At 44.8% G+C, this 144,179-nt stretch overlaps 1 protein-coding gene and 1 long non-coding RNA gene across 3 annotated transcripts; both read left to right on the top strand.

The window, feature by feature from the left end:
* Positions 1-18,508: 18,508 nt before the first annotated feature.
* Positions 18,509-41,655, top strand: LOC125356721. Its single transcript, XR_007211954.1, has 3 exons — positions 18,509-19,606; positions 34,025-34,028; positions 41,645-41,655. It is a non-coding gene; the product is annotated as an uncharacterized LOC125356721 (long non-coding RNA).
* A 4,130-nt stretch (positions 41,656-45,785) lies between these two features.
* Cyria (CYFIP related Rac1 interactor A) lies at positions 45,786-108,222 on the top strand. Of its 2 annotated transcripts, none has more exons than XM_048353399.1 (12): positions 45,786-45,899; positions 56,240-56,380; positions 79,887-79,966; positions 95,645-95,766; positions 97,682-97,787; positions 99,803-99,939; positions 100,372-100,449; positions 100,626-100,742; positions 100,833-100,912; positions 102,723-102,849; positions 105,614-105,684; positions 107,971-108,222. In XM_048353399.1, exons 3-12 carry the CDS (start codon positions 79,897-79,899, stop codon positions 108,032-108,034), a joined length of 972 nt encoding a protein of 323 aa, XP_048209356.1. In that variant the 5' UTR covers positions 45,786-45,899; positions 56,240-56,380; positions 79,887-79,896; the 3' UTR covers positions 108,035-108,222. The 2 variants fall into 2 exon arrangements, with proteins under 2 accessions (XP_048209356.1, XP_048209355.1); XM_048353398.1 differs by lacking the exon at positions 45,786-45,899 and adding an exon at positions 47,648-47,788.
* Positions 108,223-144,179: the final 35,957 nt, after the last annotated feature.

Raw genomic sequence — 144,179 nt, forward strand, 5'->3', positions numbered from 1 at the left:
ATAAATTATCATAATGACCTGTCTAATATTTAAACCCATCAAGTCTCAGCAAATACAAACAAGAAACAATCACCCAAACAGGCCACCTGGGGTTCCAATGGGATATATGCTCTCTGACAAGAAGTTTGCATTCAAAGTTACGAATCACATAAGAAAACAAATGACCAGGAAGCATAATTAAGAGGCATATTAAATACTCCTGAAGATACTGGTATGATTTGGACTACAAAACAAATATTTTACATGCTTACATAAATACAGAAGTAAACAGAAATCATAATATAAAAAAAGTTAAGGGCTGGGAATATGGCCTAGTGGCAAGAGTGCTTGCCTCATATACATGAAGCCCTGGGTTCGATTCCCAAACACCACATATATAGAAAATGGCCAGAAGTGGCGCTGTGGCTCAAGTGGCAGAGTGCTAGCCTTGAGCAAAGAGAAGCCAGGGACAGTGCTCAGGCCCTGAGTCCAAGCCCCAGGACTGGCCAAAAAAAGAAAAGAAAAGAAAAGAAAAGTTAATACGACAAAAAGGAAGATAAACTCTAGAGCCATATTAAAACAAGCAAACAAAATCTGATATTCTATAGACAATACATTCATGGAGAGTTTTCGATTATAAAAGAACTTTTTGCTCTAATGCACTTACTGCCTTATGTATGAAACTGTAAGCCCTCTGTACACCACTTTGACAACAAATCAATTAATTAATTAATAAAAAATAAAATGAGCTTTTTCTAAAATATATGTATTAGGATACAAACAAGATTGTGTGCCTTGAACAAAATGCAAGTACAGTTACAATTTTAAAATAATTAAATTAAGCCATCTGTGAGCTGGTGGCTCAACCCTGTAATCCTCACTACTTAGGGAGCTGAGACCTGGAGAAATGAAGTTCCAAGCCAGCCCTGGCAGGAAGGTACATGAGGTTCCCTCCCCAATTATCCAGCAAAATGACGGATTGGGCTTGGAAGTATAGCTCAAGCAGAAGAATGCCAACCTTGAAGAAGAATGCTGGGCAAAAGTTCAAAGTCTTGATACCAGGAGAGAGGAAGAAAAGTGGGGGAGAGGGAGAGGGAGAGAAGGGATGAAGATGGGAAAGAAAGAGAAACCAGAAGAGGAGGGGAGGAGGAAGGAGGAGGAGAAGTTAGAGAAGAAAGAGAAAGGGGGGGGGTGAGGAAGGAGGAGAAGGGAGACAAAGTAGAGGTTGATTATGAAATTAATCAAAATTAATCCCTTTATATGATTTTTTACGAAGTACCACAAAGCTAAAAGGGAAGCCATAGTTAAGATGAAAAATTACCTATATGTATAATACACAATAGACTTGATACACAGACTGTTCTAACTTTCACAAATAAACATAGATAGACAAATGATTGAATTGTACATTGTAGACCATGTAAAAGATACAATTCTTAAAAATAGGTATATGTTTTACTAACCCAAAGAAAACAAATCAAAATAATGAACATTGCTCTATCTCTTCATGTCTGAAGGTGTTTCCCAGAGTCCTTGTGTTGGAAACTTAATTCTCAGCACAGCAGTTGGGATTGACATTGTTAACCATGTAAATAATGTTACTGCAGGCCTGGGTAATTACTGTGAGAGTGGGTTGTTTTCCTGGTGAACCTGGCCCTCTCTGGATCTCCGGCTATCTGGATCCTTCCTCTCTTACCCTTTTGCCTTCAGCCATGGGAAAACACAGCACAAATGCTCTTGCAGATGTCAGCACTGTGCTCCTGGACTTCCCTACCCTACAACTGTGAGCTAGCACTTTTCTTTTCTCTTCTGTTCTTTCCTTTTGGCAGTACTGGAGTCTGAACTGAGAATCCCACACTCTCATTCAGCTTGCTTGCTCCACCAGAGCTGTACCGCTGCAGCCATGCCTCCAGTCCAGCATAGTTAATTGGAGATGAAATTTGTTGGCCTTTTTAATTTTTTAACCTGGAATGGCCTTGTGCTGTGATCCTCTAGATTTCAGCCTCCTGAACAACTAAGATTTATAGACATGAGCCATGGGCACCTAGATACATTTCTTTGTTTATAATCGATCCAGTCTCTGGTATTCTGTTAAAGCAGCACAAAAAGACTAAAATAGACCCACTAGAAATTTCTTAAATGCCAAAGAAAACATTACTATTGAAATTTGCATATAAAGAATCAATACATTACATTGATACTGTAGAGAATAAAATAATATGACAATTTGTAAGGAAAAGTAAGTCACTGATAAGACTGAACATGTTCACAATCTATGAATTGTTATAGTTATCACAAGGATGGTCCTAAGAATCCACTCTGATAAGTGAAGAAATATAAGAACAGAATGCCATATGATGAGTTTGTGTAAATTAAAATCATGCAATATAGTATTATATTTGAAACAAGGGGAAGAGGTGACACTATTCAAAAAGAAATGTACTCATTACCTGACATACAATTTTAACCTCCCAGTATATCACCTTTACAGTAAAAATTTAAAAGATAATACTATACATTAAGTATATACTATACTATAATACCATGTATATTTACTTAGCAAATGCATAAAAATGTAAATGGAAAGATAGCTGAAATATTCATGATGAAGAATGGGAAAGGGTGGGAAGATGTATCTGTCAGATTAGGTGACGTTCTGCTATTATAACAACTGCAACAGGAATGGGACACAGTTGTTGGAATCTTAAGTATTACAACCCAGTAGTGATTTATGACTGCTGACAAACGATTGGTCAGAAACAAGGTCATGTGATCCTACAAAGGGGGCTGGGAAAGGTAGTACTGCCAGTGGCCAGAAGGAGAAAAGAACAGGAAGAGATTTAACATTGGAAATTTCTAGTACTCAGGCAGGAACATGAAATTTTTAGTAAGTGATTTTTCCATTATTAAATGGACAAACTTGAACCAAAAGTAAAGAAATGTTGATGTTCTATAGAACATGGATGTCTGTTATATTCATCTTTAGACAGTTTTTGGAATTGGTAAGACGTCTGTCATTACTCTTTAGTTTGAGGTAGACTATCAGTCTATCATTTTAAGACAAAATACAAAAAAGAGGAAGTGGACATTGTTGGAATCAGCAGTAGGAGCTGAAACATATTTCCACCACTTTCAACAACTAGAATATGCTCTTTAGTCTATACCAGAGATTTTTATCTATAAGGACCTCTGTCTAAATCTACCCTGCATTTTCTTATCACTTGGTCAAGCCAAAGGTTTCGTTTTTGTTCTTTGTTTTTGGTGATATTGAGGATTGAACTCTGGGCCCCATGTTTGTGCCTAGCACTTGAGCTACTCTTCCAGTGCTTTTGATTTTAGTGTGATTTTTGGATAAGATCTTCAACTTTTCCCAAGGCTGGATTTAGACCTTCATCCTTGTACCTCTTCCTTCCCAGTAGTTGAGATTACAGGTGTAAACAAACATGTCTTGGTTATTATTTAGGTAAGGTATTACTAACTTTGGCCTTTAACCATGATCAGCCTATCTCTTCCTCTGGAGCAGCAAACCCAAAGTCTTCTTAATGTCCTAAGCAAATCAAAATTGAGATGTATTGATGTACTCCAGTCTCCCCCTCTATTTTGCTCTTGGGTAGGAAAACTTGACTACCCATAGAAAATTAATATCAGATTTATATGCATGTCACTTTAACAATAAGTAAAGGCAAAACATTCTGCTATATTTCGACTGCTTGATGAAATAACTTCTTTCACAAAGCTTTTCACAGTCTTTCCTCCTCTGTCAGTTTACTTGCTTCTCAGCACGCCTTTGAGGTAGGCAGGGCACTATTTATGGTTTACAGTGATCAAATGAAAGCACTGAGACAAGTTTGCCAACCTGCCAACAATTGTACAACGAATTCAGAACATGGCTGCACTGAGAACACCGCTTTCAGGACAATTAACTCTTCCCAGTAGCTTACTTGGCCTGTTTCAAATGCAGCTGCAGATTCTCGTCACCAAATCAGCTGGAACTTTTGTGATCCACACTGGTCCCTTTTGCAAGCAGGTCTAATGCAAACCTGAGCATTTTTCTGCTCCTTGAGACATTGTGGAGGAAACTTGATAACTTCCCAGCAGAAGGTTAGCATTCTGGGAACCCAGCAATCCGTAAGCTTCTATGTCAGAGGGTATGTGTTCACTCAGCAACAGGAGCCAGGCCCCAGCACACAGATACACACTTGCCTTATGACTGTGGAAATCATTTTCCCACTCTGGGTGCAAGTGATAAAATTAGTTATATTACATTATATCAAAGGTCCCTTCTGCTCTGAGATTCTGAAATGTTTAAATATGTACAGTGAAAGCCAATGTCCCTTTTCCTTCTAGGAAAGACAGAAACAAATCACCACATACACCCAGATGAAAGATTCCTGGAGCCTAGATATAGATGAAATGTAAATTGGGAGAGCAAATTTATGTATAAAAATAGGAAAGTCACCAGATTTGCTAGCATCTCCACTTCTTGTCCTATTACCAGATGGGACACAGTTTGATGGAGCTGATTTAAAGAAGCAGCTGCCATCTTAGCAGTCACACCATATGAGTGACACTAATGAGACAGGTGAAGTATTCCAGGGCCCAGGACTCTGCTCGAGAAACTGCTGCACCCTGTCGGGGTCACAGTGGGCTTGTGTGTGGCTTCATTGTCAACTCTAAAAATAGACTATGTAAATAATATTTCTTCTAATGATGATGAAGATGATTTGTAGCCTGCCCCAACCCCCTTGGCTAGTGGGCAGGGAAGAACAAAAGGCTGCTAAGTGTAATTAAAACAAAGAAAACGTAGAGGTGTTGGCACATGAGACTAGGAAGCACATCAACATCAGAAGCTGAGAACTCGGCTGGATTTGATTAATTATCACCAGTGTGGGTTTTATTTTAGGATCCTGAGATGTTGTGTGAGTATTATTTAATTTACACAGAAAAACATGGATCCTCAACCACCACCACCAACAACAAAATCTCTCCTTAGCTGAAAACATTTTGCATTGCTCGTTCATGTTTGTTTATATTTTATTTTTCCATAAATAATTTCAAAGGGAACAATGCTCTAATCTAGGGTCTGCAGGAATTCAGTGTAACTTAAATTGACTTAATGGATATTTATTTAGCGTACATTAGATGGTAAGTATTGGGAACAAAGACATTGCCTTATTTCTGTGTACGTGTGCATGTATGCATGCACATCTGTTATTTCCAAATCCTAGAATCTCATAAAATGATGGGAAAAATTAAAACACTGTGAGACTGTGAGGTGTGATAGAATTAGAGTTCCGAAAGACTTTGTTAGAATGTGGTATTTCAGCCTAAAGCATAACTTGGGAGTTTATCCATCTGATAATGCAAAAGGAGAGATTTCAGGAAGAGAAACTACAATGTAGAAAGGCAGACAGGAGTGACATGACATTTTGCTTTTAAGATTGTAAAGAAGTAGCTGGATGCCACTGGCTCACACCTGTATTCACGAAGCTGAGCATCACAGTTCAAAGCCAGTCATGACAGGAAAGTCCAGGAGACTTTTAGCTCCATTTAACCACCAAATAACCAGAAGGGGAGCTGTGGCTCAAGTGACAGAGTACTAGCTTTGAGCACAAAAGCTCAGAGACAGTGCCTAAGCCATGAGTTCAAGCTCCAGGACTACACACACACACACACACACACACACACACACACACACACACTGCACACAGATTGTAAAGACATGAAACAGGATGAACAAACAAGAACAGATTTTAAATGAGTTCTGGTGAGATATAAGATGTTCTAATGCAAAGGGAGAGGCACTGAGGGGTTTGGATGAGGACTTTCCACTATTACATATTTCTTTTGGAAACATCACTAGAGCTACGGGGTGGACAGTGAATTGTGTCAACTAACTATGTAATCAGGAAAGCTGGATATGGTGGTACATGCTTGCAATCCTATCTACGCAGGAGGCAGAGATGGAGATAAGCACAGTTTAAGGTCAACTGGGCCTGAAATGCAAGGCACTATTTGCAAAATAACTAGAGAGCTAGAGGAGTGACTGAAGCAGTGAAGGGGATTGCCTAGCAAGCACCAGACTCTCAGCTCAAATCCCAGTACCACCATAAAAAACTGTAGGCAGGGAGGCCAAGCCGAGTGATCTTGATCACATGGACCAAGATGCAGCATAGTCATAAATGACTTTGTTGAATGGTAAGTCCTTTGTGCAACTTCTTGAAGATATTGAATAGAAAGAGATACTTGAATAGAAAGGACGAAGAAAGTTCTTAAAATAACTCAGGCAAGAGGTGATGAGGAAGTGATCGGGACAGTGTCTAAAGGAAACATATATATCAAGGTCTTTGTAAACATCACTGTTCAAAGGCATCTCTCAAACTGTTTTGAAAACTGTTTAACTACCCATTTATGTAGTTGTGTCCCATGTAGTCAGTCACACAAATGTAAACATGAAGCATCTTTGTGTTGGTATCATGGCTCACAGAAATGCTCGGTAGGGTCTACCATTCCATGTGATGAGAATTCTATTATGGTCATCATGTACAGATTGGGTTTTTATAGATGTTGACATTTGACAAAAATCTCTGAAAGCAAGAGAGAATATCTTGACCTATGTCTGAATCAAATCTGTCTACCTGTTCACTAATACAGTAAAGTCTCTCTTGTCACAGAAAAGAAGAAGATATGGAAGCCCAAAGGATTCAAGTTTGGCCCTCACCATGAGTCATGACACCTTTGTATTATTTTGTTCACTTGGGCTATGACTCAGTTGGTGACTTGAAAAAGTTTGTATCAAGGGTTAATTTCCCCAGCTATAAAATGAGCACAGTCATACATGACCCTTACTTGCCTGTTTGTGATGCTTCATAGATGACTAGGATGTGCCTATAAAACGTTTTAAGCCTCTGCTCAAAGGCTTCCAGATAGGTGTCATTATTTTGTTGGTAGTGATTTTGGAGACTGTGTGAACTTTGTGGGTGATGAGGTTGAGTCTCCTACAGAAGTTGATTCATTCGTCAAGGGTCCCAAAAATGATGCCATAAGCAATTTCCAAATTTGCCTAGCTAGTCAGATTGACATCAAGTGATCTATGAAAAAGTATCAGAGTCTGTACTTAGCAGAGAGAAGACATATTGACACCTTGCAAATTAGGATGATAAATGAGAGAATTTATTAGTGAAAATGACTATGATAACTTTGAAATTCAGTAGCTGAGGTACACCACACACAAGGCTTGGTCCTCATTTGTTTTCTGCACATTGACTACTTTATTCTCATTTCTGTCTGGCATAAAGCAGACAATAAATGTGCATTGCATAAACAATACTGTGTGTCAAGTCCTATGAGGGTGATTTTGTTTGTGTAAGGAGGGAATTGAAGAAGTCTGTCAAGTCTACTGTTATTGGTCAGGTCCACATTGTTAAGTTTGTACACTGTGATCCTGCTTCCTCTACCTTCAGGTATTTACTTCATGGCCTATTCTTCATTTGGTTCCTAAGCTATGTCATTTTTTTTCTATCATGGGCCATCTTTTTACTCTATTTTCACAGGTCCTACGTGTGTGTGTGTGTGTGTGTGTGTGTGTGTGTGTGTGTGTGTGTGTGTGTGAAAATCTTGGGGCTTGAACTCAGGGCCTGGGCACTGTCCCTGAGCTTATTTTGCTTGAAGCTAGAGCTCTACCACTTCACCCACAGCTCCACTTCTAGCTTTGCCTGTGATTAACTGGAGATGAGACTCTCACAGATTTTCTAGCTTGGGGGGGCTTTGAAATGTGATCCTCAAATCTGAGTCTCTTGAGTAGCTAGGGTTACAGGCATGAGACACCAGTACCCAGCTAGGTCCTGCTTATTTCTTCCACTTCTCTTTTCAGGGAGGTGAGTGCATTATATTGGTTTGTCTCTCTTAGAAGCCCACACATACCCAGATGTGTCACAAGAGGGTATACACTCCACACAGGATGGGAAGGGGTCAGAGGTCAGGGATCTGGTCAAAAACCTGGCACTGATAGCTCATGCCTGAAATCCTAGCTACTCCAGAAGTTGAGATCTGAAGATGAGGGTTCACGGCCATCCTGGAGAAGAAAGTGCATGAAACTCTAACTCCAATTAGCCAGCACAAAGCCAGAAGTGGAAGCATGTTTCAAGTGGTAGAGCTCTAACGTTTAGCAAAAAAGCCAAATGAGAGTGTGAAGTTCTAAGTCCAAGCCCCAATACCAGCATACACACACACACACACACACACACGCATGCATGCATGCACACACACGCAAGAAAAGATGGAGAAAAACAAAATCATACCTATGAGTACATCAGAAACACTCTTCCTCCTTTATTAATGGAAGTTTAAAAAGTTGTTAAAAACCTAAAAGAAAAAAGAAGAAGAAATAAAAGCAAGGCCTCACTGAATGGTTTATTCACTCAACTGGCATTTATTGAGCATTTGAGTTTTTAAGTTAGCAGATGTTTTCTGAAGCAGTAGGAAAATGCAGAGGACAAAGCAGAGGTCCTGGCCTCACCGTTCACAGTTCAGTGGCTGCCCCTCATTATTTAGGACTCAGTGTTTATGTATCTGCCTCTTTGATAAAATTTGTTTATAATCCCCAAATACTCTCCGTGCTGTTATGGTCTTTTGATGGCATGCGTCAGCTGGGAGTTATGTAAGTCACTCTGATGTGCGTGTACTCCGCTGAATTTGAACAAGGTTTTTCCTGCTCACCTTGGCTCTCATACTGTGCCCTCTATGCAATCTATTTAGTGCTGAGTTTTTCTGTTCTTTTGTTGGCGATTTCCTTCTTTAAAGTGGTTTTGAAGCGTAGAGCTGAAGTGCTGTACAGAGTTTTCCAACATAGGAGGGTGACATGCTCCTTACAGAGGGAGAACACTGGTAGATCAGCTTTGTTCAGGCTGAGTGTCGATTGCTGTCGGCCTAGAGTTCAATGTTAGTAAATCAACAGTCTACATAAGTACATACTGTAAGGAAGAGCTGATGCATGAAGGAGTTGATGACAATGGGACCGGAAGTCCTCAGGAGCCCAACTGATTTCTCCTAGAAGCTCCAGTTTGATGTTTGCTAATTCTGTTCAGAATGACTTTGTAGAACATACTGGCAGCATGTAAGATGAATCAACTGTACATCCAGTGGTCCACTCCACACAGCTTGGTGAGGGTGACTGTGAAACATAATGTATGGTTGCACTCGGGGAAGAGCCATGACTGCCTTGGAAAACTAAAGACATCAGTATGGGGTTGATGATTTGGAGCCAGGTTATACAAAACTGAGCGGAAGGCCTAGAGTGGTGGCACATACTTATAATCCTAGATACCTGAGAGACAGGTAATGGGCAGAACGATTGTGCTCCCAAAGTCAGAAGAAGAACTGAAGAGACAGACTAAAGCCATTTTGAAGTCAGGCCCCACTTTACCACACGAACCTGAGATAAGCAGGCCCTGTGAGCAAACCCAGGACAAGCTTATTAGGGCCCAGTTGGTCAAGAACTCTAACCGCCTGGAAATGCTTAACTCTAACCGCCCCCAGAATGCCTCGAGCCCTGAGCCAATCAGATTTGTACCCGTGTCCTAATCTTGCTTGCTTGAACACCTAATGGCTATAACTTTGTTTTTCGTCTTGCTTGAACACCTGATGGCTGTAACTTTGTTTTTTGCCTTTATAAGTCCTGTGCAATCACAGCTCGGGGCTTCCTCCTAACCTCCACTGTGTCAGTGGGTAGGACCAGGCCCGAGTTGCAGCTCGCCTGAATAAAGCCTTGCTTTTGCATTTCGGAACGTCTGAGTCTCGGTGGCCTTCTTGGTGGTCTTCTCGCGACTTGGCACAACAGAATGAAAGCATATAATTGGAAAAAGCAGGAGGCACTATCTGAAAAATAACCTAACAAGTTAAAGGTCTGGCAACATGACTGAAGTGGTCTGGTTAAGCATAAGGACCTGAGTTCAATTCTCACTATTAAAAAAATGAAAGAAAGAAAGAAAGAGGGAGGGAGGGAGGGAGGGAGGGAGGGAGGGAAAAAACAACCCCACTACCTTTGGAGGTCACTATAATAATGCCAGAGGAAAAATAATATGTAATTCTGGTTGAAGATCAGCAAGCTGGTAGGGCAAAAATTCTTTTTCTCACCTGTATTGAAGAAGGTGGAGAGAGCATTTTGGGGGGCTGTAGAACACAGGATTCCCTCACCATTTTCTCATGTATAAATAAACCTGCCAACTGATGAGATTAAAATGACTAGTTACTGTATGCCTGGTACAATTTAAGGCACCTGAGGGGGTCACACATCCATGATTATGTAACATTTTACATAGCTTTGGTTACACAACTACAAAGCCATTGGAAGCAGGTGTTGTTACTGGAGTCTTCTGAAGCAAGCTCTAGTGCTTTCATTTTATGAAAGAGAAAAAGGCAAACTCCAAATGCTTAAGCAATCTTTTTGAAGTCCTCATAGGTTGTGATGTGCAGAATCCGGATTCCTGTTCAGCTTTGACTCCAGCTCTAGATGAAGTGTTCTCTCTTAAAAGTCCCTCACCACAAGAGACCTAGACACATGCCAAGCCCCTGATGGCAGCAAATAGACAATGAGGCAAATAATATATCAGATGGGTGAATGGATTCACCTTCCAGTCCAAGCCCACAGTGCCACACTGCCCCTAAGGCACTGGAACGAATGACCTTCATTGTTGGAGTTGAGGAGGAAGCCTCAGGTGAGTGACACTGAACAGTCCAGGAATAAAACCAGTCCTTCCCCAGAAACATGGTACAATGCATATGTTGTAATGAGAGACACAGAGGGGCATCTTCTCTTTGCTTTAGGATGGGTCACGGGGGGAGAGAAGATCCTGGACAGGATTCACCCGTTGGGGCTGTGTTTTTAGAGGATGTCATCTTCCATGACTCTTCTATTCATGCAGTAATCTTAGAGGATTCTGTCTGTGCTAAGTTTTGTTCTTATCTCTGGGATTCTGGCAGACGATGTGTTTGCCAATGTAAGGCCGCAGAGCTTGGGCCATGGAGGGCGGCCTACAGCTCCTGGGCAGTGACAATAGTTCTCCACTTGTGGAATTCACTCTTTGTTCTTTGATCCCAGTTCCTGAGGACCTTTAAGCTATTGTTGGATTCAGTGGTGGTTCCCCCTCCCTCGGGGGGCTCTCAGGATCAAGTGTAGCCTTTCTCAGACCCACCTTCTGGGTCTCCAGTTTCTACTTATTTCAATGTAGGAAGTCCCCAGTACTGTAGAGCACCCCCACCATTGTTTCTCTATTTGGAGTATCGGGGTTTTTTTTTGCCAGTCCTGGGGCTTGGACTCAGGGCCTGAGCACTGTCCCTGGCTTCTTTTTGCTCAAGGCTAGCACTCTAACCTCTTGAGCCACAGTACCACTTCCGGCTTTTTCTGTATATGTGGTACTGAAGAATAGAACACAGGGCTCCATGCATACTAGGCAAGCACTCCACTGCTAGGCCACATTCCCAGCCCCTATTGGGGGTATCTTTATCACATTTTTCCCCTGTTGATAGTCGAACTCGTCTCTAAGGGTTTAGCTTCACAACCCATTCCCAGCTTTTTTGGTCACAGTGAATTCCTGGATTCCTATAACCACACAGCAATGTCTTCAGCCTCTTTCTTATTCTGCTTTGTCATAGTCTGGGCTGGTAGACACTCTGTGTCCTCAAAATCAGGGGCCAGTGTCCTTATTCCATCACTTAGCACAGTGTCTAACACTTGGGTGACATTCAATCAATCCTAAACACACATACACACACAGAGATGTCCTTGGAATTGGAACTGTTCCATTTACACTTAATTTAATTAAGATAGTAAGGTTCAGTTAAGCCAACTTATACTGTGAATATGAACCATCAGAAATTTGATCTCAGCTTACCTGCCCCCTAAATGGCACTTTAATTTCATGGTAATCTTTATTATAACAACTTGTGAACTTGTTATTAGCATTACTGATGAAGTGGAGAGACTATTTCATCTGATTATTGCGTCTTAGGAAACACTTAATTATTAAATTCCACACTGATGATTAGAAAACCCTATTATTTCATGATGGGCTGGGCACTGCCATGCAGGTATCCCTCAATTACAGAAACCAAAGCTGCCTCTAAGTGTGTGGAAGCAAAAGTCTCATACATCAATAGGCTCAACTCACCAACATCAACTATGTTATTAGAGACCTGTAAAGTAAAAGGTCTCCCAGGTTCTGAAACAATGGTGTTTCACATGGAGGGATGGAATCTGTGGCTGAATCACTTATGTCCTTCACAAAGTCTGAAAATGTTCAAGTTGGGACAGAATAAGTAAAAGTTCTGAAATTCTGGAAGGTGTGTCTGGGAGCGGTGTATGTAAACGTGTGTGTGTGTGTGTGTGTGTGTGTGTGTGTGTGTGTGTGTGTGAAGGAAGTCATGGCTAAGTTCATGGAAATAAATCTTTTGTAATAGGGCCACAGAAAGATAAAATAAATTGTCTTTGCAGGAATTAACAACAAAGTTAAGTTAGGCCCGAGCAGGGGAAACCACAAGAGATTCAAATGAAGAAGGAAAAAGTGTTCTTTTATATCCCATGGTCCCCTTCCCAGGGGGAATATCTGATTAAACTAGACTGTGAATGTGCGCCAAAGTCAGAGCGGGAGTTTCACTAAGTAGCTCACAAAAGCCTGTGAGACCCACAGTGGCTTGGGCAGAACAAGTCCTCCTTGGGGACACGTGAGGAGCTCAGGAAGGGGATGCACCTGACAAGTCCCGCTGGTGCTTCCTGTGCTCCAGACCCGGGCTTTGCCTCCTATTTCCAACAGACCATGCTCCCTGAGCACAGCTGCTCCTGCCAGGCACACCGCCTGGGTCATTGGGAAGGTTTCATAGAAGTTTTGTGATGCTCTGGGTGATTGGGGAAAAAAACAAACAAACAGCCAAACTGGGGGCTAGGAGTTACACACACACACACACACACACACACACACACACACACACACACGTACGTTCTGACTCACAACCTGTTTGGCACCGTTTAGTCCTCTCTGTGCTTCCTGAATGTCCCTCTCTCTAATGCAAAAAGCTTCTGTGGCAGATGTCTTAAAACAATGACCATGACAATGAAACTGTAATTTGCTGCTTTCTCCTTCCATTACAGACTTTTTTTGGTGGGTGGGTTGCTGATCCTGGGGCTTGAACTCAGGGCTTAGGCATTGGCTCTGAGCTTACCTCCACCACTTGAGCCACAGCTCCACTTCTGGCTTTTGGATGGTTATTTGGAGTCTCAGGGACTTTCCTGCTCTGGTTGCCTTTGAACCCCGATCCTTAGATCTCAGCCTCCTCAGTAGCTAGGATTACAGGTGTGAGTATTCTTTAGGATAACTGTATGTATGGTATGTATGTATGTATGTATATATGTAAAACTGGATCTTGCTAAATCACCCAGACTTGGTGGTCCAGCACCAGATCTTCTGCGGTAGCCCCTTCATTGTTGAAATTACAGGCAGGAACCACTGTGCTTGCAGTTTTTTTAGACTAAGCATTTGGAAAGGCTTTTTAAGTGTATCCCTCAGATAAATGCAGCCCTCAAGGCTGGGTGTACATGTTAATAGAGTAGGCATCTGTGATATGGGAGCAAAGCAAGATTCACAAGCCAAAGTAACTTGAGAGTGCATAGGCACTAGTGTGGGGTGGGGCGCCTCCGTGGGTTCTGAGGATTTGGTATTCTTTTTGTGAAGAGGACTAGTGGGTATGGATGAATTCACGGTGTGCAAATGGAAAGGGATGCCTTTCTTAAGGGGAAAGCCCTGAGGGGGATGCCTTTCCTGAGTCTGCCTCCTAAAGGGCAAGGCCAGGTTTCAGAGTGTTGCTGGGCCCAGGTTCACTGTCCCAGACAAGAACGGGGATACTATTAGTGAACTGGTTCTCTGCTGGGCGTGGCTGGAACTGGGCGGGGCCTGGATGAGGTGGGGGTGTGGCCTAGATGGGGGCGTGGCCTATCTGAGACAGGGAGGATAGTGTTAGAGGTAGGACTGGGCTAGGGACTGGGCGTGGCCGAGCTGGGGGCGGGCCCCGAGTGGTGCTAGGGGCGGGGTATGGCGAGGGGAGGGGCGGGGCCGCACTTAGGGCGTGGGGGGGCAAGTGGTTCTGGGGGCGGGGCCCGGCCGAGGGGCGGGGCCCGGGCGGGGCTCCGAGCCTTTTCGCTGGCTGCTGCCGCGGCGCGAGAGGCTTCCAAGGCGGCGGCGGCGGCGGCGGCGGAGCGGGCGGCGGAGCTGGGCGGCGGCGACTCTCGGGTGAGCGCGGTGGGGAGGCGGCCCGGGGCGCGGCGGGAAGCTCGGGCGGGGTTCTGAGGACCCAGGAGCTCAGGAGATGCGGGGCTGGCGTGTGCGGGGCGAAGTGGAAGGGGCGCAGCCGACGCTGGCCATCCTTGCCCGGGCTCCCGGCACCCCGCAGCCTTGGGGGGAAAGGCGGGAGTGAGCGCGGAGCACCCGATCTCATCTGGGGGCCCTTCTCCCGCCGGTCGCCGGCCCGAGGTCCGCCGGGTGCCTCTCCCCCGGACTGTCCCCGGATTGTGCTCTTTCTTCCAGACCACCCCCACTGCCCCTCGGCCACTCCCATCCCAGCCCCCAGGTGTCTCTCCAGCCCCAGGGCTATTCTCCGCCGCGACCCCAGACCCCTGCCCCGCCGCCGTGATCCGCGGCTCGGCTCCCGGTCCTCCAGGGGCGGGGGTGAGCCCCCTCCCAGCCCCCTGCACACCGGGACCCTCGCCCTGCGACACCTGCCGCCGAGGTTCCCGGGACCCCTCTCCCCGCCCCCCCACTCCGCGCCCCCCTGCTGGAACTCCCAGCCCGAGAGAGCCTGGCTCGGGGATGTTTGGATCCCGAGCTTCGGGAACAATTTGACCCACTTCCCCAGACCGCTGGTCGCAGGCCAGCCATGCTTTTCGGTGGAGACACCTGTCTTGCCTCTTGACTGAGAGGACGGAGAACACCTCGGTCACAGTGTGCCAGCAGGTCCCTGTTCCTTCCCCAAGCAGCTCAGCCATGCTGGCCAGCGTCCCCCCACCCCGAGACCAGGGCCAGGAGCTGTGACATGTAAGGCCCTCCAAAGGCTTCTTGCCCACCAGCCCTCAGACCTCAGGTTCCCACAGCTACTCCTGAGGGAATCCAGGAGGATGGGGGCCACCACCTTTTCCAACTCTGGGCCTGGCCTTCAGATCCCATGGCCTTATTTTCCCCCTGCCTAGTCCCTAGGGAACCCAGGGCAGGGTCAAGGGGCTGGAGTTCAGGGCCTTGGTGGCTTCTAGAGCTCCAAAGACCTCCTTCATTTCGCCATGAGAAACTTTCACCACCTCCTCTGGATGGGCCCAGACCACCCATCCACGCAGCCTTGAGTTCCCCAGCCAGTCGGGGCTAGAATCTGCGCTGCCAGCAATAGGAGGAGAGGGGTGGTTCCCTGACCAGGTCTGGACTTGGGAGCCAGAGGGGTTAGGATTGATGGGTCTGCTGGCTTTCACATAGCGCTGCTGAGTGAGGCTCCAGGGCTTCTACCCTGTGAAGAGAAGAGGCTGTTTTTTTTTTTCTTTTTCCTACGTGTTTCTGACTGTCTTGTGTTGCTATGGTGACAGTTTTGCCTCTCTTCCTCCCTCTGACTCTTCTGGGAGCTGGATTTTATTGGTCTGTTGTCCTGTCTTTTATGGCTCTAATTTCTCCTTTCTACTTGCTCTGAAATAAACAGTCATAAACATGGGCGCTAGGCCCAGCTGGGGGCTGGCAGAACTTCACCTTCAGCTGATCCTGGGCTCCAGAGCAGCCAGAGAAGGGGAAGGAGGTGGGGTCCAACCTGCCCACACTGCCTCTTGCTCTCAGCTCTGGGGAGGAAGGCAGCAGCATCCCAGGCTGGGGAGCACAGGAGACAGTACATAGCCTGGGTGCTAATAATAGACTCCAAATGCTTGCAGTAGTTCACTGATGTACCTTCACCTTTAGGAAGGTGCTGTCGGGGAGGGTGGCTTCTACTTTTCAGATGAAAAGACCTAAGCTGTATCAAGTGAGCTTGCGTCCCTGAGGTCACACAGCTGTTAGCTCACAGTCAGCAGTGAGCTTTTGTTGAATGTGGAGACAGTTATGGAATCTCTGGCTTCTACTCTGCTGGGCTCCCTTGTCCTGCTCCTACAGGGGCCTAGGCCCCTAAACCATGCGTCCGGAAGCCCGTTGGGAAGTGTGCCTAGTTCCTCCCCTCCTCTGATGAGCTGCTGAACCCCTGTGTGGGCAAGCTGCCAGGGAGCTGCCTATCGTGTCTTTGGGACACCCTTGACCCCAACTGTTGGGGACTCAAGTTGAGAGCAGAGCAAAGCCACTTGTGACTTCCTGTTTTTACCCAGGACTGAAGAATTTAGTTTGCTTACGCTCCCAGGGCCTCGATGCAACCGGATGAGTCAGGGACACAGAGCCAGCCCTGGGCGAGGAGTTCAGAGCCAGCTCAAGGGCCAAGGGGTCACCTACTGCCCAGTGTCAATGACAACCTCCAATGAAGTTGCTCCCTCCTTTCCTAGTGATTTTTTTCCTCTTTGTTTTCATTGCATTCTCCCTGGCACCGCTTTGCCTTGCTGTGCTGTAGTCTTGTTAATCACAAACTGTATTGCCTTAAGACAGCTTGAAATCACAAAGGGGGTCAGGTGATGACCTTGTTCACTCCTGTGGATTTATGTTTCCCATCCTTAAAATGGACTTGACAACTTCTGTCCTACTGGCTTCATTTTCTCTTATTAAGATGGCTCACACCTGTAATCTTAGCTACTCAGGAGGCTGAGATCAGATGATTCCTGTTTGAAGTCAGCCAAAGCAGACAAATCCCAGAGACTCTTATCTCCAACTAACTGGCAGAAAGCTAGAAGTGGAACTGTTGCTCAAGTAAGTTGAGCACTAGCCAAGAGCCAGGCCCTGAATGCAAGCTCCAGTTCTCTCTGTGTCTCTCTGTGTCTCTCTGTCTCTGTCTCTGTCTCTGTCTCTGTCTCTCTCTCTCTCTCTCTCTCTCTCTCACACACACACACACACACACACACACACACAGAATGGAACGCCTACAAAGAGAGTTTTGAATGGTTGAATGTATGAAGGACTCTTAATGTCTTCCTCCGGTTGGGAGATGGCATCAAGAAACGCCTGGGAGATTGAGAACCACTTCAGGATAATTAGTTCCTAACCTCTCAGGGTTCAAGACATTCTGTAAGTCCTCGCATGTACCCTTTATGTGAAGACCACCTTTTCACTGATGCACCTTGCCTTTGTGGAGATCCTTCCTACTCTGTGGGAAACTGAGGGTTAACACATGAACACTACTTCTGCTTCCGAAAACAAAAATGTACTGGGGTGGGGAGCTAGGCCGGGAAAGAGATCCCAGTAATATAGCCAGAGGACTGGTATGGATGCAGAGAGGACCACCAGGCCAAGCCTTTCCTTAGGTTGTGCATCAGGGTTGAAGCACAGCTGTCCTATTGCTGCCCACTTGGAAACCTTCTTTGGGTCCTCACAGCAATGGGCAGATGATGGAGAATCCCTGCTCAGCTCTGGTTAGCAGAGCAGAAGAGTGGTGCATGGCAGGGTGGCGGTCCTGCCTGTCCCCTTCTGTGAATGTTGACTCACCCACTCATCGGAACCCCTGGGCTCCCACTTCATTTGGGTTGAAGTGCCGCTTCCTCCGCAGCGGCATGAATTGCTCCGGAAAGGCATTCTGGCAAATGGAAAGAAAGAGGGCTTTCGAGTCCAATCTGAGTTCAAACTCTACTACTGCTGTGTCCCCACTGTGGGATCCTGAAGTCATAGCTAACCTTTCTAGTTGCAATTCTTCTATCTGTAAAATTGCAGTAATTATACTTCCTTCTAAGAATTAAATGATCTTCTGTATTTATAGGGGTTGGCATGATGCCTACTTCACGGTAGACTTGCTGTTATTTAGTTATATTGATTAGAAAAGAAAAAAAGACTTTCCCATTACTGGGCCTCTGAGTCCTCTTAGAGGGATTGTGGTAGACAACCTGTTAGTGGGTTCTGGTCTTTGGAGATCCATTTACTTTTTGAGCAGGTTAAAAATTGCTCGTGCTCAGGATCCTGGCACTGTGAGTTAATCTTCCAGTTATCTTTCTCCAGATAAGCTGTGTACAACACTACCATGACAGTGCTCCAAGCTCCACCATCCTTGTTTGCTCAGAGGAGAACCAACTAGAAATGGCAGCCAAACTCACAATTTCAGGACCATGTTGTATTTGTGACAACTTTAAAATGAATGCTCCATGTTCCCCCCACCACTTCTGTGTATATTTAGCTCCTTCTTGTTTTACTTATTTATTGTTGATTTTATTATTGACGTTTTTGTGCCAGCATTAGGGCTTGGGCACTCTCTTTTAGCTTTTAAACTGAAGGCTAGCAATCTACCACCTGAGCCATAGCTCTACTTTCATCTTTTGTGGTTGGTTCATTGGAGATAAGAGTTTCATAGATTTCCCTGCCCGGGCTGACTTTGAACCAGGACATTCAAATCTCAGCCTCCTGATTAGTGAGGGATAGAGACACGTGCCATTGGTGCCTGAATGTTTTTATGTGTTTGTTTTCACTTGGTATATGTAGATAGACATACACATTTTCCTTAATTGTTAATGCAAGTTGGTGATGTTATTATTGTCCCCTTTTTACAGCTAAGAAAGTGGGGGGGAAAAAAGGTACATTTACTTGCACAGTATCTAGCAGCTGATAAATGGCAGGACCTGAATATAAAACTGAGTCCTGCTTGCTTTTTCCCGTAGTGCACAGTCTTGTCATTTCCTTGGCTGGCGTGTCACTGACCTAAAATAATTGTGTTTGGAGAATGCAGGCGGATTTTAATAGGGGTGGAACTGGTCAGTGCTGTAACTCAGACGCATAGTAAATATTTAGAGACTTTATTAGGGGTTTGCTCTCAGCACCACATTAACGAGGCTTTCTGCAGCTGGCTGAGGATTTATTTTTGTAAGGCATGAGTGGGAGAGGAGTTTGACATGTCTGAGTTCAGAGAAAACACTTGATGACACTAGAAGTAGTCTCCTTAGCACAGGAATGAATTATTGGTTTGTCATTGAATCACCCTGAGCCTTTGGACAGGTCAGGGTTTTATAATTGAACGTATGAATAGAAAGCATAGCAGGTGCTTTCCTGGGCTGTAGAGACAAGGGACCCAGTGAGGTTAGACACATGGATGGTTGGCTCTTCAAATACCAGGGTGAGATGGGTGCAGTCTGTCACTATATCTCCCATCTAGGTAAATAGAAGTTTTGAAAAACAATTATATAATTTTCCTTCCTTGCTGTCCTTGGGTAGTACAGAAGCTCAATATCCTTATTTTGAGGATCTTATTGCTCCAATCAATCCACTTCTAACAGTCTCTTTACCAGGTCCAGCTGAAAACTGTGGACAGATGTTCTGCTATTTGCAATTATCTCAGGGCCTGAGACTGGTATCTGCTTATTTAATGACTTCACTTTCTAATAAAAAAAAATTCTGTGTGGCATAGATAATTAGATTTTTTAAATGAAACTGGGAAATGGAGTGCCCCAAAGAATTTAATTGCAGTTTTATGAGAGATGGAGCATAAAAGCGGAACCATTCATGTCACACGTGTGGTTCTTGATCCCTGCTGCATGCACTCAAGGTGTGAGAGTATAAGGGTGTGGTCAGTGTGGCCTTGTACCTGCCCTCGGGGTAGCCCTCACTCCCCCAGGGAAGAAAAGGAGGGTGTACTTGCCCCAGTGACACAAACAAAGCACAGGAAGCAGGAGAACGAGGAAAATGCCATTGTTGGAATATTATAACAGCTCATTCTTCCCACATGGACATCATCTGTGAGCCACCTGAATTCCTCCCAGCATGGTGCACAGGGAGGAATCACGAAACAGAAAAGCACAGGCCCAGAAAGGCTGAGCTCCTGGGCTTCATGCTCAGCTCCATACCGTATATCCTGGGGAAGGCTTTTAGTTGAATGTTGATAAAGAAGAAAGGTTGGCTGTGATTACTTCAAAGGGCTTTTCCCTGTCAAGCTGGATGATTCTAATAAGTTCTTGGACTCATTTTGAGGAGCACAGGGCAAGAGAAACCTGGTTTCTCAAACAAGCTTGTCGATAGAGCTGGAGCTAGAGAGCGCCATGTGTGGATTCACAGAATGCTCCCAAAGACAAGAGAAATCTTGCTCTCCCTTCCAGAAGGGGAACTAATTTTGAGTAAGCATTCCAATACTTATTGGAAGTTAAGGTTATTGACAACAGAAAGAATAAAGAAAACAATGCAGGAGTGGAACACAGGCCCCAAACTACAACCATGTTTCAGAACTATCACTAACGTGAATGGGGGAAAGAGCTGGCCTTCACAGATGCCTTTTTCTGACCGCACTGTGCTCTTCCATTGATTTGAGCTTAATGTTCTATTTTTGGTTTGATGATTTTCAAAAATGAACATGCATACTTTCTGATCTTGAGAAGTAACAATCCAGCTACCCTAGAAGTAATGAACAGCATGCCTACCCTGCTCCCTTCAAGTTCTCTCAAACCCTGTGCTGTTGCTTGGCTTTATTTCTCAAGCATAAGTTGAGTTCTGACTCCACTTTTTGTGGTTAACTGGAGATAAGTCTCATAAGTCTTCTCCCTAAGAAGGCTTTGAACCTCAGTCCTCAGATCTCAGCTACCTGAGAAGCTAGGATTACAGGTGGGAGCCACCGATGCCCTGCTGTCTCATCTTTTTGAGTCTTATGTTTCCTTTGGTAAAATGTGGGCAGGGAAGCTTGCATAGATGGAGCAATGTAGGGTCTTGTCATCAGGTTTACAACAAGGAGGTAATAACCACTTTCAGCAATCTTCTGAGGAGCATCTGAACAGGCATTAGCCCCATTGTATAGGTGGGGAAACAGAAGTCTAAAGCTCTGAAGGAACTCGTGTAATGCTTTGCCAGGAAGGCAGCATCACTAGTATGTCCTGTAACATTGTGTGTGTGCTTTCACATCTCATGGTTGCTACCAGCCACACTGAAAAAAAATAGAACCATGTGTATGTGGGAAGCATGAAGTTTGTAAGCATGTGTCTTACTAAAATACTAAATACTCACCTCGAAAAGCTAGGAATTTCATGCTAGTCACAGGTACCTCCACACCTTAAAATTGAAGTAAATAATATGAAAATGCACCTTGTACTGTAAGTGATTTCCTGTGAGTGGCTGACATCCTTCAGTGTGTCCTGTCAAAAGATGCTATCCACTAGTAATAAGCTGAGCCTGGGGAACTCTGGGATATGGCCTTGCTGATCAGGTGATCTATAACTTCCTTTTCAGGCTCTTTCCTGTGTGGCTGGTGATCATAGGAGCGCAAGAGAACTATGCTCTCAGCTTCTCAAATGACAGAGTCAGATGAAAGACTGTCTCTGTGTAACTTTTCTACAGAAAGTTAGGGAGATTAGATGGATGTATAGGAGAAGAGGGAGACTTAAAGAGGAAGAGAGAGGGGAGGGGGAGGCTAATGGTTTTTCCAAGGCTGGGACAGGACTTCAGTTCTTACAATTCTGAAATCCACAGAAATAACATGTATGCCTGTTAGTTCTTGAGATTTTTTTTTTGAGGCAAATAGACTTGGATTGAAATCTTGGCTCTTCCAGTTTTCCCCACTTGTAAACTGAGGTTCATAATGTTTGTGTCTCAGGGATATTGTGAGAAAATAATGAATTAAATATTTATCAGTTCCCCTCCCTCCCTTTTTGTCTGAAGTTTGAAAAAATTTTGCTTGGAAAGTTTTGGATATCCCCTTTAGGTTCCTCTTTATTTATGGTTCTGGATGGAAAATGGCATAGTAATTCTCCTTCCTCTTGCAATCCATTTCTAGATCCCTTCAGATAGAGCCATGAAAGACTCTTCTGGGCTCCTGTCACCAGCTTATGAGTCTCTATTTTATATCACACCCCAAATTAACTTAGCTATAAAATTTATTAGATTGTGACAATGATAATTGGAAAATTCAGGCGTTGTATCTACTGTGTTATATTATTTTGTACATGTTCTTCTTTTCATTATTTTTTATTCATGTGGGTTTTATTCCCCTCCCTGGAATCCTTAGATTTCAAATCTTATCCTTGAATACCTTCACAAATAATAAGTAGGATCATAAGTCATTTTCTCACATATATGCATTCTCTTATTGTAAAGTCCAACGCTGCCCCCCCAAGCACTGCAATTGCTTATTAAGAAGCAAAATCTGTCCCAATCCTATAGAAGAACCCCACTGAGGGATGAATGAGGTTTTTCAGCTGGACGAGAAGAGCCTCAGACCTTCCTGGGAGTTGATATAATATGTGGCTGTCTATTCAGTTGCCTCTCTAAAGTATAAAGAATTCAGAACATATCTGGGCAAAGAATTTCAAAGAAGGATATGTGGACTAGTGTGTTAAAAATACTTCAGGGTAGCCATTATGTCCTGAAGATTGGGAAGACAAAGGGTGAGTATCCCACCTTGGATCATGATTGGTTGTGGCAACGTGGTTCATCTATACTAGTCAAAAGCATTCATGGCCAACTTTTACATTTTGTTAATTATACAAAAAATAGGAAGTAGATTAAATGGCCAATCTTGGCACAAAAGCAAAATAACAACATATTGTTAACTGGTTTCAAAAAATGTATTGGAACATAGTAGCAGGTAGCTCAGGCCTGTAATCCTAACGACTTAGGAGGCTGAGGTGAGGAGAATCTCAGTTTGAGGTTAGCCCAGGCAAAAAGTTCACAAAACCCCATCCAACCAATAAAAAGCCGGATGAAAATGCACACCTGACATCCCACCTGTGCAGGAACCATAAAGAGAGGGATCATGGTGCAGTCCAGCCTTGAGCTAAAGGCAAGATACTAATTTAAAAAAAAAATAAACAAAAAAGGGTTGGGTGCACACTGCAGGTGGTAGAGTCACTGCCTACCTGTGCAAATGTTAATCCACAGCTCGACAGGAATTCAAACCCCAGGGGGGGAAATTGTCATTGAGACACAGTAATTTTTACAAAAATTCCTTAGAAGCAAAAATAAGCTGGGATTTTTTTTTTCTTTTTGACAGCGTGTGTCTTATAATCAAAGTTTTACCATTGGCCTTGGGGGAAGGTAAAAGGGACTTTTTCGGGCTGACTCATCGCTTTAGCCTTGTGAGGAGGAACCAGAGCCAGAGTGAACAGGAGGAAGTGGAAAGCTCTCAGGGGAGCGTGAGAAGATCTTCCCTGGTTATTTCTCTGCTCTTAACTCGTTCAGTGATTGCGGACTTGCCACTCTTCTTCTCTTGCTCCTCGGAACTGAATTTAAGCAAATGATCTCCTCCTTTCCTCCGCTGAGAGTCCAGGAGCGGAAGCCAGGGCCCCAGAGGACAGGAGCAGAGCTGGAATGGGAAGCATCTGGCTACCTGTTGCCTGCTTCTATCCAGCCCCAGGCTGACCTGGAGTGAGGCAACAAGGCTTCCTATGCTGGCCTTGGTCTCCCCAGGGCTCCTCCCTCACTGCTTCTGTGTGGCTGGTGTGTCATTCGTAGGGCTGAGATGAGCAAGGGCTCAGGACCTGACAGGCAGATGACCGTAGCCCTGATGGTCAGCGGGTAGCCTCTGCTGTTGGTTGCCCTATACTCTGCAGTTACCCGGAAGGCTGTGGCTAAGCACTACTGAGGGTAGCAAAGAGGAGTATGGCAGCTCCCTGATGGAGAGCCAAGGTCTCGGGCAAGCCCAAGGAAATGGAGGGTTCACAATTACGTCTAAAGCGATTGGGAATTAATGGCTGATCAACTCCATTCCCCCTATTTGTCTCTCTTTTTATCATCTCCCATTTTTCCATCCCGTTGTTTCTGGAGGTCATGCTTAATGTATCATAATATTAAGCTTGGCCCTGGTGAAAGTTTAAGCTTCTAGAACCTGGTGAGTTTGTCAAGCCTACCTCTCTCGGAGGGCTCACCTTGCTCATTTGAGGACAACCTCTGCTAACAGTAACTGTGGCCAGAGCCCGGACCTGACCAGGGAGGGTGGTTTCCACAGTGGACAGTCTGAGACTGTGCAGACCATTGGAGTCCTTTGAGGGCTGTCCATGTGACCGACTTGCTTTGGGAGACATCTCCATGAGGATACGTGTGGGATGCAGACCCAGCTTCCTATTACAGAGGCCCAGGCCTGTGTGCACGTGTGTATGTGTGTGTGGGGGGGGTGTATGCGTGGTATGTGGATGGATGTGTGTGCATGATACATGCGTGAGCGTGCCTACTGGGTGGGTGGGGCAGTATGGATTGTGAGTGCTTGGAAGTCTGTGGATGTGCTCTCTTGGAGCGTCAGCGTGTGTGGTGGGAGGATGCCAGTTGTGTGAGTGAGTGGGTAAGCATACCAGGGTTGTTCTTGTGAATTTGAGCTGTGCATGTGTATGTGTGAATGTGCCTGGGGCACGAGGCTGGTGTGAATGTGTGTTGCACATGCATGTGCCTGGCGTGTATGTGTTTGGGCTCCCTTGCACATCTAGGGGGGTGCTGCTCAGGCAGAGGGCTGTGCCCTGCACACTCTGAACCTAGCTCAGATCGGCCCTGGCCTTTGTAGAGCTCACGAGTGGAATTAGCCTCTCCCTGGCGAGGCTCGGGCCGTTGTCCTTCGGCGTCCAGCAACCATGGAGAAGGGCAGTGCTGGCTGGCTGGAAGCACCTCAATTATTTTCTTCGGGTGAAATTTCTAATCCTTCTCCTTCCGAAACACGAAACCCTATAAAATTGAATTGTAGACACGGCTTTCAAAACTCAAATCATCTGAGCATGAGACTTCACCGTCATGCACATTTCTGCTTCCTGAGCTAGCAACAATGGGGAGGCTGGGGGCAGGGAGGGCACAGTCTGGGGAGTCCCTTGGGCTCCGAGCCGGCATCTCAGCTTCTTCCCCTGCCTAGCCCTGGTGAAGCCTACTTCCCTGTCTGTGAACCTCAGTTCCTCCATCTCTAGCAAGTTGGTAGGGGGTGCTGGCCGAGGCTGGGTCAGGGGGTAGGTCTGGACTCACTTGTCAGCCCCACAGGTGTTCTTGCAGTAGGGTGGGCAGCCTTATCTCTGGCCTGCTTGGTTAGTACTGCCAAGAGCTCTCTGCTCCATGAGAAGAAGCTGGGGTTTCCTCGGAATAACCGAGGATGGGTATGGGAGAGCCCGCAGGTGCGATGGCATCGTTACCTGCACAGCCCCTCCTTGAAGCCACCTGTGAGCCACAGCGCCTCCCTCCTTACCTGTCACACTGGACACTCAGTAACCTGCCAGGAAGGCAGAGAGCTGCCTACATTTACCCGGTAAACTTCAGTCTCAGGCGTAGCACATACAAACGAAGATCGATGCATTGTGCTTGCTATGTTGTGGTATAATCCATGTAAGTTATTTGTTTTCCTAACTAATGATTTACCAAGACCCAATGTGGCCCTTAATTTTTTTTCAAAACACTTTCAATTATATTAATAAAAATGAATTTTGTTACTTTTGCACCTATTCATTTCTTTTAGTTAATAGTTCTTACCTTCCAAGGCAGGGAATTTTATTCTTCTTCTGACGATCAAGACACTAGTGTTAAAAACACTTTTTTTACAACTTGATTAAAGACACAGCACAAGAAGTCAGCACCAGAATTTGGGTGAAATAGAGCTCTGAAAGTTTTCTGTCTTCTCATAATACATAGCTCACACACTTGTGGGCCACAGTTTCTTTAAATGAAAATGTAATCTTTTCTCCTGCCTTTTCTTGAGCCTCTTAAGCCTCTCAGCAAATAGAATCATAGTGTGATTTCTTTGTCTTTTTCCAGAATGGAGGTGATTGGCTCTCTCTACCACAATGTAAACTTTGTGCATATATCATCTTGTATTTCTTTCTAACAAACCTTTGTCATTGGCTTCCAAGATGCCAGACACTGTTCTGGAAACTTTCACACGTGTCATCTAATGGAAGAGGACATTGTGGTTTTCATTATGTAGAGAGTGAAACTGAGAGGAAGAGCCATGCAGTTATTTACTTGAAGGCAGATAGCACAGGGCACACTGTGGTTTGCTTTGTGAACCAGCAATTCACAGAGCAGAGATCCCTGGGGTGCTTGAGATTGCGTGTTGGCCCCAAACTACAGATCCCTTGTTGAAGTCTGAGCTTGCGCTTGAGTCCTGCCAACCCACCAGCTTCTACCCTCACAGTGTCGGTCTTCCCCAGTGTCTGTTTGTGGTCAAACCTCAAGCCCGTGGTTGTAGAGAAAGACACACTTCCTCTTGGCTTTTCCCACATTGCATCAGCCTGCACCATGTTTGGTTTATTTCTACTGACCCATACTCCTTTGTTTGTTAGTTTGTTTGTTTCATGACTCATCATAGACTTGAGCATATTGGGTGTTGGCTCCATCTTATAGAAGAGAAAATGATCATGTAACTTACCTAAAATCACATCTGAGCTGCATTTGCTTTCCTAAACATTCTTCTCTTATAAATCCTTTCACAGCCACTTCTTATGGACATTCTCCTATAAGCCTTCCCCAACTGATTACCAAATTCATTCATCTATCCATCCACATCCATCCACCCATCCATCACCCATCCATATCCATCCATCCATCCATCCGTCTACCCATCCATCATCCATCTACATCCATCCATCCATCCATCATCCATCCATATCCATCCATCCATCCATCCATCACCCATCCACATCCATCCATCCATCCACCCATCCATTACCCATCCATCATCCATCCACATCCATCCATCCACCCATCCATCATCCATTTACATCCATCCATCCATCCATCACCTATCCATCATCCATTCACATCCACCTATCCATCATCCATCTACTGAGCCAATGGACATTTATTGAGTACTCACAATGAGTCAAGAACTATTCTAGGTTGGTTTCTAAGAATCCAACAGTGAAACAGAGACAAAACTCCCTGGCCTCAGGGAGCTTAGATTCTGTTAGGAAAAAGTAGACAGGAATATACAAACAAGTAAAATGAAGCTGAGCTCTATGTACAGTAAAGGAGGACTGAAAGACAACAAATTGGTATTTCAAGCAGAATGGTCCAGTAAAGGCCTTACCAGAAGACCTAATGAAAGTGGGAGAATGACCCATGAGGATAAACAGGAAAATGCTAAATCAAGAGCTTAGTGTGCCCCGAAGCAATGGCAAGGAGGCTGGAAGCCATAGCCAAGTGAACAAGTGGCCCACAATTAGGTCAGCAAGCTGTCATCAGCAAGCCTGTGATCTCTGCACCTCTCGGCTCCCTTGACCAATATCACTGACTTCATGTTTATTCTCCTAGGTTCACTCCTTTGTTGAACAATTCCATGTGCTCCCAGAGGGCAAACCTGGGCTATACCCTCAGTGCAGAGTTCAATGCCTAGGACAGAGAAAGAGCACAACTTTCCTGAACACCTCTGCATGCTTGCTTCCTCTTCCCTCCCTTGCCTTCCTCTCCCTTGATTTTCCCTCCTGGTTCTCCTCTCCAGTGTTCTTAATGAGTCAGGCCTTCTTCTCTCCCTTTCCCTCTCCTCCCCTCCTGGATTCTGTTATTTTTTCTTTTCTCTCTCTCTCTCTCTCTCTCTCTCTCTCTCTCTCTCTCTCTCTCTCTCTCTCTCTGTGTGTGTGTGTGTGTGTGTGTGTGTGTGTGTGTGTGTGTGCTGGTACTGCCTGAACTAGGTTCCTTTAGAATTTTCACTCAAGGCTGGAGCTCTACCACATGGGACACAGCTCTGCTTCTAGCTTTTTGGTGATTAATCAGAGATAAGAGAGTCCCAGTACTTTCCTGCCCAGCTTTGTTTTGAACCAAGACCCTCAGATCCCAGCCCTCTAAGTATCTAGAATTACAGGTGTTCCCCACCAGCATTTGTATTTATTTTGTGGTTGTTGTTTGTAAAGCTAAGAGTCCTAAAGATGATTTGAAACATGGGGGTTTTGAAAGAATAGTGGCTCTACGTCTCACTTTGCAAGTTCTCTGTTGGGCAACATCAGGCAAGTAGGAATGTTATGGAAAGGTGAAGGGCCAGAAAAATCTGGAAGTGCGTGCATGTCTAGGAGAGGAGAGTGTTAATTACAGACCTTAGAAAGAGGAAGAGGGTTTCTCTAGAACCCTCAGGGATTAGCAGCAGGCAGGATCCCTGCAGGGGACTGGTGTTTATTAAGAATGACCACAGCTGGAACAAGAAGGCTCCTAAGAAACCCTGAAGTGTGGTAGGATTTCTGCCAGGACTTTCCACTCACAAGACTGCTGACTCAGAGGGTGGGGAGCGGGGGGGCTCCCACAAGACCTGAAAGCCTTTGTCTTTCGAGACCTTGGCTGAAAGCAAATAGCCTTCTTCCCAGTGGGGCCCTTCCCCTCACAGAGCAGAACACCGATCTTTGAGACACTGTGTTTCTTCTTGGGCAAGGAATAATACTGGGCAGTGCAGACAGGGCTGGAGAACAAGAGAGAGGAGCGCTAAGGAGAGCACTAGCCTCTGGTGACCACCAGGGTTGGCACCTCCCCTCTGCAGACTTCCCACTCCCTTCTTCCTGTCCCTGTCAGGCTCAGCCTGTATCCTTGGGACAAAAGAAAGTGCCTAACAATGTGTACTCACAACTTTTGAAGGGCTGGGATTAATGCGAACGAGCTTAAGGACACTCTGAGATTTGAAGGAGACTATTAAGAGTATTTGCATGAGTGATGAACTTGGGTTCTCAACCATGGGTGTGTGTGTGTGTGTGTGTGTGTGTGTGTGTGTGTGTGTGTGTGTGTGTGTGTGTGTCACCATTGCAAGATCAAGGAGTGATTGTTCGTGAGATTGGGGAAGAGAGTAAATTTTTTTTTATTTGGTGGGTTAGGTAGTAAATCTTGTTGAAAATAATTTTTAAGGCAAATTTTCTACTATCTTTGTTTTTATGCTTTCTTTTTTAGTTTCCCAACTCTTTTTTTTTTTTTTTTTTTTTGCTTTTGGGCTTTTTGCTTGTTTGTTTGTTTAGCTAGTACATGGACTTGAACTTAGGGTCTTGTGCTTTCCATTGGCTTTCTTTTGCTTTTGGCTTTTTTTGCTGGTTGATTAGTGACACGAATTTCATGGGCTTTTATGTCCAGACTGGCTGCAAACTGTGGTCATCATATCTCAGCCTCCTGAATAGCTCGGATTATAGGCTACCTGTGCCTGGTCCAACAGTTTGTGAAAGTTGCAGAGTACACAAGCCTTGCTGAGAGCCAGGGTGGGTGGGTCCAGTCCTATCCTAGGGGGACCTACATTCTTGTAGATCAAAAGCATTTGCAGTAAGATTAATTTATTCTTCAGGGTTCAAATGCATGCTGTAAGTTTTTTTAAAATGGGGTCACCAACCAATAACAAACACGTCTGATACCACATATTATAAGAGTCGAGAGTTAATTCTGTGTTGGCCAATGATCTAACCCAAGCATTCCCCTCTTCATCCTGCCCCTTGGCCTCCCATTCAGGGATATTTTGATATGAGTTAGAAGATCTGTACGAATTTCAAGGTATGAACAACAGGGCCAGGAGAGACTTTGTTCACCCAATGGCAAGTGGTAAGGTTTAGGGTAAACTCTATGTTTGTTTACAGCTAAATTTGTATCAGCTTTGTTCCTGATAGTATGTCCCTAGATATGTCTTTGTGCCTTCTTCCATCCTTCAGAATGATTGGTTTATCTTAGTCATTTGTTTCTGTAATTCAGTGCAATGCTTTAACATCATAATATTTATGTATATTTGTCTTATTACCAGTTTATCGATTGTTTTATTTCGCTGCTCTTACAGTAATGAAGGAACAGTCAAGATGGTTGCTCAACCTCTGAGGAGGCTTGGTGCTATGTAGAAACTGTCTGTGGACAAAAGGGTTGGGTGCAGAGCGGGGAAGTGTCAGAAGTCAGCCCTGTTTGGGTCAGCCATGGTGTGAATTATCATGAGAAGCCACGTTCAGGGTGCTAGTGTTCCCAGACCACTCCCCCCTCCCCCGAAATAGCTCTTGAGAACCAAGCTTGCTGGTTAGCAGCTGAGCTGCTGTAGAATACCTTCCATATCTGCCAGCAGGCAGGATGGTGAGCCAGCTTCAAATGTCTGAATTCATGATCAAGGTGACTCACTTGCCCTTGTTAGGTAGTTTGGTCTTTTCCTTGTCTTTCCCTTTCCAAGTGTTAGTAAAAGAGAAAGGAGAACAAAGCAAAGAAAAGGAGGAGAAATGGACTTCAATAGGAAAAAAATAGGAGCAGGAAAACTGCCTTAGTCATTGAAGTCAGAGCCTGCAAGTTTCTGACCGGAACAACTGCTTCTGGATAAGGAATTAAGGTCAGGGGTTCTTTGTGTTTATGACCTAGTGAAAAACTTCCAATGCTCTGACTGTTGTCCTTCCCTGTGGTTGTTCCAGGCTTGTAATTGGAATGCCGGGAACACATGTCATGGACAGCTAGAGAGCTTCTCTCTTGAGCTTAGGGAACCTTCCCTTGTCCAGAAAGGAACAGTCACACTCGAAGAGGAAAGTCACTTTTCAGTGTGACTACAGGGACCTGCTCAGCCTTGGGGGTAGAGCGGAGGCTTTAGTCTGTTAAATTGAAGAGATTAGCAGCTCTGGCCTTGGGCTGCGGGTTTGGTTCATTACACACCTTGTTCTTTTGTGCCATCATCTTTGATAATGAGGCATTGACCCAGAGACCAATGACAGCTTTATGATTTGTTGGTATTTTTAGCAAGTTCACACTTTGCAGAAGAGAATTTTTTTTTTCATTTTGATGGGGCGGTCTTGTTTTATATTGCACTCAGCAACAACTAAAGTATATTATTTTGTTCCTTTGCTTTGTCTTTTTACAGTTGGATTCTGAGCCATTGCTTATCTACTGTTAGGTCTTAGTTATCTCACCTAGAAAATGAATGTGATTCCGTTATATATATCCAGTATGATATGTGTGAGTGTGAAATGATCTAATAGGAGAAGACATCTTGCATTAGTTTTGCTGCAGTAAGAAATAGCCCCTCAATCTCAGTTTTTCATAAGCGCAGACACGTCTTATGCCACATGTCATGACTACAGGTAAATGTCTGTGGTCCTGCCCCACATTTCTTTCTCCTCTGGGTCCTGAGCTGGAAAACCGGCTGTTTTATTTATTTATTTTGAGAATGTGTCATGCTCATGACAGTCAAGACAGTGAGAGGAGAGTGAGCAAGGTGACAGAAACATGAGATGGCTATTGCCGGTCCTGCTGGGATGTGGCTCTTTATTCCACTCACATTCCACTTGTGGGACTGGGCGGATGTCCACGTCTCCCTTCAGTCTGTCCCTCGCCCAGGGGAGAGGCCTTGACACATGCAAGTCACCTGGAAACCAGCAAGGCCTTGGAACTTTTAAGAGTGGAGAAAATACTGTACACTCACCTCCAACCTGGAAACCTATTATACACCATATGAACATTATGGTCTTACTGAAATAATATCCTATGAGGAAATGAGAAATCCCTGGTGCTGATATTTTCGTGGGAATATCACATTAATATATAGCAATGCCACGATGGAAGAAATGGTGTGTCGTATCCCCAGATCTTAGAGGAAACCTCGCATTCTCTCTGGGGATATACGCTGCTGCTCTGAATAAATAAATGACTTTGGGGTTTTGTGGCTGCTTTGATATTCTGGAAATCTAACAAAGTCAAATACATTTGGTCCTCCATACCATGGCTTGCCTACCTACAGTCCTGAACAACTGCACATGGAAAATATTTGAAAGACGTGTTGCCTTGTTGCCGATGTGTGTATGTCAATTATATCTGTACTGAACACGTGCTGACAGTTTCTTTGTCATTGTTCCCTAAGCCATACAGTTTAACAACTATTTGCATAATATTTACATGGTTGTAGGTACTTTAGGCAATCTACAGATGATTTAAAGTAATAGAGAAAATGTGTGCAAGTGTAGAAGGTATATATGGAAGCATCACACTTTCTTACAGAATGGATGTGAGAATCTTTTGACTTAGATGTCCAGAGGAAAAGTGAGGTATTGAGAAATGACTGTATATTTAGAGTCTCCATAGTCTATTGCAGATAAGCATTATTTCAACTACGTCCTAGAGAGATGCATGCTTATAGTGTTTTTTTTTAATTAAAGTATAATTACACCCCTAGAACCCTTTTCCCCCACTAGGATGGACGTTATGCCATCATATCAAAGAATCCTCCTGCTATAAACGCCAGTCAAGGTCCCAGCCATTGTTGCTGAGCGCCGCATCCTCAGCAGGGACAGTAATCGCACTGTGGTTTTCCTAATCATTGTTGTGTCTTTGAGGCTAACCAAAACACTGAATGTTGTGGATATCTTTTTCTTCATTCTGACTGTGCCTACCCTGTCATCCTGGAGAGCAATAGTGGCCTTTACAATTTAGAGGAAAGAACACCAATGAAGCAAGACTTGAGGTTAGGAACAAAGGCCTTGCAGTGGTCTCTCTCCTCAGTGGCGTTTCTCCCGGGCAGATAAGACCATGTGGACCATGGCCCCTCTACTCATGAGCTGTATGGCTTTGAGAAAGTTATCGGATCTGCCTTCATAGATAGCATTGTTCACTTCTATGGAGTAGGGATAGCAATAATAACACTTCCCCTTAGCAATGTTGTGAGGATTTCATGATCTATGGAAAGCATTTGGAGCTTGGGTAGACAGGGACACTGAATAGGATTCCTGATTGAGCAAGACTTAAAGTGAGTTCCTTCTTGAGTCTCCCGTCTGTGGGGGATGGCATGGGCGGGAGTTTCCCCACAGCAGTGCTTATTTGAAGCATAAGAAATATTCATGGGGACTTTGTTTGCCTGTGTCCTAGGCCTCTGGATTGTGTCTCCCATGATGGACTGAGATGGGCAGAATATGGGGGGTCTATGTGTGTGAAGTAATAAAGTACGGCTTAGGAAATGTGCATGGAGTCATGGCTCAGAGCGGTTCATGGGATTCCAGGGGAGGCTGACAATGCTGACAAGTGCCTGACTTCCCAGAGTACCTCGGCAGTGGGAGGCACCTTTTACACAAGACGTGCCATCATTTCCCTCTACGACCTTGATTCGATAATGTCCTAAAGGATCAGTGTGAACTGCAATGCGAGCCTGAAAAAGCAAAGCGTCTTCTCCTGTTTATGCTGTAACTGCAATTACAGAACCTTTTCTCCTCTTTATTGCGTATTGGGGCTTGAATTCAGGACCTCATGCTCTCATTTGGGTTTTTCACTCAAGGCTGGCCCTCTACCACTTGAGCCATACATCCACTACTGGATTTTTGTTACTTAATTGGGGATTTGTCTGCCTGAGCTGGCTTTAAGCCTTGGAGAGAGAGTGTGTGCTTTCCTAATTCAGAGAGCCACAGGGGAGGATCACATGTGCCCAAGAGAGGTAATGGGCCAGGTGGAGCCTAGACCCTACCTAGAGCGCCTGTAAGATGGATTTTGAACAAGGAGAAAGCAAAAGAATGCCTACTGAGCACACACTATGTGCCAAGCTCTGGACTGGGTCTCATTTTTTAACAACCTTGCAAAAGACTCTGGTACAAAAAAATGAGAAAACTGAACTGATGAAGAGGCCTGTGGTCAGGTAGCACACAAGGTTTCAGAACACGCCCCAGGTCTGCTTAAAATTTAGACCTGTGTTCATTACTTAATATTTGAATGTATCGATTTATTTTTTTTCCTTTGTATCAACTGGTATGAGATAGGACACAAAATTCCATTCACTGATTTGCATGATCACAATTAATGACTGTAAAACATCCTTTTAAAAGGAAGACTATATCAGATGTGCTTTCATCGCTTGAACAACTGACATATCTTCTGCTATCTGGTGTGTATTAGACTGGGTTCTTCAGAAAATTAGAACCAATGAGAGATATGTAGAGATACACACACACATACATACATACATATACAGAAAAGGGGATGGGAGAGGGAGAGAGAAAGGGAAAGATACTACTGATTTAAGGAATTAATTCACATAGTTATGGAAGCTCAGGAGTTTTGAGATCTGCCGTTGACAAGACCCAAAAAGCTAACAGTCCTGTTTCAGCCTGAGTCTGAAGGGCTGATTACCAAGAGAAAAAAAAAAAACCAGTCTACGTTCTAAGCAAATCTAAATTCAGGAGAAGACTCATTTCTTAGATGATAGACAAGGCGAGAGCATTTTCCCTTGCTGTGCATTTTGTTCTGTTTAGATCTTCAACAGGCACTTGGAGGAGGGCCATCTACCTAATCAGTCTACGGATTAAAATGTTCACCTCACCCAGAGACATCCAGAATAGCATTTTACCCATAACTGGGCATCCCTGGGCCAGTCAAGTGGATGCATAAAATGAACTGGCCCAGAGAACACGTTAATGAGTATAATAGAAGTTCAGGAAATGAGGGGTTACCAAGAGGAGGCTCTAACTCTTCTCCGGGCTTCCTTTGCCTTACAGGAGGGCCACAGCCTGCTTGCTCCAGGGCCGCTTTGTTCCTTGCATGGACCAACTCCTCTAGATTCCTGAGATTCTTCCTCTGGCCTATTGGAGCATGCTCCATTTTCAGAACAACATTTAAGCTGGAGGCAAGGCTTCTAAATTCCATACCCTTGCACAAGCCCAAGATACTTCCTTGCTTGCCTTAGCAAATATTTGTGGGATAAATAAACAAGCCAAGAATAGGTGAGTTCATTCATCTAGAGAGGCTCACAAATGCCAAACCTAAGTCACTGGTAATTTTTGTTTGTGGTTATGAAACTGCTGGCAAAAATGAAAAGAATGTTGTTTCTCATAGATCGATTCTACTTGCCTTCCAGTTATCCCCATTATATCTGCAAGTTCAATGGAAATATGATTTCACAATGAATAAATACCATCATTATTCAAGTCTTAGCTGCCAGGACCTCTACTACAATTAAAACAGAAAAAAGTACATATATATGCATTTTTCATCTTGATGTTAATCAGTTTGCTTGATGTGTCTTGTATAGATGAGGTATACCTAATTTGCTGCTGGCTGATCTTTAGGAAGCTCTGTGTGTGTGTGTGTGTGTGTGTGTGTGTGTGTGTGTGTGTGTGTGTGTGCAGGAAATTTACATCCTGCTTTGTTTTTCTGCTCTACTTTCTTCTTATTTCCCATAGCAATAATTGACCCCCTTCCATATTAAAGACTCCCCAAAGGTAGAAGAAAGCATGCACAGCGATGCTAAAATCATCTTCCATGTGATTATCTATGTGTGGCCTCCAAGGAAGTTACTTCTGGAGCCTAGTTAATTCTTGACTTTAATCAGAGCCTGAAAGCCCCTAATCAGACTCTGAACTTGGTAATGGCAAGTCTTTTCACAAACATCTGGGAAGCAAGCTTTTGATGGACAGCAGTATTTAAGCTAGCAGCCCAGCTAACAGATGCCTCCGGAACACCACGATGTGTTCTGGCTCAGGATGTGGAAGATTATGTAGCAGGAGACGTGAATGACTATCCAAAACCAGAATATGGGAGTCTTCAGAGGGTCTTGCAAATTCCCACATAGCTGGGTGGCTGTTGGTGTAATGATTCCCCTTCTCTCTGTGACAAACGCTGAATCCTCTGTGACTCAACTTGTCCTCTATAAGGATGGACCTTTGAGGAGAGTCTCTGTGATTCTCATTGTAACCCCTGTTTGGGAAAGGTAGAAACTGCAGCGAGCAAGGTGCCCACCCCACCTCACACCAGCTCTCTAGCCTTAGTCGAGGCACAATAGCAAAGTCCTGAGAAGTGACAAGTGCCTTTACCTTTCCGGGCCCAGCAGAAAGATGAACTTGATTTCTATTCAACAAAAACATTGGTTGAATGTCTGCTGGCAGTTAGGCTCTGTGCCAGGCAGTTGGGGGTGGGGGTGGGGAGGAGATGTGCTTTCTGCTGTGAGGACCAGCCTGATGGAGAGCTGTATCCCACTGCAAGTTAGAAAATTAGGCCTGAGAGAAAATGTTCGGAAGGAATCATTTCCTTTCTTCCTTCCTTCCTTCCTTCCTTCCTTCCTTCCTTCCTTCCTTCCTTCCTTCCTTCCTTCCTCCTTCCTCCCTCCCTTCCTTCCTTCCTTCTTTCCTTTTTTCTCCTCTCTCTCTCTCTCTCTCTCTCTCTCTCTTTCCTGTCAGACTTTGGGCTTGAACTCAGGACTTATGAGCTGTCCCTGAGCTCTTTTGCTCAAGGAAGTGTTCTACCACTTGGAGACACAGTGCTGCTTCCGGTTTTCTGGTGGTTAATTAGAAATAAGAGTCTCATAGACTTTCCTGCCTGGGCTGGCTTTGAACCTCAATCTTCAGTTCTCAGTCCTCTGAGTAGCTACAATTACAGATGTGAGACACTGGTGCCCGACTGATGATTTGTTTCTTGATCCAACAAAAGATACTTTTAAAAAGAAATGAGTTTGGATGGGCACTAAAGACAGGACAATGGTCAGGACTGATGTGATCCCCAAAAGCATGCTCAGAGACTACTCAGTTGTAGAAGAATATAGATGGTACGAAGGATATTGTCATTGTCATATTGTGTGGAAATGTCTGAAAATGGAATATGATTAGATTTGTGGACAGGGTGTTGATAAATAGTTATTTATCAGCGTTTGCACGTTTCATTTACCTGTGACTCTTTATCTTTAGAAAAAGCTTAGGTGTCCATTGAAGTCTGTGGAATCTTTGTCTGGTCTGGGCAAGTCTGAAGCTGCTCAGCCATGCTTCATTGGTGATTTTGAATAATTCAGACAGGATTTAACAAGACTGTTATATGTTAAAAAGACCATGTCCTCAGGCCTTACTTTCTCCAGCTCTTTCTGCCTACAGGTACCTTACACTGTTACGTGAATATCATTGTTTAACCTCAGAGACTGTGGGATAAAACCATTCATTCATGCATCTGATAAATATTTATTGAATTTCTACTTTATGCCAGGCATTGTGAATATACCAGTGAAACTGTCAATACTAATTAACTTTTTAAATGTGGAAGGGATGTTAGTAATAACATAATAGCTAAGATGAATGTGATAAAAGAACTAATTGATGCTATCTATTGTATAGAAAACTAATAAAATATAAATGGTTAGCCTTAAGGCAAAAGTAATAAGGTAATGTTTGTTGTGCTCTAATGTATTTGGAGGCCAGTAGGAGAGGTGGGGCAGAGTAAAGGGAGTTGTGACAGCTCTGGAAGGGACGTGTTTGAAGATCCATCTGGAGTGTTCTTACCCAAATGGTGACCTATAAACAAAACTACTAAAGATGAGGGGAAAGGAGAGGAAACCTGGAGGAAATGTTCCTAGTAGAGAGAAAATTCAGTGTGACTGATGAAGAACAGCACAGAGAACAAAAGAGAGAAGTAGAGGGTGATGTCAGAGCAGCCCCAGGGAGGGGAGAACTTGGACCCTGTGGCTAAGGGAAAAGGGGCTTACTGGAGAGATTAGATCCAAGAAGGGTCCCAGGAGCATGTGGGTGCTTACAACGTCACTGTGACTGCTTACGGGAAGTAGACAAATTGGGTCAAGAATGGGATTTTAGCTTGGTGCCAGTGGCTCACACCTGTAATCCTAGCTACTCAGGAAGCTGAGATCTGAGGATCACTGTTGGAAGCCAACCAGGGCAGGAAAGTCTGTGAGACTCTGATCTCCAATTAACTACCAGAAAACTAGAAGTGGTGCTGTGGCTCAAAGTGGTAGAGTGCTAGCCTTGAGCAAAAGAAGCTCAGAGACAGCACCCAAGCCCTGAGTTCAAGCCCTACATCCTACCAAAAAGTGGGGAGAGGGGGGGCTGGTGTGTTGTGAAGAGAGTCCAGCTAGACTAAGGACTGAGGGTTATGGAAGGATACTGGGGATGTTTAAGTTAATGCCAGAAGGATTCCCTCCAAAATGAGGAGGAGGCTAACATGACTCAGTGCGTTTGTCCTGGGATTTTCATTAGCTAAGAGGGAGAGGTAGAGAGATTAGTTTACATAGAGGGAATATATCAGAAATTATTTTACATAGAGGCAAAAGAATGCCAGTGGGACTCTGGGAAGCTTGGAAGTGTAGCACTGGTCCTGGGACAGAGTCTTGAGAAGAAATAGAGGAAATAAAGAATAAAGCTAGAACTTTGGGTCAGGGAACTGACGAACAGAGCTTTGGCAATGAGAGGCTGGGCTTCCTTACTAGTCAAAGGAGGAGCATCACTGAAGATGTTGAGCAACAGGGCGATGACGGAGTCAGGGCTTCTCTGCTTCAGGAAGGGTCTTCTGGCAGACATAATAAGGAGCTAAATCGAGGCAGCAGTACAAGTAGGGATGAGCAGATGGGGAAGTTCACAGGACATAGCATTCAAAAGCACCAGGCCGTGGTGTGGAGCTGGTCCCCCATGAAAACCCACATCAGCTTTCTGGGGACAGTGGCCTTGGTCTCTACGTCACACGCATGCGTCACCCTTACCGCCACCCTCTTCTGAGCCCTTGCGTGTTCAGGCTTCACTTGCTTATGACATGAAGCGTACTTCTTTTGGGGACTCTGTGATGAGCATCCTATCTGCTTTAATGGACTAGAAGAGCCCTGTACGAGAGACTCTTACCTGTGCCATGTGCCCATCTGAACAAAGCGATTGTCAAGCCTCAGAGCTGGCACATCCTGGTCTCCTTGGGCTCCTATGGTCCCATCTCTTCTTCTCGTGCATCTGCTCTGATCAACTGCATTCGGCATTGTCAAGAACTGTTAAGCAAAAGCAGTTCCTGAGGCCCCGGAACTGGCAATGTCATAGGAAGGGACCAAAGACCAGATGGGCCGGAGCAGGGTGGGCCAGGCCCAGGCTGCCTGCCTACTCATTTTCCCTAGAAAACCAGCTGTAGGACTATAGCCATCATGCCAGAGGATGCAAACCCATTCAGGGCCCTAGATTGTCTCAGCCCTCGGCCGGGGATGCAGAGACACTGCAGGTGACAGCCCTCGAGAGGATCCACACTGGCTCCAGGAGGCCAGAGGGCAGTGAGGGGAGGAAGGGCCTGGCCTGCAATCAACTCGGTGTCATCCTGGGCCTGTGGCAGGCAGCTCAGGGGAAGAGCCTGTGCGCAGGCAGGGAAGGTTGGCTTCCTCCTGAATCTGCCCATAAAAGGACAAAAGCGCTGCTATCTGGTTGGCATTGGGTAGGATGGCTGATGATAATTTTTTTTTTTTTAGTGTGGATTTTTTCCCTCTTTCTGCAAGGATGTGTGCGCATGTGTGTGTGGGCGTGCCCGCTTTCACAGTTTGTAGCCTGTATGTGCTAACAGATGGATGCAGCCTATCTTTTATCCGGTGTTACAAAAGATAAAACTGAAACTCGATGACATGTTGCCTCTTCGATTTAAGAGAGAGGAAAAAAAAATATATATATATATATATACATATATACATACTCTTCAAGGGAAGCCCTTATGGTGGAAAAGAGTGGTCCAAAATCTCATCTGGCATTTCTTAAACAGCGAATGGGTGTTCTCCTTACCCCTCTTTGACTTCTCCAAACTAGCTGATCTCTTGTTAGAAGTAGGCCAAGCTTTAAGGCAATCATGAATTATATATCACGGTAGCTATCATTACCCAGGAGCCTTGAACAAATGCCCGTGGATTGAATTTTACAGGCAGCAATTTCTGTCATTGCATTCATTCTGCCTGCAATGGGCTAGAAGCCTTTTACAACATGGCACAGATGAAGCAGTAATGCTAATAAGGGAGATTGTGCAACGATTGGGAATGTTCCTTTGTGAAAGGAGGCTTTTATCCCCCATCCACACTGCCTGCGCTCCAGGTACTTAGGTTGGCCATCTTCCTGTCTTGCCTCATTTAAGCAGCAGTCAGAAACAGCCCGAGTGAGAGAGCTCTATGGGAGATAGCGGTGGCTGGAATACGCTGGGTGTTTTAAGCCCATCCTTTCTGGCAAAGGATTTTCTATTTCTTCTGAATATCAAATCTCTTTTTGCATGTCTGTTTATTCACTGAGATTTCAAAAGGGCCTTGTGAGAATTCTCCTTTTGTCTGAAATTAGAAACACTCATGGGATAAATAGGAAAGGTGGATTTGAGAGTCCTGGCATTATGCCTCCTTACTGCTGTGCCAGCATCAGAGAGCTAGCCCAGATCCAGGGCGCGAGAAGACGCAGTTACAGAGGACAGAGCTGAGTAGAACCTGAGTAGACCTGAGAACTGTGGCAGCCAGTTCTAAGTGGGAATGTTAAAGTTCTGAGTGCCCCTTTGTTCAGCCTTTGGAGAAGCTAGGTCTAGTTCTATATGTGGGCTTCTCATTTGTTTTTAATCTGTAATCATCATGTATTAATCGTCTCACTTTATTCTCATGACACTTCCGGGATATGGAGTGTGCATGATGTTTTTGTTCCATTTGAAAGATAAAAAATAACCAGAAGTCAGAATGGAGAAGTAGAGAGGAATAGATGAGAACCTTGAAATGGGTGACATTGATCAAGATACATTGTATTCATAAGTTGCTTTGTTAAATGGCAACTCTTTCATATAGGTACTTACAGATAATACATTAAATAAATAAACTATTTCTTAAATAATGGAGAAGGAACTTAGCTGTAGTCATTACTGCTGGAGCAGGAGTACAGATGTAGATATGGATGTAGATAAAAGAACTTGACAGTATAGATAATCACATGAAATAGAGATGGGACACTATTGCCCCATCCATATCATATAATAAAAGGCAAACCCTACACTCAGAGTGTGGATTATTCCTTGCTGACTTCCACTCCCGTGCTGGGCACCAACCACCTGTGTGGTGGGAATTTGGCTGGAGAAAGCTTCCCAGAGGGACAGTGCCTGAACTGCATGGCCCCTTGCCAGGCAGAGGGGACAGCATGAGGATGGGCGGGGGAGGGAGTGTCCGGCGGAAGGCTCAGAGCAATAAACACAGACAGAAGTGACGAAGCTCCTGATGTGCAGAACAGCATGCGGCAGGGTGTGGCAGGAGTGGAAGAAAATGAATGGGTGGGATGGGGGGGGGGGGATAGGAGAGAGGCCGGGACTGGAATGAGGGACAGAGGCCAAGAAGACAGAAGAGGGCCCGACACCTTCCCCACCCTGGGACTTCAGCAGTGGCAACTGTCATGCTGCACTTAATTGCCACTTCATGTCGTATTTTCTTTTATCTCATGAGCTGCTGGGGAATAACAGTGAGGTGCCAGCTTTGTTCTCAGAGGTATAAGGATCCTAGGAAGTGGGGAGAGTCCACAGGGTGAGGGCCTTGGAGATTCTTCCTCCCCACCATTGCCCCTCTGTCTGAACACCAGCTGGAGCTCCGTAATTGTCCTGTGGGCCATCAGGTATGCAGCCACGTGCTGGTCCCAAGATAGGTCACAGCTGCCATCCTTCCCGTCACCTGTAGCCACTCCTCAGCACTGAAGGTGACCTCCTGCATCTATGGACTCTGAGCTAACTCTCCAGCAGCACAACCGCTGGTAAAAAAGAGAACAATAAAGCGAGCTGCAGCAGAAGAGTAAACACAAGATTTCAAATCGGATACCTCTGCTTTTGACTAGCTGTGTGAGCTCAGAAAATCCCACGAACCTTTGACTCTGCGTCAGTGAAAGGCTGGATCAATTCTGCGTGAATCTCTTTTGATAAAGGTTTGCTAAAGATAGGAGTAAATGTTGGCCACCATTAGTGCAAAACAAAATTCAGGCTTGCAGTCCAAGATAACAGATGTTTAATAATAGTAGAGAAAAATAATTTTGCCATTACCCATTACGCTAGTTCAGGTTGCTGTAATGGAATACATAGAGGAGTGGTTTGAACGACAGAAATGTATTCCTCGAAGTTTGGGTGGGAGGTCTAGGAGTCCAAGGGCAAGGCTCCCAACAGCCCAGGGTTGGATGAGGGTCTGCTGCCTGGCATGCAGAGACAGTATGCGGTAGAGAGGAGATCACTTTCTCCAGCCCTTTTCAGTCATGCTGCTCCTGCCCTGGACATGGTAGCTCTGAATAAAAAAGAAAAGGATTCTGCTTAAGGTCTGAGCAAAAATCAATGAAATCCATTTGCTACTTAGCCAACTATACTTCTATACTTTTCTTAACCTGGACTTGTCTTGCTGGGATGTAGATACGAAAGATAAATAACATACAAGGGATGAAGAGACCATGTTAAAGACAGTGCTGGCATATTATATATGTATACATATGCACATATGTATGCATATGTATGCATCTATATGTACACATGTGTGTAGATATGTATTATTCTGGGGATTGAATCCAGGATCTCCCTATGTGTTCTAGGCAAGCATTCTACCATTTGAGCCATGTCCGTAGCCCGGAGCTGGCTTTTAGACGTGTTTGGGATTGTTCTTTCCCTGAAGCTGCTGTACTTTCCTCCCAAGGCCCTGGGAGTCCTATTTGAGTTGTACCCTTTTATTTTCTGAGTTCCAAGAACAAGAGTTCTGAGCTCCTTGGAGAGAGACTGTAGAGAACTCAAAAGATCATTCTCTCCAATAAGGTATGAGACTCATTCTGGAGACTCAACAACCTGCTTTCCACTGAGAGCCACTGAGCAAGGCACCATTGGGCCTGGGACAGTGTTCTTCCCAGTCATGGCCCTCTTCCATGGAGAAGCCAGGCACAGGCCCTTGCTCAGGTGGCCTCCAGCTCTCCCATTCGGGGAGTTTAATTTATAGTTGAGTGAGTTATCATTCATGAACCAGGAAGGGCAAAATTATCCTCATTATTCTGCTCCCAGTACTGGGGCCTGTGAAGCCACTGGGTTCTGCCACATCTAGAATTAGCTCAAAGCCCTTGGGATTTTAATTAAAGGGCTTTGTGAGTCAGACTGTTTATGGTCAGCTTCAGATCTTTAGGGAGACACAGAGGGAGGTCCCCATTCAGCGAGGCCTTTAGAGTACTTTAGAAATCAGCTGCCTTATTCAGGGCCAAGTCTGGAGTCTCACCTGTGACTCAGGCAAGGGCTTGGCCAACTCCAGGCTCTGATGGCACAGGGACAGTAGGTCCGTTGCATGCATGGCGTTGGTCTTTTCAGTGTGAGGGAAGTCTGAGCTGAGCTCCCCTTGGTGGATTCTCTTGTGGTTTCCAGAGCTTACCACACAGCCTGTTAGTGTTGCTCACCCAACACAGTTTCCACTTTGGGTGGTTTGTGCTAAGTGCATTTTCCATCCCCACTGGCCCAGGAAATAAAAGGAGGGTGGCATAGTACGTGTGGAAAGCAAGGCTGCCTGCTGTGTCTTTAACAATTGCTTCTCCAGAGGGGCACTTGAAAGCCTAGCCTTTTCAAATATTTCAACTCCTGTTACAAAGGGACTTAAATACAATTGCTCCTCTGACCATAGCTGTCCGGGTCTCCTGCATAGGGATTATTTGTCTAAGAAGAGTCTCTGGGGTTGAACATAACACCATTCCTTCCTGCAAGCTTTCAGACTTGTTGAAAGCACACTTGTCACATTTCTCTACCACCGAGTGTCCCTGTGAAGGGTTTTTTACACCCGTCAGTGTTATCCTACAGGAGTGCCTCCACCATGACTTCAGCCAGACCCAGTTGCTTTTCCTGTATGCCACTGCTAAACCCCTCTCTGTACCTATCTTTGTGTTAGAGCAGGGTCCGTGTCTTAAACCAAGGAGCACTGGCCACCCGTAGCATACACCATGGCAGTCTTCCCCGTTGGCCTTCCAGGGCTCCTGCCAATATACTTGAGTTCTTTTATTCTTCTTCTGGAGTCAAATGGACACAAGGAAATTCAATGAGTCTCTCTATGCGTGAATATCCTCCTACTAGGATATCTCAACTTTGGCATTGCTGCTATGTTTTGAGTAAAATACTCTTTGTTGGGGGAGGGCTCCCCTGTGCATGCAGGAATATGGCCAGTATCACCATACATACTTCTACTGTGACAAAAGTCTGTAGACATTGCCAAATATCTAATCATGGTTTACATTTACCAAAGTATCCTTCTGACTTTTTCAAAGAAGGACACTTAGGGCCAACAGGAAACCTCCTCAGTCGAAACAATGAGATTGGAACAAGACCACACGTACAATGCAAATCCTCTGTCTTCTCCCAGATCCATTCAGTAGTACACTGGCAAATGTTTACTAATCGATTGTTTAGACTAAACAAAGCAAAACACAATGAAAGGGCATATGCCTATTTCCATGGTGTAAATCTCCCACCATGCTTTGTTTTTAGGTACTTGTTTGACAGTGCTGAATGTAAAGATGGGAAGAGGGTTGCACAGGTAACTGTGCCAAGCTGGTATTAGTGGCTCCTGGGTGTCACTGCACTCCTGTGTGCTGTTGTTCCCCAAGGGAACAGCATTGAGCTCTCACTCACTTCTGTACTTTCTTCTTCCAGACCTTCTTCTTCCATCTCACACACACTGACTGTGCCCTGTGATGTGATATGGCAAGGGTTTTTTGATAACCTCTTTGGGTAAATATAGAGCAGTTAGAGTGGAATTTTCTCTTGTCTGGCAACAGGCAATTTCTTTCCACAGTCTTTCATTAAGAAGTTGGAGAGGCAATGGGGTCTCTCTGCTCTTAGAAAAAAAAAAAAAAAGCATCAGGATTTCTTTTCCAAGAATTCATTCCTGGACAGAATGAATTCTGGGCAGGGACTGAGTGCTGTCACTCCTATCAGTCATGGCAGGTGGGAGGTGCCATGTGGGAGTGGCCAGTAGGCTAGTGGATATACCACTCTAGACCTTAAGAGATGAGAACTGGCTGGAAATTCAGGCCAGGTGTAAGGTAGGGGTGACTGTGAGCCTTCCTTGCTTGTGAGAGGAAACATAGTACTTTCTAAGATGACTATAAAGAAGAAATGAAGACTCAGGTACCTTCTTTCCCCTTAGCTGCTTGATGGCCTGTCTACTTGTCACGATGATATGAGCTTATTGTTCCTGAGGACCTGGTTGGTCTTAGCATTCTTTACTTCTGCCATAGCTCAGTGCTGTAAGCTCCTAGGCATCAGTGGGACCTGGTTCTAGAAGGGCTTGAGACTAGAGAAGAATAAAAGCTGGTAATTGGAGGGATCTTTGCTCTCCTCCTACCTTTGGTGTCTATGTAATGTATAGGCAACTGGAGTGAAGGTAGCCCCAGGGAAGGGCTAGGACCGTGTGTGCATTAGACTTTCCCTCTGAAGTTGTAGGAGGTCCTTAAAGGAGTTTAAGCACATCTTTAGATGGGTGCATTCGAAAGTTCCTTCTTTCTGAAGAGGGCAGGGCCTCTGCCCAGGCAGAAGGAAACTAGTGAAGAGGTTGGTATGACAGTCCAGTCAAAAGGTGACGAGGCAGCTCATGGGTGTTATACAGCTCAGAGCAACTGCTGTGCGGGCTCGGGAGAGGGAAAGGCCAGCATGGACTGCCATGGGCAGTGTCCCGGGAAGGGGGAATCAGAGAGACTTTCTAGAGGAAATAACTTGCTGAAAGACAGCAGGAACAGAGGAAGTGAAAGTCTTCGGCACAGGGTCAGAGATGATGAATCTGAGGACGTACAGTCAGAGCTCATGGAACTTGTTTATGGAGGGACTTGAATACCTGGTTTAGGAATATGGATTTCTCTAGAACACGGCCTATCTCACTTGGAAAGTGTATCTTTCTGTCTTTCTCGTGGTGATTTTGTCTGGGGACCTGATTCTTTTTCTTCTTCTTCTTCTATCCCCTGCTTCTAGTTCCTTTCTCTCCACAGCCAAGTGTGAGGTGCCCGGGGCCGTGGTGGGGAGGAAGACTGTCACCTTTGTCAGACCTGCCCGGGCTGTTGGGAAAGCGGGCTCCCTCCTTGTCCGGAGGATGAATGAAGTACTGAATGCTTATCATATGACTCCCAAATTTGCCTTGCAGCAGGAAGCCCAGGAAGGGCAGCAGCTGTGCTATATTGTCTGGAGTAGGATCGAGTTCTTCTGGGAGGCCCAGGCTGAGGGCACCACAGATAAGCTGCTTCCCAGCTGTCCCAGGTACTGGAGTGCTCTGACCCTTTCCCCCTTACCAAGAGTGACGGCAGGGTGTCGTTTTCACAGTGTCTGTTGCATTCAAGTGTATCTATCACTATGCACAAAGGTGGAGTAAGGCAGCCTCAGAGTGTCTAGGGAAATGAGACTTGGACCCTCCTTGAAGTGTCAGAAAACAGAATTTTCTGGGAAGTGAGGTAAGCCAGGGAAGTTTTATCTCTGATGCGCACATGAAGACGGCTAGGCTCAGTAGTATATAGTGATATGCCTGAGGCAGCACCTAGAGGAGTGGGCCCTTTGGGAACTAAAAATGGGAGAGCCTTGAACTTCAGCACAATCCCATTGACTGTGGAATGGGGCGTTAAACAGGAAAGGCCCTGTTTTCCCAGTGGTTTAAGTAGAAACTGCGGTGTAAAGGATTCCTTCCTCAGATGTCACTGTATATGGTCGGTCACCCTCTGTAGAAGCAGTCCCCTTGACAGGCTTTAGCCATGCACAGTCTCCAGGTCCAAGACAGCCCAGTCCAAAGCCTCTCATTATATAAATGGCAGTAAGTGACTTGCCTTTGTGTCTGAAAGAGATTTAGGGTCAAAGCATAAGTAGCCTTCCAGTTCTACTTCTCAGCCTCAATGCTTTCTCTTCTACTAAGTTACATGTCATAAATAAGGTCTCCACAGAACTCCCAAAGGGTGTCCGTCGTAAAGGAGGGTGCTCCAAGGAGCTTGTAGGACGCCTGTAGTGTTTGTCATGTGAGACTCACGTGTCTTTGTGAGTGCTGCAGGTATTCCTACGGTATGCTGTCCCATAACCAGAATTGCTGGAAGTTTGAACAACAAATGCCTCTCATCACAGTGGCTCTCAGATTGTTCTCAGTGAAGTATGACCATGCAATGTGTCTTGCTTCCTTACTCTGAGTCAGCATGGCTTGAACCTCTGTAACCTTTTATTACACAAAGGTTGGATTTGACTGTCCAAGGCAACTTTACCTCACTGACTTAGGGAAGTCAACCTTATTTGGCTAACGTTCATATAGGTGCTAAGTACTACATTGGTCGGTTGAAATTCTAGGTTGCCTTAATCACCCTGCGATGACGTGCATTCCAGAGGTAAAGATAAGGCCCCAAGGCCAGAAGAACTAGCACAAAGTTGAGACTGCAGCTGTTGAGGCGGAGACCCTAGGCTCTTTCCACAACCCTATCTTCCTCCCACTGCCAATCATAAAAGCCTTTGACATACTGTCTTTCTGTTCTTCCACCTCAAGTCTTACCTAGACTAAATTCAGCCTCTTGTTTTACTCACTGCACCTCCATTACCCTCTTCCTCCCTCCCTGCCACCCTGAGCTATTCACTATCCTCAGTTTTACAAATGAAACCAAACTTCTCTTTTATACAAGCCTCTGGGCTAGTTACCATGGCCTGTGAGATAGGTGCAATGTGGCCTCTTCTCTTCAGGAATCATTTATCCAATGCTAGACAGAAACCATGAGCCCCGAAAGCTATAGTACTTTGGAAGAGAAGGTTCATTTGACTTTCAAAGTAGCCCATAGAGGCTTGCTGATGTGTATTTCCATATAAGCTGCATGTAAGCAAATTTGTCTCTGTAGATTAGGGAATAGTGTCTAAGAGTCACATAGTCAAACTGAGGCCAAGAGTCACATAGTCAAACTGTCTCCTTGCCCTTCCATAAAGCAGTTGTACTATATCAAGACATCCTCTTGCCTTACATCTCCTGCAGGTGATCAGATATGGACTCTACCATCTGGACTATTTATTTCTGTCTTCCCAATGGAGACAAAGTGAGATGTCAGATGCTGAACTCTCTAACCTGCTTAAGTTTTTACACCTCTCCCAAATGATGCTCCTATAATGGTAGCCATTGAAAGAGAGGAGGGAAGGTAACATGCCTTGTGTTTGGCATATAATTGTCCTGTTGCTCACAACTTTTAAGAGGAGACCAATCTCCTTAAGTTTCAAATATGTCCCTCCTTCCCCCTAAAGGGGAAATTTGAGTGAGGGATTCTCTGGAAATGGTCTCCAGGAGAGGGAATCCACCCAGGCAGTTTGTGCAGAGAGTGAGACATGACTTCATTGAAAGGCTGAGTGGAGTCTTCAGAAGGATCCAATCTATTTGACAGGGCCTCACTTTAATGGCTGCTTAGGGAAGGAAGCTCGTGATCAATGTTAAACTCCAACCTTGGAAATGAAACCTGGCTCTTACTGTTATTCTGTGACCAGTGGTCACTCTTTGGCCCTGTTCACCCCATAATCCAAGCAGCCATCTATGTGGATCATCTAGATCATTCCTACAGTAGCACATAGGTTGGATCCAACAGCTGTGGGTTCACATTAACATGGGGTAGCCAGTCTCAGCCTGGGTTGCTCTTCCATTCCTTATTTGTAAAATGCGGGTACTAGAAATACTGCCAGTGCCAGGAGTATTGATCTGAGGCCTGAGGGAAACATCCCTGTAGCATTCATGGCAGTGCCTATAGCTCATGATCAGTGAAGGAGAGTCTATGTTCTTTAGCCCGTATCACTACCATCCCATCATCAGCTCCTTGAATTGGGTCACCCAGGATGGCCTCCACCAGGTTCATGCCTTGCTCCCAATCCGCACGGTCACCATGAATTCCTCAGCATGAGAGCCCGAGAAATCGGATGGTAACCCAGAGAACTGTTCTAGTCCTGGCTTCTCTGGGCAGCACTGGGCAAGTCCTATCCCTTTTCTTGCTGTCAAGTCTCCCCTGATTACCTCCACAAGAATACTAATAATAGTCATAGGTGTAACCACCCCCTGAGAATCCCACGTACTTACGCTGTTAGTATAACCTGATGCAGAGAGTGGGCCTCACCTAGTTACAAACAGTTACGGTTTTCAGCAGCCTTACTGTATTCTCTCAGGCCAGGCCCAGGGTGTCTCCAAGACACCCACCAGAGGCTGAGACTTCCCAGAGCTTCCAGGGCTTTCTCATGCTGCAGAACATCCCCAGCTCGCAAGCCTTGTGATGTTCCATGGTTGGATAAAGGTCAGAAACAGCTCCTTCAGAAAAATGGACGGGTGCTGTTGCTCTCTCTCTTTTTTTTTTTTCAATCCTGAAGCTTGAACTCAGGGCCTGAGCACTGTCCCTGCCTTCTTTTTTTGCTCAAGGCTAGCACTCTGCCACTTGAGCCACAGCGCCACTTCTGGCCTTTTCTGGCCTTGGTGTTGAGGAATCGAACCCAGGGCTTCATGTATATGAGGCAAGCACTCTACCACTCGGCCATATTCCCAGCCCTGTTGCTTTCTTGTTAGTATTTTGCTTTACCTGTTTTGCTGGGTGAGTTGGATTTGACACAGAGTTCTTGATTTCAAAAGGGTAGCCAATTCTTTCTTTTCCTCTTAGGAAGGCGGGGTATTAGGGAAGAAGTGGAACAAAGGCAGAGGGATTTAAATTCTGCTTCCTTCCTTCCAGAGTCCAGTGAGGCCAGAGTGGCTGGAGCTGCCCACCTCCAGACACGGCTGCTATCTGCTAGCAGGGGGGAAGGCTAGGGCTTGGGGAGCCAGGGTGGAACCCGCGGGCACCCGGGGCTTGCTCCCCTCCAATAGGCTACCCTCTCCAGCCGGCATACACAGAGGCGGAGGCTGCTGCTCCCTACCACAGCGGACCATCCAGGGGCCTCGGATTATCCTACAGTGAGAGCCAGAGAGCGGTCACATCTGGGGGTCTACTTAGTTATCAGTACAGGTGAGGGGTCCATTTCTGGGTGGCCAGGGTATAAGGAACATACTGGTTATTTTCAAATACCTTGTTAGACTTACCCTACATATCCAATCTCAGCATGACTGTCTTGTACTCTAGATATGTACACGCTTCACAGATAAGGCCTTACCAGCTCAAGGACCTTAGAAAATAGCTTGGTTAACCAAGGGAAGGTGAGGGTAAATGGTCCTGAAGGAGTGTGTGTGTGTGTGTGTGTGTGTGTGTGTGTGTGTGTGTGTAGACTGGAAAGTATGGAACTGTCTAAGAAGTTCTCAGCTCCATCACATCGAGATGATAAGAATAACCAACTCCATTTGATGGTAGGTTACAATTGGATGGCTGTCTTTTTGTTTCTGGTCAGTTCTGTGTTATAATTCAACCATATTACCAGCAGGACCTCTTTACTCTCTAAAAAGTATCCCCATTTGGGTGATAAATCACGAGGTCACCCTAATTATATGTGACCACATACGTGGAAGTGGTTAACAGCACTTAATAGAGATGTGTGGGTAGATAATTTAAGTGAAAACTTACACTGGGTGCTTTGACAGCTCTGAAATCGGCCGTGGCATAAGCGCCATAACAGGCATGGTTACCTCAGTGTTTCTTAGCAGCGTGGCTTAGAGGAGAGATCAGGGGCTAAAATGTCATCTAAACAGTGGCCCAGGATGTTTTACCTAGGCTATTTGCTTTGACCTTTACAAACTTACTTAGCTTATCTTAGATATAAGCCAGGAATCATCATCATCCTCACAGAGAAGTCCTACGAACCTCACAAATTCCTTACAGTTATTAATGATCTATCTAAAGCATCTAACTTACTTCCTGGCCCCTAACTGACAAATAACTAATGATTGTCGCCATCATCATCATCAATTACTCTAGAGTATGGGCTTTACTCTCACCATCTGTGACATGGTAAGAGATGACCTCTGTTCCGATCTCTGTCCCTCATGCTTTCAAAGGCTGAAACCTGGCATGGGCCATGGTTCCCCATGGGCCTCGACTGAGAGCAGAGAATCATTTGCCTGCCAGTCTAACTGCTCTGTCCTCTGGGACGTGGGACCTTCCCAAAGCACCATCTTCACTACCTACCCTGATGACCCTCCCATCTTGAGCCTCTCTTTAAAGCCCCTCCGGGGCCCACCACTTCCTCCTCCTCTGAGTGAGGCGGGGTAAATACCAGGATGTCATTCACTGCTGCCAGTGTGACACGGGTCGGCCACCATCCCAAGGAGACCAGTGGCCAAATTCCCACACCTGCCTGTGGAGCACCTCTGGGGATCCCCTGCCAGCTGAGCTTCCGGTCCCCATCTCTTGAGTGAAGTCTGGTTCTAGGATGTTGGCTTTACTTTTGTTCTTTCTACTCGTAGGCCTTCTAAGACAATTGCCTTAAGCAAGAGTCTTATGGAAAGGTTAAACGCAAGCTTTAGAGCCAGACGGTCTAACATCACACCTGTCTCTACCACAGTTACTCGGACTCCTTTGAACAAGTCACCTAGTCATTTGCCTCAGTTCTCTCATCTTCAGAGGAGCAGAGGCAGCGGGGCTCACCCTAGGCGGCTGGTGTGAGCTTTCAGGAGACGACTGGATGGTGCTACATGGAGCCTGACGCATAGAAACGACTCCATGTAGGTCAGATCCTGTTCCCATCTCAAACTTTCCTCCTTCTTGTTTCCCCGTATGGGATTGTGGGAAAAATGCCACAGAACACTTCCCAGTTGGAGACTAAGCGCTGCCCTGGGGACTGAGGCACTGTGAAGGCACATGCTCCTACGTGGGCCCGGGATCCTGTATCTGCCTGTCCTGAGGGGGTGGAATTTGCTCTCTCAGGCCTTTGGTCCTCTGGCTGTCTAGCTTGCCTTCTGTTTGGTTTGCTCCTGCCCTGGCCTCCTGCTGTGAGAAAGTCTCAGAGTGGAAGACACGCAGCTGGCTCACGCTGCCCCTCAGCTCCTGCTCGGGACAGGGGACCGGGAGTGTGAGATGTCAAAGACGCCATGACGGGGAGCTGAGAGTCATCTGCAGATTCCTGTTCTCGCACTGGTTCTGTGTGGTCCTGGACAAATCACTTCATGTCTTGGGATCGGGGCTTCTCGGGCGTTAACATGGGATAATGACTCTTTGGCGTTGCACCTCTTTCAAGATGCACAAAGATGGGGTAAGGTGTCCAGATGCTGCAGGTGGCCCGCCCTCGTCTCCATGGTGCCCATCTCCTCCATGTGCGAGGAGAGCTGAGGACGCCTCCCTGGTATCCGTGAGCTGCCGGTTAAGGAGTGAAATCAGTGCTGGTAGAATGAGAGCTTCTGTTTCTCTTGAATAAAGAGACCAGAGTTTGCCGTTCCTTTCCCTGCTTCATCTCTGTTCTCCCTCACTAACATTTGAGGCCAGCAGTCACTTCAAAGAGCTTGGACTCCTCTCAAAGATCTACTTGCTCTTTGTTGCTCTGTTTGCTTGGATGGGGAGGGAACATTCTACAGAATCCAGGGCAGCACCCGCAAAAGGCCATTTGCCGGGGGACCTTGAGACTGCCCTTGTAGGGCTTTTGTGATCCTCTCTAGAAGAGAGAAGGAGGTGGGGCTGTGGCAAGAGCTGAATTCGCTTCTCTGTTATCCAAGCACTAGGCTGTGGACCACAGCCAGACTGATGCCCACAAAACGCTCCCCACATGCAAGTTTCCTGGTTCCTTCTCCGGGTGGGTCTGTCCTTTCTGTTACTCCATGTACCCCGCTCACCCTGGTGTTCATCAGGGGAATGCTAGAGTAGCATCCACATTCAAGTATTGTTAGGGTTTTCCCTTTGTGTGCTTGCTTGGGGTTACCAGGAGATTGGCATCTGTAAAGATGCAAATTAGGTGGGGAATCTCTGTGGGCCTCTGGACTGATGGAGAGTGGACAGAGTGGCGAGGAAAGCCATCAGGAAAGATCTTTGAGGGGCTTGGGCTCTCTGCTGTGTTAACCTCTGTTTTTTTGGTGCTATTTGTTTGCCTATCTGTTTGGATGGTGTGGGATTGGAATTGAGAACTTTGCTTGCTGGGCAGCACGAAGGACTCATGATTAATCATATCTCTGGTTACTTCCGAGGTAGGGTTTTACTTCCTGTCCAAGTACGTACCTGGACAACAGTCTACCAGTTGTAGGTTTTCCATAGTACCTGGAGTGATAAGCCTGCAGCACCACGTCCAGCTTCTTTCCATTCAGATGGAGTCTTGGAGACATTTCTGCCTGAGATTGGTCTGAAGCTCACGTCCTCTGTGTCTCAGCTTCCCATGCAGTTTGAGGTGACACAGACTTGCATCACCAGACCTACTTCCAGGTTGCAGAGAGGGATCTCGAACTGAGATCTCACCCTCCCAAGTAACCCCTGATATTATAGATGTGACTCACCACTGCTGGTTCCCATAGAAGCTAGTAGGACTTTTTTTTTCTGACCCTGGTGAGGTGAATCAGTTCCATTCATACCTGCTGAGATAAGGTGTGAACACTTCAGCAAGCAAGGAGCATGGATGGACTCTCTCTCCTTGATAACTGGTCATGTCAAGAGATTCTCTCTCATGTCTAGATCCATTGTGACTCCCTGGCCACTCAGCCTCCACTAAGAGATGAGGGATGGAGGGACGTTTTCTTACCTTGAATGCTTCTTTGGAAATTCACTGCCCCTTGTCCTGGAAACAGCCCTGTCTATATTCACCTGTGCTCTGAGGTAGAAAAATGGAATTAATCGGACATCCGCTCAAGTCTTCCAGGACCTTCATTCCCATTTCCCTCACAATTCACTTTCCCCCAATTCCAAGCCCAGCTTCCACACGTCTGCCCAGAAATCACTTTCTCATCAGGCCAAGGACATTTTAAAGTTGCTGTGTTTTCTGTTATCATTTCCTTTCCACCCTCCCCCCTCACTTCCTGTTTTTTTTTTCCTTCCTCTTTCTCCACTCCCACCCCATCTCTCCTGGCTTGTCTGAGAACAGGAACAAAGTCCAGAGCATTGATAATCATAATTTCCTGCCATGCCCTCTGGCTGTGGATTGTGGAGCTGGGGAATGGCCCTGCCTCCCTGCGGCACGGAGTCCCTGAAGGGAGGTCCTAGCGGAGACTCTAGCCCTCAGCGCCTCCCTGCTACAAATAGAATCTGGTAGGAAAGATCCTTCAGGTCCTTCGGACATTTATAACTTCCCAAAGATGCATTTGTGTTTAAAAAAACAAACAAACAAACAGAAAACCTTAGCATGAACAGACAAGTCTTATGTTCGGGCCTAATAACTAGTCTAGTTCAAGTGGACGAAAAAGTAGATTTAGAAGTTAGATGTAGGTTCATTTCTGCTTCGAAACTATTGTCTCTTTATGACTGTTTCAGGGCTGGAAGGCATGGTATGCTAGTTTCTTAGAAAATGGAGTAAGTCGGGGTTTGAGGCTCCTTTGAGCCTCAGCCCAGGACAGATGGACAGACATGTGACGGACAGACGGTTATGTGACAGACTGACATGTGATGGACAGACATGTGACAGATGGATGGACTTTTGATGGACGGACAGACATGTGATGGATGGACGGACATATGACACATGGAAGGACATGTGACAGACGGATGGACATGTGACAGATGGACACATGTGACAGACATGTGAAGGACAGACATGTGATGGATGGAAATGTGACGAACGAGCAGACATGATGGAAGGACAGACAGACATATGATGGACATGTGACAGACATGCAGCCAACATGAGGTTGACATTTGACCAACATGTGACAGACATGTGATCGACATGTGGCTGTCATGCGACTGATGTGTGACTCACATGCAACAGACATGTGTCAGACATGTGACCAACATGTGACTGACATGCAACCAACATGTGATTAAAATGCAGCAGTCATGTGGGGTGTCATGTGATGGACGTGTGACAAACATGTGATTGGCATGTGACTGACATGCAGCTTACACATGATCAACATGTGACTGACAGTTGATGGAAATGTGGGGCAACATGCAATGGACATATGACCGACACACAACGGACATGTGATGGACATATGACCAACATGCAGCTGACATGTGACAGACATGTGGAATGACATGCAATGGACATGTGACAGACATGTGGCTGGCATGCAACTGTCATAGAACCAACATTGACATGTGACGGGCATGTGATGGACATGTGTTGACATGTGACTGACATGCTTCCAACACACAATGTACATGTGATCCGCATGTGATGAACATGTGACGAACATGTGATGAACATGTGACGAACATGTGATGAACATGTGATGGACAGAAGGATGTGTCAGGCGGACATGTGTCAAATGAACATGTGACTGATGGATATATTATGGATGGACGGACATGTGACAGAGGAACAGAGGGACGGACGGACAGATTCCCAGCCCAAACTTGCATTTCTCATTTGACTGAATGGCGGAAACTCTTGGGTCCCTCATTTGAATAAAGGAAAGTGTCATGCCTGGTGCCAAAAATTTTTTTAAGAAGAAAATGGAGTTAGTAGCAAATCTCAAAGTTTCTAAGGATCAAATTAGAGAAATACTTCTAGTAAATTCACGTGATATGCCTGACAGATAAGATTTGCTTTTGTCCCTCTAACTTGGTTTTTGACACAGAGGAGTTGTTCAAATGTCGGAGAGCTGGAAACAATCTTGTAAGAATTGGTAGTCATTGGAGGAGAGCCCGTTTCTGTTATTGTGTTTTTTTTCTAAAACACAGAGAGAGGGGCAGATAAAAAGAGACTGGCCATCAGTAATCAACAATGCACCTACCACTATGTCCATGGGCCCTAGTCTTCTATAATAGTGGTCTTTCTTCCTTCCTCCTTTCTTCCCTCCCTACTTCCCTCCCTCCTGTCTTCCCTTCCTTTCCTCCTCTCTTCCTCTCTCTCTTTCTCTTTCCATTCTTTTTTTCTGGGCTAGTACTGGGTGTTAAACTTTGGTCCTCCTGCTGTTACTGGCTCTTTTGCTAAAGGCTGGTGCTCTATCACTTAAGCCAAGCTCCTCTTCCATTTATTTACTGAATACGTGGAATCTCACAGACTTTTCTACTCTGATTGGCTTTAAACAATAAACCTCACATCTCAGCCTCTTGAGTAGCTATGATTACAGGCATGAGCCACTAGTGTCCGGCTCATAACAGCAATTCCGATGAAAAACAAGGAGAAAATCATACCCACATGTCTGAAAGTGGACTACTTTACTAACTTAGTTGCCCATGCTTAAAAAAAAAAAATCTTTTTCCAGCAATCATGAAAAAGTGCCATCTCCATTTATAAAACAATCTTTTTCATTCAGGATCCATAACCACTTGTTTAGGATGCCAGCTTGACCATGTAGCTATTTTTTTCCAAAAAATCCCAAGGTCCAACACAGTCAGGGGTGTGTTTAAATCAGGATTCTGCTCTCAAACTACTGGGCTTTGGAGGTGGTTTCCTTCTCCAAGCCTCAGTGTCCCAGCTACAGGATAGAAGATTCAGGCACGGTAATATCACAGATGATTATCATCCCTAGAAATTGCTGGTCCTCTGACTTTCTGTACTCTCCATAGAAACACACTGTGACCAGGAAAGGGAATAATGTGCCTTGCATTCCCTTTCTGCAGGGAGCACTCCCTTAAGGACGGAGAGCCTCTCGTGACTACAGACCTAATTTGGAAAGGCACGTGCTGTGGGCTCACAGCTGCTCTGTTGGTTCATCGCTTCAGCCTGGAGTCGTGAAACAAGATCACAAGAGACTTTTCCAGGTAATGACCATCTGACTTTGGTTATAGTACAGCAGTCGCTAGCATTTCAGTACGAAGTATGTAATGTGCATGCTTCTAAGGTGCTTTGAAAGTACTAAAGATGGCCATTTCGCCAGGTTTGATTAGAAGCTGTGTCTCCCATACCACACACATTTACAGAAAACCCAAGAAGAAGAGCATGAATAATAAATAACATGCGTTTCAAGGGAGCTGTAATTTTGAAGTTGATCAAAAGCCTCTGGGCTTTTTAAAACTGTATTCTCAATGGAATCTGTGCTGTTCTGTGTAGTTTGAGTGTTTAAGCATGAAGCAGAGGAACTGAAGAATGACATGCAGGCACCTTACCAAGTGCCTTTTGGAAAATTCCAAATTCTGCTTTCCCATAAAATAAAACTAATGCCAATAGGCAAAAAAAAAAAAAAAAGAACAGATTAGAACTGGAGTTTTAGTCACTTCCTTTTACAATCCATTTAAGATTAAGCAGATAACCTTCATTAGCTGAGGTTTCATTCCTCCCCTCTGAACCAACCAAATTCATACACCCAGAGGGGCATGTCGTTTGGTAGACTGCTTGAGATGAGATTAAGGTCTCTAGTCAGAGACCTGATGTACTTCCTTCTTGTTATCACATTTTAGGGACAAATTTGCTTCATAAAGTTATTGTCCAAGAGCCTTTCAGTGGACAAGCTACAGCAAACCATTTCCATCTTTCTGACTACCATCTTGTTGAGTTTCTATCTTCCTTCACCTCTTTCCAATCAGTTGTGGGCATTTTCCTTCTTGTGTCAGAGAATTTGGCCACATCTATTTGAATTTCTTCATTGGATTTGCACCTAATGTGGGCTGGCATGCCTCTTAGTCCCCAAAACATTGGTTAGGCTCCCTGGACTCCAGTACATAAATACACAATACTCCTAGGCACACTCAAGATCAAGTTCAGAAACCATGAAGGCCATGTCCATACCCTTTACCCTTTCACTGGTGGCTGGTGTTAAGCTGTTGTAGTCTTCCATCCTGAAGGTCTTTTTCAGTGAGATGACACCCAGTTTCCTTAAAAACAAAAATCAGAAGCATTTTATAAAGCCATGCATAGGATCAGATGACTACTAATGCACCTTCTGAAGCTAACTTCCTGGGATTATTAGACCTAGACTTGTTCTTTTTACTAGACTCTCTATCTGTGATGGACAGGTTGACTTTGTGCTCTCTCTCCTCCTTCTTTTCCTGCTTTCTTCATTGACAGTGGTCCCTGTGCTGTGACAGTATCCAGAAGAAAGAGAAGAACTTTGTGGACGTCTTAGCTTGGCTATTTATTGGCTCAGTTATTTTACTTAGATCATTTTCTCAATTCCTAAATTTCTGTTTGCCCACCTAAAGATGGGGACAGTATATGTGTATTATTGTGGTGAGGTTCACTACTCCTCTAATGCTTTGACTTCATCCCTGTCCACTACACTAAACTATACTACAAGCTTCTTCCATGCAGGCAAACATATTTTCAAGTCCCAAAAGGAGGGACCTAGTTATATAGAGACAGATGTCCTGGTCTGAGACTCAGCAAGGCAGCTAAATGTCAAGCACATTCTCATCTGGGTTTTCATTTTCTTCCTTGGATGCTCACTCTTTGCGGCATTTGTCTCTCTAGCCATCCATTCATTCAGCAAATATTTATGGAGCATGTGTTATGTGGTATGTGACAGGTGCTGCTTGGTGCTAGGGATTCATCACAAAATAAAGTTTCTGTTCTCAGAGAGCTGGCATCCAAGCAGGGTCAGGGACCATCCACAAGGAGTGAGCATATGTGTATTACAGCAGGCAGTAGCCAGTACTGCAGAAAAATACAATGAAAGCAGAAAGAATCCCATAAAAATAAAACACCAAGCCAAGGAGCTAGGGAGTTAGCAAAATGTTAACTGCTGACAAATGTTAAATGCTGAGGAAGGGCTTCCAGATAAGGCAAGACCAAATAAAATGAAGAAACAAGGCTGGAAGGAATTTGAGCAACACAGACTCTGAAAGGAACTGTGCCTGGCCTTTGTGGAACACAGCAACCAATGTGATTGGCCCTGCAGGAATGAGGGGACCAAGGAAGTGAAGGCAAAATGGAGAGGGTCCTGGAAGTTCTTAGGCATGTATATTCTAGTTGGCTTTTCCTGAGATTCTTCTCCCCTTCCTCTCTCCTCCCCAGTACTCTTAAAAAAGACCCCATACAAAAGCATCCCGAAGTAGACAAAAGGACGGATACTAGTTATGGGAATGAATATTAGTCATTCATTAGAAAACCTTTGCTGGACCCTGGCTCCGGAGACTCTAGAGATGAATGAGTCTTGGGTCCATCTTTAGAACTTGGCCTGAATGCTTCCTTCATACTTCATGGAGTTCACCAGTCAGTGAGGTTGAAATAAACAGTTGTTAAAATTTGATCGTCACAGAAATAATCTTCCAGACTAGGAGTTTTCCACTGGAGCCTCCTACCTATGGCTCATTTCTGTGGACATTTTGAATTCTTTTGTATAAAAGAGAATCAGTTCGCTCAGCAAATGTCTGGGTGCCTCTTCTCTGTCAGCTCCCACGCTCAACCTTGCATGTCCCTGATGATGCCATGCAGCTCCATGAATTAGTTGTAGTTTTACGGGACCGTGTGGGGATGGAAATGGATGTCAGAGGGCCCAAGGAGGGGCTTCTCACCCATGCAGAAGAGTGATGGAGCAGGGGTGCTCTCTAGGGACATGTCTCCTTCCACTGTTTCCAAGAGTTAAGGAGTGGATCGCAGGTAAAGTGTGAGGAGGCGTGAAGCCTCAGGGAAGGGGTTAGGAACTTCCATGATGAGAAAGGGGATGGGGTGGGCAATGCTTCACGTGGTTGTAGAGTGGAAGGGCCATGTCTGTGAGATGGAGCGGCTCCCAGAGGGAAACTAAGCATACCAGCAAGGGACCTTGTAGCCTTCTATTCTGAGAACCACAGAGAACTTGACAGTTGTTTAGCAAGATGGATTGATGGATAGGTTTGGAGTTGTAGAAAGGTCTTGATGTTATTTGACCCTCAGTTCTTTTACATGCCTATGTTATACCTCTTCTCTGGGTTGCTATGAGGTCCTAATCTCCTCTGCTATTAAGGATGTTTGCCAACATCAGCCCAATAAGAAGGTTGAAGGCAGGAGATGGATACAAAGACCCCTTCTGCCATCTGGTGCCCCCATGAGTGAAGAATGCTAGGAGGTTTTGTGTCCCATTTAGATGTGCAGATTCTGGGAAATGGGTAAATCAAGAGCCTTGTTTCTGATAGGAGGGTGACTGGAAAAAACTATACTCTTCTGATCAAGATGATAAAATTTATGTCCTTTTCATTTTTCTTGGTCAGCACACAAATGGAGAGCTTCCTCTTCTTAACTCCCTCTTGATCTACTAAACACTCAAATATGACTTTTCTTTTTAGAAAGTCAGCATCCATTAAACAGATAATAACTAAGTGTGTATAACTGGCCAGACCCTGTGCTGGGTCTGTGACCATCAAGACAGATCAGACATGGTCAGGCCCTCAAGGAGGCTATAATTGTGTGACAGAGATGACAAAGGTGCCAACAATGAGAATTGCAAATATTGGATAGGAGTCCTGGTATGAACTAAATGATGTGAGTACAAAGCAGGGAGCAGATGAGCATTTTCTCTACCCGAGGACATCAGGGAAGACTCTAAGAGGGGCCAGAGGAGCTGGGAAATGAAGAATGAACAGGAGTTGGAGGCTGCAAGAGAGATACTCCTGGTAGGGAAGTACACTATAAATAGGATCCGATCTCCAAGTCTCTGTGATGGTGGTTGGGAGGAAACAGCCAGAGAACTCATCATGCACCGATCATGCCTCAACTGTGCTTTTTAAAAATCCATTAGTAGCCACCTCCTCATCCTCCCACCCTACTCCCCAGGATGACTGAAAAGAAGCGAACTGACTCATTTGAGCTGATCTTTTTTTCTGACCCCATGGAGGTGTTAGCGAATGGAATAGATAATGGAGACTATGAAAAGTAGTAAAAAGAGGGGGAGGAGGAATCCACCGCTGTCTTCAAGAAACACTGGCTCCCTGGTAGCAAAATTCAGGTTACCAGGGAGCTGGGTCTGCTGCTCCTAGAGAGAACTATAGCTGTCCTTCCTCTTCCCTTCTTCTGGGAAACATGGATGCTCACATGCATGAATGACACATGCACACACATGCAAGTGCATATATAGCATATGAGAGTGTATATACATACTACAGTTATTAGGTTTTTTTCATTACCCAAACTTTTTAGTCACCCCACCTTCCCCCTTGCACACGGTGTGTCAATATTCTATAAACAGGGAGGTGTTCTGAGGCGACTGAGGAGGAGATTCTGCAGCTGAGAGATGCCCTTGGCATGTAGGCTTTTGGCTTAGAAAACACCTGGTGTTCTGCATCTCCATGGTGCCGAATACTCAGGTCCTATACAACAGGCTTACAGAACTGAAGCAAGCCACAGGGAGGAGCACAGTCAGATGTCACTGGTGTGTCACACCGTCAGTGCCACCAGAATGCCCAATGGCTGCTAAGCAACCACAGATGGGGGAGGGATGTTTCTGAAGAAGGAGGTTCTCAGAGGCAGGGAGGAGGTCCATGAGAGGCTCGGGGGGTGATGGGTGGCATCGTGGGCATTATGAGTGAGAGAGGAAGACCAGCTAGAAGACTTGGTTCATGGAGATTTTCTTCTTTTGGTGGTACTGAGGTTTGAACACCTGGCCGTTTGCTTGTGAGGCTGGTGCTCTACCATTTGTGTCACACCTCCAGTCCTTTGTCCTTTAGTTATCTTTTGAGTAGAATCTCCATCTGGCTTGTACCACTGTCCTTCTATTTCTACTCTGTGTAGCTACAAGGGCAGGCATACAACATTACCCACCTTTAGGTTGTTTGAGATGGGGGTCTTGTGTACTTTTTGGCTAGGCTGGCCGCAATCTGTGATCCGCCTTATCTCCACCTCCCAGTAGCTATATTATCAACACGGACCAGTGCTCTGGGCTCACGGTGGTTGTGTGGCGCTGATGGAGGCAGTGAGTTCTGCCAAAAGCCTTTTCTAAAGAAATCTTTTCAGGCCTCAGGTGCCTCTACGACTCCTCTTGGCCAAGCCCTGGTGTCAGAGAGGAGGAAAAATGTACGATGTGCAAGTAGAACCAGCAGGGCCCAAGCCGGCCTCTCTATGCTGCCGGGCTGGGTGAGCGCAGGCCAGCTCTGTGCGGGCCGGGGCCCCGCTGGCTTCGTCCTCTTGAAGGGCCCACAATGCCCGGTTTGTTCTCTCCTGACACTGGACCTTACCCTCAGGATTTCGCTGTCTTTCTGGGGCAAGATCTCACACAGTGATAACAGAGAGAAGGGAAGCGATGAATCAAGGGAAGACTGTCTCAGTGTCACCATGCCAACGCGCGGGCCCTGCAGGGGGAGGGAAGATGGCGCCTGCCCACCGAGGGCACAGAGCACTAGCTCGCACCCCAGCCAGGCCCAAGGGGGCTGAGCTGCTGGCACCGGGTCAGAGAATGACAGCTGTCTGGTCCAAGAGCAGCAAAATACGAGGCCCACCCTAATGAATCCTTCTGTGCAAGGGGTGGATTCTATTTTGCTCCTCTTCTTTAAAGTTAGCGAAGATGGCATTTAATGCCTGGAGTTTTCTGCTAGAAGAAGTATTTGCATGAGAAGTAATGTATTAATGTATTTTTGTTTGTTAATGTATTTTTATTTGTTATTATCTTTAAGTAGTTGTACAAAGGGGTTGCCATTCAACAGAGCCGTTTATGAATATAATGCATCTTGATGAATGTCACCCTTTCAAGATTCTCACCCATCCCACCCACCCCACCCTTCCCTCCTTTTGCTTAGTTTTGTAGGATGTGCATGGAATTTTATGACGGTATTCCCCTCCCCATTTCTCTCTTTGTCTTGAAATTTTTCTAGTGTTTGGAGGAGTGTGAGAAACCATCTGGTCTTAGCTTCTGTCTGATGCTGTTTTGCTGGCAAGTAAACTGAGTCAAGGAAAGCGAGAAATAGTTCTAATAGTAGAGAGAGGAAAGGTATTTATAGGCATACGGTCCTGGATTCAAGGAGTGACACTTAGCCATGCATGGTGGCACATAATCCCAGCTCCAGGAGGATCTTGGTTTGGATCCACCCGGGTAAACAGTTAGCAAGACCACCATGATGTCAACAAACAAACTGGACCCAATGGCTCACACCTGTCGTCTCAGCTATACAGAGAGCATAGGCAGGAAAATGCCACCTGGCCAAAAAAGTGTGGGCTTATATTTGAAATTAAAGCAAAAATACAGCTGGTTTGCATGATAGAGACTCTAAACCAACTCATGGCCCGGAGTTCAAACACAAGTACTGCCAGATGGATGGATGGATGGATGGATGGATGGATGGACAGATAGATAGATGGACAGATAGATGCTTAGCGGAGGGCATTGGTCCCCATCATGAAGCACCTCAGGCCTGCCAAAATTCAGGCTGGCTCCATAGGTCTGAGGCAAGCTTGCAATTAATTCTGCATTCCCAACAGAGAGCAGAAGGTGCTGGCACTTGCTTAGAGCAGCAAGAGGCAGCAAAGCTCAGAGGAAGAAAGAAATCTCCGTGGAACTTTATGATTAGAAACCCATTAAGGAATTCCTCGTGGAGGCTCCTTTGGAGGTAAAAACAACTGGATACCTGTGTGAAACCTGCTATTGTGTACCTACTGGAGACGGGAGATGGGGGAGGAGGGACATTAAAAGGATTCCAGAATACATACACCCTGGTTTCCTTATCTGAAAAACTGCTTTGCAGAAAGACTCATGGGTAGCCAAGAGTTCAACATCCAATCGGCTTTCGGAAACATACAGGTGGAGCGGGCTGCGGCCTAGCCCGGGCCACACAGCAAGGAAGTGGCAGGTGTCCCTGAATCTGTACTTCTTCTTCCATGTACTTCCCACTCTCTGCTGAGCCCCAAGCCACCTCGGGTGGCTTGGGTGAGTGAGGCTCTTGGATGGCATCAGCCGAGCAGCAACTCTAGACATGACATGGGAACAGCAGCGTATCCTCTTTGATGAGAATTGAGATGGAGTCCTAAGAGCACTTGATCTGTCTAGACAGCCTACAGGCCTTCATCCTGAGGAAGGACCAAGGGTTCAAGCTGGGCATCGTGGGGGTGGAGGCTGGGGCGGGGGGGGCACAGACACCAGCCTGGGAATGCAGCTTGCAGGGCTGGAAGCACAGCGCAGCGCAGAGCAGCGAGGCAGGGCCTAAACTGAAAGCCAGAGGTAAACTTGGTGCATTTGTTTGTTTGGTCTAATCGTGGTCTTGGTTTGTTAATCTAAACAGGGAAGTTCCATGGGGACCTCACTGTTTCTCTTGTATATTACAAGCTTCCGGCAGGGACAGCAACTGGAAGCTGGTAGCAGCTTGTACTTCTGCCTGTCTGTCTGTCTGTCTGTCTGTCTGTGAGCACAGAGTTGTGGGCAGAGATCGTGAGTTGAGGATTTTATTTTCAACCTCACCTCATTAGCGCTTCCAGAATATTCTCCAGAGGATTCATTGTAGCATTCTTAATGTAATTTGAAGGGTAGGTTTTATTAAAGGGATCTACAGAGACTCCTCATGCTAAGTCTCTCTGGAGTTATAATCTATAACTAACTACATTTCTTTCACACTCCGGCTTTGTGAATGAAGGCCAGTCCGTTCAGCTGTTACGACAGATGTTTCTCAGAGGAAAACATGACTTAAGAAACCAGTCAAAGGGACGGGAGAGGAAGCTTAGCTAAGTGGCCACCTCTAATTCACTTCTCTTTCTCAAAAAACTCTGGCTCCATCTGGCAAACTGCACAAGACGAATGATTTTGAAGTGATTTTGAAGCAGGAATTATCTATATTAAGGAAGCATTGCTTACTATAACTGGAACTATAACCAGTAAGCATTGCTTACTATTACTATGAGTTCAAGCACTTTTACTACTAAGAGGAATATTGTCTAGGAAAACACTCAGAATGCTGCAATGAATCTTCTGCTTTGTCCTTTTCTCCAAGCTTCTATTTTGTAGCAAGAACCTACCTGAGAGGTGACAACGCCCCTTAGTGGAGGACGTGGTGAACTGCACACTCTTACTTTGAATCTTTCCATTGTAACTGCAAGGCAAGCTATTGTTAGTATACAATTATGTCAGTATTGGGGCCTGAATTCAGGACCTGGGTGCTATCCCTTAGCTCTTTTGCTCAAGATTAGTGCTCTATCACTTGAGCCACACCTCCACTTCTGGCTTGTTTTTTTTTTTTTTGGTTAATCAGAGATAAGGATCTCACTGACTTTCTTCCCACATTGGCTTTGAACAACAATCTTCAGATCTCAGCTTCCTGAATAGCTAGGATTATAGGTGTAAGCCACTGAGACCTGGCTAGAGTTAACCTTCAAAACCTCTAAACCACTAGTCAGCCCTTGAGGGTGGGAATTAAGCATGCAGCATGTAGTTGGAGCCCTCTGATCAAGAGTTCTTGATTGACTTCGGTGGAGGCCTGGGTGCCGGCAGGTGAATGAGGGTAGTAACGTGTGAGTCAGCGAGATTTCAGTGTCAGGGCCCTGATGGCTTTTAAGAAAGGGGGTAAAAGAGGACACCTTCACCTGGGACAGAGCTGTCACTAGTGTCCAGCTCCTGGACCCGAAGATGCAAAGTAACACTTGTGCAAAGGCACTGGGCTCCCTCCCCTGGCATTGATTAGGATTAGCATGCATAAACACTGAATCCACTTGGGCTTGGTGAGGAGACATTGCCCTTCTGCCACACCTGCCACGACCCGACAGTGGAGTTTGTTCTCATGGCTTGGCTTCCCAGAGCTGATTGGTGGGGTCAGAGGTCAGAGCCCACGAGGAGATGGTTCCAAGCTCCTCTTGCTGAAAATGAGTCACTGGAAATTTCATCCTGGTGGTAGGAGGGAGTTCTTGATTTCTGCTGCCTCCAGGAGTTAATTTGTGCATCATGGAGGACATATTTGGCTTTCCTTAGTGACTCAAGTTTTCTTCCTTGTAACGTCCAAGCCTAGCATAAGATCCCTGACTCCTTCACATACTTAACACTAGCTACGTATTTATTTCACTAGTTGTCAACATGGTAAAAAACAAGTATTTATTCTCTTCCTTCTTCTTTTCTCCCCACTTCCATTCTCCTTTTCCCTTCCTCTATTTCCTCCCTCCCCTTCCTTCCTTTTCCCTCTCCTTTTTCCTCTTTTCCTTCTTCTCCTATCTCCCTGCCTCCCTCTCTCTATCCCTCTGTCCATCCCTCTGTCCTTTCCTTCCTCCCTCCTTCCCTCCCTCTCTCCTTTCCTTCTTTTCTCCTGCTTTCTTTCCCTCATCTCTTCCTTCTTTCATTCTGCTCACTCACTTGTCTCCTTTTCTACCCACCCTCCCTCTTCCCTTCCCCTCTTCTCTCTTTCTAAGTGGTTGGACTAAAGGACTTGGCACAGGACATTCTCATGCCACCTTTGGTCCACTTATTCTTTCCAGTTAGCACTCATTCCCTGCTGCGGGCATAATTGAGACATAAGCAGATCCCCATCCTGGGGGTGCTCATGTAGAAGACAGGGGAAGGAAGGCAGGAGTGACTAGGACTGCACGAATGCACTGTGAGAGAGGACTGTGGAACCCGGCCGGCCAAGAGGCAGAGGGCAGAGCTGGGGCAGGCATCGTGGCCTGGCAGGGAACTGCCTTCTGAGAAGGTTAAAAGCCCCACAGGAAAACGGGTCCTGCCACTTCCTCTCAACCTGAAGACTGGGCTGTGCCAACACGTCTCACAGCCCAGCCTGTGACAGCTGGGGTTCCCAGGGACACCTCCTCGCACCCCACCCAGGGTCCGTGATCCCAACAGGGCTGAGAGCAAAGAGCCAGGGCTCCCCTGTCCAAAGCTCAGGGGCTCACCCATGGACAGATGGTGAGGTTTGCATGAGAAGTTGCTCCTTCTCCTCTACCTCCCTCCCCACCCCCTTTCTACATTCTTTCAGCCCAGATGCACCACCTGCTTTTGTGCAACCCTTTCCTCAAAGACCCAGAAAATGGTGCCCAGAAGAGCCAATTCCATTAGAGTCATCTTTGAACTTAGCGTCTTGTTCTTACTGGCAGTGAGTTTTATTTAGCTCTAGTCTCTGTAACAAACAAATGGAAATGAAATTATTCCTTTGACTATTTGACAATTTTATTTCCGTACCAACATCTGTGCTAGTAATGGATGGAGCAGTGATTAAGACCTGTCCTTAAGGAGCACATCAGACATGTGTGCATATTATCTATATTCTGTGTGTGTGTGTGTGTGTGTTTGTGTTAGTCCCAGGGCTTGAACTCAGGATGTGGACACGGTCCCTGAGCTTTTGTGCTCAAGGCTAGCGCTTTACCACTTTGAGCCACAGCTCCATATTGAGCTTCTTGGTGGGTAATTGGAGATGTGAATTTCATGGACTTTCCTGCCTGGGCTGGCTCTGAATCTCAGTCCTCAGGTCTCAGCTTCCAGAATAGCTAGGATTACAGATGTGAGCCATAGTCACCCAGCTGTGTGTTATATTTAAAGAAAACATATGCAGGATCTGAGAATGCAAAAAGGAAGAGGTGGGTCTTCCTTCAGGGGTAATGTCAAGGGTGGAGAAGAATGGCACATTTGGGTGGGGAAGAGAATACCAGGTGGGTTTGTTGAAGGGCAAACTCTAACATGAATAGAGTGGAGCCCAAAGGCGTTTTTTAAATGTATGATTTCTAGAAGTTCGGGGAAGATTATAACTTATTCCAACTAGGTAATGTCATTTCCTGGGAAATGTAAGTAGCTTCTGAGGCCTTGGGATCTTTATTAATAATATGATGTTGTCCTCTCATGGAATATTCTCGAATGCTATTGGACTTAGCTTTGGTAATTGGAAAGCATCTTCATCTTAGTGCCCGAAGGCTATATCATTTTACTGGTAATGTAATAGCCATGATACATGAGACCCCATGAAATGATCTCTGGGGTGGGGTATGTGGAAGGTGTTCGATTGCTTCTAGAATCCAAAATGAAGGATCCTGGATTAGATAAATATCACCTTAGACTCTGGGGAACAGATTAAGCCAGGCTATGCAGGTGTTGGGGCCTTCCTTATTGAATATATGAAGAATGGTTTTATTTACTTCTACTGATTCCTTTTATGACATTTGATGACCAATGTGTACAAAAAGCCTCAGAGAAACTTCTCTTCAGCAATGCATTCATTCCCATGATTTCTGAAGTAACTCTTCCTTCCTAGAGATGAACTCTCCAGCACACAACCTCTTAACTATGGCCCGTTTGGGTACAGCCTGTGCCCTCAGAAGGGGCTGTGATTATACCATCCTGCCTTTTCTGTAGAATCAGAACTTCTCACAGCATGAGGGGCCGAGCCCACAGGTGCGCTGCGGAATGCTCTCCATGGCTGTTTTGCATCTTAAATCCAAGTGGCTTCACAATTTGATTTAGCTTAGCTCAGATTTTGCACTGAGGTACTTGAGTCTTTATTTGGGAATTTACCTTCTCAATGGATCAGGCCCTAGAATGCTGGAACAGGAAGGAGTTGCCTTGATCTTTTAGTCGCAGCCAGTCCTGTTGGTAACAGATAATATTAAGACTTAGAACAGGGGGTGACTTTCCTCAAGGTCCCCTTGAAAATGCTGAAGTGAGATTCTGGGGTTCCGTCTGTGTGGGCTGGCTTTCTGGATACTGAGATCCCCAGCCCCCTCCCCCCCCCCGACAGGGGATACACATAGACTTTTAACTGCCTTACAGGGCGGAGTCACGTTTCTGCTCAGGAGTGGCCCTGCTCTTGCTTACTGGGTTGCAGATTCCTCAGTAGTCCGTCTTAGCCAGTCTTCCTGGCCTTCTCTCCCTCCACTGCTCCCTGGAACATCATCTTCTGTTGTATGATCTGCTGCTGTCCTTCATGAAACCCAGTTGCCCTGACCAGGCGTTTGCTTCCCTCCCCCTGGGAATGGCCACTGTTCTCTCTTACCCTTACCCAGATCAGTCTCCTATTTTCCTCAAGACCCTTTCCCATGCTGGCTCATCTGGCTAACTTCCCCAGCCAGCCTCCCTTACATGGATTCTCAGCTCGAGATGTTCCTAACAGAGCAACCGCGATTTCATGACTCCAATGGGTGTGCCCGCAGCCCTGCCCTTCTGCCCTCCGTGGTAATGCCCAGTAACGACTCCGAGCAGCAGATGAGTGGAGAATCGCAGTGACTTACGAGTCTTCTGGGATGGACAGTGTTCACTTTGGCTGCTCGCTGAGTCATCTTGGGCAAACAACTCAACTTGCGTCCATCTTCTTCCTAGTAAATCAGAGACCAGAATAATGCCTACCCTTGTGGGTTAAGGTAGTATCTGTGAAATTTTAAGTACATTGCCTCTCACAGAATACACATGCACACACACACACACACACACACACACAGTGTACTATTACCATCCAGAACCCCAAGTAAACACTAAAAATAAGTACTCAATGTCATGTTTTTGGCTGTAACTCAATGCCTAGGAGCCATGAGCTGTCTGCCAGAACCTCTCAGCCCCATCTGGGGTTACACGAGTGGAGATGGAGACAAACCTGACTACTATAGCACAGTCTGAATTGTGCTCTGATCAGGGAGGGAGGGAGGGAGGGAGGGAGGGAGGGAGGGAGGGAGGGAGGGAGGGAGGGAGGGAGGGAGGGAGGGAGGGAGGGAGGAAGGGAGGGAGGGAGACAGAGAGAATGGGGGAAACCTATCAGGAAGACCCAAGGATTTCCCTTTCTCTGTGATGTGGAGGTAGAAACCTGTTTTGTTTAAAGAGAGATGCTCTGAAAGAGTCACGGGAGTGTCTTCATAAATAAATGTCTTCCTTTTCCCCAGTGTATGTGTTATCTACATGCGTGTGCATGTGCAGCCATCCCTAGGTGCTGGGCCCTGTGTTCTAGAAGTGGAGGATGCATGGACTGATGGGGACAGAAATCAAAAGGAAATACAGAGTGTGTGGGGTCGCTCTAGCACTGTTCTGGATGAAGTACTATTTTGGACAACAAAGGTCGGGTTCTGCTGAAAAATAAACAGAGGCCTAAATGTATTGGAGAAAAGTGCTTCAGACAGAAGGACTAGTACATGTAAAAGACCCACAAAAGAAATAGTAATGAGGGGCTGGGAATATGGCCTAGTGGCAAGAGTGCTGGCCTCGTATACATGAAGCCCTGGGTTCGATACCTCAGCACCACATACATACAAAAAGGCCAGAAGTGGCGCTGTGGCTCAAGTGGCAGAGTGCTAGCCTTGAGCAAAAAGAAGCCAGGGACAGTGCTCGGGCCCTGAGTCCAAGGCCCAGGACTGCCCCCCCCCAAAATAAATAAATAAGAAAGAAAGAAATACGTAATGAACTCAAGAAGAAAAGGCGGGCTGGCCACCGTGGCCGAAGCAGAGCGCAGGAGCGGAGAGCTGAGGGAGGGGAACAGTGCCGGTCTTGATGGTTGTAATGGAGGCCTTGTCTCAGTGACGCTTGAGGACATTGGAGGGATCGAGGTGGAGACGGGATGGGAAACAGCGTTTAAACCATCTCTGGAGCTGCCGAATGGACAGCTGGCTGCTGGGAGTAGACAAACGCCAAAGAGCAAAACCTGTCTTGGAAACTGCTAATGATCCTCCACAGCCCAGTGATGGCTCTGACGATGGTTCTGTCTGGGAGCCTGGAGGAGAGAGGGAGACATGATTGAGTCCTACCCTTAAGGGAGAGCTGCTAGAATTTGTTGACTTTGCTAGATGCGGTAAGAAGAAAGATAAGAGTCAAGGTTAACACAGAATTCTGAAGTCCATTTTTGGAAATATGGAGTTGCCTACCACTTACTGACCTGTGAAGGGGTAGATTTGGAAGGAAACAGCTTAATCTTTAATTATGGATGTGTGATGTTTAAGAGGTGTATTACAACTCAAGTTGCCGATTGCATATGTTAATGTAGACTTAAGGGAAGGGGACACAGTGAAAAAATATAAACTAGGATGTTGTTGGTACATATACTTTAGGATTCCACTTCAAGCCAGCACATATTCATAGTTTCAAAGGGCAAAGGAATTCTTTCTATTGCCGGAAGGACAGAAATAAGACTAGAAGATGTGTGTGTGTGTGTGTGTGTGTGTGTGTGTGTGTGTGTGTATACTGGTAATGGGGCTTGAACTTTAGGCCTCACACTCTTACTTAGCTTTCTTGCTCATGGCTGGCGCTCTTCCACTTGAGCCACACCTCCAGGCTGACATTTTGCTACCTAAATAGAAATAGAGTCCCACAGACCTCTTTTCTTTCCTGACTTGCTTTGAACTGTGATCCTCAGGTCTCAGCCTTCTGAGTAGCTAGGATAATTGGAGTGAGCCTCAGGTACCAGGCCAATTTTTTTCTTGGTAGCAAGTCTTGACTCCAGGGCCTCTCTCTCACTCAATTTGCTTGCACAGCTGGCATTCCGCCACATGAGACTCTGGACCCCATTTATATGTCTGGCACATTGTTTTGCTATTTCTAAAATGCTCCTGGCAGGAGTTGGAATGATTCCTGTTTCGCTCATAATGAAGCTCAGACTTGGGAAGGTTAAGGGAGTGTTCTGTGCCTTGCTTAAGGCTGTCTAGCTGGAAAATGGCTGATCTGAGATTTCCCTCTTACTCTTCCTGACTCCAAGAGTTCATATTCTGTCACTACATGAAATACCAACAGCCAGATCACTTCAAGAAATTCAACTGAACAATCTGTCTTCAAAAATACACAATGTAGCTGAGAATCTCTACCAGATCACACCGCCCCCCCTGCCCCCAATCAGCATCAAATCAAACCTATCCTAAGGATGACATTAAAGATTCCCGTGGCACAATGAATGAAAAGGACACATGGTTACGGTGTACGCCTGCCAGCCCACAATGCGTAATTGTGTCAGGGGTCTGACACAGAGCTAGTCCCTTTGAGCAGCGCTGTGGAGACAAGGCATCAGGAAAAGAAGGCACGGTTATGACATAAGCACTGGATGAAGTTGACGTGTGGACATTACCAATGGTGCTCATTCGGCATTGGTCAGTGGCAGACACTGCACTGCCTAGGCATAGCCAAAGGTAGTGTGGAGTCCATTTGGAATCTGTGATCGGAGAAATAATATTATAAAGTCCACCCCTGGGAGGGCTCCATGAAGATGCCCCCCACCTGTTTAAGTCTGCACCCAATACCTGCGTTACCTAGGTAACAGGCACACCAGGAGGCAGTTACCTCCTTCTTCTCTGAGGTGACATCCAATCCACCTGGCCACACCTCCCGCCTCGGCCCTAGATAAGGCAGGGCCCCTCAGTGGTTCAGCCCTTCTCTCTGGCCATGCATCATCGCGGCCACAAGCCGAGAATAAACTTTTCTCTCCTGCCTGAATACCGTGTGGTGTTCTCCATCACCTACCTACTTTAATAAACCTTGCAAAAATGAATCACTCAAGGTCCTTCATGTGACTCCCGATACTTTCATTTAGACTCAGGGTTCCGAGACCCCAGAGTTCATTCCTATGGTGCTGCGTCCTTTAGAAAAAGAAAGATGCTTTGTATCCTGGGTATCTGGATTTGCGTTATTAGCACAGTATTCCTGGCGTGCGGTTCCAGCGATAGCCAGGAGAGGGCAGCATGCTCTGCAGTTCGGCAGCACACCCTGCCCGAAGCCATGTTGAATGAGCAAATGTCTGCAAAGGAGGCTGTGAGCTCTAAATGTCTCCTTGGCAGGAAACCCTTGAGGAGCACGCCGGGGTTGTGCAAACAGCCTTACAATGTCTGCCTGTGTGCCTGCACTCAGCTTCTCCCATGTCGTCCACAGTGCTCTGTTGTTTTTTGTTTTGTTTGGGGTTTTTCTTGGGGGGTGGGGGGTGGGTAAGGGGGCTCTGTGGACTCCTGCACCTTGTCATGTAAAGGCAGTGAGCTGTGTTTGTCGTAAATGAGGCCTTGTACGATTAATAGCCATGCGAAGGAGCCCCGAGCAACCATTCAGCACCCTGCTTCCCTTCCTCGCCGGAAGGTGGTCCAGAGCCAGCTCTCTTCCCTCAGTCCATAGCAACTGTGAAGAATTGCTTGCTGTAAGGAAAATAGCTCGTTTGCAGGGAGGTTGCAGTTTTGTTAATGCAAGGTAGAGGGCGCACACTGTTAATATTTGTTGTTGGGGAAGCAGAGGTCTTCCTGCAAGTGAGATAGGACACTTGCTTCTTACCACCATTCTCTTACCAAGTGAAAAGGAAATCGTGTGGTTTGCACTTTACTGCTTGCACTTTACTGCTTAAGATAACTCAGATTCTGGGCTGGGGATATAGCCTAGTGGCAAGAGTGCCTGCCTCGGATACACGAGGCCCTAGGTTCGATTCCCCAGCACCACATATACAGAAAACGGCCAGAAGCGGCGCTGTGGCTCAAGTGGCAGAGTGCTAGCCTTGAGCGGGAAGAAGCCAGGGACAGTGCTCAGGCCCTGAGTCCAAGGCCCAGGACTGGCCAAAAAAAAAAAAAAAAGATAACTCAGATTCTAACGCTTGCCAAGTCTCTGATGCACAAACATAGTGGTTCCACTAAATGATTGTGTGTGTGTGTGTGTGTGTGTGTGTGTGTGTTAATCCTAGGGCTTGGACTCAGGGCCTGGTACTGTCCCTGAGTTTTTGTGTTTAAGGCTAGTGCTCTACCACTTGATCGACACCCCCACTTTCAGCTTTTTTGGTGTTTAATTGTGCTTTCCTGACTGGGCTGCCTTCAGACCGCTGTCCTCAGATCTCAGACTCCTGAGTGGCTAGGATTATAGGCGTGAGCCACCTGTACCTGGCTCTCTTTCTTTCTTGAGAATGTCTTTCACTCACTTGTCTGGCTGTTTGACTATCAGTAAAATGAAAATCATGACTCAAAAATAGATGGGGGATTTTCCTTCCTGAGCTTCTGTGCATAGCTCCTGGAAATACGGCAGATTTACAGAATCGATTCCAAACAGCAACAAAAAGGGTCAAGCCATCCAAAAGGCTTGTTTTGATACAGACTTATGTTGCCCACCTGCTCTTCGCCACAACTGTTCGTCTCTGCTCCGTTTGTTTATAGACAGCACCTGTGTGTTTATTGCTATTTGACCTTCCAGTGCATTGCAGAGAACTCCAGGGAAGAAAGTGAGAGCTCGGCCCTGAGCTTGGTGCTTGGGTTGGGGTGCAGAGTGGTCAAGAGTGTTTGAGGTCTGGAATATTCTCTGAAGAAGTGAGATGAAACCCCTCCAAGAATCCACAGCAAGGAAGGTTGTGGTTAATTCTGTCTAGGGGTCCAAAGGAGATTTCTAGGAGGACTGCTGTTTGGTTTTGTTTGAAAGCTGGGATGGCCACAGGCTGAAAGGGAAGAGGCATCCTAGGAAAAGCAGAAAGAAGCAGAGCCCTTGACATCTCCATTGCCTTCCTTGACTAAAACACAGGGTTCAGAAAGGACACAGCATGAAAAGAAGCTTCTGAAAGGATGTCTGGGCCTTGAATGCTACCTACCTTCACTTCTTGGAGGCAGTCCCCTAAAATGCACCATCTGAACGCTCCGCCAACCCCGAGTCCTGCCTACTCTATGTCGTTTGACTCAGGAAATGGCTTCCAGCCCTCACTTCACCTCCTAGCACCTAACTGCCAGCTTTCCCTCGCCCGCCTTGGGATCCTAGGCTTAAGTCAGTGGTTAGCACAGCTCAGCCGGGTGCAAGCCAAGGCTTTCCTGTGAAGATGGTAACGCTTTGGACATTCGGAACGCAAGAGATGGGATGAAGCTGTCCAGCCTCCCTTGGCCTCCCAGGCTTCAGGTTCTTAGCACAGACAGACCGAGATTTAGATAGATAGACAGATGCTGATATGATTTTTGACATTTTCTATTTCCCCCAAATAAATCTGACTTAGAAACTTGCTTTTAATGCTTTGCTGTGTCCATTCCAAAGCTACCTTTAGTACCCAGGTGGGGCTTAGTTTAAGAAAACTCAACATCTGAAAGCCTTGAGTTACAATCCACGCCAGCCCGTGCCCCTGGGGGGTTTTCCTTCTCCGGACCCTTTCTTGCAGCACTTCGTCGCTCTGTAGCTTGACCTGATAGGTCATATTTCCCTGCCTGACAGAGAAATATGGATGGGGGCAGAGAAACTTCAAGAACAGATGTGTGACACAGCTGCCCACAAAATGAAAGCCAGGCAGAGACAAGCAGAAAGCTTCCTCTTTGTTGTATGTGTTGTATTATGAAATAATGGGAATGGGAGAGATTTGACCCGCCAGCATGTATTTCCTAGGTGACATTTCCTGTGACATGTTCAGAGCCTGGTGAATGATCCAAGAAATGAGAAGCCCCCAATGTGGAAGGATGGGGCACATGGACACACTGGAGGTGGGAATCAACTGCACCAGCAAGTAGAGTCTGGGGAAGGGGATCTAGGAAGGTGAAGAAGTGTGGAAAACGTTAAACTGGTAGGCTTCGCCGAGAGACTGACATAAAGCGGTATGACAGGTAGAGAAGTCTCCGATGATGCTAAGGCTCCTGCATAGATAATCAGACTCACCACCTAAGCGGGGGAGGGGGAGAGAGTCGTGGGGGGGGGTGGGTATCAAAGCCACAGAAGTGGACATAATAAATCTGCTGAGATGTAATGATACAGCCCTGCAGCTGAGGACGGAAGTAAACTGTGGTTAGAAGCTGAGAAGTTCTAAGCAGATGAGTAACAGTCAAGAAGGCCTCTCCAAGGAGAGTGAGAAACCAACATTAGAGACCAACATGGGAAGGATGGTAAGCAGACAGAAATTAGGTAGTAGCCCAGAAGTAGGTGGGATCTGTAGCACCTCAGGAGGCCGTGAGTAAACTTGGGGTGCCTCCTTTGGAAGCGCCACTCTGAGGAGGAGAGTCCTGGCTATCCTTTGTGTAAGTCCCTGAGAAAGAACTCTGGAGACAGGCTAGCAAGCCAGGAGAACTGGTTGTCTATGTAAGTTCATACGCACATTGTCAGAGCAGCCCAAGACTCGGGTGACTTCGAGAGGCTCTTTTTCACTGCTAGGCTGAAGTCAGAGCCATCCGAGAAGGCAGGAATCACCCAGTGAGCGTGATACTGTAAGTGAATGGCTTAGAGCGTGGGCCTCGGGGGCCATCTTGCTCCACCTGTGGCGTCTCCTTCCCGTGGCAATGGGGCAGAATTGGCGTGGGTGGGCTGAGACGGGGAGCCTGCCCAGGTCAAAAGCAGATCTTGCAAATGGTTTCTTCACAGCTGTGCCCTTGGCTTCACAGATGGAAGTGGACAAGTTCACCCATCCTTTCTCAGCGGTGGGGCTGGTTCCGAGCAGCGTCTCAGGCCGATTCTCCACACACGGCCTGCCATTTGAGAGCACACTGACTTGGGCTCACATCAAACGAGTCTAACTCAGCCCTTATTTCCCGGAGACTTTCTGCTGCTGTAATATTGCTGTTTTGAGGGAAATTAGCTGTGATGAGCTAATAATCTATTTTAGAAAACTGAACTCAGGTCTTGAGAGGGCTGTTTTAAAGCCGCACTTAATTGTTCAATTCCGTAATGGCCTCTTGGTATTTTTCTTGTGAGAAGTGGATAGCCTTCCGACTGGACTCCCGCAGCCTGTATCCCACAGAGAATACCACCCTTCCGCGGCACGCCACGGCATTCGTGATGGATGGGAACATTCAAAGCACTTTCCCACTTGAGTGCCCTCACTTGTGGTGCTAAAACGTGTTGGGGTTTTTTTGTTGTTTAAACAAATTTGGCCGTGCACTCGTTTTTATTGTCAGATGGAAGAGTCTAGTAGGCTCACATCGCTTTGGTTTTCTTCGTCTATTTTGGAATGAAATCATCTGTGGGAATCTTGGCAACATGTTTAACAGTGGAACAGAAAAACCTCACGACGATCACATCAGTGGCAGATGGGAAACTGACATGCAGCCCAGCCAGGCTATCGACCACTGCTGGTCTGGCTTAGCAAAGTCAGTCTCCTGGAATTGACATGTTGAACTGCTTCATTCCACTGATGCAGAAAAGTAGCTTGTGCCGTTTATATAGTAGCTGATATCATTTATCTAGTAGCGTAAATCATTTTAAAGCATCATTTTGTACGATTCCTAGTATTGAATCCACCTTTTCTTCTGTTTTGTTTTTGTTTTTTGCCAGTCCTGGGGCTTGGACTCAGAGCCTGAACATTGTTCCTAGCTTCTTTTTTGATCAAGGCTAGCACTCTGCCACTTGAGCCACAGCGCCACTTCCGGCTTTCTCCATATATGTGGTGCTGAGGAATCGAACCCAGGGCTTCAAGTATACGAGGCGAGCACTTTACCACCAGCCCCACCTTTTCTTCTGTGGAGAAGCATTTTTGGAAATGATCTATTTTGCATCCTATATTAGTATAGGCCGATTGGTAACTGGAAGCTGGTAGACTGTTTTGCTTGTGATTCTAGACAGTAAACAGACGCAAATGGTATTCACGCGGCTCAGCAGTTATCATGAAAAGAATGACTGTGTGGGCAGTTTGACTATTAGTTTATTCAGGCTGGGCTCCTTTTTCCAGGAATATTCCTTGGAAGCCAATTCTATGGGCAAAGCCAGAGGTGTCCGGGCAGTATGGGACGGTGTAGTGAGATGACCACAATGACCTTGAAGCTTGCAAGGTCACTGACAGATGCTGCCTCCCAGGCTGCCCTCATGATGACTAAAGCTCTGAACCTTGCACCTCAGCTCGAACAACATATTATCTTAATCGCTCTTCTAAAATAATATCCAGACATCAGGAACATCCCTGAGGCTGAAATTGGATTGTTTCTCATCTGTTTCTAGCTGGGGAAGTTGTAGGGATGAAAGGGTCCCTCTTTCCTCCCACCCCTATAGGTTCAACAACTAAGTCTACTGATCAGACCCACAAGGGTGGATCAGCAGGAGAAGCGGCATAGGAACCACACAGTGTGAACCTCAACAGGGTTGCCGCTTGAAAACTCTGCAATGGGAGGAGGGAGCAGAAATGGGAGCTCTAGACCACGTTGGAGGAAGTGTGATTTTAGGAGAGAGGAGTGCACCTCAAGAATAGACAGAAGGCTGGGGGCCGTGTTGACCTGGGCGCTCCGTGTGGTGTCAACCTTCATCTTCCTTCCTGCAAGGTCATCCTGCGGAGGATCTGGCCTTGGGTGGAGAACGGAACTTTCAGGAAAGCCCATTCCTGGAGGGGAAGAGTGTGGGAGATGGGTGGGGGTAGGGAGGGTGTGGGAAGGGTGAGAGTGATTTCAGTGCTCCTGGAGTTCAGTGCCCCCCGTAGCTCAGCGCATGCTTTTGGCTACTGTTTTCTGGCGTGTCTTCAGTGAGACTACGTAGCATTTCACCAGCCCTTGCTGTCAGTGCCATGCTAAGCCGTTTTCAATTCGCTCCGTAAAAAAAACACAAAAACCCAAGATGGTACTTGGATTTGAACTCAGCGCCTCAAGCTTGCTAAGTAGCTGTTCTCCCCCTTGCCCGCGACCTGCAGGCCCTTGTCTTGTGGGCAGTTCTGAGCTAAGGTCTTGCGTTTTTGCCTAGGCAAACCTGGACAGCAGCTTTCCCCTTCGTGCTTCCCACCACAGCTGGGACGGCAGGCCTGTGCCACCACACCTAGCCCGTGCTGTTGAGATGGGGACGGAGGCCTGTGAGAGAGGAAGTAACTTGCCCTGAAGAGCAGAGGCCGTTGGGCGCAGAGCTGGGATTCTGAGCAGGCATTTTGCCAGGCGCTGGTGGCTCACGCCTGTCATCCTAGCTACTCAGGAGGCTGAGATCTGAGGGTCCATGTCTGAAGCCAGCCTGGGCAGGAAAGTCCATGAGACTCCTATTGCCAAATAACCACCAAAAAGCTGGAAATGGAGCTGTGGCTCGAGCGATAGAGCACTAGCTTTGAGCTGTCAAGCGCAGAGGCAGCATCCAGCTCCTGAGTTCAAGCCCTAGGACCAGTACAAGAAAGAAAGAGGAAAGAGGGGGGAGGAAGAAAGGAAAGAAGAGGGAGGGAAGGAGGGAGGGAGGGAGGGAGGCTGAGAGGGAGGGACAGAGGGACAGAGGGAGGGGGAGAAAGAAGTAGGCACTGTGGCATAGAGTAAACATCCTATTTCTCCAGTTCCTCATTAGTGCAGTTCCCCCGCTGGAATGCCTGCGAGTGTGCGAGTGTTTTCTCCGTGGAAGGTTGCGGAGACTGGATGGCACTGAAAGCCATTTCCTCCGTGCATCCTTCCCTCACCACGTCTTTCTTGCAGCGATGTCTTCCTTTACTTCCTTGTATCATCCTAGTCGTCGTCAGCGCCGTGAGTGTGGGAACCTGCAGTCTATCTTCGCCCTCGTACTTGCCCCGTGATTCTTCACATTGATCCTGGCACAACATGAAGCATCAGAGCCGCGAGAGTTCACATAGGGCAGAGTGAGAGGAAGGCCCAGGCCCTGCTTGCTCCTCCGTGAATACACATTGAGGGGACGAGTAGATGGGTGAAAGTCCGTTTAATGTCCAGGCTTAAGAGCAGAAGGTTTGGTGTTCACTTTAAAAAAGAAACCTATGTTTTATCTCATCTCTTATTTTTAATCGAGACTGCAGGTGTGAAAGAAACTTGTATTTTTCTGTTGACTGCTGCTCCACCGAGTGTCTTTTTGATACTATGCCTTTTCTTTTTTTCATAAAGCACCCAATGTTTTTTACCATTGAAATATCAAATTATGAGAGCCTTTAACCTGCCTCAGATCATGCTCTGAGAAATCCAATCTCCTGTACACATCAAAAGGGACCCCCGCCCCCCCAAGCCCCAGCCTCAGTGGCTTCTGGATTCTGTTTCTCGTGGACTTTAAAACATTTAACCTTGAGGAGGAAAACTGGGAGAAAATGAGTGCGAGGGTGACACCATTCAAAGAGAAATGTACACGTTACCTGACTTATGTCACTGTAACCCCGCTGTACATCACCTTTACAATCCATTTTTTAAAAATTAACCTTTCTGGAAAGGTATTTTAATAATACCCTCTGTCACACTTGTCTGTTCAGAGAATCTCTTCTGTATTCATGGTAGGAAACAAAGGCAGCATGAGATATCTCTCTGTAAGGATTCTGAAGATGAATAATGGGAAAAGGGAAGCACCTGGTAGAATATGCTGACACTTCACTTTCAGTACCCAAGTGCCAGACTCTTTCAATAGGATGTTCATTGGTTCATCATTTTCGAGAAAACAAGATGCATGGGGCATGCGTATTCTCCACAGAGACTTCTGGCCACTGTGGCCCTTGTCGTCCTCTGGATAGTTTAGGCCCTATGTCTCTCAAGGGTAGTGAGCCACCGCCTCAAAGCTACTTTATCTCTCACCAGTTCAGCAACAGACTACAAGGTGATCGCTCATCTCCACAGCTGCTTTCTCTCTGGTCCTCAGAGGTAGAGAGAGTTCCCATGGTGTTCATGTGAGTCTGTATTTTCAATATAACTCATGGCTATTTTATTTGGTTTTGCCTTTCCTAGGTTTGCTGGGATGGGAAACCTGCTTAAAGTCCTGACCAGGGAAATTGAGAACTATCCACATTTTTTCCTGGATTTTGAAAGTAAGTTCCCAAATTTATTACAACAAAATAATGGAAACCTTTCGTTTTCTTTATAGCTTATTGGTTAGGAGGTAATAAAGATGTTTATGTGCATGCCAACCGTATTCATTTGAAATTATGCATATCTTTTTTAGATTACTTCTAAAATCATTTTTATTCTCTCTCTTCCCTAGACTTTTAGAAATTGAATGGAAAGCCTTTTCCATTTCTTTCTTTGGTTCTAGAAGTGTTCAGACGTGGTAGGCCTAGGACAAATCATCATGTATCTATTTAATTTTTGTAATGAATTACTTTCTTACGTTGGAGAGAAAGATAATAAACATTAATTTTCATAGAAAAATAATAAACATTAACTTTCATAAAATATCTCTGCCTATGGAAGAAAAACAGTGATGAACCAGATGCAAGGCTTACAGATTTTTTTCCCCCTAGTATCTCCAGCTCTTTGTTGTTTTCAGAACTGAGTTTTAAACTCAGGGCCTCAACAGTACTCTAACACGAGAGCCACGTCCCCAGGCCTTTTGCTTTTAGTTAGTTTCAGTTGGTTTACTACTTTACCAGGGCTGGCCTCAAAACACAATTACAACCCTCCTATCTCTAACTCCTGAGTAGCTGGTATTGCAAGTGTGTACCACTACCTCTGGCTCCTCTCTCCTATTCTTTATGTAGTTCATAGTTATTTAAAACTATTTCAGGATTTAGAGATATGGATATGCTCTTAATCCAAAAATAGTTTTCATTATCAAAATCATTGAACTTTGTTCTGAGTGAAAATAGCTTAGAAGGCATGAATGAATAAGCACAGAGGTCCCTATTTCTTTTGTTTTGCTTGCGTGTTTGTTTTGTCAGTCCCGGGCTTGAACTCAGGGCCTGGGCACTGTCCCTGGGCCTTTTGTGCTTGATCAAGGTTAGCACTCTGCCACCTGAGCCACCACAGCGCCACTCCCGAAGTTTTCTGAGTAGCTCATTGAAGATAAGAGTCTCATGGGCTTTCCTGCTCAGGCTGCCTTTGAACTTCAGTCCTCAGATCTCAGCCTCCTGAGGAGCTAGGATTACAAGAGTGAGCCACTGGGGCCCAGCTTGGTTTATTTTAATGATTGAGGACATATACAAAGGATTGACACATTTATGTGTGTTAAAACTAAGCTTAGGTGGGGCTGGGGATATGGCCTAGTGGCAAGAGTGCCTGCCTCGGATACACGAGGCCCTAGGTTCGATTCCCCAGCACCACATATACAGAAAACGGCCAGAAGCGGCGCTGTGGCTCAAGTGGCAGAGTGCTAGCCTTGAGCGGGAAGAAGCCAGGGACAGTGCTCAGGCCCTGAGTCCAAGGCCCAGGACTGGCCAAAAAAAAACCAAAACAAAACAAAACAAAAACTAAGCTTAGGTGTCCCTGTTTACTCTTGTGTCTTCTTTTTAAATTTTTAATTCTATAATAGCGAGCATAGCTAAATGCCTTCTTTCAGGTCTCCCATCTAGCCAGGCGCTGGTAGCTCACACCTGTAATCCCATCTCTATGTTTGGCTGAGAATGGAATGAGGTTCCAGACCTCTGCCTGGTTAAAAAAGGCTACCAGACTCAGTCTCAACAGAAGGAAGTTGGAGGTGGTGGATCATGCCTGTAGTCCCAGCAGCGGTGGGGAGCCTGTATATAGTAGGCAGATCACAGTTCAGGCACATGCTTGTGTGGGAAGCAATCCCCCAAATAGCCAATGCATGTGTAGGAAGTGAGACTCTATCCCAAAAATAGCCAGTGAAAACCAGAGCTGGGAGTATGGCTCAGCAGTAAGAGTGCCCGCCTAGCAAGTGTGAGGTACCGAGTTCAAACCCCAGTACCACCATGAGAGAGGAAGAGAGAGAGAGAGATGAGCTGGCACAAATAGACTAAAAAACTTCTGAGGTTTGCCAAGTAAGTGGCAGGAGACCTTGGGCAGGTGAACTAACTGGAGGTGAATGCCCTGTACAGACTCAGTGTGGACACATACACAGACCAGTACATAGACTCCTTGCTTTATTTCAAATAGACACCTGAAGCTCATAGGTTTGAAAAAATAAAACTCTGGATCATGGTCACTGAAGACACCTTACGTCTGTCTTCACTTGTTGTCGGTGTTCGTGACGTTGTTTGGCTTGGTTTGGCATAGTTGTCAGGTAGGGGCTCAAGAGCCTGCTTGTTTTGCTACTTTAACATCAAAGACTTAGAGAAAACATCAACCTGGGAGTGGAGAAAGACATATACAATTCGATTTATTTTCCCAAAGAAAAAAATCAAAGGGAATTCCCTTAGGTTCCCAAGGAAAACTGTAGTCCCCCGAGCCCCTGGGCAGGTGATGTGTGAGGCTGACGTTCTCGTGGGGGACTAGGAAGGCGAGATGGGAACACAGTCTGCATCTCTCCTCTCCTCCCTCCATGCTGCCTTCCGGTGCTCAGGGCAAGCTTCTAGAAGTACAGGACTGTCATGTACCCCTGACTGCAGGTGTATCCATTATATACAAGGACATGTCACAGAAACACCCAGCTTCAGCTTTCTGGTTGGACAAAGCTTCTTTGTAGTGAAGATTTTCAGTGATGGAAGGCTGCAGAGGAAGAGGGCAGTGGACACAATTTCCCCCCGAGTCTGGACATTTCAGCTCAATCCAGTGAGGCAGAGTTGAGCATGATTATCACATCCTGAAAGTCTATGTGATGAGCCAGTCACTCCTGTAATCCTAGCTAGTCAGGAAGTCGAGATCTGAGGATCTAAGGATCAAAGCCAGCCTAGGCGGACACATTCAAGAGACTCATCTCTAATTAACCAGCAGAATGCTGGAAGTGGAGGTGGAGGTGTGATTCAGATGGTAGAGTACCAGCCTTGAGTAGAAAATCTAAGCAAGGGCACAAAACCCTGATTTCAAGCCCTACGACTGGAACACACACACACACACACACACACACACACACACACACACAGCGCCACACAATGAGATACAGTGCTGAGAGTTGTCGTCACCTAATGAAGCCTCAAGCTAGAATAGACAACAGCATAGACAGTCAGTTGGAGATAAAGGAAATGCGGGGGTTTAAGAGAGGCATCCTGGCCAGGAGTGAAGAAAGAGTGAGACCATGTATCTATCTAGCTGCTAGAAATGGAAGGCAATGGAAGGAAGTAGAAAGCTCTTCTTGCAACAGAATGAGTCATTTTTTTTAGAAGCACTTAGGGGAAAAGGACTTTTCCAACAGATGGAGACAGGATGACTAAAGGCATAGAGATTGGAATAGGAAGGACTTGCTTGAAGAACAGCAAGAAGTCCGATTTAGACAGAGTACCAAATGCTGGCTGAGAAGAAATGGGGGTGGAGTGGAAGGCTGGCGTAGGCTAGACCATAGCGGGTTCTCCCTCAGTCTCTCAGGACTGGAGGGCAGCCATTGTGGCTGATTGCTAAACAGAAGAGCAAGAATCTCTGTGGAAAAGAGGGAGAGACGATAGGATTCGTGATGATGAGAACATGAGTTGTGTCTGTGCATGCAGGGGCTTAGGGAAGTAAAGGATCTGGGAAAGAGGCCACATTGTAGAGGTAAGAGGTCTACTCATTGAAGTTCCAGAGGTCTTGAACCCTACCTGGTTTTGTGCATAAAGCAAAAGGCTGGGAGTGGAGATGAAGCTCAAATGGCAAAACCCAATTTTGGGGTTTTTGTTGTTGTTTGTCTCAGACAAGGACTCAAACTGACTAATGCTTTCACACTCTGGCTGACACTCTGCCACACAAGTCATGCCTCCAACCCCTGAACCCGGTTTTGAACACACAAAAAAGAAGCCAAGCAAGAGCACAATGCCCTGAGTTTAATACCAACACCAGGAAAAGCAGAGGGATGACCCGCTGGACTGTGGGTATCACTGGTGGCCCCTGGGAAAGCATCTGCTTTGCACACTGAGGCTGGGTGGGAAAGAGTTAATGAGTAGGGTCGAGGAAGGAAGGAAACCTGAAAGCATGTAGTAATAGCTTAAGTGAATGTGGCACCTCTACTTTCAATGTTGAGTTTTCTTTTTGAAGTCCGTGATGGGATATAATTGAACTAGGTCTAATAGACATAATTTAAGCTAGGTCAAAACATAACACAAAATTAGACACATCTGTCCTTAGGTTTTCTAGTTGCAAAAGTATGATTTAAATTCCTGTTGACCTTTGAAGTGAATTCTGGTACTTTCTGCTTCGACTTTTCCAGAGTTACTTTGCATCTTTTTTCAGCCCCCTCCTCTTTTTCTTTTTCTCCCTTTGCCTCTTTGCCATATCTTCATTTCTCCTCTGAAGACTGGGAGACAGGAGAGAACAGAAGACATGAATTCAACTTTCCCCATTCTTTCTTCTCCCTTATTTCCCCGTCCCTCCCCTCCCCCTTTCTATTTGAGAGGTGCAGGAAATTGAAGGCCTTGTTTGCTAGACAAGCATTCTACCACATGTAGAGGCACTTGTTTTCAGAGAGGATCTGGAGCTTTTTATAGGACCAGGTCACAGGAGTGCACAGCCATACCCTGCTTATTATATGGGGTTTCATAAGCCATTTTCTCTGTGCTGGCCAGGAATCCAGTCCTCTCTATCTCTGCCTCCACAGTAGCAGGCATTATAGGCATATACCACCATGCGCAAAGAACTCCCCATTTTTCCATGAGTGTTGGCTTGAGAGGCCATGTGGTATTAAAGCTGTGCCTAGCGTTACTCAGCCACACCCTCAGCCGAGGAACACCATGGGAGCGGCGGGCATTGGCTTTCCAGGTAAGTAGTTCAATGATGCCCAGACAGAAATGATCATTAGAAGCATCTGGCCAGTCTTCTTTTCATATAGACCTCACCCCAGAATTCTCATTCAGTGACTTAGTTCCACAAGATTTTGCTTTTCTGCACATTTGCCAGTGCTTCTTTCTGTTGATGACCTAGCTTGATCACCATCTTTAACCTTCAGTGACACACTGCCCCCTCTCAGAGGGTGGGGGACCAGGAAACTAAACCAGGCAACCTCTTGAATTGTATGAGCCAAACCTGAGAGTGGTAGTTCTCCAAGATGGTAGCAGTTCAAGTAGCTTAAGCCAGACATGGCGGTAATCCTAGCACTTGAGAGATAGAGGGAGGAAGATCACAGATCTGAGGCCAGCCTAATCTAGATAGTGAGGCCCTGTCTCAAGAAAATGATAGCTGAAAATCTATGAAATCTCAAATCATAGCTCAAATCATAACATAAAAATATCTTTCACTGGGAATATGGTCTAATGTTAGAGTGCTTGCCTTGCACACATGAAGCCCTGGGTTTGATTCCTCAGCACCACACATATGGAAAAAAGCCAGAAGTGGCGCTGTAGCTCAAGAGGTAGAGTGCTAGCCTTGAACAAAAAGAAGCCAGGGACAGTGCTCAGGCCCTGAGTTCAAGCCCCAGGACTGGCAAAAGGAAAAAGAAATCTTTGACCCTCAAATAAACTGACTAAAGGATGGTATGGTTAGGAGAGGAGTCCACAGGTGTAAATCCTCCAAGCAAATGCTGAACAGTTTAACAAAATGAATACCAAGAAATGGGACAGTGTCTGAGCGGGGGAGGGTAAGGAGAGGGGAGACACACTAAGGGAGGATGAGCAAATGCAGTCATTCCGTTCAATGTGCATGATGTAAAACTTGAACTGCAAAAAGTTGAGGATTGGGATGGGAGGGGGGAAGAGTGAAAGAACAATGGAGGGGCGACACTGATTGAGAGGCATTGTGCGCATAGCCTGACTCAGGGAGTCCTAACTTCTTTGTATAACGACTTAAAAATAACATTTTAAAAATCCCTAAGCCTATTCAAGAGCATTTCACTTTCAAGAAACATTTTTTCCCCAACCAGTACACATTTTATCTATCAAGGATTCCTTTAGGATCCAGATACACATTTCTCCAATGAAGATAAACAAATATCCAAATTGTCTACATGAATAAGATGTTTGCTAGCATAAAGCAGGGGAGAAATGTGAATCAAAACCACCTGAGCTGGCTCTGCACACACAGTAGGATTATTTTCACTGAAGGAGAAATTCTAACAACCACTGGCGGGAACATGAAGAAGTCAGAGTCCTCTTCCACTGCTCAGCAGAAAGCAGGATGGTATATCTTCTTTGGAAAACAGTCTGAAAGCTGCTTAAAAGGTTAAACATTAAGTTACCATTTGACCTCGCTGTTCCATTCCCATGGATAAGCTCAATAAAATTACAACAGGTGTCCACATGAAAAATTGTATGTGACTAACCCTCAGAGCACTATTCAAGATGGACCGATACAATAACTTTTCAGTGGAGTCTTACTGAGCAATGCCAGGTATGAGGTAGTGTGGTGTGGGACAGCCCAGATCAACCTTGAAACCATGAGCTCAGTGGAGTAAGCCAGCCGCAAAGACCGCCCGTGGATTCCATCAGTGGGAACTGTGTAGAATGGACCAGTATGTAGAGACCGGAAGTGGATTCATTGTTGGTCGATACCTTACACATGTGGTTGTGCCCCTACTCACTGGACACGATATTTTCCTTCTTTGGCTCCTATAGTAACTCTAGTCTATTCGTGATCATCCTTGGGCTCCTTTCCTTCTCCTAAGAGTAGAGGGGCACTGCTTCGTCCTCAGATAAGACCTACAGTGCCAGAGTGTGTATCTGCATTCTCCTGTGTAGCTTCAGGCAGGCTCCAGGCCCCAAACCCAGGGTGTCTTTCCATGTTTTTATTCCTGCTTTCAGGTTTTCTGATGAGCATTGGGTGACGGTCCCTGGGAAAACGCTGGCCTTTTTGCCTGGGAGTCCCAGGGGCCTCTCCTGCGCCTCCTCTTGAGCTATAAGGACGTTCCAGCTGTTCCCTTCTTAGCCACGTGTGTGGAAGCTTTGTCTTCTCACCCCTTCTCTGCCAATCCTGAAAGCACCTGTGCCCACATTGCCAGAACCTTTTGGACGGCATTGCATTGGGTACTTGGCAACCTCAGCTCTCTTACTTGAAAAACGGCAGAGGTTTTCATACTTATCTAATTTCCCGTGTGCTTTGTTAGACAGCTGATAATATGTGATTTTTTTTTTTGCGCCTCTTCATCATTAACATGAAAACTGGTTACAGAACCATAGATTTATGCCTGACAAAATTAGTTCTTTCATATCATGTAACAGAGAGTACATATTGAAATTACTCTGATTTTCTCAAAACCAGTGTAGCAAGTTTGAGGTCTAATCGAGTTAAATCTATATAATTTATCTGATGACTTCTTTAAAAAAAATATATATGATACCATGAGATGACCAGATTTGCAAATATGCAATACAATGGCATTAACCATCATCACACTCTGTATGGTACAATAGGTTCTAGAACGTACTTATCTTGTGTGTGCTATGAGTAGCTATAGATCCTGCAGTCTACTTGGTGAGGCAGATGAGAAGACCCCCCCTAAAACTATGCCGGGAATGTTCCAGCAAGGCAAAACCAAGCAGCGTTGTTTTTCTTCTATCTGTGCACCCTGGTCTTTGGTCTTCTCCTTGGTCTCCTCTTTGAAGTGAGGATCTGTTTCATTTTTTGGCAGAACTGGAAATTGAATTCAAGGCCATGTATTTGGTAGGCAAGTGTTCTACCACTTGCATTACATCCTCAGTCCTTCTGCCTTTAGTTTTGTTGTTGTTGTTGTTGTTGTTGCTTGGTTGGTTTTTAGTTCATTTCTTCAGCAAAAATCTCCCTTGAATGAACCTGGATTGTGATTCTTCCTCTTTCTCCTGAGTAGCTCAGACCACAAGCATGAAACACCACATTTGGCTGGTTTTATGATAAAGGTTCTTGCTCATTTTTCCCCTCAAACCTTTGTCTTCCTGTCTCTACTTCGCACATAGCTCAAATTACCCTCCTGGTTCTGGATGGTATCCTGTGTTTATTATGTGCCTTATCCACTCCCACACCATAGGGTTGTGTGTGAAGCATAATTTTAGGACCACTGGTGTTTGCTTGTTTTTTTTGATGCTGAGTCATTTTATGCAGAGAATTCCCTGCATTCTTTGAACAGAAAATGCAGCAATGAAGGTGGGTTCTTGGTGGGGGCAGGAAGGTCTGGATGGAGATCACAACTCTTCTTCAAGTAGTTTAACATTTCATTGGGCAAACAAACTGTGGACACAGTGCAAAGACAATAGCACAGGTAGGAGGGAAGAACAAGAGAGGAAGAGCAATAGGCCAGGCACTAGAACAAGTTCTAGCCTGGAAATGTTCCTTAGAAGAAAGTGGCTAAAAAAAAAAAAAAAAAAATGGCGCTCTGATGAGACAGATCCACACCTATAAATAAAGCAAGAGCATGAAGAACAATAGCAGTGTCAGGCAGGGATGTTAGTAAGGAAATTCTACCATCTTCCCGTTATTGCACTCCCCCACGAGCGACAGTCTCCGGTTCTTTGCAGCCAGGGGTTGAGTGAGGCTAGCCTGGCATCTGGATGCTTCTGGTAAATCAGGACCGCCAACCTGCCAGTACTGATCTTTCCATCCATCAGGACTCTGCTAAAGGCTTCTTCACATCTGCTCCAGTGTCCAAAGGATGCTGAAAAAATCTTGGAAGAGAGGCTGGATATCAGAAAACATCAATAGCCTGGTATCTTTTTGATTTAGTATGCTCCCTCGACCAAAATATTTTTAATTAAATTTTACCGACAAGGTGATGTGCAAAGGGGGTACAGTTGCATAATACGGTAGTGAGTACATTTCTTGTCATATTTGTTACACCCTCATGTTTCTTTCCCTTCCCTAGTTCAGGTAGACATATATACAATATCCAGTGTGCCAAAATCATATACAGTAACCACGTAGGGTACGCCAAAGGAAATTCACCTGGAACATTAAACGTAACGACAACAATAGAATCTTCCTGTGTCCTTCTCTTGGAGTTGTTTTTGCTAATTCCTCATATGATCATGTGTACATAGCTGTTGAGCTATTGTGATCCACTGATAGGTTTATCCTAGAACTTTTTATGTTTGTTTACTAGTTGTTTTGTTTTAGATACATAATGTAAAGTCGCTGACCCAAACATGTGGAAATACCATTCGAAAAGAAGTTTGTTAATTTGCACACCTGGTCTCTACTGTCTCCCCCCCGCCGCCGCCACCCCCCCAGCAACAATCATATATCAAGGAGACCGTGCGCCTTTGTTTTCTGTGTTCTAGGCTTGTCTCGCTCATCATTATTTGTTAAAGCTCTGACCATTTCCCTGCGAATACCAATACTTTATCATTTCTAATCTCCATGTAGTATTCCATTCTGTATAGAAACCACATTTTTTGGATCCATTCATCTGTAGTGGGGCATCTGGGTTGTTTCCATATTTTGGCTATTGTGAATTGTGCAGCGATAAACATGGATGTGCAGATACGACCAACATTTTTTTTAAAAGAATTTGAGTTGACCGGGGAAGAAGTTTGTTGATGGCATTGTGGCTGCTGGGTGACACAGACACCTGAAGTCCCAAGACCTTTGGCTTTGTCAGCACTTTAAGCTCTGTCAGTGCCCTGGTCACTCACTCTGCCCCAGCGTAAAAAGCACTGACGTGCCCAGGGAGAGGACCTGGTTTTCCGTGAGCGCTGACATTCAGTCAGTGACAAGTTGGCCAAAGGATCCCATCTCAAAACGCCATCCTCACAATTCCATCTTTGGAATGTTGTCCCCACCATGGGTCCCAGTACAGTGGGTGAAATAGACCGTTCCTCACTGTCCTCGACCCTCCTGTCCCTTTTCTGTCCCCGGTAGAATCTTTCCAAGGAAAGAGCTTTCGGCTCTGCTGTGCAGTGACTGAGGTCTTGCACAAATAAATATGTCAGCCATGTCCACTTAAATTTTCCAACGGACCTTTACAATGTCATGCTATTTCCCTAAGCAGTTTGTATTCAGCTCAGTCCTTGCCATTTTACATTCCCCACCCCACAATGTTAATAATAGATAATTATTTATGTTTCCTAGTTGACCCCGAAGTGGAAATGGGGAGGGGCCACCAGGAAGTGAGTGGAGCAGCAAGGCTACAGATGTAATTTATGGCTTTGACAAGTTCTTTCTGCTGGCTCTTCCTCCCATGTTTATCCTGTAGTCACGGGGCACAAAGGTAGCTATCTATCTTCTTGATGAAACAGCAGGTTTCCTTCAGAACCAAAGACATCTCATAAATTGTGTCTTCTCCTTCGATTATCTTAAGTTCATTTGGGCCTCTGGCAGAGTCTCCGCACCGTCCCAAATAAGCTATTTGGAGAGGGTAAGCACAGAGTCTGGTGCCTTTGAAGACTGGAAGAGTCTTTGGCTGATCTGCAAAGATAAGAAGCCTTTGATTTGACAGCCCCTCTTCAGTAGGAGCCTTGATCTTGTTTCCTGTGGTAGGTTAGGCAAAGCTCATTCTTGACAAGAGGCATGCCACCTTCATTGTCCATTAGCACCCGGGAATGCCAAACATTCTACCTTGAATAAATATCAGAGTCCTGAGCAGCTACAGTTTCATCTTGATTCTTAGGATTCCAGAATGTTAATAGTTGACATTCACCGTTGTCTGCAATTTGAGCCAAAGGCGGGTCAATATATTCCCTCCAAATGATATTCATAGTGTATCTTCATTGATAAGAGAACAGTTTTTTTCTATTAAAAATTGTAGACACTTGGAATTTAGTGAGTTTTCCACAATAAATACATGAATGCAAGGTCACAGTGCCCATAATACGTTTTCCTACTTTTCCACAATAGCAGATCCAGAATAGGCCTTAAATCATTGCCAGGCTAATGGCCAGGATACACTTGTTTCAGGGCAACTAGAAGTATTGGTTTCTGAAATGGCCTGTGTAAATCACAGGAATTTTAACAGCTCCATTGTGAGATGAGAGGATTCTGGCTTTGTGTAACCATGCTGCTCCGTTTCAATGAAATAATAGCCAATGATTACAAGTTTAGAGTGCAGTTCTCAGAGGAAACATTACCAAAGAATTCATATTCACTGACTACGATTGAAAATACAGACCTACTCTCATCAAAGGAGCATTGTGTGTGTGTGTGTGTGTGTGTGTGCAGACACACACACACACATGCCTGCATGCCCTGTCACCTTCTTTGATGAAAGGTCAATCTTATGGTTAAAAAATAGAAAAGTAAAGCCCAGAGTTCAGAGCTCTTATTCACTCAACTAATGCTTTCAGAGGTTGTTGTTAAATATAGTAAAAAAACAAAAAACAAAAAACTTTGTAACCACTGATTCTTCAAGGTCCCCTTCAAGATGTCATTTTTTTGACATCTTGAACACACAATAATATTTTAATGTGGTCAACAATTGGATCTGAATATAGAAAATGCCAAAAGTAGGCCCCAAGCTTCTCATGGGGTTATTCTGGACAGCAAACCTGGTTGTTGTTTTCCTATTGGAAGGGTAAACCCAGTGCTGCTTTTCACTCCACCAGACAGAACAGTGCCCAAAGCATGGTCCATCCCCACTGAGGAGATGTGGAAGCCATAGATGAGTGATAACATGCAGGTGATAATCAAAATATGAATAACCAAGGTGATTGTAGACAAATACATATCTCTCACTGGCAGTGGTAAGAGATGTTAACAGCATAGAAGCCATCTGGGGACAAAGGGGAGGGCAGGCGAGAAAAGTGATTGCTCCTTAACAACCATTGTTCTTTGTCACCCAGCAATTTCCTCACGAGGCATTCATTTATCACATATTTAGTGAGTATCTCCAATGGGTAGGACATCAAGTGGGCACCAGGGATAAGAATACAAACCTTGTCTCCAAAGCTCTAGGAATTCAAAACGAGCAAAGAGAAGCCATCACAAAATATAATGTGAAAAGTATCTTTAAATCATTTTTTCCAACTGTTGGTTCAGCAAAATTTTCTTGAGCATGTTCTATGTACCTGGCACTGAAAATAGAATGACACATGAAGCAAATATAGCCAGAGTCTCAGGTCTCAGTGGATCAAAATCTCATTCATTAGCTTTGATTGTTTAACTGGGGAATGCATGGACCTCCATAAGGATTTGGACCAATGTTGAATGACACCTTGGATTACAAAATCCTTTCTCATGTGAAAAGTGAAACAGAAAAACAGACACTAGCGCTTCTCCCAGCCGTCACTCTCTATGTGGGACCTCGGCGCCAGTGTGACTTGAATCCTCTGAGAATCTTCTGCATTCTGGCTCAGAAGGCAGAGCTTGGCTGTGCTGTCGACACAAAGGACCTAATTATCTACTGGGAGAGGATGTGACTGTAGTTCTGTGACAGGGAAGGCGGAAGAAATCAGGTATCCCATAAGACCAACAAATAGTGGAAGAAAATGAGCCAACACATTTCTAAGCCCAGATGAAAGAGAGAACGATGGATTGGGTTTCTCCCACCATCTCCTACTGCTGCTAAACAGGACCACACGAGAATATTTTTAATGGGATACCAGGAAATCTGCCAAAAGAAACAATTTCCCAGAGAGGGAGGCTGGGGGCTGAGGGTCCTGTTTCACAGATCCTTGGCTGCCGGGAGGGCAGGATGTGATCCTAGCTGGGTGATGTAAAATGTTCTCCACGACCCCTGCCCCAGGTCTAGCTCCTCGCGAACAGAAGTGACCGCCATATGCCTAACTCCTTGTGGTCACGTAAATGTCCCTGTTGAGTTGTTCCCAAAAGTGTCACCTCCCCTCAGAGAGAGAAAGGAGCTACCTATTTCTATCCCCAGAACCGTTGCATGGACATCCTATTGAAGAATTTATTTTTTAAAGCACTTAAGAAAACCTTCTATTAAAGGAAAAAGCCTTCTGTGATAGTTTTCCCCTTTTATGTTTAACCATCAACAGGATGGTTTGTTTTGGTTTTGCCATCTCTCCTCTCCTACCCACTTAGTTTTAATTCTATTCCTCCATCTGAAACTTTTCAAGTGGTAATTTGCTAAGATGAGGACCTGTGGCAGCTAAGATCAGAAGGCTCCTATCTTGGCCTCCAGTATTTCCTCCTTTCACAAGCTATCCGATAATTATATTCAATAGTCTGAGCTCTTACGTTCCCTCTTCTCCAAATAAATATCTCTTGAGGAAATTTTCTTTGTTTAGATTGCGATTTTTTGATACATTCATCAAAGGGGGAGAGGATTTGAATTAATGAGTGGTTGATTTTTATTTGTTTGCTAACCTCTTTGATTTGTACTTTTTTTTTCCTATTTCTTTTTTCTCCTCTGATATCATTCCCATTCAGAAACTGCCAACATTTCCCTGAAATTCTGGCAGTATCACTGAAATGCTTGCTGAACTTATAGTCTTCCTGGCCTATGGCTTTCTATATTTAAGACACGTGTGTTATATTGAGAAGTGTTTGGGAAAGCAAGGAAGAATAAAATAAGATGTGATTCATCTTCTGAGTAAGATTATACCTGAGAAAATATATGCAATGTGTTTGGGAAACAAATGAAGGGTACAGAGCTACTGGAGTGAAATACTTCTTTTTCTCCTTTAGGTTCCCGAGGTAGCCTCTGTTTTCTATCCTGACAGATCTCTTTCCCCTTTCTAGTCCAGCTCTGCTTAGCTCAGTCTCCAGCCTTTGTCTGAATAGTGCCATCTTGGTAGATGTACTTCCTTTCATTGCCTTTGACCCAATCCCATCCAGATCTCAATTAACTTTTCTACTCTTCCCCAATTACATTCTTCATTTTCTGAGCCCTGACATGTATGAGCTTTGACCCCATGTCATAGCTGAAATCCTTTCATTTCTAGAAGATAGAGTTGGCAAAGTGGATACCCGTACAGGTCCATAAATCATCTTACTTTTCTTCTCTCTCTCTCTCTCTCTCTCTCTCTCTCTCTCTCTCTCACTCTCTCGCTCTCACTCTTTCTTAAGAATTGCCATGCAGTGATTCATGTCACTCTTCCTTCTCTAAGGAAATTCTATGAATTTCTTAGGTCTTAGGCAGGACGTAAATAAATAAAGTAATCTAAACACTAGCGACGATCGCCCCTCAAAGACCTGGCTTGAAGCCTCTGGTTCTGGATTTGGCAATGAGGAGAGTAGCCATCTTGGCCATCTGCCTTCTTGCAGTGCTCGACCTAGCTGGACCCTTTGTCATCAAGACCACTGTCCACTTAGTTACCTGTTTGTGGATTCAGTCTTTTATGTTCTGTGATAACACTAGTGACCGTGGCACTAGTGCATACCCCTTTTCAAGATCAGCTCTTTATTCTCCCATAAGACCGATGGCAATGGGGACTTAAATTGATTGGGACCGGAAAGCGTGAGACCAGCTGCAGCTCTGCCTTTGTCTTTCTATTTAGTCAGGTCTGTAGGAAGCTTCCAGTGTCTCAGGATCTGAACACTGGGAAATGGGGATTTGTGAGATGTTATCTGCCCTCTCCCTCCTTGATCAGTGCCTTTGTTTTACACGAGGCCTGTGCTTCCCCAGTGGTCTGAGCACCTAACGTGTTTAATGCAATTGTGAGGACAAAACTAGAGCAAACATTTCCTACCTGTCAGCTCCACCTGTCAGCTCCACCTCTCAGCCTCCACAGACCGCCCCTGGGAACAAGAACCTAAAGGTACTCTGGGGTGCAATCAGTGAATTCACTGAAGATCTTGGGGGAGGCCATTGTGTCCTCAGTCCTGCCCTCATTCTATAAGCTTGAACTTGTCGTTTCTTTTTGTGGGCAGTGGTCACGGTGTAGACCAACAATAAATAAAACAAGTGGTTCTTTGCCAGACCTCTTAGTACACATTCATGTCCATTGAAGTCTCAGTGCTTTCTGTGTTCCAGAATGATGTGCCGCTACTAGGATGCTGAAGGAGTAATTATCCAACTCCTAAAGCTTATTTTCATATGGAAATGAGAAAGGGAGTGTTTTTCCATCTGTACTCAGACCTACAGATTTTCGGTCATCATAGGAATATGCAGCAGTGTCCATTAAGAGCTAAATATAATGCTTCAGTTTTCTAAGATCTGAGAGTCAAGTACAGGAGGGGAGCTATCATTTTGCGTTATGATTACCATTGCTTAAAAATGGCTACGTAACTGGGTGCCACTGACTTATGCCTGTAATCCTAGCTATTCAGGAAGCTGAGATCTGAGGGTCACAGTTCAAAGCCATGCCAGGCAGCCAAGTCCATGAGACTCTTTATCGCCAGTCAATAGCAAAAACCTAGAAGTGGAAGTATTGTTCAAGAGGAAGAGTGCCAATCTTGAGCAGGAAAACCAAATAGGAGTGTAAAACCCTGAGTTAAAGCACCAGTACTGTCACAAGAAAATGGTTAAGTACATTTTATGTAATCTGTATTTTACCACGATAAAAATAATAAGTTTTTATTATGAAAAACAACTTCTAAAAATTTAAGGAAAGTTGATTCCAAAAGATAATGTTTACACTTTCTCTCATCCTGTGCATACAGCCAGGTATATAAGAACAGGTTTTCCATATGAATAAATTAACAAATGAATCCCCAGAGTGATTTTAATATGCTACTTAAGGTATGTGCAAAGATCTTTGGATATTCTGCACTGAGTCACGGGTAGACACTGTGTTAGTTTTCTTTTTTTAGCTGCTCGTTAGGTTAAAGAGTAACGACCAAACTTGCTGGGAGGAGATAGGATTGTGTAGCAGGAAGACCTGATCACTGATCCTATCAGAGTGGTTTATAAACACCAGCCCCTCTGTGTCTCTTATTTCTCTGCCACATAGATGCCCAGCCCACAGAAGGAGAGAGAGAGATATGGAACCAGATCAGCGCTGTCCTCCAGGACTCGGAGAGCATCCTTACCGACCTGCAGGCTTACAAAGGCGCCGGGCCCGAGATCAGAGATGTATGCCAACCGTATTGTGATCTGAGAACACCCTGGGAGGAAAAGGGAAAACCACACACATTCACACACACACATGCATATGCACACATGCGTACAAGGATTAACTAATAGTCCTGGCATTTCCTAGAGTATTAGGGAAGTCAAGATGCATAATGAGTCCTTTAAGAAAATGTATGAATGGCCCCTTTTAGTTCTGGCACATTAACGTGAACACACAGAGATGTAGACAGTGTAGAGTGTTAGCCATTCTCCAGATCTTCATTTGATGAAGATTCACATTCTGACAGTAATGTCAATAGATTACTTTAGTTAAGAGAAATGCACACGTAAAGGCTGTGAATAACAGTTGACTTAAGAGTCAGGAGGTCTCGGGTGATGTACTTCCCACAGCCTGTGATGGTTTGGGTTAGGTTTCATCACAAAAACAACAGCTGTAGACCATCTTGCTTTCAGTTGACGAAAAGCACCTGTGGTCTTCAATGCCTTAGGTTAGAAATAAAAAAGAAAGAGAAGCCAGGCATGGATGGGTCGGGCCTACTAGCAACTCAGAAGGCTGAGATTCTGAGGATCACTGTTCAAAGCCAGCCTAGGCAGAAAAGTCTGTAAGATTCCATCTCCAAAATTACCAACAAGAAGCCAAACTGGAGCAGTGCCTCAAGTAGTAGAGCACCAGTTGACCAAATAAGCACCAGGTGACCAAAAAGAGCAAGTGTGAGATTTTTCTAGAAAAAGAAAAGAAAAGAGACAAAGCATGAAGGAAAATAGTCTGTTTGACTTCTTAGAATTCATAATTCCTTTAAGGAGAAAAATCGCACTCCTTTTGCTTCAAAGCATCAAGATTTTCCTGTTTGTTTTCTTTTGGTTTGTTTGAGATGGGGCTTCTTGCTCTGTTGCCCAGATGGGTCTTAAATCCCCTGGCTCAAGTGATCGTCCCACCTCAGCTCTCCAGTAACTAGGAACTACAGGCATGCACTACTGTCTAATGCTGTCTAATCCTTGCGGAAATGTGCACACACAGACGTATGCCTGCGTGAATGCACAAACATGTACGCACACACATATGCATATACATACATGCTCACCACTAACCCAGCCACCATTTCTCTGAGAAGAGTACCACCATCATCACAATCTAAGACCCAGGCAAGACCACCCTGTTCAACAAACGCTAGTCTCTGAAGCAGGTTTTCTCTTTGTTTTTATGGTGGTGCTGGGTTTGAAGTCAGGGTTGCACACTTGTTATGCAGGTGCTCTACTCTCGGAGCCATTCCTTCACCTGCTTAGCCTCATGTGTAGTTGTCAAGACAGACTCATACCACTGAGTCAGCTAGTTATTGGTTAAGATGTGGGGGGGGAGGGGCACAGTTTTTTTTTGCCCAGGCTGACCTTTGACCTCAGTCCCTCCAGTTGTACCTCCCAAATAGCTAGGATTAAGAAGTGAACCACTCACTGGTAGCCGGCCTAAGCATGTTTTCTTTGTGCAGAGGTCGTCATTTAATTTAGGTGACTTAGATAACATAGAGACTGCCAACTATATAGTTTATAACAGAGAGAAAGGATAATATATACCGAATCTGCCCTTTATAGCAAACCATCGCTCAGCTTTAGGAAAATGAAATGCTAATGGAGAACTCGCATGTTGTTTTTATATTCAAGATGAAGAAACAAGTAAGACAGCGCGGATCTAGCTGTAGCCATTTGCTTTGTGTTCAAGTATTAAAATTCCCTTTCAGAATAACCCCCCTTAGGGGATGACAGTTCAGTGAATCTTTGTCACCCAAAATAACACCCATTCACAAAATGCACAAGGACTGAAATTTTTTTAAAAACTGAAATCCTTTCTCCATCTTTGGTCTTTTTAATGAGATACTTATTACTGTTCTTCAAACAGACCATTCTACCCTGTTCTTTGTAGGCAATTCAAAATCCCAATGACATTCAGCTTCAAGAAAAAGCATGGAATGCGGTATGCCCTCTGGTTGTGAGGCTAAAGAGATTTTACGAGTTTTCCATACGGCTAGGTGAGTGTGTTTATCATCACCATTTCCCACATGTGAAATTCTGTTTTGTCATTTGAGAAGGTAGCAGGAACAAGAATGTGTATTGGAAAATATACTGCAGCCATTCACTCTGTCTTATGAGGCCATTTGTGGACAACTCTTGTTACTCTCATTTCTTTGAATCCACCACAATCTTTCTTCCCTTTCAATCACTGGCACATTGGGAGTACCCCTACCGGCACCTGGAGAATGAGCTGCCCTTCAGCTCATGCTCAGCTCTGTTACACTCTGTAGTTAACTGTAGGTTGATCTCAGCCATCAATACCAGTAAATTTGGGAATTAAAAGTTACCTGCTGGGCTGGGAATATGGCCTAGTGGGCAAGAGTGCTTGCCTCCTACACATGAAGCTCTCGGTTCGATTCCCCAGCACCACATATATGGAAAACGGCCAGAAGGGGCGCTGTGGCTCAGGTGGCAGAGTGCTAGCCTTGAGCAGGAAGAAGCCAGGGACAGTGCTCAGGCCCTGAGTCCAAGGCCCAGGACTGGCCAAAAAAAAAAAAAAAAGTTACGTGCTGATCCACAAGAAACTTAGTTGGCTAGAGTTATGAGATCAATTCAACATGGTAAAATACAAAATAAACAAGCATGATTTTCTTCCCTAAAGCTTTAAAAAACAAACTCAGAGCTGTACAGGGAAGGAGTCACTGTGCAAAAGCCAGAATTAAGCCATGTCTGATTGATGATAGGAGCAAGGTACTTGACAATAGTGACGCAATCACTGTCTCAACAGGAAATTCATGCAAGAGTTCTTCATGCAGTTTATCTGGAAAGGAAACAAAGGCAGTAGTTAGAGTCTACTCTACTTTTGCCATGAAACAAGTGCCACATTTTAGCTGGAAAACAGAAGTTGAAATACACTGGGTAAATAAAGACCATGTAGTTGGGAAGATTAGAAGCTACGTCCAGGAGGAGTCTTTCAATGCAGCAAGCCAGTTTCTTAAGAAAAGAGGCCTTCCTTAGATTTTTTTCAAATAGAAGAGAAACCAGACACCCCCCTCCCATGTTTCCTCAAGGTGTGTGTCTGAATTCACCTGAAATTCCAAGGAAGCCAGGTTCAGCTCAGCAAGATAAAGCTTCCCCACTCAAAATAGACCGTAGTGCTGCTAGCTGCCTTTAAAGGCAGTGTGTCTCCCTAGCCAGACATGGTTAACCAAGGCTAGAGGTAAACCTTATCAAGATGCCATGAAAGGCATCTATAGCATGCGTGTGTCCATCATGTATATATGGATATAAAGGGCATGCAGAAATAGCATTGTCAGGTTGCCCTGTAAAGTGCCAGATAGTAAATTTCAAATCTTATACATGCCTTGTGTGTCTCATAACTACTCAGACTCCCATTATACCTCTACTCAGAACAAGAGGGAATGAATGGCTCTGCCTTCTCATAAAACTTGATTTACAAACACAACAATGCACCAGATTCAATTTATTGGCCATAGCTTATCAATCCTTGTGAGAGAGGGCTAGTTTAGATGAACATAATAAACACGTAGAAAATTTTAAAAACTGCAAAGAATGTTTAGAAACAGTCAAGTGGGAAGAATAAGATCATTGTCGGAACAGTGATGGAAGTAAATGTGCTGATAGCTTTGTAGAAAGAATTCCTAGAGTTGGGTTCAGGGTAGATGCAGAGGAAAGCTAGAAGAGCATCAGAATTCCCACCTGTGGAATGGGTGATCTGAGCCAGGGGTCCAGAGCTGCTGCTTCCTCTCGTCCTTGTATTACGAGTGGTGCTCATATCATACACAGCGTCAGACAGAAACACACCCAAAGTCTTCTCACAGTGTCTAGGATTGGCACTATAGCTATGTGAGCATAATTGAGAAAGTCACCCTGGCGATGGCGGGGGAGAAACACATGGGGAAGAGAGACCCGCCCACCTTGTCCCTGAGATTGTCACATGGGGCCAATCGTGATTGTGGAAGGATCTCTGTGGGCTACGTGAGGTAATTATATGGGTCTCTTTGACTTTCAGAGAAAGCTCTTCAGAGTTTATTGGAGTCTCTGACCTGTCCGCCCTATACACCAACCCAGCACCTGGAACGGGAGCAGGCCCTGGCAAAGGAGTTTGCAGAAATTCTACATTTTACCCTTCGATTCGATGAGCTGAAGGTCTGGACAAACGCACTGTGAATGTGTCATGAACTTATGCCAAGTACCACTGCTTAAATCTCTCCTGCCTAAGCTATGGGGCGGGAGCATAGAGTACGACAGTAGCCTCTTCCCCAGAGAGATACATAATATAGTGAATATTTGCATTCCATGTGGTTAGAATAATTTAAGATGATGGTGTGTATAGGGATCTTCAAAATCTGCCAAATGAAATAAGATCAAGTGTCTGTTCCTTGTTAGGAACACATATACTTTTCCTGAAATCTAGCCCATAATTAAAATGGGGCATACTTTAGAATAAAGAAGTTCTGAGGCTTTATTTTTAACCACGACGAAGAGATGTTTCAGCATATTTACAAAATCTGCTGTCTCTGCTTCCACGGCTTACCTCCCACCTGATGCTGAGAGGTGGCCTTCTCTTGTGAATTTCAGATGAGGAACCCAGCTATTCAGAATGACTTTAGCTACTACAGAAGAACAATCAGTCGCAACCGCATCAATAACATGCATGTGAGTCTCCGGATCTTCCTTCCTAGCACCTTTCTCCATGACTGTGGAGCAGAACTCAGAGGGAAGACAGTTGTTTATAATTCAATATCCAGAGGAAGGGATTTGATTTGAGGGGGGTGTTCACTGGTTTCGTTTTGCTTTACCTTTCTAATTTCATTTTCTCTTCTTTTCACCAGCTAGACATTGAGAATGAAGTTAATAATGAGATGGCCAACCGGATGTCCCTCTTCTATGCAGAAGCCACACCAATGCTGAAAACTCTCAGCAACGCCACGATGCACTTTGTCTCTGAAGTTAGTGAATTTGAGCAGCCCTGTGTTCTTTTTCGTCACTGTGCATAAAAAAATGGCTATTGAGGCTGTGCCTTTGTGTCTCCCTTTTAGAACAAAACCCTGCCAATAGAGAACACCACAGACTGCCTCAGTACAATGACCAGTGTCTGTAAAGTCATGCTGGAAACTCCGTAAGTCCCACCAGAGCACACTCAGGGATGGTACTGATGGTGATGATGATGCTGATAAGGTAGATGATGGTGATCTTATAATGAGGATGACAGCATGTACCGTCGGTACATATAGAGTTACACAGATATCATCATGTAAAAGGTTACATGTATGTTATCTGCTTCAGCTTCATGAAGCACCATGCGTGCCCCCTGTTGCTGTGCCCATTTTGTAGCTGAAGCAGCTGAGGTCCAACCTCGTTGATAGATTTCACAAAGGTTTCTTCACTTACGAGATGGAAGAGCAAGACACTCCAAGATGCTGTAAAAGATATGTAAGGACCAAATGGAAGGGAGAGTTAGATGACTGGATCTTATTATAAAAATACTGCAGACAAGATCTGAATTTTAGAACCAAAAGTAGATATAGTAAGCTGACTCGCTTACCAGCTAACCAGCTAACAAGTGATAATTTCCATCTTTATTTCTTTGTCTCTTTAATCTATCTTCCTCTTTGTCTCTTTTCTCTGTTTCTGTCTGTCTGTCTGTCTCTCTCTCCCTCTCTCTTTCTCGCTCACTCTCTCTCTCTCTCTCACACACACATACACACTAAAGTTTCTCTGTACCTGAACCACTAGCAATTACTAGATTCTAGGTTCTTAAGAAAGTTAAAGTGGTTGAAGAAGACATGGTATAGTTATGGGGAAATCTAGACTCAACGTCTAGGGTTCACTTAGGTCTTTCACCCTACAGTACAGTTATGGGGGATCTAGACTCAACGTCTAGGGTTCACTTAGGTCTTTCGCCCTACATTACAGTTATGGGGGATCTAGACTCAACGTCTAGGGTTCACTTAGGTCTTTCGCCCTACAGTACAGTTATGGGGGATCTAGACTCAACGTCTAGGGTTCACTTAGGTCTTTCGCCCTACAGTACAGTTATGGGGAAATCTAGACTCAACGTCTAAGGTTCACTTAGCTCTTTCGCCCTCCTGTGCCTACCGATGAGCGACCTGACCTCCCTGGGCCCCCTTGCTTTCTTCCTCCATTGAAGTTCCCATCATGCCATCCACTCTGCAGTGTCAGGCAGGGCAAAGGCATCGCGAGTACTTTAGAAAACGTGATGTTCTGCTCAAATGTAAGAGGACATTAATTTCAAATATTTCACTTATACCAAAGTTAAGATGATTTATTCCAAGACAGAAATAGTACTCGTCTTTATTGTGGGGCCATTTCCTAATGAAATAGATGCTAAGAAAGCCTCCACGATTGGCCTTAATTCTTTGAATCATCAGAGTCCCTATCAAGGTAAGTGAACAAAATTCAAAGTCCACATGTACTCTCGGGTCAGTGAAGAGTACATAATTTCTTTGAGGCATCTTTGCCAATCTAGTTCCATCTGCAGCCTGTGTCCTAACAAAGGAAGTTACTCTAACTGGAGACATGATAGCCATTCTGTAGAAATGAGCCTGATTCTTTTTCTCTGTAATGAAGCCATTATTCTCTATAATCTTGGACAGCCAGAAGGACCTGCTATAAAATATTCAAGATTGATGGGCGGGGGCCTAATGTACATGATGAGCTGGCAGCTGAAGGGCAGAAGGGAAGGGAATTTACTGCCCTCTAATTTACCTTATTTTTGCACCGAATTGCCGGTTGGGTAGATTCAAGGAGAATTATCGTCGTTACTCTCTTCAAGAGCATATTAACCTGGTTGTTACAGGCCTGAGATTGTTCTCCAGAGGGAATTACAAGGGAAGTCAGTGTGGAGACCAAAAATTATATGTCCTAACATGGAAGTGATGCCTGTACCCCATGCTTCTCTCTTTCAGGGAGTACAGAAGCAGGTTTACGAGTGAAGAAACTCTGATGTTCTGCATGAGGGTGATGGTGGGTGTCATCATTCTCTATGACCACGTGCACCCTGTGGGAGCGTTCTGCAAGACATCCAAGATTGATGTAAGAACAGCCATGCATTGGCATTTCCAAATAAGAGCTCAGGGAGGCCACTGGATAGGCTCTCCTCTCTCTCTCTCTCTCTCTCTCTCACACACACACACACACACACACACACACACACACACACACACACACACACAAACCTCTGTCCCCACTGAGAGCGCCTTCTTCTAATCGCTATTCTCACAGCAAGAACTCCACTCTTTTTCACGTGTGTACGGTGAGATTACCAGCCTCATATACAAAGTTAGAATACTAAGATGCTGATTTTCTTGACCTCAGTGGAGCTAAAAGATGACCAGCCCCTAGCTGCACACTGCCTTTCATTGACCTTCTGTGTCCTGCCGCTATGTCTTTTCTCTGTCCTGTGTGTCTTCATGTGAGAAGAATTGGAAGATGATGGATTTCAAGGCACCATGGTCAAATGCCAATGACCTTCTCGATTTTTTTCTGTGTCTTTCTACCTGTTGTCCCACTGAGTCTTCTGCCTTCCTTGTCATGCGAATATGATCCTGGGCATGAATGGGCTTGCCCAGACAGCCATTTTTTCCTCCTCTCCAGGGGCAAATTTCTTTCTACACTCCTCAAGGATTGTCCCAACAAAGAAGTCATTCCCTTTGCACTGTAGATGTAGTGCTTTCCTTCTCTGGTCCTCAGAGCACTTACCAGATTGTATTTTCTGACCTTCCCAGAGTCTCTAAGATTTTGATAAGGATAGGGGTCATGACCAATATATCTAATGTCTGCTCCACTACCTAGCATTCTATCTGGATCACAGTGACTATGAATGACATTCAGCAGTGCTCTGTAGAGCCTTCACTGAATTAATGAAATGAATGAATGACTCGCTCATGTAGGTGCTTTCCTGTGGATTTCAGGATTCACACCCCCCCCCCACCCATTTTGCTCTAGAATTTGCCTGCCAAATAGTGCAACCAGTTCCAATGGTGTGTTCCATATAAAACTTTCTGCATGCAAAACAGGACCTTTGGGTCCTTGTTGTGGCAAGGCTCGGGCAGGGTGACATGCCCTGTCCATTTGTCTGCACAAAACAGTGCTATTGATGCAACTGAACTGTCGACACAAAGTCTAGATGCCAAGAAGGGCTATAAACCTGAAGAATGGGAGGACATTTATAGACGAAAAGATGTAACCAATTATCATTTTGAGGTCCTGGGTTCCTAGCATAGCTAGGCCTGGTTCTTCATAAAATTATGTCTACTGTGGTAATTATATCTCTTTGATAAAAGAACAAATATTTATTATGAAAAACGTTTTGAAATGTGGGATAGCAATATATGCAAAGTTAAAGTAATTAGTAATAACCTCAATATAGTCCTGAGCACTATTGGTATTTCAACAATATGTCCCCTCTTTTTACATGTGGGTTTGCTTAGCAAATTAGGACCTTGTACATATTATTTTTAAAGGTTTTGCAAATTTGCAGAGCAGTATGTTATAGGCTTATGTTCATCCCAACAAATGTGTTGACTGCTTTGGCATTTTCATGCTTATAATCAATCAGATTGATTGTAAGTAACTATGAATCCTTCCATAGGTATCATTTAACTAGGAACTGAGTTTGTTACCCAGAATTCATGAGACATTCTCATTTACCATAGCCATTATTTAACTTAACACAGAGTCAGCAATTTAAAATACACTGGATACAACTATGCCTGGTATCCCTAACCTTTGAAAAGCTTGACTATACATCATTTGCTGCGTCTTTCTGTTGGGCATTGTATGATGTTCATCTTCAGCTCTAGTGTTGATGAAGGCTGTGTTCGTTCAGGTCAAGAGAGGCTCTTGACAAAAAGAAGCCAGGGACAGTGCTCAGGCCCTGAGTCCAAGCCCCAGGACTGGCCAAAAAAAAAAAAAAAAGAGAGACTCTCTTGATATCAAACTTTGCCTGTGAGTCTAAGAAAGCATAGGGTTTACCATGCTCAGCACATCTTTGAGTTGGGTTATTTTCTGTGATAATAGGAAGGGTCTTCTGTCAGACACCAGTCTGCTTCTCAGCCAGCAGGTACAGGCACCAGATTTATACATCCTTAGGGCATCACCATCCACTAGGAAGAGACAAGTGTTGATTTACAATGTCTCAACGAGATCTGGTGTAAGTTTGCACAAAGATTGTGCTGTGGTTTACAGAGATCCAGAAACCCAGGTAAGAGGAAAACCCACCCAGCCTAGGGGCAGAGATGGGGTGATTTTGAAGTAGTCTTGAAGAAGGTGTAGAATCTCCCAAAATACACAAAGGGAATGAAGAGTAGTCTGGTTAGACAGAATCATTAGAGCAAAATCACCAAGACTCCAAGAGGATGAGTCGTTTCAGCAATAGATATTAATTTGTGTACCAGGAAAGGGTGACACGATGTTTTCAAATATATTTTTTTAGATTCTTATGAAACGTTCTGATAAGGAATCACTCTTTACCTATAATTCCAGACCCTACTTCCTGTGGCTATCCCCAAACCAATGAATCTCCTTTCCCCCACACACCTGTCCTTCCTTCTCTACTTTCGAGTATTTCCCCATTCTCCTACCAGTAGCTAAGCCAGACATCGTCCTACCTCAGAGTTCAGCCCTCTTTACCCTCAGGATCTCCATGCCCAGTGCTCCTCACCCCTGATTACACCCATACAGCACTTGCTATAAGCCCTTTCTGTGTTTGATTCCATATGCTGCTATTATGATGGATAGGCACTAGAATGGACTGGATTTCCAGGGTATTAAGCATTGTGCTTTTCCCCCCCGCTAGATGAAAGGCTGCATAAAGGTATTGAAGGAACAAGCTCCGGACAGTGTGGAAGGGTTGCTGAATGCCCTCAGGTGAGTTGACTCTGTTGTAGACTAACACAAGGCAACCAGCCCTGCAGATCTGCTGTTGGAGACCAAAGACCCGGGAGCCCTTATGTCTTCTAACATTATCTACTCTTCCCTGCACCCTCTCTGTCAACAGCATTTTCATCATTTTCTTTTTACAGAGGGGATAATTGGAGATGTATTGAAGCTAAATAACTTGTCTGACAAGTGAATGACCAAGCTAGAGTCTGAACCTGATTCTGAATGATGGCACAAGGCCCATAAGCCTGGTTCACGGCCTCTTTGCTTTGAGGATTCTGGAAGTTCCTCAAAAGAAGGGGCCCTTGGATCTTGTTTCCCTCTTCACCATTGGTTCCCATAGCTGGCCACACATGAAGATGATATGCATAGTTTCTGGAAACAGTAATACTCAGACATAGACCCAGTCCACATGAGTCAAATCTCTGGGCTCATGTGCTGTCACAATTTGTATTCGGTTGGTTTTTATTTGCTCTAAAGTAATCTAGAGGAGTCACAGAACCTAGAACCTTGTAATATACTAAAAATAGATACCATATGTACAGAAAAATGTATATGCCATATTTCAACACTTAAGTGAGATACCTAACTATTTGGCCAGCTGTGGCTCATTCTAGTACCTCACTGCTAACTAGGATTACCCAGACACCTCTTCTCTTCCAAAGGATGCATATTCTTCATCCGCTTTAAGGAGGGACTGTAATTTTTTAGCTGTGATGTATATACAGGAACTCATTGAATTGGACTACTGTGTAAATCATCCCAGTGCTAGGTTGCAATCTATGTGGAAGGCTCGTAGTCCCAGCTTAATTTCCCTCTGTTTCACTCTGTTATACATGTATACCAAGTCAAAGCGAACAGACCAATGCTATTTCATCTACATGTACTCAGGTTTTGCATTTCACCTCTAAACACATTGCCTCATTTAACCCCTACAGTTTATGAATGTAAGGCTGATAAGATCGTACCTATCTGATAAATGGGGAACCTTAGATGCGCATAAAGTGGTGTAGACACTGAGGCTGACACTGTTTTTCAGGGTGACTAAGTCTTCAGCCTTCAGAACACATGTACTGTTAACCCCACAGTACTTGGCACTGGTGATCATTTTACACCAGACTGGCTTTCCACACAAAGTAAGAAGATTTACTGTGATTTTCTTAAATTCCAAGTTTCATTCAATCTAGCAAAACTTCCTCAAGATCAGGGCACTGTGCTAGGCCAGGAGCCCTTTGGATTTTTGGAATTTGTGTCTCCAGCAGACACATGATTTAAAAATATATATATAGGCTTTTGAAGGAACCACACACATCTAGATCGAACTCACAAATTCTTCCCAAATCAAAAAGATCAACTTTGTGGTCCACAGTGGGGCATTTAGGTTCTCTGAATCTTGGTTTTCTCAGCTGTAAAATTAAGGCAATAACCCCACCTGAAAAGCAAATGGCAACTTCTGTGGAGTAGTGATGACATGGTCAAGGTATTTTGTACCATGGTAATTCTTTACATTCCTTAGCACAGATGATTCTGCATCAGGCCAATGGGATATGGAAGAGTGCACCAAATTTTTGCTTTCCCCTCCTGCATTTGTGCCCCCTTGTGGTGTTAATGAAGATGAGCATTACTACAAGAGTAGAGAACCAAGGATGTTTTAATTTGGGGGATATCCATATTTTGAAATTTAATGTGTGTGTGTGTGTGTGTGTGTGTGTGTGTGTGTGTGTGTGTGTGCTGGTTCAGGGCTTGAACTCATGGTCTTGTGCTCTTGCTTAACTTTCTTGCTCAAGGCTCTGCCATTGTAGCCACACCTCCATGTACAGTCTTCTTTTTCTTCCTGATTAATTGGAGATAAAAGTCTCTCAGATTTGTTGTCCCAGGCTAGCTTTGCACCAGAATCCTCAGATCTTAGTTGCGGGGATTACAGGTGTGAGCCACTGGTTGGTCATATTTTGGAATTTATAACTCAGAAGGAGAGGAGTTGAAATTCTGCAACCTGTCCTGTGATGTCTATCTCCCTCAAAAATTAGATCTATGGTATCTTCTCCATGTAATTATTGGGTAGAAAAATAAAGATTCATCATCTTTAGAAGAAAGAAGAAACTATGAACTCTCAGAATACAGAGAGCTCCGAAGTGTGGCTCTTTGTCTAAAGAAGGAAGTCCACCTGTTTGATGTACAAATACCAATTTTTCCCCAGAGGAAAGGATGGCTGGTGAGTAACTCCTGGATACTTTTGCAAGCACTATTTGCTCACTGACCTTCTGTCTCTATCAGGTTCACTACAAAGCACTTGAATGATGAGTCGACTTCCAAACAGATTCGAGCAATGCTTCAGTAGAGCCCCGCTCCAAAAAGAGGATCTCTGTGCTGACCTCAGAAGATGTATATGTTTACATAATTTAATACAGATTGATGTTAATACTTGTGTATTTACATAACCATTTCCTTCTTGTCACTGAAATATATGGACCATAATTTGTATCCTGACTGACTCAACCCAGCAGAGCATAAATTGACTTGAGAGCCTTACCTTTGATGTCTGAAACAAATCCCCACCCCCACCCTCAACCCTTTCTCCAAAGGCCAAATTTGGAGACTTTGATCTTGGCTACTGGAGTCCTTTAACAACACCTGTAACAATCAGAAATTCATAACAGTTTGTCATAGTATTTTAATTCTAGATGTGTTATGTTTCTGGGAAGCATAGTTTATCGAAACACAAAGTATTTGATTTCCTGTGTCGGCTCAGATACAAGAAACACAACTGTTATCCTGACAGAGGAAGAGAGGAATCCAAGAAAAGAACAATGCATGTGGAGAATCAAACCCAAGTGTTATGAATTCAGCACGCCCCCCCCCTTCCCCTTTGCTCAGCAAGCAAAACCCACGTGCAGTTTTTCTGTTTGCACGTGTTTTATTAAAATCAGCATTTTTCCCTTTCTGTCTGGATTTTTATCCCTCTAACCCTCCCTTTTAGTTTTGTAGGAGGAAAATCACCTACATTGTAATCAGGAAGGAGCAGCAGGGATAAATAGACGAGTCTTACAGCTAGACTGGCAAGAGTTGTTATCTCAAGCCTATTTGAGAAAAATGTTTCCAGAACAGTCTCTGTACACATCAACTCTGTCCACAGAGATAGGGATTTCCCTGACTCTGACCTTGAGATCGCAGGTACGTTTACTGACCTCCCAATTAGTTCTTGAGTAACTGGGCACAGAGCTCCTTCTGATAAAGAGCACTTTCTTTTTTTCTATCTGTATGATTCATTTAAGAACAGAGATTCAGGGCACTGCATTCGTTACCAGAAAACTAAGGGAATTTGGAGAGAGAATATGCCCACTTTTCTGGCTACCTATACTAACTTATTGAAGCAAGAAAGCCATAGTCAGAATGACTTAGAAAATTGGTTCAGTTCTCTGCATCTCAGCTTGCTTATTCACAAAATGGGCAATTAAGACAGGCAATGTCCAGAAGCCTTATGAGGCCAAGTGTCAAAAATAAAGAAAGGCTGACTCTATTTTACTTCCTGCTACATTCCTAAGCAGATCTACATGAGCATTATCACACCTGCCTTGATGAGTTTCAATCTTACAAGGCCAAAGTCATTCTGTCTGCAGATCAGACCTGACTTAAGAGACTTGGAAACCTATTCTGACCCAGAAAATGTGGTCATGTGGGATGATGTAGAATCTGAGAAGGAATCCCTCCTGAATCTACAGTCCTCCATTTCTGCCCCGGAGCCTGTAAGTACATATACTACGGGATGGAACTACACCCTTGTGAAGAAATCCTCAGTCTGGCCTATGTTGTTACTATCACTGGTAGAGAAGGAAAGGTGTTCCTTGTGAATGATAACCCCAGTCCTGTCTGGGTACTTCACGGTTTGGCGTCAATCACAACATTCAAAAGATTGAGCTGTAAGAGACCATTGCTTTCTGGGCTTTGAGGGACCAGGCAACATTCCCGTAAGTCCCGTAAGAGGAAGTGGATCAATACTTGTTTTGTTTTAACAAAGAATGTTCAATTGTCATGATAAAGATTCTGATGTAAATATAAATGTCAACCAATAAAGGAGAGGCCCCTGTCCTTGGAGCTTCTCAGGTACAAGAAGTAAGGCTGTTTGAATATAGCTTCTCTCACCAGAACAGCATCATTCTAGATGGTCTCTGCGACCTTTTCAAATCTAGGAATTCTAAAACACCTAGAGGAAACCAGAAAATATGGTCCTGTAGGGCAAGAAAATCATTAAATATTCAGCTTAAGAGGTGATCTATTTGGCAGCCACATGCTTTGCTTGGGCCATAACTGCCACGCCTAGGAATACAGAGGTACATAATGCTTATCATCATGGGAACATTTTACCCCTTCCTCGGAGGAAAAGATGAAAGTTGAAACAGAAGGAAGGACTTGCCGATGCCCTCTTGGCACTTGAGGCACAGACTCAGCAACTTGAACCCAAGCCATGTGTTTATACCACAGCTGCCTTTCAGCTGGCGAAATGAGAAAATGTTAGGGATTATCTGTCAAATTATACATATATATACATATATATACATATATAAATAGTTGAGCACATTTATAATTTTTAATTAGACTTTCTATCAAATGGGACCAAATATATGCACGGGGCTGCTGGCTTGCTTTTCGTTTAACCAGGGCAACTGTCTCAAAGCCAAGATTCACCACCTGGATGTGGTTTGAAGACCCCTGGGGTTTCAATAGTTGCTTCTGATGTTCAGGAGGACAGGCTGCACGTCTGTGATCACTAACGGGGGGCTGGGACTTAGGTTCACTCCAGAACTGTTGTGGGAGACGAATTTTGATAACAGACTATCCACCAGGCATCAGGAGTCCTTGAACAATCAGTTTTCTTGTGTGTGCATGCTCTTGTGTCCAAAACTTGTGGGTGGTTTAGGGGTGTGTGCTAGTGACAATGTCAGTGTTAACTATGTTTCATATTTGGTGTCTCATGGTTTTCAAATAAACAGTGTTTTTCATGACTCTGATACTTCTTTTTTTCAGCAAGCAATGAAGTGAAAATGGTGTTTCTCATATACATTGCTTCTGTGGCATGATAACACTGCTGCTTTGAATTCAGTCAAACAAACAAATAAAAAAAAAAACAGGTGGAAATGGATGTTCTGATTGTGCTGGTGCATTAGGGCCAGAATATTAATTAGCAACCAGAAAGGCAGCCTTGGATACTATCTTTTCATATTTAATTAATATCGTGTTTCACCAAGATTAGCTCTTAGTACAATAGTCATGGTAATCCTAGGTGTTTTTTTTTTAATATATCAATCCATTTAAGGAAAAATAATGACATGCTTCTTTGGAGGAAAAAAAATGAATCTTGCCCAATCTTGGGATTCAATTATACAATAGAGTTCAGAGACTTCTCATTCAATCTCATATCCCAGACCACTACAGAGTTTTCTTGGTATTAATAAGTAGCATTGGAATTTTGATGGATAGGTGTTGAGGAAGGAGAAGAGAAGACAACAAAAAGCATAGGAAATATCATTAACAGATTTCTAGCAGAAAACTTCCTGAACATACAAAATGATAGGTCCATTCAGATGCAAGAAGCCATTAGAACTCCAAACAGACCAGACTAGAAAAGAACATCCCACCCCCCACATCGTAATCTACCCGGGATCATTAAAGACCAAGGAAAGGATCCTTAAATCTGTCAGAGACAAAATATTATAAAGGAAAACCACTACAGATTCCTCCATGGAGACCATGAAAGCAAGAGGGTTTTTTTTGTTATTTTACTTTCTGTGATTTTCCTCCCCCCTTCATTGCTATTTTTTGACTTCTTTACTTTTTGTCTCGTAGGTAAGTTTATGTGTTTGGGGAAGGGTAAAGGGGAACAGAGTAATGTTGGGACAAAGGGTGAACAAATGCAGGAGTGATACTAATTATGTCGAAAATGAGCTATACAACTTGTGGGGAATGGGGGCTGGGAGGCAAAAAAACTGGGAGAAAACAAGGGAAAAAAGATAAAATGATGAAAACTGTCCCATGGCATTCATTTGAACCCCTGTACTTCTGGCGCCCATCTGCTCAGATCTAATTGTGTAGGTACTAATGGGTCAGAATCTCCAAGAGACATTTTCCATGACACTGTACAAAAACAAGGCACAGCACTTAGGAAGAATTGGAGCACGGAAGGAAATAAACAGGAATGGTCAAACTTTTCATGAACAAAAGCTGGAAGGAACATGAAGGAAAGTGGGAGAGCTTTAAAGTGGGGGGGGGGGGTGTGTACAAACACATGTGTCATGTGTCTTTCCCTAGCTAAATGAGTATTAACAACCAAAAGACATGAAAAATTTGCAGAGTACAGTGTGTGTGTGTGTGTGTGTGTGTGTGTCAAGACAACTACAACTAGTGAGAACTTGAAAAGAATAAGATGCAGAGGAGCTTTTACACCACCCTACAAGTTGGCTGTGATTCAGGATTCTCTAGCTCTAAGATGAGGAACTCAACTAGGCAATTCATGAAACCTGATGAATATTGGCAATCTGTATTTGCACCTAATTTCACCCTTTACCTAATCAAGGAGTAGACAGAATTGCGAGGTGTTTACAGTTTGTAGGGTCTATATTGTATTGGTCCATCACGACTTCAGTGACTATTTAAATAACCCTAAATAAGTTTGATAAACTTATTAAACTATATCCTTTAAATACATGAATGCCAAAATCTAAGCATGAATGGGTTCAGAATCCACAGTCTCATAGATAGCAAATAAAAAGAAGTCTTAACCATTCCTGCCCCAGCTCAAAAATCTAGCACCAGAGAGGAGAGCTTTTTTTCCTTGTTCATATCATATCTTCAAGACTATATTTTTCGTGTTCTCATTATTCTTCTGTTTCTCTTTACACAAAAGTCTAGAGATATTGTAACTATTAGAAACAGACATGAAAATACATTCTACGTTCTATCTCCGACTGTGGTAATTCGAATATTAGATAAATCTCAGAATTCAGTTTTACATAGGTCTCCTACGAGTACTGTTCTTGTAAACTCTTTGAAGTATTTTCTCTGTGAAATCTCCCATTGTTCCCACCAAACCTCATATGCCTGGGATGCTTTCTGCTCTCTTTCTGAACTTCCCATTCATTCTTTTTTTTTTTGGCCAGTCCTGGGCCTTGGACTCAGGGCCTGAGCACTGTCCCTGGCTTCTTCCCGCTCAAGGCTAGCACCCCGCCACTTGAGCCACAGCGCCGCTTCTGGCCGTTTTCTGTATATGTGGTGCTGGGGAATTGAACCTAGGGCCTCGTGTATCCGAGGCAGGCACTCTTGCCACTAGGCTATATCCCCAGCCCCCCCATTCATTCTTAAATTTCCTGTGGGCCTATTGGCCCAGTGACAGGCTTAGTTCCAGTGTAGGAGTGATATTTTTATCAACCCTCCCTAAGCTTCTTAAGAGCCAAAAGTTCCAGGGCTGTGGTTTGAGGACCAGAAGGCTTACGCTATGAAGAAGTATGTTTCTAAGAAACACTTTGAGGACTTGAGAGAGGCTATCAAAATGTACTCTTCCAAGTGCTAGCCAATTTAAAATATATTTCTCCCTTTTGTAGGAAATAGTACAATTTCTATGTACCTTTGTACAAGGGCAGTAATGATACATGTGAATGTGCATGCAGAGAATGAGATCACCCATGCAGGATAGAGAGGTATGGTATGAGCCAGGTAGTTACTATCTCCCAAATAGGCAATGGGCTTCTCCACTTCCATGATGCTGTCATCACACACACCATCTTCTTTTCTCTTTTAAAGCTACCCGGTCATCAATGCCAAGATCATTCTACCATGGTACCTCTTTTCCTAACTACCTCCATGGTACCTCTTTTCCTAACTACCTCCCAGGCCAAGTTAAAACCCTACTGCACTTAATTTATTTTCTAATAAATATAGGCCACTACCAAATGTTGGAAATATATGCTTTCTTTCTCTGTTAGATTTTGAACTTCTGGGGAGTGAACTCAGTACACACCAGTGGCCTATGCTGAGTGGAATCCAGGGTCCTGAAACCTGGGTGTGCCAAAATTAATCCTTGTGGATTAATTTCTCAAGTTCAGCAACCATCCACACTAACAAATTATCTTCTTCCTGGGATGGTCAATTTTATTTCTAGAGGAAATATTTACTTGTGTGTGCATGTACCTGTATGTGTGTGTGTGTGTGTGTGTGTGTGTTTGTGTGTGTGTATCATTACATACATATATACATATACACTACATGTATACACACACACACAAGCACATATCAATACTTTCTCTGTGGACACAGTTTGCAGCTTGTGGTTGATCTGTCACAAGTTCAAATGAAAAATCCATTATTGTTGAGTAAAAGTTGGAGTCAGCTGTAACTAGACCTGGCAGGGCAGGCAGCCAATGGGCTCATAAGATAAGGTCTTGCTTGGTCTGGGGGAAACTGGTACTCTGTCAGAGAACTTGAGTTTGACACAGTCAGAAACAAAAGGGCAACAGAAGCAATGCTTTGGTACCTACGGACGTTGGTTCAGCACCTTGGATAGCAGTCTAGGCATCTTGTCCTATCTACGCATTGCCAATGGTCCTGAAATCCACAAGTCTTACTAGCCTGTTCAACTTAGTCTCTAGAAGTCCATGGTCAAAGACGGTGTGTTTCTTCTAACAATAAAGTTGCTGGGTTTCTCTAAAAGGATTTTTCTTCTTCCTGGAACTTGTGAAAATCACATAAGTAGTGCAAAAAAAGTAAGAAAAGCTGAGAAATCAAGTTGGATTTTCATATTTATGGGTCTTTAGATTTCCAGCCAAATTTTAGGAATGACTTTTTGTTTAATTTAGCATACATGGTCACAAACTCATTCGTACAGTCATCTGTCCACAGCCTCCCATGTTATGGGATTGCAGATGTGCAGCATGATCTTGCATTCTTAAACTATGTCATACCTCTTGTTCATTAAACCTGAACACATACACTTCCTAAAATATACTGATTTCTCAGTTTGTTTTGCTTTATTTACACCAGACTTCTTTATCTTTTCCCTGGGTCACTGGTCTTTCCCGTAAATCCTCCAGCCCCTTCTCTCCACACCCAACACTCACCTGTCTGTGATATGTATTTGACTATATTGAGTTTTCAGCAAATTTCCTGAAATATATACCCAGACAGGTTAATTCGTGTTCCACAGGGTTTTTAAAAGTTTGCCAAAGTTAAGATGTTACTCATTTTGCTCTCCAATTTTTTATGTATTGTGGATCTCCACAAACAAGTCATCTATATGATATGTAGCCATTTCTAAGTGAATTTGTCTACAAAACTCTTGTTTCTTAGAACATCTATAATTTATCATGGATATTAACATCCTGCAAAAATACTCTAAAGTCAAACCCAATAGCTTGAGAACCATTAGAAATCCATTAGAAAACCCTATGATTATTCCTTCTATTGTTCTTACTCTTGTCATATATGTTATTCTATTTTCCCATGGTTTTCTGACATATCATCTATTCTTTTTATATTTATGTGTGACTAATAATGTGGCTCCTGTCTTAAATTCCATTAACATCATTATCTCCCTTGTGAAACCCAGTGCATCCAGAAGACATTGGTATAACTAAACATTTCTGATAGATTTAGAAAACTTAAAAATAATAGAGTATTTTCATCTTTATTTTGTTATCCAATGACTATTTGATAGAGAGTTGTGGCAATCACTAAGGATGTCTGTATCTTCTCTCTCTTTTCCCCCACTCATCTACACTTTACCTAAAAAGAAAGTTTGGGGCAATAAGGGAATAGTTATAATATCCATGAAAGCAAAGATGAGCCTATGAAGAAAATCCTTTTTTACAGCTTTGATACTCAGGGCAGAGCTATCTCTGGTGACAACCATGCACACATAGATACATATATGTTTAATCAGCGTATGTCCAGATACAGACTGCTTGGCATATGTTCCAAGGGCAGCAGTGGCTTTTACTGTATTCTTAATGAGAACATTGCTCTGCTGATGTCCGACCACCCTAGTAGTAAGGAGCCTATTTCTCTAGGGGGATGCTGGCTAATGAGCTAATGTTGGATTTTAGTTAGTTTATATTCAGCCACAACATTCCTCCTCCTCCTCCTCCTCCTCCTCCTCCTCCTCCTCCTCCTCCTCCTCCTCCTCCTCCTCCTCCCCCTCCTCCCCCTCCCCCTCTTTCTCCCCCTCCTTCTTTGGCTAGTCATAGGGCTTGAACTCAGGGTCTGCATCCTGTCCCTAAGCTCTTTTGCTCAAGGCTAGTGCTCTACTACCTTGAGCCACAGCCCTGTTTCTGCTTTTCTGGTGGTTAATTGGAGATAAGCGTCTCATGGACTTTCCTGGCTTTGAACTGCAATCCTCAGAACTCAGCCTCCTGCAAAGGTGGGGTCACAGGTGTGAGCCACTGGCACCTGCCTCATGACTTCATTTTACCAAATTGTACAACCTTTATTTTTATCATAGGTAGTATGAAGTCCATCTTCATAACCCATTTTTAACCTTACAGGTGTCTTTTCCACACAATCCATATTATTTTTTTCAAGTTAATTAGATTTTTAAGGTGATGGGCCCATGAATTTTCTGATTTATCTCTGCACACATGTTTTCCTGAGGCAGCAAGAGTATGTATTACTTTCTTCGCACAAATTCTAAGCAATAGAAGATCATCAACACATGGCCTCATGTGATGTTTGATGGGATCTCAAGTGACTGTGGGCGGAAGGATGGTTTTAGCATTGAGGAGATACTGGAATGGCACATTCTTGGTCATGCTGAGAACAACAACAAAAAACAGCTGTAGTAATGTTTTCAAATAGACCTGAAGAGAAAGGAATTATCATCTGAGCATGGTGATACATACCTGTAATCCCAGCACATGGGAGGCTGAGGAAAGAAGATTGAGATTGAGAGCATTCAAGTTGTGTCAGCCTGATTACATAGCAAAACCTAAGAGAGAGAGAGAGAGAGAGAGAGAAAGATAGAGAGAGAGAGAGAGAGAGAGAGAGGGAGGAAGGGAGGGAGGGAGGGAGGGAGGGAGGGAGGGAGGGAGAAGGAGGGCAGAAGAGGGAGGGGAGAGGGAGAGAAAGAGAAGATGCTGAGAGAAAAAGAGGAATTATCTATCTTAGTAGCTTCACACCACATGTTAGGGTTAATTTGCTCAAATAATGATGTTACATGTGGAACTGGAGCTAGAATTACAATTAACATCTAACTAAATTCACATCATCTAGTTATTCTCTAAGACCCATCTGACTCCTGTAGAGGAAAGCAATGCGGGGTTATTTGGCTAGATGGTGGCTAATAGTTGGTCGGCTGAGAATTTGGCTGACTTGAATGGCCATGTGGTAGGTAGCACCTCTTCTGATTCCTTCAGCTTTCTTGTGGTATTGTTAAACTCTGAAGTCTTGATAGGCAGGGAATGTTCCAAGGATGCCCCCTTAGCTTTTCTGCCATAGTCATTCTGTTCCCTGGGTTTGATGGTCAATGTGAGGATTCTACCAATTGCTGATATGTCTATGGGATGGTTGTTGGCTCAAGCTTGCAAGCAGAGAGAATCTCATCCATGAATGGCAAATTGGAAACCCACTATGGTATAGGCCAGGATGGGAAGTAAGCCACTAGAGTTCTTGTAAGTCCAGCTGAGAATCTGCTACAGGATTACTTACCACTGAAAAGGACTAAGATACTGTCCACATGGACAAAGGTAAGCACCATTTGTGGTGTCACTTGTAATGTCCCCTCAAATTTAATATTGGCTGCATATTGAGAGCAAGAAGCAACACACGGGAATTAGGAAGCCCTTCCTCTTGGATGTGTTCTTTGCTCGCCCTCTACTGGGAGAGTCAAACATTGCACAAGTAAGCAAGTGAGACTTACCGGCTCCTCCTGGTTGGTTACTACAGAACAAGTAAGGAAAGATGATCTGAAGCTTTGGAGCAATAGGTTGATATATAGCTCAATAACACTATTATCATAATAATGAACATCTTATGTAGTCTCTTAAGTGACCTGTATGCTTACTACTTTATTGACGTCTCCATCTCTTATCTTATTCATTCTCCCAATTATTAATTTTATTTAAAGAAAGGAGCTATTGAGATTCAAAGCAAAGGGCTTATTCAGAGTCCCACAGAATTGGAGTTCAAATGATATTTTTGGAAGCAACCTGAATTCGTCCTCCTGAACATACTAGTTTTTCCATGGGGCGGGGGGGAAGGAACTAGAAAGAATGGAAAGAAATCATTGGTGATTTCAATAGACTGTTTCTTGAACATTCACCACGCATCAAGCATTGAGTCAAATAGTCTTTCCCTGGTCTCCTTGGGGGAGACACTTCAGTGTCTGCAGATTTCCAAATCCCTTATGTAAAATGTCCTCATGTTTGTTTGCATATAACCCCCACACACCCTGCCCTATATGTGAAGTCATCTTTAGATTACTCATAATGCCAGATGCAATGTAAATAGAGGTCATAATTTATCATTCAAGGAATACTGATATATGTTCTGTGCATGGTGAGCACCTGTGCCTTTTTTTCAAATGTTTCCAATGTGTGGCCAGTTGACCCATGGACAGCGAACCTGCAGGTCCAGACAAGACCCTGCACAGGTGCGGAGGGTACGCAAGAGACATGCAAGCTTTGTTCTTGTGGAGATTACAGTCTCGAGTGGGGTCAACAAACAATCAGAAATAATATTAACAATTTAGGTTTTGCATAGCCAAAAAAGAAAAATTGAGGAAATGATGGATGCTTTATAATCTCTAAAACCTGATGATTCAAATTCTTTTTAAATATTATCTTTAAGTAGTGTACAAAGGAGTAGATGTTTAAGATAGCAGTTTATGAATACATTGAATCTTGATCTATGTCACCCTTTCAACATTCTCATCAACCCCTCCCTCCCCCCACACTTTCCCTCACTCTTCTTAATTTTGTGGGATATAGGCTGAATTCCTGACTGCATTTCCACCCCTCCCCATAGTTTAGTTAATACATTTGTATACACTGGCATACCACCCAATGTATTCACTTAGGAGTTTGTAAGCTAAATCTCACTTCCACATATGAGGGAAAACATGGATCCTTTGTCTTTCTGGGCCTGACTTACTTCACTTAACATAATTTCTCCAGGTCTTTCCACTTCTTTACAAATGATACAATACCATTCTTCTAATAGATGAGTAAAACTTCATTTTAAAAATAAATATCACAAATCTTGATCCATTCATCCACTGGAGATGTCTAACCTATGGTGAATAGTGCCATTCTTTTTTTTTTTTTTTTGGCCAGTCCTGGGCCTTGGACTCAGGGCCTGAGCACTGTCCCTGGCTTCTTCCCGCTCAAGGCTAGCACTCTGCCACTTGAGCCACAGCGCCGCTTCTGGCCATTTTCTGTATATGTGGTGCTGGGGAATCGAACCTAGGGCCTCGTATATCCGAGGCAGGCACTCTTGCCACTAGGCTATATCCCCAGCCCAATAGTGCCATTCTTAACCCTCAGTCAGTATGGCCTATAAAGGAAACTGTTCATTACAGTAATAGTGTAGTGATCCCTGTAGCAGTAAAGAAATAAATACAAAATAATGCACCTATGAGGGTAAGAGGTTGGGGGAAAAAGACGTTACAAACCAAAAGTTTGGGAAGAGATTAAGTTTGAGAGTATACGCCTGTTACCCTAGCTACTCAGAGGCTGAGACCAGAGAATTGCAGTTTGAAGCAAGCTCTGGCAAGAAAATCTGAGAGACACTTACTTCCAATTAACCAGCAAAAAGCCTTAGGTGGAGGTTTAGTAGTAGTTCCAGAGGTAAAGCACCAGTCTTGAGTGGAAAAGCCAAGCAAAAGCATGAAGTCCTGAGTTCAAGCTCCAGTACTGGTACGCACATGCGCTCATGCACACACACGCACACACACTCTCAGAGAGAGAGGGAGAGCGCACACACACACACACACACACACACACGAGAGAGAGAGAGAGAGAGAGAGAGAGAGAGAGAGAGAGAGAGAGAGAGAGAGAGAACTGAGAATCGGGGAGGATACTGGAGAAGGGACATTGCATCACCCTGAGGGGTGAGATGTTGACTGGCAAAAGTGAAGCATGGATTGTTCTGGACAGTCCAGAGTCCTACAGGACAAAAGCTTGGTGTGTTGAATGAGTTAAAATATCAACGTAGGAGCAGCGAGGAACAAAGGGAAAACATAGACCTAAGGAGGAAGGTAGGGCCAAACCATCTAGCGTCGGGGGCTTTGTGAAGAGGCCAGCCTGGAAGTAGCCATGTCTGGGAACAATCAGAAGCCAAAGGGAAGTAGGAAAAGGGGAATGGAGGAAACGCAGAGACTAAAATCCAGCCAGTAGCAGAGGCTCCCCAGCTTCCAGCCGTGAAATGCTATTATGTGTGTCAACCTTTAGGCGACGCCCTGCTCCTTGTACCCCAACCCTCACCAGCACATATTCTTTTCAGATCTGTACTTTGATGCATTCCAAAAACAATTAAAACCATCTTTCTATTTCATAACACAGTCTGTTGCTTCAGACCTGACGGAAAGGGCAGAAAAGCAACCCCAGGGCATCTCCCTTACATCTGTAGAAGTTGGGACCGTCCATGGTCCTGGAAAACGATCTGGACGCTGCAGTCAGGAGATAGGTCTGTTTCTAGCTCAGTTCCGGATCTCACCTTTCACCTTCAAGTCTGGGTTCTGATTTAATTGGTCACAGAGACTAGATAACCTCACGGCTAAGAGTACAGGCTCTGCAGTCAGACACCCCAGGTTCAGGTCACGTCTCCATTGACCTCCCACTACATAGCTTTGGTCACATCATGTTAACTCCTCTGAGCCTCACCCAGCACGCTCCTCTTCAGTAGCCTTCAGGGGGTCATTACTGTATCCAATCAGGACGCCGTGAGTAGCAGATGAATTCGTTGTGTGAGGCTTACACCTGCGGTAACACATGCAACTGTGGAACGCACATACTCATTTGCTCTGCCAGCTAATCATCTATCCATGGACCACAAGTATCATCATTTCATAGACAATACGCATGCTTGAGATACCACAAGGTAAAGTCTTTTTCCTAGGATCATTTGACAAAGCTCATTCTTACCCCGGCATTGCCCACGCTCCAAGGCTCATCTTTTCTTATACCATAGTGTGTGTGTGTGTGTGTGTGTGTGTGTGTGTGTGTGTGTGTGTGTGTGCACGTGTTACCAGGAGTTGAACTCAGGGCCTAGAGTTCTCAGTTGCATTTTTTTCACTCAAAGCTGCTGCTTTACCCCTTGAGCCACAGCTCTACATCTGGCTTTGTGCTGGTGACTTGGAGGTAAGAATCTCCTAGACTTTTTTTTACTTGGGCTGACTTCAAACTATGATCCCTAGAGCTCAGCCTCCCGAATACCTAAGATTAAACATGGGAGCCACCAGTTCCCGGATTCTTGCATAAATTACCTTGGGCAAGTCACTGTAGCCAGGGGTGTAGATGACGCTGGTGAGAATGTACATTAGTTCTTTTTCCAATCTGACCGTTGATGCTTCTATGTCCTGTTCCCCCTTGCCACTAGGGGCGCTGGAGATCTAGGCCCAGCCTTCCCATCTATCTCCGAGCACTTTCCCAGGAAATCTGTCAGTGGCCAGCTCTACCTAGTGCACCCAACCTCCCTTGTCACATAAAACTCTCCTTCTGACACTGTTTCTCTTTAGAAACCAAGTAAATCATAACTTTTCACTTAAGCATTTCTGCTTCCAGTCAGACCTGCTTTAGCCTGAAGTTGAAAAAAATAAAAGAGTATATTTGGTTGGATCACATTTCAACTCGCTCTAATAGATATTTGCTTAAGGGGGGGAAAAGGTTGAAGAAAAAAGGGAAATGTCAAAATGGAATAATAAAATGGTCTATAAACAGAAGCAGGTTTTCTGCGATACGTTACCCCGATAAACCCGATAATGGTTCCCAAATGCACTGCCCTGGGCTGATGCCAGGCTGGACGGCAGGGGGTTCTGGGTTATTTTTAATTTTACTGTTGCCAAACCATGACCTCATTCCGATGGAATTCTCTCCCACCAAAGAGCTGTATCGAGTTATTTGTCGGCCGAAATTCATTTGAATGTGGATTCATCGGAAACATGTGTGGCCACAGAAGCAGCCGAGAGGGAAATCTGAGGGAGGAAAGGGTAAGATTTTCAAGGAAACCCTTCCCTTTGTTTGAATGGAACAGGCTGGTCCTTGTGAGGCTGAGGGCCTTTGATGCTGTTGGGCCTGGGCCTGCTGTTCTCTGTGACCTTTCTATGCCCTCAGCTTGCCCAGAGCAGATCTCCACAACCTTCTGCAGGAAATTTGGCTATCAGCCATCAATCACTCCTAGGGGCGGGGCCTGGATCCACCGCCCTGTAAAATGGACTCAGGCCTCAGATGCCAGGAGCTTCGGCTGATTGATACCAGAATAACTCAAAGATGATATACAATAACCGGCATGTTTAATGGTAACTATCTCTAGTCTTTATCAAGCATCTACTAGATGTTTTTTGTAAGTTCTTTGTGCATATTATCTCTGACGTAAGGAGTTTGATCATTTTTCATTTCACAGATCAAAATACTGTGCCAGCTGGGCACTGTTGGCTCATGACTATAATACTAGTCACTCAGGAGGCTGAGACTTGGAGGATCGCAGTTGGAAATCAGATAGGGCAGAAAACTTCTAGACCCCATCTCCATAATAACCAGCAAAAAATAGGTCTGAAGGTGTGTTTTTAGTGGTAGAGCACCAGCGTAGCAGTGTGAGGCCCTCAGTTCAAATTCCAATACCACCAAAAAGAAAAAAAAAAAAAGCCTGAATTTCAGGATGTTAGCTACTTAAGAACACAAGAGGATTTAGAGGTTTAATTAAATTCCAAGCTGCACCTTGTTTTATATAAAAACTTCCTCTTGGATTCAAATGATTCTATAAACAGAAGTCTTACAGTGATTTAGAAAAGGGGAAGCTGCTTCTTGATAGGGATAGATACTGTGGAAGAGATAGCATGTGAGTTACGGGCAATGTATGGGGAATATTCAAAGGGAGATACATTCCAGACAGAATTTCAGTGGCAGAAAGAAAGCACAGGCAACAGGAGAATGTGAGGCGATATTATAAAGAGTTTGGTTGGATTCCCTGAGGGTATCATGGGGAACGGAGTGGGAAACATCTCCTGGGCTAGCACTGTGGGGCGTATCTGACCTTCTGATGGCTGGTCAGACTGCCTTAATCTGAAGAAACATGGAGGCACATTGGCAATCTGGGAAAGGGACAGTGCCTAGAGCCATCATGATGTGGCCTCACAGTAAAGAAGGTCAACGTCAGGAGGTTAGGACAGAGAGAAGGCTGGAATAATCTGGAGAGTGTGGTAGCTGCGTATACGTGAGAGAGTCAAGAAAACTATCCAGGGTGGTAAGAGTGGCTTGGGAGATGTGCAAGCACTCACTTGAAATAGGACCATCCATACACAGTATGAATGAGATCTAGCTTTGGAGTGCGCTCAGCTTGAGCTACATTTCCATCACTCCAAGTCCCACAAGGATGGACCACATTGTACTCTGTTTGTTTCCCCCGGTTTCCCAGGACAAATGCAAAGCCAAAGCACTTCACCGATAGATTGGCACTGTCTACATTCCCTATGGCCTGGCCAAATTGGTCACCAAGAGAGCTGTGTTTGATCAAACTCAGTATTTATATTATACAGGTCACAGAAGCTCCATGTCAGCACCGGGCACCACCACCTAAAACCAGACAACTGAAGGGGAAGCTTTCTGAGATGGTCATGGGCAGCGTGTGAAGCAGGAGGAGATCTGACATCTGCCACTCCCCATCTCCAAGTGTGATGATGGACCCATGCTGCCAACAAGCCATCAGAGCCAAAGATTTCAAAGGGCCCAGAGAGAAGCTGCTTAGAGCCGATGGAAGATGGGACAATCTCTTCTGGTTTTCGATCTAGCTCTATACTTCCATGGGGGTGGGGGGGAACCCTTCTTGTAGGGAAATGATAACTCTACAGCTTTCTTAAAAATGGACTTTCCAACACTGGAGAGAAGAATTTCCCATAAGGCTACAACATAATGGTCCATGATTCTGGTCATACCATAATGATTTGTAGTGTATTCTAAAATAATCACCCTGATAATCCTATAACAGAAGGCTTGGAAGACAGAGGACCAAGTACCACATGATGTCTGAACTGGATACACTTCTGATTTCACGTGGCTCTCTGTTTTCAGGAAGAGGGACGATGAGTTGCTCATCACATGAAATTTTCCTTTCTCCAGAGCTGTATTCATCCTAGGGAACTATGCACACCAGAGACGTGGGAATCTCCTAGGGACAAACTTGTCTCCGGGTTCTGTTTCCAGACATCATAGTTTCTGATGTTCCACTTTAAACTTGAGACTCTATGTGTGAAACGTCATGTGACATGAAACCTTACAGATATGAACTAGGTTGAACAACAGCACCACATGAACATTCAAGTACCTATCATTCAATTCCAGCACTTACTAACAGTTGTATGTGCATGTGTGCTTGTGTGTGTATGCATGCATGCATGTGTGTTTGGACTAGATTAGGAAATTGACACTCAAGACCATATGCACCTTTGTACCTTACATGTGATCATTCAAAATGCAGAATAACCCCCTCTCAGCCAATGTGTGATTTCAGAAACACCTTTGGTCTCTTCAGCCCCGTGTGTCTCATCTACAAAGCAGGACCAAGGCAGTCTGGTGGACAGAGCAGGCTAAGCATTAGATCAGACTCTATATGGACACTTCTTAGCATGATGTGTCACCCATAGCAAATACAAAGGCGGTGCTCTCCTCCCCTCCTCAACTTGTCCTTGACTATAGGAGTCCAGAGCTTCCTAAAAATAAGACAGGAATAAAAATGGGTGGTTAGTAAAAGAAGAGAAAAAGAGAAGCAGTGAAATCACACAGAGGAACCAAGGGAAAAGGAAAACAGAAAGTAACATAGATAAAATAGAATTTGGAGTGACTTTTCTATTCACGCAAGAACATAAGGTACCAGAAATATCCCAGGGTCTCCCATGTCCCCTGTTATATGAAAGCCTAAAGGCTTGGTGCTATATGCCCCTTCCCTCCCCCTCCTCCCCACTCCAGTTCCCTACATCCTTTCCTTAATTGCCCCTGCAGGACTTGCTCCCTAGCAGACATCTGGGGAAGGTTCCATGTTGAAGCGTGACTGGTGGGAACACCCAGGTGCCTGGCGATGAGGGGAGGTGGTAATAACCATGGCAAAACACAAGCTGGTGGCAGGCGGCTGCAGAGACGGCAAAACAGCCCATGGGGCCAATGAGGAGCTTCCAAGGAGAATGGGGGCCAGGAGAGTTTATCTGTGCTTTAGGGGGCAGTTAAATGTTTGCGCAGTGGAGAAAACACTAGAAGGGGCTCTTTCAGGAAAGAAGGAACTCCTATGTTTGATTAGTCCATGGGCTAAACTCTACTTTCAGGCATAAAGAAGAAATGTATTAGCAGCAGTAGTAGATGCACATATGTCCATCATCTGATAGTTAAGAGTCTTTCCCCCATACCATGGACCTCAGTTCTTTACCTCGCTCTCCTTGCCAAGGCAGACACAACTTCCCGGTTCCAGTTCACTGGTTCCTGAGAATTGCTATTCAGAGCCCCTGTGTGAACAACCCATGGATTCCAATGTAGAGCCTTCACGGTGCTCTTTTTCCCTGGGAGGAATCATCCACAACCTCCTCACCCATTCTTTGGGTCCCAAAATGGAACCTGTCTATCTCTGTATCCCCTGTGACCTGCCCAGGATCCAGAAGAATGCTTATAAACAAACATTTGTGAAACTTAGAGCCACTGAACCTGAATGGAAGGACAGAAAGTGAAAAGTGCTAGTCACCAGATGGTCTGTGTTCCCTGGCTAGCGCTACCATGTGAAGAACACCCAAATATGTGGTCTGGCTTTTACATATTCCATCCAGATGTCTGGCTTCAGGTAGAAGCAGACCAGGAAATCCTCAATAAACAGACGAGTGTTTCTTAACATGTCTCACCTCCAGACCAACCGCCCTGCTGTCTCCTGTACTGAGACTGCCACGAACTGGGTGTTCTTAATTGTACTGCGAAATAAAGTGCCTTGGCTTGGAATCGCAGGAAGTTGGTAAAGGAAGGAGGAGAGAGATAGCAGACCCTACTGGAATAGGAATTGTACCTGTGTTTCAGGAGGATTTGTAATGGAGCCCTGAGAACAGGGACCAGACCAGGCCAGGGAAAGATCAGTTAATGTGTGTTAATCCTAATAATGATTGGGACTCTTATTTGGGGTCAAGTGGTAAGTCACTCTGCAGTTTTGAATCAAGGAATGGCATGGTGTCCATGTCCTATTAAAAGGACATTCTAACTTCTTAAAGGCTGGGGCAGGAGAAGAGGGTAAGTGAGAGGAATATTTAGAAGACTACCATTGTGTTGCTCTGCTTTTCTTTACTATCACAAAACACCTGAGGCAGGCTACTTTATAAAGAAAAGATGATGTAGTGAATTCACAGTTTGGGAGGCTGGATGTGCAAACAGCATGGTGCGGGCTCTAGTAAGAGGCCCTGTTGGCTGCACCACAGCTTGGTGGCTGCTTGTATCTCTCTCTGTGTCTGTGTGGCCTCCTTGCCCAACTCATAAAAACAACCACAATTCCATTACGTGTGACTAAATGTAACTTCATCCTACCCCAGAGGCCACACCTCTGAACACTCTCTTCATACCACTAACATCAAACTTTGGGACTCTCTCTCCTTGCATGAGTTCAATGACCAATCATAGTAGTTGCTCGCTATGGATAGTTGCATGCTGTCCACATAAAAGACAGCTGTGCCTTGCACTAGGGTAGTGGCGGGAGAGGTGAGAAATGACTGGGGTGTGAATGCTTTTTGCAGTCTTCCTGACTGTTCATGCTCTGACTCTAACTAATGCCCATCCCAGAAGGCTACTGTGTACCCAGATCTGCACCACAGGGCTACAGTGCTTCTGCATTCTCCACGAACAAACCCCCAAGCAGAAGCAGCACATCTGGAAGGGTGTGGACACTGGTGCTCAGAGCCACTTCCGTTCACAGGTGTCCTCCAGTGACCTCAGTCTGATACCCTGCAGCACACGGATGTGGGAGGAGTGGGCCAAGAAGCGCTGACTTTGAAAGAAGGCACGGACAGACAAACCAAACAACCAGCTGGTTGAACTCATTTTGGTTCTTTGCCTAATGTGTTCAAGAGAAATAACTAAAGAGGATCAGTGCAGACACTTTGACCCCATGGAAGGAAATAGGAGAGAAGCCAATACCTGTTAGGAAGGGAGGCAGCAGAGGAGCAGAGAAGGCTGGCAGATTGGGACAGCAGCCCCCAGCAGGAAGCTCTGATGTGGCCAGGCACCGTGGAGAAGAAATGAATGGAGCTGAATGCTCTCTGTTAGGGGAAGACTGGGGTCTGATTTCACATCCAGCTTCCGTGGGCAACCCCCTCCGCTAGGGGCTTTTAGGAGGCTTCCATAGCTGAGGCGTCATTGGAGGTCAAGTGCTGAGCCCCTTCACTGCCTTTGACAGGACCACTCATCCCTGGCCACCTCAGGGCCACAAAGAGTAGCTGCCATGCTTTTCCTCTTGCTTGCTTTCCTGTGGACTATAACCTCAATCCATCTTCACAAGTCACTTCAGTGACTAAATGAAGCTCCTCATGAATATCACTAGGACAGCTTGAAAACAAAAACACCAGTTCCCAGGTTTCTTCCCACCGATGTACATTTCGTTGGTCTGAGACATGCGAGTGAGAAGCTGAAGTGTAAAAACTCTACTCTAGAAAATCTTTTGAAGGTTTGTATACAAGTTATTTGAGCAAAAGTTAAGGCAATGGACATATTTAATTATGCACATGTAATCATTAAGATGAAAGGTATTTTGGCATAATACTGTGGCTTACACCTAACTACCCCAAAGGTAGAAATTGGGAGGATGATAGCTCAAAGTAAACCTGGGCCAAATGTGCAAGAGACTCCATCTCAACCCATACAAAGCCGTGCATGCGGGGAGACTGTTACCTCAAGCTCTCTTGGGAAGCATAAAGAACGAGATTGAAATCAAGATGGCTTAGACATAAAAGCGAGATCTTATCTCCGAACTAATCCCCCCCAAAAAAGTGCTAGAGGGGCTTAGGAGGTAAAAGACTTGCCCAACAAGCGGAAGGCCTTGAGTTCAAACCCAAGTACTTAAAAAGAAAGATGCAAGGTACTATACTTACTTCTACAATTTTAACAACTGAAAACAGTAACATTTTCCCAAAATATTTTAAATTCTTTGAGAAGCATGAGTAATGGAACAGAATTTATTGATTGAAAAGTCTTATCATTTTTAAAAGCTATTGATGCGCAATGATAAACTGACCTCCAGAAAGTGTGTGCCAAATTATGCTCCTTTAGTTGTTTCTATACTAATATCTATGTCCCACTTAGAAATTCCTACAGCTCTGCAGCCATGGAATCGGCTTCTGTGAGAGGTAGTGGGTCTCTTATGATTGGATGTGTTCATGTGTGTTTAACCATCACATGACTGTGAACTGATGGGCTGCCACTCTCCAAGTGGCACAGGACACATAGAAATTGTGTGCACAATAACCTCACTCTGATCCAAGCTATGTCCAATTACAGGGAGAGCCCATGACCACAGTCTCTTCCGGGCGATTGGTAGGCAGGTCTAGGTGGGGGAGATGGGGTGGCAGGTTTAGCAGCAAACCTTCAGAAGTGTTTGGCACAGCGAACTGACAATGCCCAGGAAATGCTGTTGGAGTCGCAGTGTGTGAAGATAATAGTCAAGACACTGAGGGAATGAAAGAGGAAAGAAACTTCCAAAGAGCTTCTCTCAATATGAGCTTCTCTCAGTATGTCTCAGGAAGGCTTAGACAATATTTCAGATGGTTTTGCCATTAGTTGTGAATACAATACATCTGACAGGGACAGGAGGAATAACTTCAAATAATTCGAAAATATGCTGTCAATCTATCCAGGACAGACAGCATGGAATAGTGAAAAGAGTAGGGTATAGGAAATCTCAGTTGACTTTGAACCAAGACTTCCCCAAATAGGCCCATGGACTGTGTGCAAGATGCCTGAATTCAAGAGCCTAAATGACGATAATAATGTTCTCTCTGAGTTGCTGATAAAACTAACAGGTTAATTTGTATGTGAAGCAAAGGCATAGAACTTGACAGATACATTATGACCAATAAGAGATATCTATCATCACATTATTAATAGAAAATACTTCTAGCATCTGCTTCACTCCAAGATAATTGATGACAATGATAGTGATCAGAAAGAATCACCCATTGAAGGCCTACAATGTGCTAAACTGTGGACTATTGTAATCCCATATATGTATCTGGTACTTTACAGTCTAGTAAGTACTTCAGTCTTCATCAAGGATAAAAGGAGCTATGAAAAGCTTATAAAGTAGATAGATGATACATCATCAATGAAGAATTTGAAGTTGTAATGATTTTCACAGAGAAAGTAGAAGATATTTCTTGGGAAATGAGTAAAATATGACTCTGATATCTCTCACTTCTATGATTTAGTAAGAATTTAATAATAATGATGTCATAATTCCTTTTATGGAATCAGAATGAACATTTTAGAAATGAGGCTTACCTATTTCTCTCTTAATTCCTTCTTTCCAATTCTCTCTCTCTCTTTCTCTCTCGCTCTCTCTCTCTCTCTCTCTGTCCCTCCTTCTCTCTTTCTCTTTCTCTCTCAGGGTCTGTTGTCTTGGGGTCTTCCCACTATGCTCCAGGAAGTTTATTATTGACTCCAGACTTCAGTAAATCCCCAGAGCCTGGGTGTTTCATGTGTCTGTGGTAGGGAAAGACAAAGAGCCTCTTTCCCAGGCCAGGTTCTGTTTATACTTCCTTGATCAGGGATAATGATTTGTTTACAAGAGACATTCTGTCTTCATTAAACTCACTCCTGGACAATCAATAACGACACGGAGGCAGTGGGGCACATGTGTATTTGAGATTCACACATCCTGCCTTGCTCAAGAGGGATAGAAGCTCAGCCAAGACTTTCTTGTACTGACATCCAGAATCAGGATATCAAATGTGCTACTTGAATGAAGAAATGATGACCTTTCTCTGGAGGAACACAAAGTCCCAACAAGTGACTACTAATTCCTCTACCTGTGCATGGGGCAGGCCTTGCCTATTGTATTCTATCATTTACAGAGCATTCCCCCTTCCAGCCTAGGTGAAACGTCCTATTTTGAGGTATTTAATAAACCAAAGGCATTTCTGTAATTAATTTAAGTGCTTATCTTTGCAATTTCCACATAGAAGCATCCAATACTCTTTGTTTTGATTATGAATATCTTTTAGTAGTTGTACAAAGGAGTTGCCATTTAACAAAGCAGTTTATGAGTATAATGCATCTTGATCAATGTCATCGCTTTTAACATTCTCACCCATCCCTCCCTTTGCCCCCCTTCCCTCACCCTTCTTAATTTTGTAGGATATACATTGCATTCTCCCCCTCTTTTCATTCATCTGCAATTTATTTCCATATAGAAGAGCATCTAATCACCTTAACAGTTTAACATACTTTAATATATTTCTGGATTCATACTATAATTTAAAATTAAATTAAAATTAAAAAAAAATCGGCATGCCAAGTATGGCCACATGCATCTGTAACCCCAGTAAGCAGGAGGCAGAGCCAGGAGGATAATGGTCCAAGGCTAGCCCAAGCAATGTGTGAGACCCTATCAAAACAAACAAGGAAAACCAGGAGACACTGGAGTATGACTCAAGTGGTAGAATGCCTGGCTAGTAAGCATAAAGCCCTGAGTTCAATCCCTCATCACCACCAACAGGAAAAAGAAAATAACTTACAATTATTATTGTTAAATAAAGTGAAATTCTTGTAACTAGCTAGGCATGAAACTTGTGGAACTTTTTTGGGTGAAACTTTGCAGTGCAAGTTTAAAAAAGAAAATGCAATTCTTTCCATTCTTTCATAATTAATCCTCATTAGTCGCTTCCTTGTCACATTCTAGTTTCCTTAGCCAAGCCAAAATATAGTCTGATTGTCTACTCTTGTTTACTTTACTTCTTTTTGTCTTATTTATTCTACTCTTATCAGTGGACGTGTCATGTTATCTGACCATGAGTTTAGAGAGCGTTCCTTTATTGACTATGGAAAGCATCTTTTCCTGTGCCTTTGAGCCATTCACATCTTTCTCGGTAAAATATCTATCCATATGTATTTTCTCCTATCTGAAATTATATCACTTGTCATAGTACAAAGTTGTAAGTGTTTTTTTTTGTGAAATTTGAATGCAAATTCTTTTTGGGATCTATATTTGCTCACTATCTCCTCCGAGTATTTCCCACTAAAATATTCTGTTTTGGTTTTTTTGCCAGTCTTAGAGCTTGGACTCAGGGCCTGAGCACTGTCCCTGGCTTCTTTATTGCTCAAGGCTAGCACTGTACCACTTGAGCCACAGCGCCACTTCCAGCTTTTTCTGTATATGCGGTGCTGAGGAATCGAACCCAGGCCTTCATGTATACGAGGCGAGCACTTTACCACAAGGTCATGTTCCCAGTCCCTCCACTAAGATATTCTTAGTATTGTGTTTTGAAACTCAAACTCCCCAATCACAAGGGGATTTCTGATGCGCGTGATTCCTGGGGTCCACTGAAGATACAACCCTTCTTATTGGTCCCCTCTTTAATCTGGCTGGGAAAAGCTTCACAAGCACAAAGCGTATGGCTTTAGAGGAGCCAGCAATTCACCCCAGAGTGACGATTTCAGTCACTTCACCAGTTATCGAAAGATTGTTCCCCCGCCCCACCCCAACTTTAAATAGTGGTACAAAGAGATTTCAATTCAACCAGTCAGATTATGAGTGCAATGCGTCGTGATCAGCACCAGCACCAGCACCGTCGTTCTCTGCCATCTTTTCTGCTCACTGTTCTGTTTCCCAAATGCAACTTGTGATGCCCTTGTCTATGCCTCCCCTCCGGTGCACTTTGGAGTAGAAAGTATTCAACAGGAACCAGGATGCCTGGCTAGCAGCATTGACCGAATGGTCTTAGGCCCAGTTACCGCCTCTATCTGGGCTTTGATTTGCCCGTGCAAAATGAAGAGAGGTTTTACTCATTTAGTTTGATGGGTATTTTTAGGCCGGCTACACTCAAACCTACTGCATGACAAGTGAACATGAGACAGATGTTAGGAACTCCCTAGGCACTGGAGCAGGTGCGAAGCCTTGTTAGAACAATGTTAAATACTGTTAAGCACTGATGATATTAATGGTAGGCCTTTATTGTCACCAACCTTTTTAATGTTGTTTCCCCACAAATGAGATGTTAGGGGACGTGGAGATTTGCCTCCTTCGTTGTCAGCTGTTAGGTCCCTTTCTGGAGCCAAAGGATTGACATCCGGGGTGCTGGACTCCCCTCCTGCCAGCAGCAGCTGCTTTGAACCCAAAGCATCATTCTGGCTCCTCAGAGCACTGGCCCAGCGAAATAGCTTGCTCCAGACATTTTACCCTCATAAGCGTCAATGAACTCTACATGACCCAGGGAACATTTTCCGGTGGCCCGGCAAAAGACGTATGATTAACGCAAACACAAGCTTTCATTTGCATAGAGGACCACCATGACTGGTACCATGAGGGAGTGTGCCAACACAATCCTCCTGTGTACAAACACAATGCCTAGCATCCGTGAGGGGACTGATGGATATAATTGGTGCAGACATCCCTGTCACATCCCCTTTCCTGTCATATAAACAGGCTGTGCAGCTCCCTGGGTGAATCTTTGCGACCCACCTCTTGTGCTATTCACTACTGTTTCAGCCATAGGTATAATCATCATTTCTCTGGAGTAGCCTTCCTTACCGACTTTTGGTTTTTTGTCACTAATAGAACAGCTTCTTCACAGGCAGCAAACACAGAACAAGCAGGTAGCATGAGAGGGAAACACTGGGGCAGCTGGGACCCTCTCTGTGAGGGAAGCCCTGGGGCTGAGGAGAACCCCCCATGCCGAAGCACGAGGAGCCTCGGGCTGATGTTGGCTGATGGGACCCGTGGTAGTAGAGGGTAGCAGCAGCAAATGAATGCCTGGAGGTGCTGGCCAAGGCCTCCTGCATCAGAGTGTCAACCAAAGCCTCTAGAAGTTATGAGAACATAGGCATTTGCAAGGGGGGGGGGGGCTGCCACAAAGACAGCAAAATCCACTGCTTCTGGGATCAACAGCAGCCCAATGGTCCCAATCTTGAGGCAGAAGATAGCTATCATTCACCCATGTCTATATCTATAATTCCCAAAGTGCAGAAGCTCAAGCCTCTGTTCTAGCTGTCAATCACCCCAGGCCCAACTGCTGAAGCAGGGAAAATGCAAGCTGAAAGGAACAACCTGTGATGGGCATCCTTCTCTCATCACTGCTGCTGCTGCTTACAAAACCCACAAGAACCCAGAACAACTGAAGGAGCTTTTCCTCTCCTGTCCACAATTTCCATTAGGTAAAGCAGGAGGATCCAATATGGCTTCTTATGAGGGAGATGCAGTAAGAATAGAGACAAATGTCAGGCGCCAGTGGCTCACATCTGTAATCCTAGCTGTATAGGAGTCTGAGAGCTGAGGATCCCAGTTCAAAGCCAGCCTCAGCAGGAAAGTCAATGAGGCTCTTATCTCCAATTAGCCACCAGAAAACCAGAAGTGGGGCTGTGGCTCAAAGTGGTAGAGCACTAGCCTTGAGCAAAAGAACTTAAGGACTCAAGGACTATGCCCAGGCCCAGAGTACAAACCTCATGACCAATCAATCAATCAATCAATGAGAAGAAACCGGGTACTGGTGGCTCATAGGTGTAATCCTAACTACGTAGGAAGCTGAGATCTGAGGATCATGGTTTGAAGCCATTCCTGAAGCAGCAATGTCGGTGAGACTCTTGCTCCAATTAAGCATCAAAACACTGAACGTGGAGCTGTATCTCAAGTGGTAATGTGCTGGCTTTGAGCAAAAAAGCTAAGGGACATCACTCAGGCCCTGAGTTCAAGCACTTATACCAGCACAAAAATTAATTAATTATTAATTTATCAAGGAATGGTGGGGGACATGACGTGGAGGCACCAGGAAACCTTTAACAATTACTTTGCATTGTAATAATCTGGGACAAAAGGATAAGGATTCTGTCGACTTTAGGCCTACTCTGAAATCCAACTGAAGTAGCTCTCTGAGTTCTTTCTTCTTTATGCACAGACTCAACCCTTGTATTAATACATGCAGTTTTTTTTTTTAATAAAAGGATGTTTGTAAGTGACAGCCTCATACCAAGGTGGAATCCTGCAGGTGGCCTCAATGCCACCTGTTGGTAGCATTGTTAGAACACAATCTAGAAGGGCCCACGAATCAGTGACACCAACCTGAGCCTTAGATGAGGCAATAGCTTTGGCTATTGAACAATTACCTTACGTTTGGATCAGTACGTTGTCTTACTGGGAACAAATATTTCTTAGTTCTGATAGGGGTTCTGATTTACTTAACAACAGCCGGGACTAAGAGGCCCCTATGCCCAGTGACAATGAAAGAAGGACAAAGCCATTCTAGGCTTTGTGCTCTCTGGGCCCAAAGTGTCAGTTGTAGAGGAAGGCAACTTGGGTTCAAATCATACCAAAGGCTTAGACACAGGTATTGCAATTCCATCTAATGGACAGCAACAACACAACTAATATCAAAGTACCAATAGGTCTGATCACTTCCGGAAACTGGAAACAATTTTGGCTTAAAGAACTAAGACTAGGATCATGTAAATGTTCATTAAGAAAAGAATCAGGATTTCAATTTAATTCTATACGTCACAAAGCTAAAGTTTTCTTTTCCTTTCCTAATGCATAGTCAAAGACAAGTGGATATGAGGCTAGTTGTGTAGTTAACTGGCCAGAAGTCTCAGCGCACCTCCAGAAAGAGCCAGAAAGCAGTCTCACATCTGAGATGGAAAACTTTAGCACTTCACTTATGGTGAGAAAGAACAGCAGGAACAAAATTTCCTGTTAAGCTGTATAGATTTCCTTCTGGTTCTACTAGCGGCCAACTGATCTTACAAAAGACATTTGGAGGGATATGCAGCATGGTTCAATTGGTTGTGTGATAGCCAATAAGCAAAAGCATCAGGGAACGAGTTTGAGTCCCCATCACAGACAATAAATAAATAAATTAATTAATTAAAATAAAAGACATTTCTACTCCCTGGATTTTACCTCCTTATTTATAAATCAATGATACTAACTTGCTAACTTCTCAGTGATAATGTCTTGAAGCAAAAGTAATGATTAACTAGAGTCTCTGTGGTACTTATCCTATTTCTTCCCTGATTCCATTTTCTTCAGAATTTCTGGGTGACCACAAGAAAATCTTCTCCCCCTTCTCCCATCCCGAGTCCTATAGACTGTGCTATGCAGATGGGACCTAAATGCTTCGAGAATCTTCTAGGTCTGAAAACTCACAACCTTTTCCCCTCCACTGGGTCTTAGATTTTTCTTGGCAAGGTCAGATGTCTATGAGATGTGGACACCTTCCAGGAAGAAATTAGACAGGAGCCCCCACTGAATCTCCCAGGTCATGAAGTTGGACAGTGCAGGGAAATCCCCTCTTCTCTAGACAGCCACTGGTACTGGCCTGCAGACAGACTTTAGGGAGTAAATAGCAAAGCTGGACCCATTGACATTAGTACACTTTTGCCAGAGTGGAATGAGATGGAGCAGAGAGCTGAGCTTTTAATAGCACTGGAAGTAAAAATAGCAGAGCTCCAACAGACTGTTAATGTAGGTCATACTTGAGACAGTAAAATGCCTTGCCACCAGCATGAATATAATGGAGGAAATCTCACAAACATCCAAAGAGCAACAACAATATAAGCCAGAGAATTTAGAGCAAAGCAGAGCTGTATTAGAATCTCCTTTCCCACCCAAGTTATATGACCTTGTACAATGCTCTCGGTCTGGTTGACTTGTAGCTTTTCTACTGTTTCAGAGTGTCTGGAGAGGCAGAGCTCATTGTTTAGTGTTTTGATGAGAGGAATGGCAGGGTTTTGTTTTTTTTCCTATCAATATAACCATGCAGTCAACAGCATAGCTTCCTCTTAGGTTAAAATCTAGGTTAAGTTGACACCAACTGCTAAGGGAAAAAAAGTGTGGGAACTTTTTCTGCTCTAACAAAGTCAGTATGTCCTGATCAACAGAGTTGATAAATGAAAAAGCAGTAGGCACATTTTCTCAAGGAACCTTCTGGAAAGAAAGAGGCTAAGATCTAAACCCCTCTTTTAAGATTTTACTGCTACTGGGTCTTCTCTGGGGGCAATTAAACAGCTCCTACCACTGCCGCTCAGGAGGGCGAGCCACCTTGATGGTCCAGCCTTGAGGCCTAACAAGGCCAAATTTTGCATCTTATGTGGCTGAAAACAGATGGAACACCTCTAGAACAAGCTTTGGTGGCCCTGGGGATAATATTTAGTCATGTGTCTGAGGTATGCATAGAAACCCTGGAGCTGGGCAGGACCTTAGGCCTGCAAAGGCTCCAGAGAGGCAGTTAACTTGGCATTCTGAGTAGGCCATTTTCCCATGAAGTGTATTATGGTACTAAATAGATACCATCCTTCTCATCCGTTATTTGGGAGCAAGATGGATCCCTTTGGCCTAAGAAACACCAAAAGGCACTTGAAATGCAGAGGCAGAAGACAGTAGACCTCCATCTTAGGAAGAGATGAATAACTTCCTGCTAACTTGAGCAAATGGTGCATGGCTGGTTAACTGAAGAAATCAGTCTGATGTGTCTACATTCCCAAGCTGGCTCAGTAGTTCCTCAAATCTGCCATGTAGCGGTATTGGGACAATTTGCCAGAGTTTTATCTAGGTATGGCAGAAGGCCTGGGACACAACAGGTCTAAGAAAAGCACTGTCACTTGAGATGTTTCTGGAAAACTGTCTCCTCAGCATTGTGCTGGGAACGGTGGAATGTGCCCGGCAAAGAATGAAGAAACCAGTCTGCGGCCTCAAGAGCCTTGGTGCCTGGGGAAGGAGGAGGTGGTTCCAGAAAGGACAAATGGATGTATAGATAGGTGAGGTTGTGGGGTGTAAGAAATAAAGCACCTTTGTTTAAAGCAGCAAGGGGGATTGTTCAGAGCTGAGGAGAGTTGCAGAAGCCCATACAAAGGACGGGCTCATCCTATCCCCAGTAGCCTGGGCTGTCCTTGTGTGGGTAGAAGGGAGGCAAGTTCAGGGCTACTGTCGTTGCTCTTGGATGCCCACGGGTGTGTTGTCCAGGCTCAGGGAAGGAGGAGGGGACCGCAATCAGCTCTGGGGAAGAGGCCACTGAGCATGTCATTGGACCACAGGGCTTCCTCTCTGCTTCGGTTCATCCTTATTAAAAGGCATCTGCTTTGCGTATCCTTCCGCTCTGCGCTGCCCTTCCTTGCCTCAGAAATCCATGAGTCAGCCATTCTGGATTTCTTTAGAAATAGCCCTAGTCATCCTGAGGTCTTCTCTTTTCCAGACCACCCTTCCCACTTTCCTCTTCCTGGCCTTCGGGGCAGCATGCCTTCACAGGGGCTCAGTGAACCCCTCGGCTTTCAGATCATTCCAGAATCCCCCGGAAGAGCCCCCGGCCTGGGAACAGGGCCTGAGCACCACAGCATCAGGCTATGACATCAGCCTTGGCTCCCTTGGACTTGCAGCTCTGAGAAAATGTCTCGGGCTCTTTGTGCCTCCATTTTCTCCGCTGTAAAATGGAGATAATGATACAGGCTCTAGGCCTCCAAACCAGGGTCTAAAGGAAGCTGCTCTGCCGGAGAGGTCAGGAGCCTGCCTTTGTGGGGAAGATCATTTGGCTGGTTTATGGAGCTAGCTGTCTTCTCAGAGATCTCTTCTTGATCAACACCGTGACTCACACCATCTGACTAAGCTGTTTGGACTGTGTTTGAACTTGGTCACCTCCTCATGGCTGGTGCACACTTTCCTGGGAGCCAGGACGAAGAAAGTCCTAGGCCTTGGGAAGATCTCAAAGGTTAAGTGACACAACCGAGTGTCAGCGAGATCCCTTGCTTTAGCCACGGTCACACTGCAAGTAGCTTGCAGAAGCTAAGGGAGAAGAACGCAAGGAGCTTTCCCACGGTGGCTTACTTACATCAGGAGAAATTACCATGATGGGTAGCAAAGACTGGACATGCACAAATGCATCTGATTTTTGTGCTGCCCTTTGACCTGTGGCCATGGTAGTCACCTGCAGGGCTCAGTTTCCCTTCTTGTCTGTCAAGAGTGATCCAAATTAACTAGGGATTGAAAGGGCCTGACAGGTAAAGAAAGGGTGGATGGATTTGATCTCCTGTCTCTGTCTGTCTCTCTGTCTGTCTGTCTGTCTGTCTCCCTCCCACCCCGCTTGCTCTCTTCAGGACGCCCCTAGGTGGTGCTGGTGCTCCGGGCAGCACCACGGCGCGCCCCGCCTGGCTGAGCCTCTCTGAATGCCGCAGCCTGGGCGGCCGGGCCAGGACAAAGGAAGCCGGCGGCGGGCGGGCGGGTGGGGGCGGCCAGCCGGGGCGCGCGGGGACCCCTGCAATGCAGGACTTGGGCTTCGCTGCGGAGACAGCCACACGCGGGGCCAGCGGGAGGGACGGGTCTGCGGCGCTGGGTCCCGTCCACGCCTTCCCCCCCCCCCCCCCCCACCACGCCAAGCCCGGGGGCGGCAGGTGGGCAGAGCCCGCCTGCGGAGGGGCCGGGGAGGAGTTTGGGGGTGTGGGGTGCGAGCTGCTCCTTCGTGTGCCAGGCCTTGGGGGTGGCGTCATTCGCCAACCTGGGCTCCCCAGGCATCCACCCTCGGGTTGATGACTGATCACAGGTTTGGGGGCTGTAAGGAATGAGGGTGCACTGCTCCAGTTTGCATTTTCCCCCCGCACCTTGGGGCCCAGCCGTCTGCCCGGAGACAGCCCCGGGGATCCAGCAGCCCTGGCTGCTGGAGGAGGCTCCTGGCTCCTGGCTCTCCAAAGGCAAAGGCGGTGCCCAGCACAAATGCAGAGTGAGAGGAAACTCCGGCCTACGTAAAGCTGGTGGAGATGTCTGGGAGGCGCCCAGCCCCTGTGACCATTGTAACAACCTCCCGATGAGCGCCAGCCTGCTGGAGGCCGGGGTGGATGCCAGCATTCCCCATGCCAGAGCCCCTTTCTTCTGCTTGCATCCTTTGACTTGGAGCTTGTACGAGCCCGTGTTCCCAGATCCTCGCAACAGCTCTGAAGTGGATGTGTGTGAACCCTTGCTCTACCCAACTTGGACCTGAGTGGCCCTGGACAGGTCCTGGGCCCTCTCTGGTATGTGTTTTCCCCTCTATCAGAAGACTACATTCAGTAGATCACCCAGCAGCTTTGCAGGAATATACACTGCAGTCTGGGGTCCAGTAACCAGGATGCGTGCAACTCAGAGAACTGGCATTCAGGAGAGGGTTCTATTTGTGCCGTCTTGCGAGATCTTGGGGGAACCTCTTGTCCTTGGCTGTTAGATGTGCTGGATATTCAACAAAAGCTATGGGATCACCTGGTGGCTATTGTCACCTCCACCAACCCCGGCAGCTTAGGTGCTTACTGATGACCCTTTCTTCAGTTCAGGAAGAGGACATAGGGAATAGTGGCTAAGGTCTTGTAATTTGGAGCCAGACTGCCTGGGTTTAAATTCTAGAGATAAGCCCAGCCACAGTAGTTTATTCCTATAATCCTAGCTCTTTAGGATGTTGAGATCTGAGGATCATGGCTTGAAGCCAGCCTGGGCAGAAAAGTCTGTATGACTCTTACCTCCAACTAACCATCAAAAGCTAGGAGTGGAGCTGTGGCTCGAGTGATAGAGCACTAGCTTTGACTGAAAAAGCTAAGGACCGTGCCAGGCCATGAGTTCAACTCCCACTAACAGCACACACACACACACACACACACACACACACACACAGAAAGTACAGCTGTACTAGGTGTGACTGTTGGCAAGGTATCTGTGCTTCCATTTGTTCATCTGTACAATAGAGATAGTGATGCTAATAACAATAGCATAAAATTCATTTATTAGATTAGATTAAATGGTGATAGCCTTCAAGAATGCATTAGTTCAACATGAAAGAAGTTTATTTCTCAAGGCTGGATATTTAAATCAGTGGCAGACTGAGTACCTAGAATTCTATCAGGGAGAAAAAAAAGGTATACATGAAAAAAAGACTTCTTTTAATTCTCAGTTACAAAATTGTTCCAGGCATCTTCAGATGAGCAGCCAATTCTGTTCCAGTCATTCAGGGACTGTGGTTGGTAGTAATTTTTGTCAACTCTAAGGAAGACTCCCTGAGGGAGTAGAACAAGGAGAGACTGGAAGAGACTCATATGCCTTCTACTGTCAGTCCATTGGCTGTCTGAGTCACATGACACAACAGGCCCAGGGGGAAACTGGGAAATGGATGCTTAGCTATGTGCCCAGAAAGATTAAGGACGGGCTGCAGAAATTAGCAGCCTCTGTCACAGTGACCTACATTGCAGGGTTCTCTTGAGGATAAAATTAGCTTACTATGTGGTGAATTCCTTAAGAACAATACTTGGCACATTGTGAACATTAGATCAATATTTGCCGTTACTATTCTTATTGTTGTTTGCTCTTAAGAGCGTGTTGAAATTCTAGGTAGAATTTCTAGCTATTGGTGCACTGCATTCTTAGGGAGTCAAAACTATTCTATATCAAAAACCCAGTGAATTCAGGCACATGTTGGCCAGGTGAACACCTCTCTAAGGCATCTACTTCCCTACCAATGAAGAGAGAAACTTGCTGGAAATCAGGTCCCTTCCAGAGGCTCTTCATGTCAGTTTGATCCCAAGGAGCACCCTCTGCTATTTTTTTTATCTTTATACAACTTGCAGGACACAGGAAGTGGATATGTGCACATTGTCTCCCCTCCTGGACAACCTTTTCTCAAGAGGAACAGAGTAAGATGATGGGTATCAAAATAGGGAAGGCTTGTAAGCAAAAGCCAGCTAGTCTTGGCATGGATCTGACAAATAATGGCTATTAAACAGAGTCAGATCATAGCAATGGCTGCTAAGGGCTATTTAAGGGTGGCCACTCATGTACATGAAGCCCAAAGCACCGAGAAAGACACAGAGTATGTTCTTCAAAAGGAGAGGCTTTCTCCTGAAAAAGTCAGTCTTGGGTTGACTTGCTGTTGACTGCATTTGCAGAGAGCTTAACATGTCTCACAGAGGTAAAATAGGTTGGTGTAAACAGGCTGTCAAGAGCTTGGCCTTTTCTAATGTCTACCTACCTGCTCTTCTGGCCTGGGTCCTTGTTCCTAGGATGCCCTAGCTTCCCAGTGAGCAAAGGAAAGCATGACCCAGGAAACTTTTCTCTCAGCCTCCTTCCTGAGCTCCACCCCAGGTCTTGTCTGCCCTTCTAAGATTCCTCAGAGTCTAAGACTTACTGTTAGAAATGTTTATCTGGGGCTGGGGATATAGCCTAGTGGCAAGAGTGCCTGCCTCGGATACACGAGGCCCTAGGTTCGATTCCCCAGCACCACATATACAGAAAACGGCCAGAAGCGGTGCTGTGGCTCAAGTGGCAGAGTGCTAGCCTTGAGCGGGAAGAAGCCAGGGACAGTGCTCAGGCCCTGAGTCCAAGGCCCAGGACTGGCCAAAAAAAAAAAAGAAATGTTTATCTGGAGATGCGGAATGAATGTGTTAGGAACTCAATAAAAAGTACTAGAGATAAAAATAGCACACTACTTTAACATTTTTGGAGGCTTGATCTAGCCTCTGAATCATTAAACTATCGTGTTATATTCTGGGCTCAACCCTGTTGAGGCCCAGTGTTACCCATAGACCTCTTCCTGTTGGGCAAATAATATCCCCCAAATTAGGGGTATGATGGTTATGTATTTCTCTATTCAACAAGCTTTGTGGAGGGAAGAATAGTGGGTATTCACTTATACATTTCTATATATTATATTTATTTGTACTTTTGAACACATATACATAAATATATGTGAAATCGTCAAGTATAAATTTTAATAATGTAAAGTATATTAGCACTCAATTTACAAGTCATAAAAAGACAACAGACATCTCTACTATAAATTCCATATAGCCAATTGATTTCCACATGATGCTTTCATTGATTTTTGCCAAACTCTTCTATCTGTTGCCAACCTATGTGTTATTGATGAATAATGCATGTAGTTTGGACATGAAAGTTAATTGATATTCTCACTTTGGTTAACACATAAGATGAAAGTAGAATAGTTAAGATCCATTTCAGATTCTCACTTGCTTATCAACAACTAAGTAACACTGTTGCTGATTCAGATGATTGTTTTGGAATACTGAAATATTTCCTCCAGTTGTATGTGTATATGTTATTTTCAAAGTAGTTGCTACTAAAAAAGGACTCTTAAGTTTAATTTGCATTTATGCATGTTCTATCCATCACTTTCTTGTGTCTAGATAATTAACAAATCAGTATTTCATCCCTTGATTTGGAATGATTGCATATTTTTATGGCTGAAAATATTTGCACATCAGTTTAAGGGTAACTTCACTAAACACATAGTTATAAAGATGCACACAGTTATGTAGTATAAGTAAACTTCAGATCTTAGAAAATAAATTGTAAACTATAGTAAAAAAATATTAGGAAGTGATGGAATTCTATGCTTCTATCAGAAAGAATGACATTGCTCCATTCATAAGGAAATGGAAAGACTTGGGGGGAAAAAATCATACTAAATGAAGTGAGCCAGACCCAAAGAAACAAAGGCTATACGGTTTCCTTCATTGGTAAAAACAAATAAATATCTAGGATAGTCCTAACAGATGATCATAATAGCTCAATAGCTATGTATGTATGAACACGTAAGATGATACTAAGTGAAATGAACTCCAACTTTGGGAAATAAGTGGGTTATCTTTGTTGTTGATATTTTCAACATACCTTGTGAAATTATGCCGTTTTCTTTTGCCTTTTTTCCCCATGGTTCTACTCCTGATGTCACTGTAACTGATTCTGGTAACCTGGGTATTGTGTGTACGTTTATGGGAACTAGGAAAGGGAAGGAGAGCATCAAAATGGAGAGACAAAGGGTAAAAGGAGAACCAATGCAACAGCAATACTTACAAGACAATATGCTGTAATCCAACTGTACAACTCAGCATGGGGGTAGGGAGGAAATTGGGGAAGGGGACTAACAAGTCAAAGTTAATTTATGTCATCTTTGACAGGTAGGGGGAGAAAAAATGAGGAAGAAGGTTACCAGCTTGATAAGAAATGTACTCACTGCCTTGCGTATGAAACTGTAATCTCTCTGTACATTACTTTGACAATAAATAAAGAATAAATATTAGGAAGTGATGGTTTTGTGTATGTTTTGTGTGCTTTTCATATTATTTAATTTTAAGCCCCCAAATTTTTGAAAATTTAGCCATCAGCTCATGACAATGCTGGAGCATACCACAGCCATGATCTGATTTATTTTCACTGGAAACTGCTTTAAAAGGCCTTTTATTTCTTCATATTGTTCAGCAATGCACAAGAAAAAAAGGTGCCAAAAGTAGTCTAGAGAAAGAGAAGTTTACGGAGAAGTTCAGTTTCAACTGAAAAGAATGTATTTGTGCCAACAGAAACTATCTGCGTAGGCATCCAACCCTTTGAAAAATCCTGCCTCAACAGAAGTCCATTCCGTGTCCCAATTTTCCTTTTGCCCAGACGTGTATAATGGATCAGCCTCTGGCTATAGCTGGGCATTCAGCTTTGCCACTAGCCAAAACAGAGTTCAGGCTGACAGGCTGAGTGTCAGCTGGAAGAAGGAGGCTCCCACCCTTCATCTCCTGGCCCAGCCTTCATTTCCAGTGCCTAGAGCACAGGTGCATCGATACCCATTGTCCGCAGTGCTGGGATGGAAGGTTTACATCCCGTCTTTAGTTTGTGTTGAAATGTCATCGAACATAACAGGACTGAGTGGACATGAGGGCTCTGCTCATGCAGAAGGAATTAGTGACTTACAAGAGGGCTGGAATGATCAGTTTTAGGTGTTTTGTGCTCTTTTATTTCTTCTGCCAGGTGAGGACACCTAGGACTGATCTATTGATGAGGAACAATCTTTTAGACACTGGAATCTCCATTTTGAGCTTCCCAACCTACAGAACTTGGAGAAATAAGTGTCTATTTTTATAAATCAGGGGTATTGTTGCAGCAGCGAAGGGTGGCACTGTATTGTCTGCAGCTGTGCTTCTATGTGCAGATATTAGCAGATGAAGTTCCTCAACCTTCAGGAAAATAGGGATGATGTCATAGGTCCCAAAGAGAAGGCCCAGTCCAGACTTTCCATCCTTTCCACTTGAGCCTCTCCATCAACTCCCTTCTAGGACTCCAACCTTTTTTTTTTT

This window comes from Perognathus longimembris, chromosome 8, assembly GCF_023159225.1.
Source record: "Perognathus longimembris pacificus isolate PPM17 chromosome 8, ASM2315922v1, whole genome shotgun sequence".
Classification (NCBI taxonomy): Eukaryota; Metazoa; Chordata; class Mammalia; order Rodentia; family Heteromyidae; genus Perognathus; species Perognathus longimembris.

Coding starts and splice junctions, on each gene's coding strand:
- Cyria (XM_048353399.1), top strand. CDS start 79,897: ATGGGAAACCTGCTTAAAGTCCTGACCAGGGAAATTGAGAACTATCCA. Junction 100,450..100,625: donor ACCGCATCAATAACATGCAT/GTGAGTCTCCGG, acceptor TCTTTTCACCAG/CTAGACATTGAGAATGAAGT. Junction 100,913..102,722: donor AAAGTCATGCTGGAAACTCC/GTAAGTCCCACC, acceptor TCTCTCTTTCAG/GGAGTACAGAAGCAGGTTTA.